This window comes from Mytilus galloprovincialis, chromosome 2 (genome assembly GCF_965363235.1).
Source record: "Mytilus galloprovincialis chromosome 2, xbMytGall1.hap1.1, whole genome shotgun sequence".
Lineage (NCBI taxonomy): Eukaryota > Metazoa > Mollusca > Bivalvia > Mytilida > Mytilidae > Mytilus > Mytilus galloprovincialis.
In genome coordinates this window covers 81,764,476-81,908,654 of record NC_134839.1, presented here as the reverse complement: position 1 = coordinate 81,908,654, position 144,179 = coordinate 81,764,476, and the positions used below count along the sequence as shown (strand labels likewise).

The 144,179-nt window shown below is 32.7% G+C and overlaps 4 protein-coding genes across 8 annotated transcripts; 3 read left to right on the top strand and 1 right to left on the bottom strand.

Moving 5' to 3' along the window:
* The first annotated feature begins 1,042 nt into the window (after positions 1–1,042).
* LOC143064587 (putative methyltransferase-like protein 24) lies at positions 1,043–21,070 on the top strand. Its single transcript, XM_076237508.1, has 7 exons — positions 1,043–1,188; positions 7,005–7,115; positions 12,631–12,793; positions 15,516–15,635; positions 18,094–18,165; positions 19,870–20,041; positions 20,737–21,070. The coding sequence occupies exons 2-7, from the start codon at positions 7,007–7,009 to the stop codon at positions 21,040–21,042; spliced, it is 942 nt and encodes a 313-aa protein (XP_076093623.1). The 5' UTR covers positions 1,043–1,188; positions 7,005–7,006; the 3' UTR covers positions 21,043–21,070.
* A 7,260-nt stretch (positions 21,071–28,330) lies between these two features.
* LOC143064584 (uncharacterized) lies at positions 28,331–65,170 on the top strand. Of its 3 annotated transcripts, XM_076237502.1 has the most exons (15): positions 28,331–28,448; positions 30,174–30,200; positions 33,906–34,052; positions 34,728–34,786; positions 36,235–36,297; positions 36,678–36,753; positions 37,436–37,456; positions 39,345–39,497; positions 40,979–41,043; positions 41,400–41,462; positions 44,931–45,006; positions 48,681–48,707; positions 49,824–50,339; positions 51,026–51,130; positions 64,858–65,170. In XM_076237502.1, exons 1-15 carry the CDS (start codon positions 28,391–28,393, stop codon positions 65,004–65,006), a joined length of 1,605 nt encoding a protein of 534 aa, XP_076093617.1. In that variant the 5' UTR covers positions 28,331–28,390; the 3' UTR covers positions 65,007–65,170. The 3 variants fall into 3 exon arrangements, with proteins under 3 accessions (XP_076093617.1, XP_076093618.1, XP_076093619.1); XM_076237503.1 differs by lacking the exon at positions 48,681–48,707; XM_076237504.1 differs by lacking the exon at positions 30,174–30,200 and having other exon boundaries at positions 28,349–28,448.
* Positions 65,171–69,368: 4,198 nt separating this feature from the next.
* LOC143064583 (uncharacterized) lies at positions 69,369–105,658 on the top strand. The gene is made up of 12 exons (XM_076237501.1): positions 69,369–69,466; positions 72,196–72,249; positions 72,920–73,047; positions 75,748–75,822; positions 81,350–81,467; positions 84,641–84,741; positions 94,296–94,373; positions 98,876–98,966; positions 101,094–101,141; positions 102,494–103,207; positions 104,484–104,622; positions 105,465–105,658. Exons 1-12 carry the CDS (start codon positions 69,433–69,435, stop codon positions 105,637–105,639), a joined length of 1,755 nt encoding a protein of 584 aa, XP_076093616.1. The 5' UTR covers positions 69,369–69,432; the 3' UTR covers positions 105,640–105,658.
* A 5,203-nt stretch (positions 105,659–110,861) lies between these two features.
* LOC143064582 (flotillin-1-like) lies at positions 110,862–137,324 on the bottom strand. Of its 3 annotated transcripts, none has more exons than XM_076237498.1 (12): positions 137,171–137,324; positions 135,237–135,312; positions 129,329–129,419; positions 125,055–125,198; positions 123,230–123,349; positions 121,743–121,838; positions 116,645–116,797; positions 116,262–116,443; positions 115,696–115,741; positions 115,107–115,244; positions 113,871–114,035; positions 110,862–111,517 (listed from the first exon to the last, which is right to left on the bottom strand). In XM_076237498.1, the coding sequence occupies exons 1-12, from the start codon at positions 137,214–137,216 to the stop codon at positions 111,491–111,493; spliced, it is 1,284 nt and encodes a 427-aa protein (XP_076093613.1). In that variant the 5' UTR covers positions 137,217–137,324; the 3' UTR covers positions 110,862–111,490. The 3 variants fall into 3 exon arrangements, with proteins under 3 accessions (XP_076093613.1, XP_076093612.1, XP_076093615.1); XM_076237497.1 differs by lacking the exon at positions 121,743–121,838 and adding an exon at positions 121,505–121,600; XM_076237500.1 differs by lacking the exons at positions 121,743–121,838; positions 129,329–129,419 and adding exons at positions 121,505–121,600; positions 126,638–126,728.
* Between the last annotated feature and the right edge of the window lie 6,855 nt (positions 137,325–144,179).

Here is a 144,179-nt window from a genome sequence, read left to right as displayed (position 1 = left end):
CTATCCCTCGACAAGGTCGGTTATTGGAATAAACGTATCTTATACTGGCTATATAGTTTACTTCGGACAAGAAAATGTTATTACAAGGATATTAACCAGAGGCGAATTTAGAGGGGGGCTAGGAGGAAAAAAATGGTTGCTTATATAGGAAATCACTGAAGAGGCCCCCCTCTTAGGCAGTCAGTGGTTCCGCCACTGTTAACAATGGTCAGACTAGGAGGTTGGATTTACCGAATCTGTAAAACTAGCTAAAAAAGGTTCTTAATTCAATGTGTTCTCACTTTAAAACAGGTCTTCTGAGTGTGAGTCATAAGTTTCACTAGCTTGCAAACAAACAAAAATAAAATTAATATTGTGCACGTGGAAACAAAAACACTGGTAAATGAACATTTCATGGGTTGGAAATTAAAAAAAAATGACAATTTGTCCTTTTTTTTTATATATATATAATACATAAAATTTTAGGAAGTTTTTCTATAAATCAACAATTTCTAAACTCCAATAAACCAAGAATAAAACATACAGTTCAGCATATATGTCGTCTCAAACAACAATCTTTGTAAACGTTAAGCTGTGCTAAAATGAAATTAACCAAAACAATGCAATTGACCATAAACATCTGCCTAAAAATTGTCACAATGTAAGTGTTTATCGTTCAAATTGTATTGTTTTCATTTTATAAATAACAATATCGTTTAAAACACTAAACAGACAAAATACTAAGATATACACAAAGACATCATATGATGGGCATCAGGAGAAAGGACAGATACGTAAGATAACATTAAATGTTATTGGATAAATGCATTTACTACATGCTTTTCTAAATTAAAACAAATCCTCTAAATTATTGAAATCTATCCTTTAACATTAACGGTTACCATAATATCTCGTAGTAAATTATAGACACCCTTACTGCATGCTAAAGCCCAACTTCCCACCCTCAGCGGAATCTTATTTTTAAGCCTTCTAAGACTTTTATCTTATTCTTTTTCCGGGATATGGTAATCGCTTTAAAATGATGTAATAAAATATAGCTACATACAATCAATGCCAGTCAGCTGCAATATGATCTATATGTATGTTGATGTAAGTAGTTATAGTAAGAGTGTAGACAGTGCAGACACACTACGAGGAAATGTGTATTCTGTGTGAATGAATAACAAACGCACTTGGTGAGATTAATCAGTAAGTACAACAATGTAGTAAAATGTTTACATATATATGTTCATTATGTTTTCAATTTCAAGCCTATTCTATTATTATTTTTGTGATTCAATCCAATTTAATGTGTATATCTCATCATTACCATTTCAAAACACATTTCTTCCCAAAATGTTTTGTAAATGTGTCTGTATATATACATGATATACACAAAGTCAGATATAGAGAAAATATAAATGGTTCGAATATTATTTTCTTGACTAGTCGAAAAAGAACTGTTTTGTCATTTAGTATTATGGCATCTTACAAGAAATGAAAGTTAGTTAATTTAACTAAGGCATATACAAAAAATATCTAATTTACCAACTAACCAATTTATGATTCACATATCACTTTCTTGGTACTGGAGAAAACCAAAGTAGCCCCACCCCTTCAGAACATCAGAAACTGGCCTGTCATTATACATTGACATTATTTGGTTACATATAGAATAAAACATGGCAAAATCCGTATCACGAGAAACCAATATCAGTCCCAAGAGCCGAAGGTCCCGAGGGATTATATTGGTCGAGTGGTGATACAGCATGCGATACGGATTTTACCATGTATTGATCTGTAGAAGCCTGTCAGATTTTAGAAATAAATAATTTACGACAAAAGGGACGATTTTTCGTTCCCTATTGTTAATTTTCCATTTTTAGATGGTGATGTTTCTTTGGCACCATCTTACGGTGTTTATATTTCACAGCTCGTTCGCTATGTCCGTGTCTGTTGTGTCGTTTTTGATTTTAACGAACGCGATCTATGTATAAACTGGTAAATTATTGAACCAGGGATATCGTTACCATAAATTACTTAAAACCTTTATTAAATTTTTCCATAGGTATAAAGATTTGGTTTTGAATTTTGGTTGTACCTGTCGAAAACTTATTTCAAACGGGATAGAACATCCTCATTTTTACGGAAATGTTGTTAACCGTGCCCGGAAATTTAGAAATGATCCTTGTAAACTTATCGCTCCTTTAAACAAATTTATTCTAAAAGGTTAACAATTCAATACTGTAATAAGATCATTGAATATTGTTTTTATTGGTATAAATATTGATTTTGTTATCAGTAAATTAAAAGCAAACTAAATATTACTAGTATGTTATATACATATACACATTCGGGAATCTACAATCTGTCGATACCTATAACTTGGCATTGCACAAGGTCATGTTTTTCTCTGACTGTTTATGACGTCTTTACACTAAATCCATTGGATGTTGGATGTGTACGGATTGATTGTTTAGTTTTAGATGCATGATTTTTTTATTAGTTGTTAGTGGCTTTGAACTAGCTGTCAGATAACTGCGAGTACTCTCAGATCTGTTCCTAGTGTCTTTTTGTTGTCGGGATGTACAAGTACCCGGCCACGTCCACTTGTATATTTGTCCATCTGATGAGTTAAGCCTCTTTCAACTGATTTTTAAAGTTCGTTCTTATGTTGTACTGTTATACTACTGTCCCAGGTTAGGTGGATGGTTGGGATCCCGCTAACATGTTTAACTCCGCCACATTATTTATGTATGTGCCTGTCCCAAGTCAGGAGTATGTAATTCAGTGGTTGTCGTTTGTTTATGTGGTACATATTTGTTTTTCGTTCATTTTTTATATAAATGAGGCCGTTTGTTTTCTCGTTTGAATTGTTTAACATTGTTATATCGGGACCTTTTATAGCTGATTATGCGGCATGGGCTTTGCTCATTGTTGAAGGCCGTACGGTGACCTATAGTTGTTAATGTCTGTGTCATTTTGGTCTCTTGTGGACAGTTGTCTCATTGGCAATCATACCACATTTTTTTTTATATTGTCTTATCACACATAAAAATATGAATATTCTGAACATAAGTTCTGGACTAAGTGTATTCATCTGTAATTTATTTATTATTTGATGCTGCAGACATTACTGTTTGTGCATAATGATGTTTAAACCAAATGTTACCTTTTTTTAAATGTTTATGTATTAATCTTTGCATTTTTGTACTTTTAACAAAACCAGAAAAAAGGGGACAATCATTGATTTGATTCTGAGGTGGGGTTTGCCATATTTAAGAAACAATATTCTGGCCCTCATTTAGATTTAAATGAATTATCTGGTCTAATCACACATGAAAAATAAATATTCTGGCCCGATATTCATTATTGCAATCATTTACAAAGGTATCCATTATAAACATAAAATACGAAAGAAGTATTGTCAGTTGTTGTTTTGAGGGATAATTATGCAGTGACAAATATCACTTCGTTCATGAAATCTAAAAAAAATCTCGCTAATTTTATCATTTTGGATAATGAAACTTCTCTTCTCGATGATCTTTGATGACCCAATTGGTAATGATATTTCGTGATCTGTATCATAACGGGGTGAAAACTTAATGCTGAGTGGTGGCGAAGAGGGGCAGATTTGAATCAATTTGGAAATGATCAGAAAATAAATATTCTAGTCCAGACGGACCCAGGTGGATTGAACAGACATAATTTGACCGCCTTTATGTTTGAACTAAATATCATGACCTCACCAAATTTGCTAGCTCACCTCAGCTATCCCTTAGATGTTCTAGATGGTCGTAAACTAACAGACTGCTAATTAGCCCTCTTTCTGACTCTTTATCAGTTTAACGTGGTATATATTAACATGTCATTTCATGCCACGAAATACGGCAACTGGGCGTCATATTTTAAATAGTTATCAAAGGTACCAGGTTTATAATTGAGTATGCCAGACGCGCGTTTCTTCTACATAAGACTCATCAGTGACGCTTATATATCACTGAGAAATTAGACAAACAAATTCAAAGTTGAAGAGCATTGAGGATCCAAAATTCAAAAAAGTTGTGCCAAATGCCGCTAAGATAATCTATGCCTGGGATAAGAAAATCCTTAGTTTTTTTGAAAAATTCAAAGTATTGTAAACAGGAAATTTATAAAAAAAAAAGATGACCACATTATTGATATTCATGTCAACACCGAAGTGGTGACTACTGGGCTGGTGATACCCTCGGGGACGAACTTGACGCCATTCGACATATGAGAAATCACGCATTGATGATGTAACATTGAAGACCTCGGGAAAAGATTAAAATATATAATCTTTGGTCTTATATTTGAAAGCGATACGGTAATGAATAATTAATTGCAATAATAAATTTCAAGTGAATGACAACCGAGAACGTCCGGATATAATCTCGAGATGTTCCAAAAGGGGTGCGAGACGGGTTTAGCTATGCGATACGGGGTATGCGATACAGGGTATGTGATACAAACCGGGGAAAAAGAAACATTAATCAAATATACAAAATTTCTGTATTTAGTATTAATATATGATAAATATAAAAAAAAGTAACAATAATATGCACAGACTTAATTTTACATGAGGTGTGATATCCTTATATTGAAATGTCTATGTAAGGTATTAAGATAAGAAGGCTTTATTTTGATTCGGCATTTACACAACAATACAACACAAGATAGCGACAGCTTTTCGACGTTTATATAAATATATCAATAGTATAAAATAATAATAACAACATGCATTTACATACACATAATTTGGCTTTTTCACGTGAAAGGCTTGTCTAAGCAAATTTGAAGTCACGCTAAAAGTCTACTATGTAAGAAAGGAAATTTTCTTACATTTTTTAGTGATTTTAAAAAACTCTGTAAGTAAATAAGTAAGAAGGAACCCTACAAACGACAACAAAGATTTATATCTTTTTTTTTAAACTCTATATTTTTAACTATTATACTATAACTCGTAAAGTTGATATATTTTTAATAATCATTTATTATAATTTACAAAAGTTAAAAAAACAATACAATACGAATGACCTAGTACAAAAACTGATGACCTAGTGTATCAACATAAATAATGATATACTAGATAATGAGTATAATGACGGGGTTTTATTCGGGCTTGTTTGATTTCACCAAAACTTAGATTAAAATAGTTTCACCAGTAAAGGATCCTTCAAATTAATGCAAGATACAGTCACAGAAAATAATTATATTCATAAGTACGTCTGAGTCAGTGACAACTCTACAACAGATGTATCCATCGGATCGCCATCAATGGTGGTGATACATGGCTGTGTACATTAATTATGTATATACAACAACCAGTATAAGAATGATTTTTATGTGACGAACCAGTCAACTAAATGGTTCTCAAATTCCTGGTTGATCCATTGTTTCTCTTTTCAATTTAGACATTCTTATCTTTTTTTTTTATTACCGAACATGCTTAGAATAATAGTGAAAACACTAGTATTAGAATATTAGTGATCCCCAAAAACTACTTTTTCACAAAAAAAGACGAATTTATAATTGTCAATATGTTAATTCCCCGTTTCAGAAAGCAACTCTTGTCACGGTAAGTGTATACACAGTTATAGGTTACGTCATAAACAAAGAAAAATCGACGATATTTTCATTTTGGCGTATGAACAATTAAATTACCCATAGTCCTTTAGATTCTGAAACGGCGTAATTACTGACTGTTGCCAATTGTGTATTATATTTTTTTTCTAACGGGAAATAAAACCATGGTCAACCTTTTTTCCGCAGTGAAGGAAAGTACGAGTTATCTCGCATGATTTCAAATTGGCCCATATATAGGTTCTGACAGAGACATATAATACAATGTTATCATACAATTGTATTATATGTCTCTGGTTCTGATCGTTATAGTCCGAACTTGTTTTCACCCTGCCGTGTTGTTATTTTTGACATATGCATAAAGCAGTGCACAATCATGCTTGCTCTCAGTTATGTTTGTAATAAGTTATCTATGATAACTGACAAACGAAAACGAGATAATTTATTATAAAATAATTTTGTAATAAATGACAAGTAATGAAATATTCAATGAATACTAAAATCCTTTAAAGTAAATAAAGAGTAACATTAAGAAACTATAACAAGTGATCAAATAAACACATTTTCAATGTTTGGAAAAAGGTATTGCTAATTAGAAATAACGTGTTTGTTTTCATCTTATGAAGGTCATAGGTTTCAAATGATGAATTTCGTTCAATTTGCAATTAAGCCATTTATTTGGGCAGCATTCATACACCCTCTTTGGGTAAATTAAAAAGTTTTCTAATTTAAAATGGACGACTTACCTCGACCAGTAATGTGTAACATAATGAACATCAAAATATCACTATTTAAACAGAACACATTTTTCATTACACACTACATTTACATGTATGATGACTGACAAGTAATTAGTCCGATTACTAACTAATATCCTTGTCAAAAATGCATACACTACAAATATGTTAATTACATATGTCAAAACTATATCACTGGTTATTTTATGATATAGTTTTAATATTGAAACCATGAAAGTGAGACTAAAACCCCGTTCACACTTAGATATTTAGATCGATTAAAACTATATCGGTTCTTTTATGTCCGATATAAACGCACCGAATCGATCGGTCTAAACTATAAAGACAGAGTTTAGTTTGAATCGATCTAAAGTGAACAGTCCAAACGTTAAATGTGAACACAAGAGTTAATGGTTCGGTCGAACCTTTGTTAAATAATTCAATACCTAAAGAGCAATACATATCTGAAATATGACCAAAAGGACTATCATGTTTAACACCACCACATTGCATGCAAGCAACGCAGATTTATAGACCCTGTATTATTCCCGTTAGAGATTGCCAATCCATGCTCTCCATTTAAAAAAATGTAAAGCAATTTATTATGTCTTTTGTAACGCAGATTTTTAAAATGCTTCTTGATCATGTTGTAGTCGTGTTATGTGAGATCTATTTATATTTCAGTAATGCTGACACCGATACGATATTGGGGAAAATATCTAGCTCCGGTATTACTTTTTATCATCTTCCTATATATATCAATGGATCCTCAGTATACAAACATAATCAAAACAGGTTTGTAAGAATAGAAGCAAATAAGTATTATATATACCACGCTTTTTACGAGTTAACATATTTAAACGACGAAGCCGCAGGATGAGTTCTTTTAAATATGTTAATGAGTAAGGCGTGGTGGTGTATATGTTTTTTTAACATCATTCGAAAGTGGCCTGGGTTGAGTTCAATATCGTAGCAGCTGCTATCAATATCTATGTAACAACTAGTCTATAGCTACACGTTCAATAGTCAAAATCTACATAACACAACGTAGCCGCTACGATATCTGGGTTGAGTTCAATATCGTAGCAGCTACGTAGCGGCTATGTAGCTGATATCAATATCTATGTAGCAGCTCGTCTATAGCTACACGTTCAATAGTCAAAATCGACGTGTAGCACTACGTAGCTGCTACGATATTGAACTCAACCCTGGTGCTTTTTTATCCAATAAAACCCCAGTGGGAGTGTCGTTCTAGCCCGCTGCTTAGCGCGCACGAGAAAACCGATCAAGTTGGGAATACGACACATCAGGGCCGCGTTCAATATCGTAGCTGCTACGTAGATTTCGACTATTGAACGTGTAGCTATAGACTAGCTGCTACTTAGATATTGATAGCTGCTACGTAGCCGCTACGTAGCTGCTACGATATTAAACTCAACCATATGACAAAAAGTTATTTTTATGAATTGAGCGACTCAGGTTCCTCTAAGGCACATACCATTTGATGGCCTGTGAATTTTTAGAACAAATTATTCCGCCTCTGATTTGTCATAAAAAAATCTTTAAAAAAAGATTTTCCCCAAAAAAATTGTATTGCAACAAAATTTAATTGCATTTATTGATTAAAAAAAATTCCGGCTATGCAAGTCGTAAGAGGTGTGTCTAAAAAGTTCGTTAAAATTATTGACAGTGACGGAAAGTAGAAATCCTTTTTGTAAAACAAACGAAATCCTTGTCCTATACACATATAGACGTAATAATGTGGCGGAGTTTAAATCATGGTTTAACATTAAAAAAAATATCAGTCCAAGCTCCGCCTATCTACACGAAGTTGCAAGGGCAAAGTACGTCATGATTCTTTTTAATGGAATGACATATCAATCTTTATATTAAACCATGGTTTTTCAAAAACCGAACTATTAAGCAGAATATCACGTAAAAACTTCAAAGGAAAAATGCCGTTTTATGTTACAAAATATATAATTTGTTACTAACAATTCTCAAAAAGAAATTTTGAAACTTGAACTTACTGTAATCGTTTTTCTCCACTTCAAATCCGCCACCCCGTGTCAAGCATAGCCGACACCCGGCATGTGGCGTTCTACATGGTTATTAGTAAACAAATATGTATATGAAAGAGAATGATAATTCTTTTCTCCATGATTAAGTACGAGCGTTAGCGAGAATTATAGAATTCTATTTTAAAGGAAATACTGTTTACAAAATTACCATTAATCCATACCAAGCAGACGATTCTTGCTTGCATATGAAAATAACGCCTGATCAATTTCGTGCGTTCGAAGAGCATTCTCGAATCTGGATTTAAGTTACCCAGGTACGCTAAAACCAAAACATTTTAAAGCCAGGGATGGGCAATGACGTATAAAGGTTATGAACTCCTTGACCAATTGGAAGAACTTAAATGAATAGATGCATGTGATCTCAAAGACATGTCGACTTTTCTTTGTGGCAGTTGGAACTTAGGTTTCTTAGTTATTGCTTAATTTATCAATGGCCAATTTGTGATTAAAATAATTATTAAAAGTTTTAAAACTGTTGTTTTGTATAAAATCTGTTTATTTTTAGCTTTGATTCATCTGCATGCTTTATAAATGATATCACAGATGTAATAGAAAATAAATGATTTAATAATTGATCGCCATATGGCTGATTTCATGCGTGCAGTTTTATCTATAATGTAGACTATTAAAAATGGATAAAATTTGTAAATAACAACGTCTATCCGACTGGTAGCTGTTTCTAGTTCCGACATTTAATTAATGCATCTTAAAGAAGTAGAATTCAATTAATTAGGTACACGTGCCGTTGTTATGTCTATATCATGAACAGCACATGACAGCAACATTAATTAGGTACTCGTGTCGTTATGTCTATATCATGAACAACACATGACAGCAACATTAATTAGGTACTCGTGCCGTTATGTCTATATCATGAACAACACACGACAACAACATTAATTGGGTACTCATTCCGTTATGTCTATATCATGAACAACACATGACAGCAACATTAATTAGGTACACGTGCCGTTGTTATGTCTATATCATGAACAACACACAACAGCAACATTAATTAGATACTCGTGCCGTTATGTCTATATCATGAACAACACAAGACAGCAACATTAATTAGGTACTCGTGCCGTTATGTCTATATCATGAACAACACATGACAGCAACATTAATTAGGTACACGTGCCGTTGTTATGTCTATATCATGAACAACACACAACAACAACATTAATTGGGTACTCGTGCCGTTATGTCTATATCATGAACAACACATGACAGCAACATTAATTAGGTACACGTGCCGTTGTTATGTCTATATCATGAACAACACACAACAGCAACATTAATTAGGTACTCGTGCCGTTATGTCTATATCATGAACAACACACGACAGCAACATTAATTAGGTACTCGTGCCGTTATGTCTATATCATGAACAACACATGACAACAACATTAATTAGGTACTCGTGCCGTTATGTCTATATCATGAACAAACCATGACAGCAACATTAATTAGGTACACGTGCCGTTGTTATGTCTATATCATGAACAACACACAACAGCAACATTAATTAGGTACTCGTGCCGTTATGTCTATATCATGAACAACACACGACAGCAACATTAATTAGGTACTCGTGCCGTTATGTCTATATCATGAACAACACATGACAGCAACATTAATTAGGTACTCGTGCCGTTATGTCTATATCATGAACAACACATGACAGCAACATTAATTAGGTACTCGTGCCGTTATGTCTATATCATGAACAACACATGACAGCAACATTAATTAGGTACACGTGCCGTTGTTATGTCTATATCATGAACAACACACAACAGCAACATTAATTAGGTACTCGTGCCGTTATGTCTATATCATGAACAACACACGACAGCAACATTAATTAGGTACTCGTGCCATTATGTCTATATCATGAACAACACATGACAGTAACATTAATTAGGTACTCGTGCCGTTATGTCTATATCATGAACAACACACGACAGCAACATTAATTAGGTACTCGTGCCGTTATGTGTATATCATGAACAACACACGACAGCAACATTAATTAGGTACTCGTGCCGTTATGTCTATATCATGAACAACACACGGCAGCAACATTAATTAGGTACTCGTACCGTTATGTCTATATCATGAACAACACATGACAACAACATTAATTAGGTACTCGTGCCGTTATGTCTTTATCATGAACAACACATGACAGCAACATTAATTAGTATTTTATATTGGTTTCTGAATAGACTGCTGCAATGCAAAAGAATAGGATTCTGCAATGCAAAAAGGCTTTATCTATTCAACAGAAGATTCCTTAAATATCAAATTTCATTAATTCTAAATTTCTAGTAAATGTATGTTATTTGATTATATGATTGTCAGGTATGTGTCAAAGAGACAGTTGTTCTTAACAATGTGTTAAGCTCTGTACAAAGAGACAGTTTTTCATTTAATGTGTTAAGCTCTGTACAAAAAGACAGTTGTTCATACAATATGTTAAGCTCTGTACAGAGAGACAATTCTTCATACAATATGTTAAGCTCTGTACAGAGAGACAATTCTTCATACAATATGTTAAGATCTGCACAGAGAGACCATTCTTCATACAATGTGTTAAGCTCCACCCTTACACTGTACAGAGAGACAATTCTTCATACAATATGTTAAGATCTGTACGGAGAGACCATTCTTTATACAATAAGTTAAGCTCTGTACAAAGAGACAGATTTCATACACAATGTTTAGCTCTGTACAAAGAAATAGTTGTTCCTTACGGTATGTAAAGCTCTGTACAAAAAGAAAATTCTTTATACAATATGTTAAGCTCTGTATAAAGAGAGAGTTGTTGATGCAATATGTTAAGTTCTGTTCTAAGAGATATGATAATAGCTGAACACTTTACACACTTCTTAGTTATATTAATCTAAAGATCTGTATACGTTTTGGTGATGATTCAAAATTCAATTTTAGAGATATTGAGTTTTTTGTAAAAAAAAAAAAAAGGGGGGGTCACATATCGCGCCGTATCTCAAAAAACGATTTATGATTATTGCTTAAAACTTTACATACTTCTTAGTTATATTAATCTAAAAAATCTGTAAACTTTTTGGTGATGATTCAAAATTTTATTTTAGAGTTATTGAATTTTTTGTAAAATAAAAAGGGGACCCACATGTTGCGCCATATCTCAGAAACTATTCATGATTATTGCATAAAACTTCACACACAAGACGACGGGCGTATCAATTAACAAATAATACAAAAACAAGATTCAAGAATCACGATACAATATCAATGACATATTTATAGTAACTGGAAGCCACTACAAAGTAGCTTCAGTTACTGAACGCCACCACATATGAAACGTTACCATCTACTAAACTCGCGATTCCTTGTTAAATAATTGATGTTGTACTTCGGTAAATATTTCATACATCTATGTAAAAATTAATACAATAAGATAAAATATTTTGATATACTCAAAACGGAAAGTCCTAATCAAATGGCAAAATCAAATGACAAAACATATCAAACGAATGGACAACAACTGTCATATTCCTGACTTGGTACAGGCATTTTCAAATGTAGAAAATGGTGGATTGAACCTCGTTTTATAGCGCTTAACCTCTCACTTGTACGACAGTCGTATTAAATTCCATTATATTGACAAAGATGCGTGAACAACATGTCACAAATATGGGAACAACAACAACACCAACACGAACCCCACCACATGTGGCACCTGGCGTGTTGCTCATGTGAAATTGTCCAATTCGGTAGGTCACATTCGTGAAAAGGGAAGGGAATGGCAGTTACAACAAGGAAAATATCCGATATCATCTGTAATTTTAACGGATATTCCATAAAGGTGAACAAACTCTTGATGGCGTCCGTAAAATTTACAAAGTGATAACTTCAACTTAAAAAAAACCAACAATGAACTTTTCATTAATCGAAAATTCTGAACTACACAAGTTGTTGTTGCTGTCTTTTCATAATAGCTTGAAAGGTATCACCGTGCACAGATCATAGACAGAAACCACACCGCGGTTGTCACTAGTGAATCATCCTCAGTTTTCGTCAGAATAAAAATTGTTAAATCTTAAGTCACTCTGTAGTGTCGCGGTTTCGTCGTTTTACTGTTTGTTCTTGGTGTCGATTGTTTTTACTGGATTTATAATTTGTTAATGCCTCTTGGCACCTCCCTATTTTTTTTATTTATTGTTATCATTTATTTTTAACAGAAAATAAAACGGCCGCATTTAATAAGCCAGTTTACAAACCTCCCGAGAAGGTACCAGTTGAACCTGTTAATATAGATGATTGGAATGTTAAACTTCCTGCATATAACGTATCAATTAATATTACTGAAACTGAATGGTGGAGATCAGCTGCTTTCTTACAATGGTAATGTCATTTTACAATGCTTGAACTATTTCTCTCTCTGTAATTGATATTGCATTTTTTAACACAGTTAATCTTCTTTTAGGACTAGTTTCAAATCTAGGTAGTTTATGTTTCTAAATAAATTATTTCAAATATAATCCACATAATTATTGTCTGAAAAATGTAAGTTGGTTAACGGGTTTGTATGCTCCCAAACATTTTTATATACTTCGACTTAATTTTTTTATCTCGAGCGTTTCATGTGATGGATTGATCCAGCATACAAAATAATATATCATACTTTCAAACTTGCACAATTTGTCATTAATCGAGTGTGCAATGTTTCACCACTACGTGGTGTTTAACGACCTTGACTACCCATGAAGGTCTAGAACGGTCGGAATCGTGCATGTTCTAGTCGACTGTGCTTTGGTTTTGGCATGATTTAAATGAAATTTGCTCTCTGTAAATTACAGATCAAATTGAAGTAACGCAATTATTCTACAAATTAGATCATCGCAATACTAGTAAATAGAATTTGTGTGCTGCCACGAAAAAAGAAAAGGAGAAAACTACCTCCGACTAAGTTGACCTTGGGCGTATTTGGCTGCACTATTTATACTTTTTTGTTTTCATGGTATTTATATATTAGCGCTGTATTATTTATACCTTCCATACTTTCAGTTCCGAAGGTATTTGGACATACTCGTGGTAATTCATACGCAAACCGACAATGTCGTATGTTTTTACTTTACTAGAAATTAACCAATCAGATAGTTATCATTCATGTCCAGTGCACGATGATTAATCAATATTGTAGACATCGCAATATCTACAATGTTAACACGATATTGTGTCAACATTGTTTACATTGTTTGAACCCTTATATATTGTTAACATCGTTGACATCGTTTACATCGCGATGTATACAATCTAGATAATATATTGTGTACATTGTTTACATCGCGATGTATACAATGTTAACACGATGTTGTGTCAACATCGTATACATTGTTTCAACCCTTATATATTGTTTACATCGTTGACATCGGTAACATCGGGATGTATACAATCTTGATAATAGATTGTGTTTACATTGTTTACATCGCGATGTATACAATGTTAACACGATGTTGTGTCAACATCGTATACATTGATTCAACCCTTATATATTGTTTACATCGTTGACATCGTTAACATTGCGATGTATACAATGTTAACATGATGTTGTGTCAACATCGTATACATTGTTTAAACTCTTATATATTGTTTACATCGTTGACATCGTTAACATCGCGATGTACACAATGTTAACACGATGAAGTGTCAACATCGTATACATTGTTTGAAACCTTATATTTTGTTTACATCGTTGACATCGTTAACATCGCGATGTATACAATGTTAACACGATGTTGTGTCAACATACACGATGTTGTGTAAACATCGTTTACATTGTCTTAACTTTTATAAATTGTTTACATCGTTGACATCGTTAACATCGCGATGTGTACAATGTTTACACGATGTTGTGTTTACATTGTTTACATCGCCATATAAACTATGTTGACACTATTTTGTGTCAAATTATAGCTATAACATCACATTTTTTTTTTTAAACACAGATTTGTGTTAAAAAAACCCATAAAAATGCAAACTGTATACATGTAATCGACAAACTTCATTGAATTTTTTTTATATTGTCAATATCACAATGTATACGATGTGAACAATGTTAATACAAAGGTATAGACTTGGTACACATTATTTATACGATGCTGACTGTGTAAATGTTGTATAAACGAAATTATAAACATCACGATGTAAACGATGTTAACGATGTAAACATAAAGTTATAGAGTCGATATACAACATAAACACGATGTTGACACGATATTGTCAACATTGCGTGGTATACGATGTAAACACAAAGGTAAAGACCTGGTTCACAACATCTGTACGATGTTGACGATGTAAAAACGATATTGTCAACATCACGATGTATACGATGTGAACGATGTAAACAGAAAGGTATGGACTCTATATTCAATATTAACACGATATTGACACGATATTGTTAACAACACGATGTATACGATGTGAACGATGTAAACACAAAGATTAAGACTTGGTTCACAACATTTATACAATGTTGACAATGTAAAAACGATATTGTCAACATCCCGATATATACGATGTGAACGATGTAAACACAAAAGTAAAGACTTGGTTCACAACATCTATACAATGTAGACAATGTAAAAACGATATTGTCAACATCACGATGTATACGATGTCAACGATGTAAACAGAAAGTTATAGAGTCGATATACAACATAAACACGATGTTGACACGACATTGTTAACATCACGAATATACGATGTGAACAATGTAAGAACAAAGGTACAGAACATAAAGATAGGATACAATGTTAACACAATAACGACACTATAAAGTTGACATTGCGATGTTGACAATATCGACAAAACATCGTGCACTGGACATACTTCATAGTTATTGGCATAGCATTTGGGTTTTTTAGAGACTGCGAAGATGGTCTCATTTTCCCGCCCTTTCTTTTCTGGTCCATCTAATGGGAAGAACCTATTTAGGTTATAGATTAATTGTTTTTGTCAATCTTTGAAATATTTGCAACCAGAGTTAACTAATCAAAAGTCTATTTAAAAAAAAATCCGAAAAGGGATGAGATACTAAAATGACTAAATTTTATGAATACTTTAGGGACCTTCAACACAGATCCATAGATTATCGATGTAAACGATTCAAGTCAGTTGGAAATTGGTGGATTTGTTTGGATCCAGGATACAAAATCAAGAAACCTTGTCTTGTATATTCCTTTGGGTAAGACATGTTTGATTCAATTTGTGAAAATATATGTTCTTGCAATATAATTTTTATTGACAGGAAAACAATTGGTTTTATAAATATACGGGTTGTTGTTACACATGTTACAAGAAAGTTCTTTCTTTTGAAAAAAAAGCAAGAAATCGGGATTCTGGCAAAATGATTTTATATCTTTTATTTTTTATCTGCTGTTGCGCATGCTTATTTTTCAGCGGCTTCATTGCACGAACATTTTCTTCGCTTTTGTATTCTCGGGGACATAACCTTATTTCATATTGCAGAATATTCATTTTCATCAGGCTGACGCAACGTCAGATATTGCTACCATTTAGTGTAACAGAAAAATGACGTTAAATTGGAAACGCGCTTTATCCAATTCTTCCTGCTTTCCTTTTTGGGTAAATGCAAAGTATAACACACAAGTATAAATGTCGTGAGAATCCAATCAAATATGATTTTATAATTAACATAGGATATTCAATTTTACTGCTAGTAATTATGTGTTTTTGGAGTAATATTGCTGCATTATATATTCAACCCGAGTATGATTTTATTCAAGAAGTGACATACAATAGCTTATACTTATGATACTGAAGTTTTCTTACTTTTTGATCGTCTTATAGATGTGTATTTTTGTAATATGTGTGCATGATTTCGTTTTGTTGAAAGCAGGACATTTATATTTAGTGGAGGAAGGAACACGCGAATGCAGTTCATGCCGTCCCTAGCATATTACGCTTGTGGCGACGTTAAATTATGATAACGGACAAACTTGCAAGACATTTTCATTAATCCGTATTTTTTATAGATAACCCTGTAATCTTAATGCTATTTGGTGTGCCAACTTCAACTTTGAAAGTACTTTTTATTGATATAGTTATCAAAGCCGAAAAATAATCTTCACGAAATCAAATCTCTGTTTTTCTGGCCGTAAAAGGGTTGTGAAGGCATGAAAGTTAAACTCGGACATTTCCGCAAGACACTGCAATTCTCTTGTTTTGAATTGAATCTGTAGCTCAATTTATTTTTCAATTCGAATTTTGGAAGCTAACACTTAGTACAAAACGATCGTGCTTACAATTTAATGAATTGTCTGTCAAAATTTTATTTTTGAACTGAAATGTTTCAAGTTTCCAAATTAAATTTCCGATGGGACATTTCCGTACATCATATTCTTTTGAAAATATGTATGCAAATTTTAAATGGAGACAGCCATGTTAAGCAATACTGAAATATATCACGTTATAGAATGTTCATGCAAAATTTCGAAGAGTTGCGTGAACATTTCGCGAATTGTTCCAGTTTTATGTTTCGAGTTTGTTACATGGGACAACGCTAAGTAAACGTTTTTCGGATAATCTGTGTCTTCCTTAGCCTATGAATATTATATTTTTATTCTTTCTCTGTCAATAATGTGAAAATTTAAGAATCAATCTTTATTTTCATGTATAATTTGAAATATTTATTTCAGCATTTCTATAAAAAAATTCCCGTCAAATATTTACTTAACGCTATTTTTCGTGGTAGTAGCAATATCTAACGTTGCGTCTTTGTCTTGTGCAAAGTGATTTATTTATATTCTGGCCAGGCCAAGTTATTAAACTTTCTTTATAATTTCTAAAGTTATAAAGGACAATTTTATAGTAAGGTTTGTTAATTATCATGCCAGCACCGAAATTACTGACTACTGAGTTGATGATACCATCGTGGAGTGATTGTCTACCAGCAGAGGTATATGGACATAGTGCTGTAAAAAGGAAAATAACAGGTTATAAATTTAATGCGTCCGAAGCGCTTTCTTATATCATCGTTTACAATTCCACTCGATTTTAATTTTCTAAAACGATTTTTGTTTTAATTTATAAAAATGAAAATTGATTAAAATATCTATCCGTACTTATTGAAATTTAAATTAATAGTATTTAAACTGCTATGTGGACTGCATTTTAAAATCCCTGCCGTATCTTTCGTCCCTCCTTTAGCTTGGTGACTTAAATCAACATTAATGTATCGATGTTCAGACACAAATCAAGGTTACAAACAAAAACTGAAGGAACCTTAAAACTCTAGAATGCTGCGAGACCGGATGCGACAACAGGATAAGCGTCTTCTGCTGTGATTGCATAACCTACATTGTGGGTTAGTCAAATTGTCACAATCGAAAATAGCTTGGACACCATCGGTAAAATTACAGATCTGACGACTATAAGACCCCATAAACATCGTAATAGTCGGCTAATTGATTTGATTGACACCACTGGTTGAATACACCTCATCTCAATAATTCTAAAGACCATCTTTTACTGTAGAATGAACGACAGCAAAAATAACGTTATAAATAGAAATATGTTAGTCTATAATTGATAACCCGGCTTAAAAAATATTTTTATAAGGTTTTTTTCCAGTATAAACATAATGAAATATTTATTAATTTTGTTGATGTGTATATTTTCAGCATAGGTTTTGATTTTAGTTTCGATGATGCAATGGCTAGACTTGGCTGTGAGGTGCATTCTTTTGATCCCAGGTAAGATTTTTTGAAGGGATCACATGATTTAGTCATGAATAAAACAATTTTTAATATACTCATACACTGATTCATATTTCATTTACGGTTTAAAATAAATAATAATAAAAATTGAGAATGGAAATGCTGTATTTCAGATAAAGGATATGTACTTGGATCATATTTTATCGGCATTTGTACATTTTACTTGTCACAAACAAGAAGATCAAAGAAGCCAGGTCATTTAATTTCACTTTCAGATATATTGATGATATTCTTTCCATTAATAATCCAAACTTTTCTGATATGGTACCATTGATATATCCCCCAGAACTTGAAATCAAAGAAACAACAGACGAGGCTTCCTCCGCCTTATTTTTATACCTAATTCTCGAATTTGACATACACGGTCATCTCAGTACCAGAATCTATGACGATAGAGACGATTTTAATTTGAAATTGTCAGTTTCCCCAACCTTAGTAGCAATATACCAACTTCACTTGCATATGGGACATACATTTCCCAACTTATTCGGTATTCAAGAGCTTGCAGCTTCTACTCATATTTGTAAAACGTCATCAGTGTCTGAGCAAAAAGTTGATGAACCAGGGGTTTGTCAAAGAACGTCTCGTCATTTTTCAAAGAAAAACTTCATCGGAAGGTACCAAGACCTTGTTGATAAATAATCAACTTCACAAATAATACACGATGGTCTTGAAATATAGAGATTCTTGGTACTGTCGTTGTTTATCATCTTATTACGTGTTAAACTGTTCTTTTAATTGTCTTAATGAATATTACTTTCACTGTTTAGTCTGTTTTTTTTTTTTTTATTGATATCCATTTGACGTGGCTCGGTACTTGTACATCCTGTCATTATGTTATTGTTCTATTATAATTCTCGTATTCTTGTCTTTCATTTTTGCTAATGTGCATTGTCTATATGTCTGTGTATGTTTCTTTGATATATATATATATATGACGTGGCTCTGTACTTATACATCCCGTTATTGTCCTATGGTACATTTGTGTATTCTTATTTTTAATGTTTGCTAACATTCTTGGTCTGTATGCCATTTTGTGCTTCTTTGTTACATATTTGTTTGTTTTTATAGTGATTTAGATCATAACATAATTTTGACTGCTGTGCCCCTATTTTTGACATTTTACCTATTATGTCTGTTTGTTTTGTTCACACATCGTTGTCAATATAATGAAATTTGATGCGACTGTCATATAAGTGAGAGGTTTGGCTAGCTTTAAAACCAGGTTTAATCCACTATTTTCTACATGAGAAAATTCCTTTAACAAGTCAGTAATATGACAGTTGTTATCCATTCGTTTAATGTGCTTGGGCTTTGAATATGCCATTTGATTACGGACTTTCCTTTTTGAATTTTCCTTGGAGTTTGGTATTGTTTGCTTTTTTTATATATATTTTTGTCATGTTTGTCTTTATGTTTTTGTCATGCTTGTCTTTATATTTTTGTCATGTTTGTTTTTATGTTTTTGTCATGTTTGTCTTTATATTTTTGTCATGTTTGTCTTTATGTTTTGCCATGGCATTCTCAGTTTAATTTCGACTTATAAGTTTGAATATCCTTTGGTATTTGTCACTTTTCTTCCTGATGAGCTAAAACAAATGTGTTGTCATCCCGCAGCTGCTTCTTTTTTGTGAATATAAAATGTAAATACATACGGTACTTTTTTGTGTATTTTTACAGTATGACAATGAAGGCACATGTGCGTAATACGTCTGTGAATTTCCATCCAATTGGTCTCAGTCATAGTAATACGAAACAGTTTTCACCTCGACGGGATATGTATGTCCGGCGAAATACAACATGGCCAGTAATGAATTTAAAAACTATAATGGATTTATTAGGACATAAAGGGGTGAGTAGATGAGATAATATATATTCAAGCTTTATGCTCGCTCAAATAAGCTGAAAAAATAAACACATTTTACGAATTATTACACATTAAATCCATCTTTGCAAGACTTCATTATCAAAATGTCTTCATGTTGAGGTCCATACTTTGATTCAGTATATCAGAGATCGAATGATGTGGAAGAAAGCTATACTGAATCAACGTTTGGCCTTCAACATGAGCACAAAACCATAGAGCGTAGCACGTTATAAATGACACTGACATGAAATTATGTAAAACAATCCAAACGAGAAAATTAACGATTTGATTTATGTAAACAAATATATCAAAGTTATATAAGCAAATGTTTTGCACAACCTTTTGCAAGACAACAACTCAACATAAAATTTTATCAAAACAACAAATTATGCACGTAGGGATCAATTTACAGTCTTCGACAACAGATGTTTGACATGCAATCCAATATAACAATGTGCAAAGCGTCTTGAATGAATAAATTCGCTTTTGAAATGAAACTGCCTTGTTATTTTATTTTCATGTTTTATGATTTTTTTTCTTCCTTTAACAAATAATAATGTTGCAAGAATATCATGACAGAGAATGATACCACTTCCTGGATATTAGTTACTTTCTCATTTATATGTCTCAATATTTACTTTAGATATTTACACTTTAGTCCTTACACTTTTACTTTTCAGAGATTAATTGATGTTTTAAAAATCGACGTCGAAGGATATGAATGGAACATCCTCGAATACTTGCTGCAGGAAAACCTCTTCAAGAACATTAAACAATTTATGTTGGAGTACCATTTATTTCCCTCATGGCCGTCAAAAGAAGATTATCCAAAGCTGTTAAAAATTTACAAATCATTACATGACATTGGATTACTTAAATTTGTGACAGCCATGCACCCACTTAATCTTAAACCGAAATCATTTAATATACAAGCTGATGTTGCCTATGTAAACACTCTATTTAAATCAAACCCTGGAAAGGTATAGAAAAACTGTAATAAATATTTGTTTTCAATTTGATTTGTAGACTTTTATTTACCTTGACAAAAAAAAGCTCAATGTATGTTATTGAATTAACTAGAACGTACAAATCGTTTACAGTTATATTTATTGTGTTATGTAATAGTATCGTACTGGTTTGAAATTGAAATGATTCGTGGACATACCATTATTTCTAGAAATCTTTGCAGACACATTTTTATCAAAATTAACAATGACAGAAACAGTTTTCATTTGCTTCGTTTATTTAAGCAGATAATTTATATGCCCCGGCTATAGCTTTGGGCCATTAAGTTTGACCCTTGTCCATCGGTACTGCAGTCCTACTGTACGTACGTATATTGGTTCCTGTTCTCTTAACTATAGTTTCCTCTACCAAATGTTATGAAATTTATACACAATGCCTATTACCAAAAATACACAGATTAAGATTGACATTCAGGTGGCGTCGTCTTTACCTTTCTAGATTTGTGCCCCTTTAACAAATGGAAAAAAATGTTGAATTTTTCGTTTCCGGTCTCTTACTGAAGTTTGAAAGATAAAACGTTGTAAAAATTGTGATTGAAGATTAGGGTGTAGATTCATAGAGTTTTGAAGAGTCCACATCTGATCACATCCCTTTGACACAGTAAGTTGAACACACGTCCATCGCAATTTTTAGAGAAACATCTTTTACTGCAGGGAGAATGAGGATATGAATGTTAGAAATATATCTAGTCGATCATATTGATGACCCGGCTATGGAGATGGAGACAGAAGAAGCCAATGGAATCTTCAAAACTGTTAAGGCGAGAGAAAATGACAAAAGGTCGTCAAATACACATGGGAGCTTAAAATAGTCATGACAAAAGTTCGTCACATTCCTATTAAAGCTTATGATAGTCATGACAAAGCCATGACAAAAGTTCGTCACATACCTATGGAAGCTTATAATATTCATGACAAAGCCATGACAAAAGGTCGTCACATACTTATCGAAGCTTATTATAGTCATAACAAAGCCATGACAAAAGGTCGTCACATACACATGGAAGCTTAAAATAGTCATGACATAGCCATGACAAAAGGTCGTCACATACAAATGGAAGCTTAAAATAGTCATGACAAAGCCATGACAAAAGGTCGTCACATACACATGGAAGCTTAAAATAGTCATGACAAAGCCATGACAAAAGTTCGTCAAATACCTATGGAAGCTTATGATAGTCATGACAAAGCCATGACAAAAGGTCGTCACATACCTATGGAAGCTTATGATAGTCATGACAAAGCCATGACAAAAGTTCATCACATACCTATGGAAGCTTATAACAGTCATGATAAAGCCATTCGACTCTCTCTGAAAGTGTACTTGTTAACTTCTTCTGAACAAGTTGATTTTGACAAAGTGAACAAAAAGTATTGACTCGCCTTGTGTACATGGTCTTTGTTCATTCATAATCAGACTAGTTGTATGTTACAAGTGAACACAGACCATGTACACAAGGCGAGTCTATACTTTTTGTTCACTTTGTCATAGTCAACTTGTTCAGAAAAAGTTAACAAGTTCACTTTCTGAAAGTCGGAAAGTTTTGAAAATAATTAAACAAGTACACATAATCAAGTTCACAAGGTTGGTTATAATGCAACTTTACCATTTATTTATGTCAACAAGTTGAGCTGAGTACTGATCGACCACAATCTGTTCATTGTGTCTTTTTGTGTCGGGATGTATAAGTACCCGGCCACGTACGTCCACTTGTATTTTTGTCCATCTGATGAGTTAAGCCTTTTCAACTGATTTTTATAGTTCGTTCTTATGTTGTACTGTTATACCACTGTCCCAGGTTAGGGGGAGGGTTGGGACCCCGCTAACATGTTTAACCCCGCCACATTATTTATGTATGTGCCTGTCCCAAGTCAGGAGCCTGTAATTCAGTGGTTGTCGTTTGTTTATGTGTTACATATTTGTTTTTCATTCATTTTTTTTTACATAAATAAGGCCGTTAGTTTTCTCGTTTGAATTGTTTTACATTTTCTTATCGGGGCCTTTTATAGCTGACTATGCGATATGGGCTTTGCTCATTGTTGAAGGCCGTACGGTGACCTATAGTTGTTAATGTCTGTTTCATTTTGGTCTTTTGTGGATAGTTGTCTCATTGGTAATCTTACCACATCTTCTTTTTTATACATTGACTATTTAATAAAAACTTCCATAATAACCAGATCCATGTACTGTTCAGGAATAGCCAATTCCACGTAACGTTCAAGAATTTATGAATAATAGTAATAGTCATCTATTTATAATCAAAATGAACATGATTGTATGGGAAAAAATACATTTTACAATGTTGAACCCTGTGTTCCTGTAAGGTTGAAAGTTCATAGTTTTCTATATCAGAGATGTGTATAGTTACTTGTCTATATACAATACATTGACATTATTATCGTAATATTAGTAAGTGCTTACTTGAAACTGCACTATCAACAGACCTTTCTCTTTGGGATTTGCGAAATTTTTGTTTAAGAAATAAGAGAAAAAATAAACTGTTCAATATTTCAGCCATTTCATATTGAATCTGTCAATTTTAAGCATTTGATTTAGTGTATTTAACATTCAGACGTTTAACAAAGTGTCTTAAATTAGAAAATGAAAAGAACATTTATTATATTGTGCTTCTAAAAGTCATAAACGAGTGACCGGTGAAAAATAATGTTCTTCCAATTCTTGAACCAATGCATTCAAACATCATAAACTTAGTCTTCTGTGCACAAATTTATCATTTTTTTCGTGTAAATCCGTATAATCGTCAATTTTTTTTTCAATCGGTCTGTGTTGTTGTGAAAATATGGCAGGTAATTAAAGTTCGTGGTTTGAAGCCGAAGTTTAACGATAGTCACCTGTTTGTCAACCATCGACAAAAAAGCATGTAAATTGAGCACGTGTTTAACATGTAAATTCAGATAATAGTTTATTTTAAGGACATCCATGCGTATTGTGATCACCGGATTTTTACGAGATGGGTCACACTGAGGTCACTTTGCATACGGAAAATATGTCGGGGGAAGGAAGCAATTAAAATAAAGTAAACTTCTTCTAGATATGAATGAATTAAAGAATTTTCTTCAGAAAAAAGTATATGTACATAAGTTTTAAAATGAAAACTATCCATTGAGTTATAAAAAAACATATGCTTTATTTTTTTTAATTTGAGGTTTCTTATGACTTTAAGCACTTGTTTGCATTTATATTAACAAGACAAGCTTAATTCCAATAATGTGAAAATCAATGATGTACAAGTACATGCATTTTAAAGAGCGAGGACCTTAATGACCATCAATCACCAAAAGTAAAGCTAAATCAATTTAACTTTCAGGAATAGTAAAATCCATGTAACGTCCAGGAATAGTCAAATCCATGTAACGTCCAGGAATAGTCAAATCCATTTAACGTCCAGGAATAGCCAAATCTATGTAACGTCTAGTGAATAAACAAGTGCATGAAACGTTCAGGAATAGCCAACTTCATATAACGTTCAGGATTAGCCAAATTCATGTATCGGCCAGGAATCGCTAAATCCATGCAACGTTCAGGAATAGACAAGTTCATGTAAAGTTTAGGATTAGTGAAATCCATATGACTTTCAGGAAAAGCCAATTCATGCAACTTTCAGGAATTTCCAAATCCAGGTAACGTTCAGGAATAGCCAAATCCATGCACATTCAGGAACAGTCAAGTCCGTGTAAAGTTCAGGAATAGCCAACACCATGTAACGTTCAGAAAAAGCCAACGTCATGTAACGTTCAGGAACAGTCAAATCAATGTAAATTTCAGGAATAGCCAACGCCATGTAACGTTCAGGAAAAGCCAAGTCCATGTAAAGTTCAGGAATAGCCAACACCATGTAACGTTCAAGAAAAGCCAAGTCCATGTAAAGTTCAGAAATAGCCAACGCCATGTAACGTTCAGAAACAGTCAAGTCCATGTAAAGTTCAAGAATAGCTAAAGCCATGTAACTTTCAGGAATAGCCAAGTCCAGATAAAGTTCAGGAATAGCCAACGCCATGTAACGTTCAGGAAAAGCCAAATCAGTGCAACGTTCAGGAATAGCATAGTCCATGTAAAGTTCAGGGATAACCAAATCCATGTAAAGTTCAGGAATAGCCAAGTCCATGTAAAGTTCAGGAATAGCCAACGCCATGTAACGTTCAGGAAAAGCTAAGTCCATGTAAAGTTCAGGAAAAGACAAGTCCATGTAACGTTCAGGAACAGTCAAGTCCATGTAAAGTTCAAGAATAGCCAAAACCATGTAACTTTCAGGAATAGCCAAGTCCAGGTAAAGTTCAGAAATAGCCAACGCCATGTAACGTTCAGGAATAGCCAAGTCCAGGTAAAGTTCAGGACTAGCCAACGCCATGTAACGTTCAGGAAAAGCCAAGTCCATGTAAAATTCAGGAATAGCAAACGCTATGTAACGTTCAGGAATAGCCAACGTCATGTAACGTTCGGGAATAGACAAGTCCATGTAAAGTTCATAAATAGACAAGTCCATGTAACGTTCAGGAATAGCCAAGTCCATGTAAAGTTCAAGAATTGCCAACGCCATGTAAAGTTCAGGAATAGCCAACACCATGTAACGTTCAGGAATAGCCAACGCCATGTAAAGTTCAGGAATTGCCAACGCCATGTAAAGTTCATGAATAGCCAACACCATGTAACGTTCAGGAATAGCCAACGCCATGTAAAGTTCAGGAATAGCCAACGCCATGTAACGTTCAAGAAAAGCCAAGTGCATGTAACGTTCAGGAATAGCCAACGCCATGTAAAGTTCAGGAAAAGCCAAGTCCCTGTAACGTTCAGGAACAGTCAAGTCCATGTAAAGTTTAGGAATAGCCAACGCCATGTAACGTTCAGGAAAAGCCAAGTCCATATAAAGTTCAGGAAGAGCCAACGCCATGTTAAGTTCAGAAAGAGCCAACGCCATGTATCGTCCAGGAAATAAACTCATCATAGATACCAGAACTAAATTTAGTATAAAAGCTATACGCGCGTTTCGTCTACAAAAGACTCATCAGTGACGCTCGAATCCAAAAAATTTAAAAAGGCCAAATAAAGTACGAAGTTGAAGAGCATTGAGAACCAAAATTCCTAAAAGTTAAGTCCATGTAACGTTCAGGAATAGCCAACGCCATGTAACGTTCAGGAAAAGCCAAGTCCATGTAACGTTCAGGAATAGCCAACGCCATGTAACGTTCAGGAATAGCCAAGTCCAAGTAAAGTTCAATGAATAGCCAACACCATGTAACGTTCAGGAAAAGCCAATGCCATGTAACGTTCAGGAAAAGCCAAGTCCATGGAAAGTTCATGAATAAGCAACGCCATGTAACGTTCTTAAAAAGCCAAGTCCATATAACGTTCAGGAATAGCCAACGCCATGTAACGTTCGGGAATAGGCAAGTCCATGTAAAGTTCATGAATAGACAAGTCCATGTAACGTTCAGGAATAGCCAAGTCCATGTAAAGTTCAGGAAAAGCCAACGCCATGTAACGTTCAGGAAAAGCCAAGTCCATGTAAAGTTCAGGAATAGCCAAATCAATGCAACGTTCAGGAATAGCCAAGTCCATGTAAAGTTCAGGAATAGCCAAGTCCACGTAAGTTCAGGAATAGCCAAATCCATGCAACGTCAGGAACAGTCAAGTCCATGTAACGTTCAGGAATAGCCACCGCAATGTAACGTCCAGGAACAGTCAAGTCCATGTAACGTTCAGGAAAAGTCAACGCCATGTAACTTTCAGGAAAAGCCAAGTCAATGTAACGTTCAGGAATAGCCAAATCCATGCAACGTCAGGAACAGTCAAGTCCATGTAACGCTCAGGAATAGTCAACGCAATGTAACGTCCAGGAACAGTCAAGTCCATGTAAAGTTCAGGAATAGCCAAATCAATGCAACGTTCAGGAATAACCAAGTCCATGAAAAGTTCAGGAATAGCCAAGTCCATGTAAAGTTCAGGAATAGCCAAATCCATGCAACGTCAGGAACAGTCAAGTCCATGTAACGTTAAGGAAAGCCAACGCCATGTAACGTTCAGGAATAGCCAGCGCAATGTAACGTCCAGGAACAGTCAAGTCCATGTAACGTTCAGGAAAAGCCAACGCCATGTAACGTTCAGGAAAAGCCAAGTCCATGTAAAGTTCAGGAATAGCCAAATCAATGCAACGTTCAGGAATAGCCAAGTCCATGTAAAGTTCAGGAATAGCCAAATCCATGCAACGTCAGGAACAGTCAAGTCCATGTTACGTTCAGGAATAGCCAACTCAATGTAACGTCCAGGAACAGTCAAGTCTATGTAACGTTCAGGAAAAGCCAAGTCCATGTAAAGTTCAGGAATAGCCAAATCAATGCAACGTTCAGGAATAGCCAAGTCCATGTAAAGTTCAGGAATAGCCAACTCCATGCAACGTCAGGAACAGTCAAGTCCATGTAACGTTCAGGAAAAGCCAACGCCATGTTAAGTTCAGGAATAGCCAACTCCATGTAACGTTCAGGAATAAACAAGACCATGTAACGTTCAGGAATAGCCAATGCCATGTAACGTTCAGGAAAATCCAACGCCATTTAAACATCAGGAAAAGCCAAGTCCATGTAACGTTCAGGAATAGCCAACGCCATGTAACGTTCAAGAATAGCCAAGTCCATGTAACGTTCAGGAAAAACCAACGCCATGTAACGTTCAGGAATAGACAAGTCCCTGTAAAGTTCAGGAAAAGTCAACGCCATGTAAAGTTCAGAAATAGCCAACACCATGTAACGTTCAGGAATAGCCAAATCCATGGAACGTCAGGAACAGTCAAGTCTATGTAACGTTCAGAAAAAGCCAAGTCCATGTTAAGTTCAGGAACAGCCAACGCCATGTAAAGTTCAGGAAAAGCCAAGTCCATGTAAAGTTCAGGAATAGCCAACGCCATGTAAAGTTTAGGAATAGCCAACGCCATGTAACGTTCAGGAAAAGCCAAGTGCATGTAACGTTCAGGAATAGCCAACGCCATGTAAAGTTCAGGAATAGCCAAATACATGTTACGTTCAGGAAAAGCCAAATCCATTTAAAGTTCAGGAACAGCCAAATGCATGTTACGTTCAGGAATTTATGAATAGTAGTAATATATTCATTCATTTATAATAATCAAAATGAACATGATTGTATGGAGAAAATGACTATTTAATAATTTGAACACTGTGTTCCAGTGAGGTTGAAAGTTCATAGATATCTATATATAATATATTGATTGACATTATTATCGTAGTGTTATGTAGTGCTTACTTGAGTCTGCACTATCAACAGACCTTTCTATACATAATGGTTGACCTACAGATGTGTACAATTCAAATATGGTTTATTTTTTCTGTAGTGATTGGTAAGTATAAATTAAACTTAGCTACGTAAATGAGATAGTTATGGAGGACCCAATATGCTAGATTAATCATATTGTTTCACACAAGACACATGTTTTGAAAAAATTATCTTTATTGCAAAAACATAAACATACAATGGGAAATTCACAACATATATTCAGAAGAGTATAGTACACGGGTAAAATACTATGTGAAATGTTTTTAATGTTTTTAAACTATATGAGATATCATACTCCAGGCAGTTTTTTTTATATATATTTACATAATTTGACAAGAGACTTACTAGGCGCTTGAATAAAATACATACAGAGAATATCATACATCTTTTTATATATATATCATATCCGTATCAACCCGAGACACTGGTGCTCTTGGGATTATATTGGTGACGTGACGTCATACAGATTAAAGTTGTGATAAAGCCTTTGCAACCGTGACTTATATCGATATCATCACGGATGGCTGATACAACACGATTGTTGTTGACCGTATTACAGATACAGTGCATCTGTATTTACTTCTAGATATATTGTGCCAAACCAGTTTATGATTCTAAGGCACGGAACAATAACAATTGGGTAAAAATTGTGTTTGCACATATTTCATAGCTGGACAAACTAGAACACAAAGTCAAATAGCAAAAGTATCGAACTCACACGACAATTAAAAAACGGAAAGTCTCTTATCAATGACAAAATCAAAAGCTCAAACACGTATCATATTCCTGACTTGGTAATTGTGGATTAAACCTGGTTTTATAGCTATCTTAACCTCTCAATTGTATGACAGTCGCATAAAATTCCGTTGTTTTGACAAGAATGTGTCAGTCGCATAAAATTCCGTTGTTTTGACAAGAATGTGTGACAAAAACAGACAGACCTAATAGGTAAAAATGTCAAAAATAAGGGTACAGCAGTGAACATTGTGTTATAAGCTGAATCCCCATAAAACAAACACGATGTTTATCTTCAATTGCACACATTTGACTGCAATTTTACAAGTTGTTATTTTCGAAATATCCTTGTAACCATAGGTGCTTGAGGATCCTGTTATGAGCCCCCCATAGTCCCTCTCCCTTATCATAAATCTCAGATTTTTTTTATATATATCACTTATTTGTACCATATATGGTATATTAGTATATATATGGTACAAATAAGTGATATATATTAAAAAATCTGAGATTTATGATAATAAGGGGGAGGGACTATGGGGGGCTCATAACAGGATCCTGTACTCAAGCACCTATGGTTGACCGTTATGGATTAACCGTTTCACAGATGATATCGGATATGTTTCTTTCGTCGTTATCCCCTTCCCTTTTCATGAATGTGACCTACCAAATTAGAGTATTTACCGGGTTTGTAATAGCATGAGCAACACGACGGGTGCCACATGTGGGACAAGATCTGCTTACCCTTCGGAGCACATGAGATCATTCCCAGTTTTTGGTGGGGTTTGTGTTGCTCAGTCTTTCGTTTTCAATGTTGTCTAATGTGTTCTATTATTTGTCTGTTTGTTTGGTTTTTTTTTTCATTTTTAACAATGGCGTTGTCAGTTTAGTTTCGATGTATGACTGTCTTCTGGTATCTTTTCTCTCTCTTTTTTTTTTTTAATTAAGGCGGCTTTTGAAGACTGTTTAGTTGAAATAATTTATGATGCATTGGCTGTCGAAAGGAACTTTTTTTAAACATTTATCTTAATTAATTTTTTGTTTCGCTTTTCAATGACACTTATCAAAGAATCAACTAACAGTAAGTTCACTCTAACATGCGGTAGATAAATATCTAAATATATGATATTGAACTAATATTAAGACTCAAATCGAAAAAGTGCTACTTACATTTTATCCATATCTGTTTTGCACTTTTTCTAGAGAAAACCAAATACAATAAAAATACTAACAATTATAGTCTAAAAACACACTACACAAAAAATCCTGTAGATCGAGGAGACAAACACAACTATACAATATCGTCCAATGTAAGATGCTCCGTTTATCAACTTCAATAGTGGCACTTATAGTGTTGCTCATGGCATATTAAAATTGTATATAAATCTTACTCGGTGGTGTCACAATCGAAGAAACCAGAACGGGTTTGAAGTTACGATAAGTGAAATATATGTGGCACAGATATTCCGTTATGGTCAATAAAAACATGAAGACATCTGCAAAATATCCAAAGGAACAACAAATTTGGAACCCGTGATAAAAAAAAAGGTATTTTTGTTAAAACAAAAAATGCTCTTTCATCATATACATGTATAAAACCCGATATATCGTATTAACTTAGATAAATTATCCATATGCAGGAGCTGCTAAATATTTTTGATGCCACAGTAAAGGAAAAGTTGACGATGAAAAAAATATAATCGTCTCTTTTTTCATAAATTATAGTTGTCTACCGACCCCTCATTGTGTGTTTCTAGATGTTGGTCAACATACAAGCAATTCTTCATTGAAGCTATACGTATTATTTCTGTTAGGGAGCTACCATTTGATTTTTATGGGGGGGCTAGGATGAAATTTGAAAAAAATAGGCAGGACAGGAGTTTTGAGTAAAAAAAAAAGGCAGGATGAGCAACTTGGTTAAAAAAAAAGGCAGGATGACAATTTGTGTAAAAAAAGTCAGGATAAACTAGTAAAAAAAAAGGCAGGACCAAATAGAGTAAAAAATAAAAAGGCAGGACAGGGATTACAACTAAAAAAAAAAGCAGGACAAAATTTTTCATCCTAGCCCCCCCATAAAAATCAAATGGTAGCTCCCTTATTAACTCATTTCCACTACAGTGCCCTATGAACTATTGTCATCACATGCCGTACGTCATTGTCGTTGTAAACTTTTTGAAAGGAAGGCTAAACAAACGTAGGTGGTGCCATAGATTACACAATCATCTTAACGCAAGCGACATTCTTTACAAGCATTTTCATCAGCCTGATCTATCCATCGTCTTTATGAACGTTCGCATTATCGAAAAGATATACCACAGTACCAACAATCCTCATCTTGCAACGTCTCTCCTTAGACAAATAGAGGACTACTGGATTCGACAATTGGGAACTGCGACACTATATGTTTGCAATGACAGAATTGATAGTATAGGTATTCTATCTAGTCCTTCATTTAGCTCGGTGAATGTATATTTTCAACTCTACTCCTCGACGTAGACTCAGTTATGGTCATCATCATTATACATCACCTACTTTGCATGATGTGTCTATAAATGACTTGATGCCATTTATACAGAAGCCGTAAGGTATTCGTCATAACGCACGAAATTTTATTCATTACCCCTTTCAAAACTTCATTCTCTGTTCAATTTGTGCTTGGAAACCACTGTTACTTTCAAACCAATACAAACTTACAGTTACCATTTCGGATATTGCAAGTCACAGATTTTTAAAACCATGCTCGCATTGGAAAGGATAAAAAAGAGAAACTTCTTTTCTTAAATTTTCTTTTGCCAACAAAGGTTTCGTAGCGTGAACTTGGGCAATATCCTTCATCATAATTGAATTCAATCGAAAACACCTCCTTATTATTTACTTCAGATCAGCCTGTACCAATTATTTCTTATACCTATACTAAACCAGTTGCAACTAAAATTTTCAATTACAAACACGTCTTGGTCCTCAAAGTGCTCCACTAAACCTCTTTCTAAATTATCAACATCTATTTTAACAGCAATCAAAGATGGGCTTCAAATTTTTGTGTAACTGCCTATTGTAGAGGTGGCATGAATAAATAAAGGCAACAGTAGTACACCGCTGTTCGAAACTCATAAATCGATAGAACAAAACAAATCCGGGTTACCATTCAAAACTGAGGGAAACGCATCAAATATAAGAGGAGAACAACGACAAAACAGAAACACAACATCAAAATGTAACACACACAGAAACGAACTAAGCATTAGACAAAATCTGATGAGAATAACAAATATAACATCAGGTGTGGATACTAAAACATGAATCAGATGTGAATACTAAAACATGAATCAGATGTGAATACTAAAAAATTCCAAAGATTTTGTAGTGTACATACAATCTTTGACTCTTTCATCTTGCAAAAGTATTAAAACATTTGACTTTTCAACACGTTACACAATAATTCCCCATTCCAAACTAAAACACAATTTAAAAAGTTGGTATTGAATTGTTTCATAACAAAAAAAGGTCAAAGTAGATGCAAGTATCTTGTCTTAGGGAGGGATAAATCTTTCTTTGTAGAAAATCACTCTGATTCAAACGAACAAAATCTCTGAAACTGACATTATCACGATGCTTGATTTCTAAATTGACAACATATTTTTTATGTTTGAAGGACGCATTCTTCAACAAACTAGCTACATTCCCATGGAAACCAATTGTGCCCCTCTTCTTGTCGACTGGTTCCTTTATTATCATGAGGCTGACTTCATACAGGAACTACTTAGGATGAAAATTAGAAGATAGAAATATCCTTTAATTTTACATTCCGCTATAAAGATGATGTTTTCGATCTGTGAGTTTGGCTGTACCTTTGGTATCTTTTGTCCCTTTTTTCAAAGATGTTCTCTTCTAAAACTTCTAAATCGAATTCCAGTCAAAATTTTTGTGAATGATTCATAGGAAACCTAATATTAAGTTTGTGTATTTTTCAAATAGAAAAGAAATCTGACCACGTTGGAAAAAATAGAATTTGAGAATAAAATGCAGTAATTGTCTTATATCTTGAAAGCTGTAACAGAAATACAAAAAACTGACAGAGGCATAAATGGGCCTTGATGGGCTTCAATGTTAACCTTTTCTTTTATTCCTCTGTCTATATCGTAAACATCGATATGTATAATGGCTCGTTTCTAATCTGAGACATTTTCACAGATGTGGTTCAATTTATTTTCGAGGTTATAAAAAGGCTCTTTGTAACGCGGCTTCAGTCCTATTTTTACACAGTTAAGTTCTCTGTAATTTGAGTTCTTTACAAACATAAAATTAACTTATTTTACATCTCTATTGCAAGGTCTTCTGTTCTTTAAAGGAACACAAATTGTCGAGCTCAGGCAATAATTAAATATAGCAAATATAGTCCAAAATAGTGTGTATGTATATTAGTAGAGTCAAGGTTCATACTCATGAGGGATATTATCACAAATGCTCAGAATGTAAAGAAATAGCTTCTTCCTGTTTGCATCAAAACTATAAGATGACTTCTTAAAAATCATTGACCTTAATTGACGATTTTTGTTGCTAATTCCCATGTTTTTTTCCCTTTTAATCCCAAAACCATATTGGATAAGGTAAAAACTAGCTATCAATCAAAACTGATCAGCGATACCAGATCTATGAAAATACATAAAGAAAGTTATGAAAGTCTAAGAGACAACTCTCCACCAGGGATCAAGTGACATAGGATGTCACTGTACGGCTTTAAACATTGAGCCAAGCTTAGTTTAATATATAATATATATAAATATAGGCAGCAGTACAAGTCCTCAGTGTGTTGATCAAGACACCAATTGTCCTCTGTATAAGAACTTGATGTGTAACTCGAGTGATGAGAAAACAAAAACATTTGCTATACAGAATTGTCCAGTGACTTGTAACTTATGCAATGAGTTCAAAGGTAAGTAGATTACTTTAATATATATAAAACTTTATAAGTTCGATTTATATAATGATTATTGAAGGCAATTTAAAAATCTCGGCATGCCTGTTTTCAGACGTGACGGTATAAACATATTACTTGACCTAAGTGCTTGTTTTGGGGTCATTTGAACGATAGTTTATAGAATATCGTATTGCGTCCACAATGCCAATATCAAATCGATTCCAAAGCTAGAAATGTATATGCATGATATATTTTCGTATATTTGTTTTTTTTTTTTCAATGCATAGTCGTAAACACATTCATCTTTCAGGATGGAGAATATACAAACTTCTAACTACGGCTCGTGTACCATAAAATAACTATGTAAAGGAAGAACAGACAGTTTTTCGAGAAAAAAAACTCGATATTACAGATGTATCACATTTTCATGTTTTCTTTAAAAATGCTGAAATGGAATTTATAATAAGTTATGGAAACTATGTATATACTTTCTTGTATATAACTGATTTATTGTATCGTTTATCTTGCAACGCAGCAAAACCAGTCAGTTATCGAGAAACCTCGATATTTCAGACATATCACAAAATAATGTGTGACAGAAAAAATATGAACAAAACATAAAAGTAATGCAAATTATTTATGATATCTATTTGTTAATTGATTCATTGTACCATTTATCTTACAACGCAGCAAGTTTCCAGATCACTGAAGTTTTTTCATGCTTTGGATCAAATTGCACGACTCCTAAAGCAAGTATATCTTTTTCGGTTATTAATGTTTCTTTTCAACAGAGCTCATCAGAGGACACGACAATAAAAAAATAAAGCGTTATCTCGATTTATTCTATCGCCACAATTTTTCTCGATTTATTATATTGTTATCTTGATTTAATACAACTGACTGAATCGTCTGTGGAAATAGTTGATCCAGTCTTTTGCACATACATGTATGACGCCATTGACGTCATATGTCCTGTTCCGATGTCAAACCTTAACATCAGACATTTTATAACTTTTTGTGCGCTTCAGGATGAATTTGAAATTTGACTAAAAAGAAGATTTTCAGACAATAAGTCCGAGTGTTTTGTATATTATTGAAACAATCACATATGCCCGTTGCCATGGGCGAAATGTGCATCGTATTAACATTTAAAACTCAACAGTGACCTAACGAATAGCCAACTTAAATGTCGTAATATCGTCTCGTGATGCTGGATAGGCCAATCAACAAAACGCAGATTATCGTTTCACTTGTTCGTATCCCACTCTGTGCATTATGATACAAGAAATGTCTCTTTATGCAAAAAATAGAGAACAGTCTGCAACCATAGGAGCATCAGAAATGACGAATAAATCTTACCCGTTATATAATAGGTGTTACTACGGTTAAAAAAAATAATACACCATTGAAGTAAGCAAGACCATAAGTCGAAAAACATCACTTTGGTAAAAAACAACTAAATGTCTACTTATCACTACACAAAAACCTAGATATTGAGTAATTATTATTCATTATAGACGAATTCGGGTTGTTCAGAGGGATAAGCAGTTTCTGCTATACTCAGTTGCACCGTCATATTGACGGTACAGTATAAGATAAGAAGTTGCATTTGTAAATTTCTTAACCGAAAGAAAGTGGTAGGAATAATCAATTATAGCTATTACAAAGGGAATAGAAATGGGTGTACGTGTGATATAGATATTCACTAAAAGTCAACTGAATAGAGATAGTGTCAGATAAACTGGGAATGCGTTTCCATATATTGAAATCAAGATGCAGTAAATGGGCTACATTCATGTCACAGAGATAGTGTCAGATAAACTGGGAATGCGTTTCCATATATTGAAATCAAGATGCACTAAATGGGCTACATTTATGTCACAGACTTTTGTAAAACCACCTCGTTGAACTTTATTCAAACTGAAATCGAAAATTGTATGCATTTATCTCTATTATTTTCTGAAACATTTGTCATACAATCAATGATCCAATTACTAAGGTCATCAACTTCGTTTTTAAGATATACACCAAACAAAGTGGTGTTAGCCTATATAAAAAGTTATACCACAAAACATCAAAATATGCGTGACTTACTCGAATTGTAAGCCGTAAAACGTGATTCGTCTATCTTTGAGGGTTTTCACTTCAAAATAGGTAACAGATTAGCGATTAATAAAAGTTCCCTTCTTTTCAATAGGTATGTCAAGTGTATGTCAAGAATAATGTTCCTGTCTCCGGTTCGTGCGTAGATGTTCAAAAGGTTGGTATTATGTTGCTTAAGTACGAACCAAACATTTAAACGAGCGTGAAAGGAAAGCTTTTTAGGAAAGAATGACAAATGTATTGACCTAGAAAATTATTTCAGAAGTCAAATCAACATATACTATATTTACTCTAAGAGAAAATAAAACGCTTCAATGTACTAGAAAACGGAAAAAACTTGCAAATATGTTTATGAACTAACCAGTACTAAAAATTCAGACCAAAATAGAAATAGTGTTGATTGTTCGTGATTTTTACTGTTGAAATAATCTAGGACAGTTGTCTCATTGGCAATCATACCACATCTTCTTTTTCATATAATATTGGTTGATGTCACATTATACTAATGTTATGACACACATTTGTTCTTTTCAACAGAATTCGAAGATTTGTGGTCCTTTCCCAAAAAACGGAACATGTGATTGCTACTCAGCTAATTGCATGTCAGTTATTGGTAAGTTATTTAATTATAACATGACCATGGAAAGAAATATTTTATTTGCAGTCTACTGTCATGTATATTATGGAAAATTTACGTGAATAGAATAAAGCTCACTATCGATTTAAAAAAAGCGTATGTCGTCCAATGGTTAAGGAGAATTCAACGTCATATTTAAGACAAATTTTTAAAATTCGCCTACTTACTCCAACATTCCTGGATCATTTAGCTGTTGCTGAAATGGATAAAAGAAAACTCCCTTTTGATTTTGCGAATATCTGGTTTGCTGTATCATTGCCTGCATTAATTTTAACCACAAGATTCAATTTGCTTAGTTCTACTAACTTATAAGTTAATATTGGTACAGAACAGAAAGTCCCATTTCATTTTTAACAAATTCAGGATTTACCATTCCAGAGTAACAGGACTTGACCGTTCAATTTTAGTCTTTAGCTGCAATGAATTCTTATTATAAGAGGCGGTAGTTGGGGCGAAAATAATTATGTTATGGTTTATCATCATATTCCCAAATAATAGCAAGTATATATAGAGTATATATAGAAATATATATAACTTTTATTTTTTTGTTCGAATGAAGAATGTTGTTATCATTGTTCTCCTTTTACACTTTCTTTTATTATCGTCGTTGTTATTAAAATGTTTCTTAACACTCATGCTATGAATTGTCTCTTTGCAGATATGTTGTACTCTATTCATAGTAAGTATTCTATTAATAGAAAACAAATATATTTATCATCTGGGGTTTTTTTCTAACTGAGTCTTAACATTTTGTAGTATGAATCATCATGGGAATAATGAGTTTGTTCTCACTATTTTTTTCCTAAAATGTATAACAAAAATTACATAATCGAAAAAAACCTCATCAATGATACCAGGCTTATAATTGTGTACACCAGGCGTTTTGTCTACAAAAGACTCTTCAGTGAATATCAAATACATAAAAAAAGTACGCAGTATACCAGCAGCATTGAGATCTCAAAATTCCGAAATGTTTTGCCATATACAGCTTAGTTAATCAATTCATGGAGACTAAGGGAACATATGATACATCTATAAGTAATGGAATAAATAAAAATATATCTAGATTTTATAATTCATTGATATCGATTAAAATAAGAGATATAATATAAGAATAGGGAATTATATTTGTATTAAACTTGAGGAAATACTGGGCACTTTCAGGTAAATAACAAAATATACGGATTCAATGCCATCAGTAATAAATTGTTTTTTTTAATGAACATGCGATACGTACAGTCGCAATTTGTCTAAATGATGTAGACTGAGTTATTACTGAAGTGTTGACAAGATTTAACAAGGTTCTAGCTAGTTATGAAAGAGTATGTGAGGATTGTAGCTGCTGATTTGTATTGGCATGTCCTTGCCAAGTTAGACACCTAAGTTTCAGTAGTTATCACCAAAACAGTTGTGAATAACTTAATAAAAGAGGGACGAAAGATACCAAAGGGACAGTCAAACTCATAAATCTAAAACAAACTGACAACGCCATGGCTAAAAATGAAAAAGACAAACAGAAAAACAATAGTACACATGACACAACATAGAAAACTAAAGAATAAACAACACGAACCCCACCAAAAACTAGAAGCGAGCACATTTTGACCCTAGTTTCAAAGTAATAAGTCATCTTGCATTTCCTAGTAAATCAGTAGTCATCTTGTTGGCAGCTGCACAATGCAGGTATTTTATTGTATGTTTAAATTTTATGCCATATGTTTGAAAGGCGAAAGGGATGATTGTGGGCACGTAATACCATAAACGGTAGCAATTTCAATGCACCAGTGTAGTGCTTTAATTGAGTTCTTGATTTAAATGATTTCCGAAAAAAAAAGGAAAAAAACACCTTATTTTTTTAATAAATGTTGGTGTAATCTGTTAGAATGCTCATAAGTTTTGGTTATTCATGGGACAAGTATTACAAAACAAGAGTCGCAATCACGGTAGTTGTGAGTCCATTTTCATGACCAGTAAAGGACACATGATATAGTTCAACACTATCAAATAAAAAGTATTCACAAACCAAAATCCATTTAATTGGTATTACAGCACTGATTAAAGTTACAACGAAAAACGTGTTACCTTTCAATTTGTTGGCATATTCTATTTTCTGTTAGGTTATCGTAAAGGTAAACATTTCTGCCAATATTTTCCATGTTTCAATACCATTTTTTCTTAAACAGCTGGTGGTATGCTTTTCTGTTTGAAAAGGTTTGGTATTCTGGTTATTTACAAAATAATGACATTTAAAATATACATTGGTAGTCCTGCAAAACAGTTATAATTAATGACTATAATAACCTAAACCAGGGTTTTAACCCCATTACATATAAAGGGGCGATACCTGCATTTTACTCTCTATGAAAACTGTGTACTGTATACAATCAGGAACATATACATTGGTCCCAGGTACTATTGGCCAATATGTTAAACTAAGTTTCAAATTGTGCTATTCCATTAATTGTAATAGCGTTGTAGTGCAGCATTTCTGAAAAATTATTAAAGTGCTATGAACAGTTTTGATTCTTGATGCAAAGTTAAGTTACATAAGCTTTTCTATTTACTAGATACAACCGTACCATGGAAGCAGTGTGTTGACCATGACAGCAGATGCAAAACGTTGAAAAATCAAATATGCTATGCAAGTGCGCCTGAACATACTAAGAAGTTTGCAATTAAAACATGCCCTCGCACGTGTAATTACTGTGCACAGTATTCAGGTATTGAAAGAATAATTTTATATGAGGATGACTGTTGTTTCTGTGCCTTTTTTTATACATTATCATCTGAGTCGGCTAATTGTAGTTATATGCTATTTAGTAGGTGGTATGACTTAGATATTTTCATAATTTTTACTACATTAATTTTATGCAGTTTCATAAGCGGACATGAGCTCGTATATTTATTTTTTTTGCCTCGTCAATGATCGCTTAAGTAAAGGATCATGCAGTTGACTTCGCGTAAAAAGTGATACGTCCAAACTTTTAAGTCGTTATTGTTATCGCGAAGAGCAAATATCTATGATATTATCAGATTATTACATGGGATTTTTTATATCGCATGTATTATCAGCCCTAGGTTCAATATCAGCCAAAGAACCGCATGGCTCGAGAGCTGATATTGACCGAAGGCTGATAATACATGCGATATGAAAAATGACGTTATGATCTTTTTATCATATGCTTCAACAATGGAGAAAAATAACAGATTCATATATTGATCCTTTTACGTGGTTCTCAAATAGAAGTTCAAAGAGTGAAAAGTTCACGGACGTTGGACCCCAAATTTAGTACATTCGGTATGAATCTTTCTATCGTATGCCTCAACAGAGAATAAAAACATTTTAATATGGACGAATAGACAAAAAAAAATAATTCAACAATATACTTCATGAATACTGTTTTGAAAAGTCTACTTTTTCAAAGTTACTTTCTAAATTATGTTTGAAACTTTTAAAAATGCATTTATTTAATAATTTGTTTGTTTTTTTATTTTTTATTATTATTTTACACAATATACTTTTCAGTATCCAAATAATTGTTGTGTACACTACTTTGTAATGTTTTTCACTGAAAACGTAGCATTGGGGTGTATTTTCCGGAATATGCCGAGTATCACCGGAATGCCATGTGATAACGTTACGGAAATGCATGTGATAACAATCAAAGCATGTGATAAACTTTTCATATCAGCCCGCTTAGCACCAATTCGGAAAATATGGAATTTACGTAAATGTAATGCTATTATTATACAGTAAAATTTATATGTTATTTAGTCCAAGTATATGATAAAATTTGATATCGCTTAAAAGACGAAAATATAAACTTTATGAAATTCGTACTTCCAAAATACTTTTCTGGATTTCTCTTTATCAGAAACGCTCAAACCCAAATAGTAAACTAGTAAGAACATACATATATATATTAAATAAGATGTGATATGATTGAAAAACATATATCTACAAATGTATCCTTCAGAGTTAAAATGACGCGATTGTCACCAAGTTTCGGTCATCCGACGACTGTCATCAATGGCACAAATATGAAAGACATGAATTTACGACAACCATCGCATTATATATAGTTGTGGTGATTTACCAAACGTCTCTTATTATATATATATCATTGACATTTGACTTCATGACATATACTTGCAATTTGTAACATTTGTAAAAAATGTTTTGTTTTCTATCATCTTATAGAATTATTACATCCAGCTCCAAAGACAATTTCCTGTTTCAGCACTTCATGTACAACTCCTCAACAAGTATGTATCAGACTGTACACATGTACATCTATAATAGTTTACTTTTAACAAATTGTGACCTAAATGGAGAGTTGTCTCATTGGCACTCATACTACGTCTTCTTATATCTAAATATATGTAACTATATTTACTTTCACTATTAGTTTCAATGCAAACGTATGTGTTCACTTTCGAAGATACCTAAATCATCATCTATAAAGACGCCTCAAAATAATTATTTCGTCGTGTTACAACAAGCATAAATGAAGAATTGTTATAGAGCTCGTTTTGTCGTTTTCAATCCAATATGTATGCAGATTAGTTTCAGATACGTTTTAAAATAAAAATATCTAATTAGATATTATCATCTCTTGTAGGTTTGTCGTGTAAATTTTGTAAACAGTGTTCCTATTTCAGCGTCCTGTATACAAAAACAACAGGTCAGTAATCTCATTTCGCCGTTCTTGTTCTGCACTCTAGTTTTTCAATCGAAACTTTCAATAGAGTAACGTGTGTAACTAGACAGTCCAGTTATTGCTAAAATATGTACTTTGTTAACTCCTTCGCCTATGCAGTAGCAAGTTCTAAAAGAGGGACGAAAGATACCAGAGGGACAGTCAAACTCCTAAAGCGAAAATAAACTGACAACTCCAAGGCCAAAAATGCAAAAGAGAAACAGACAAACAATAGTACACATGGCACAACATAAAAAACTAAAGACTAAGCAACACGAACCCCACAAAAAAAAACTTGGGTGTTCTCGGGTGCTCCGGATGTGTAAGCAGATACTGCTCCACATGTGGCAGTCATCGTGTTGCTCATAATATTGCAAACCCGGTAAATATTCTAAAACGGTAGGTCACATTTCAGGGGAAGGGGGAGGTGATTGTAGTTACGACTTAAGAATCATATCCGATATCATCTGTGAAACGGTGATTAAATAATGGTCAACCAACTCATTATGGCTTCCGTAAAATTTACGAAGGGATGATTTCAACTTCACCTTTTGGAATTCTAGGTTTAATAGCCTCCTTGTGAGCAGCAACCCTCTATCAAGGAAATCATGATAGGAAATACAAGCACGGGAATATCAATTGGGAAATATATACTCAGTATGCAGGCGCTGATAGAATGTTGCTACTTAGACATGGAAAGTTCACAGTTGGAAAGCTGAAATCATCTGTTTTGTCGTAAAGTTTTGTTTTCAACCGACCCTCATTGTCAATTTCTAGATGGGATAGATGCGTTCAACATGGTCACCAAATTTTTAAATATTTAGTGAGAGAACATCTATACAGCGGAAAGTAAAGTTAAAGGATATTGTTAACTTCTTATCCTTCTTCCTAAGATGTTCCTGTATGAGGTCAGCTTGATAATAATAAAGAAACAAGTCGGCAAGAAGAGGGGCAAATATAGTTCCCATTGGAATGCCGATAGTCTGTTGAAAAACACGTCCTCTAAACATAACAAATATGTTATCAATCAAGAAATCAAGCATCTTGATAATGTCAGTTTCAGAGATTTTTTGTTTGAATCAGAGTGATCCTTTACAAAGTAGGATTTATCCCTTCATAAGACAAGAAACTTGTATCTACGTTGACCATTCTCTTTTTATTTGTCCTTTAGTTTGGAATCGGGAATACTTGTGTGAAGAGTAGAAAAGTCAAATGTTTTAATACTATTGCAAGATGAAAGAGTCTTAGATTGTATGTACTCTAAAAGATCATTAAATTCTTTTAGTATCCACATCTGATTCACGCCACCTCTAGAATATGCAGTTTCACAATAACTGTGTAGCCCGGCTTTGATTGCTGATTAAATAGATGTTAATAATTTAGAAAGAGGTTTCGTGGAGCACTTGGAAGACACAAAAATAAACCGTTGTTTGTAAGGACACATATGTAGTTTAGGTATCCATACAGTGATGGAAGATCCAGTTTTTCATCTTTAGTTAAAATTCCAAAGGAACATAGAACAGATCTATAATTATCCAGCATTTCCTCTTTAGTAAGTGTCGTGAGGGTATATGTTGAGTTTCCAAGTGAAATGTCAATACCTAACTGTATTGGTTCTCTCAATAGTAGGCGCTCCGGTATTGGTTTTCGCAGTAGCAGACGATTCTGCATTAGTTCTCCCAATAGTAGGCGCTTCTGTATTGGTTTTCCCAATAAAAGGCGCTTCTGTATTGGTTTTCCAAATAGTAGGCGTTTCTATTTTGGTTCTACCAATAGAAGGCGCTTCTTTATGGGTTCTCCCAATAGAAGGCGCTTCTGTATTGGTGTTCCCAATAGTAGGCGATTCTAGTTTGGTTCTACCATTAGAAGGCGCTTCTGTTTTGGTTCTCCCAATAGAAGGCGCTTCTGTATTGGTTCTCCAAGTAATAGGCGCTTCTGTATTGGTTCTCCCATTAGAAAGCGCTTCTATATTGATTCTCCCAATAGAAGGCGCTTCTGTATTGGTTCTCCAAGTAATAGGCGCTTCTGTATTGGTTCTCCCATTAGAAAGCGCTTCTATAATGGTTCTCCCAATAGAAGGCGCTTCTGTATTGGTTTTCCCAATAGTAGGCTTTCTGTTTTGGTTCTACCAATAGAAGGCGCTTCTGTTTTGGTTCTCCCAATAGTAGGCGCTTCTGTATTGGTTCTCCCAATAGTAGGCGCTTCTGTATTGGTTCTCCCAATAGTAGGCGCTTCTGTGTTGGTTCTCCCAGTAAAAGGCGCTTTAGTATTGGTTCTCCCATTAGAAGGCGCTTCTATATTGGTTCTCCCAATAGAATGAGCTTCTGTATTGTTTCTCACAATAGTAGGCGTTTCTGTATTGGTTCTCCCAGTAATAGGCGCTTCTGTATTTGTTCTCCAAATAGTAGGCGCTTCTGTATTGGTTCGTGCGAAGATTTCACCTTAAAGTCTGACAAAACAGTCGTGCAACTTTTTTTTTCGTTTGTTAACATAACTTTACTTCAGTTGACCTAATATAAATTGGCTATTATGTTAAGGTACTTGTTTATCCTAACAGTTTAAGGTTTTTGGACTTCCTTGGTTTTCAACTGATTAGTTCTGAGCGTTGCTGATTGTAATAAAGGCAATTCCAGAAAATCTCATTTGTTGCACGAAATTTATAAAGGCATAGCAAAGAAAGGATATGGGATATCCGGTCATGGCACAAATTATATGCACTGCAAAAATAGCAAATAACTTTTAGTAACCATCACGCCTCAACTGTCAATGAAGAATAAAGCCATTGAGTATATTATAATGAGATATGTAATATTGAAAGTTGGAATGAATTGATAGCCTTCATTTAGCTAGACAACAGTAGTACATAGATTTTCAAATCACATAAATCGATGGTGAAGAAACGAAAAAACAAAAGTTATTTCAGATCTAAAACCAAAGAGAAAAGAATAAATATATTATCATTGTGTATGTTGTGTTTAGTGATAAAAAAAAAGATAAGAAATAAATTATGTAAATTGATGTCTGATGTTCAGAAGTAAAAATAAAGTATATTCAGTGGTATAACACACTCATTTCCCATGGCTTAGGAAGATAGGTGGATTGTTCACCCACGAAAATTCGGCCCTCGTGAAATATAATTTTTCTTCGGTGAATAAATCTTGATATCACCTTCAGGAACGGGAAATAAATGAATAATATTAAATCGCGATTGATTCAATTTATTATCATACTTCTCTTCGGGAATGTCTGTAGAGCAGTTACAGCGTCGTCGTGCAATGTCTGAGAAGAAGTTATCAATACACAGATATTCGAGTTTTCTATGTATAGATATCGTAAAATATCAACCGTTCGACACAATGTGAAGCTGCTCATCCGACAAAAAGGTTTACATTGTATTTAACGACTGATAATTTACGATATTAGTATGATATAATCTTGTCTATTTATTTGTAGAAAATTCATATTTGTAGTTTATTTCCAACAAATGGATACTGCGATTGTGATTCTGCTGTGTACATGTCAAAAATAGGTAAGTACACTTTGAAAGCTAATACAATGTATCTGTAAAAAACATTGTGTTGAGAAAAAATCCGTCGGAACTAATCATCATTGTTATGTCTAATGATAATTTTATCATTTTATATATGTGTGTGATAGACAGATAGGCAGATATACAATAAGATATGTGAACTGTATAAATTAGATACATTGGTTAATTTGAGAAGACCGAAATTACTGTACACATTAACCCTCGATGTCTTATTTGTTATAAAGGTTATAATGTATACCATTTATTAAAGATATGGAATAACTAGTAGTATCTCTGAATATACATAATTACGTATCAAAAAGTAAAATCACAAAAATACTGAACTTAGAGGAAGATCAATTGGGAAAGTCCATAATCAAATGTTTGTTCGAAGTGTCCTTAATTTAGAGTTGTTCTGACCTTTGTATTGTACTTGTATGTAAGAGATAAGAAAGGTAAATACATGTTACAAAGGTTTTGAACCGAAAGTCTTAAAACTACGGCAAGTGGTTCTCGTCAAAACCTTTCGAAATAATACTCATTGACATACTAAAAAAATACACACTCTGAGAATGGGCACCATCAAGGTTAGTCAAGCCATATTGAAATGGGGGCAGATTTTCAAAATGGAGGTAAAAATGGTTTGAAAGATACGGAAAAACATTAAAACACAACATTTGCTTAGAAACAATGCATAGGTGTTGCCGTACTATCAAACTATAACCACCCCTATCAAACAATTCTGCCCCTATTTAATATTGCAGAACTTTCCATTGAGTGACCTATCAAACAATTCTGCCCCTATTTAATATTGCAGAACTTTCCATTGAGTGACCTATCAAACAATTCTGCCCCTATTTAATATTGCAGACTTTCCATTGAGTGACCTATCAAACAATTCTGCCCCTATTTAATATTGCAGAACTTTCCATTGAGTGACCTATCAAACAATTCTGCCCCTATTTAATATTGCAGAACTTTCCATTGAGTGACCTATCAAAAACTACACAATGAGATTCCAACATTATAATCTATGACTACATAAATAGAAAAAACAAACTGAATATTGTGAACAAAAACACATTGGCAATAGAAAAAAAAATACACTGAGATTTAAATGCACTTCACTAATGAATATTCATACCATAAATAATCCAACACATTAATATATCACGGCTGGTAATCTACACACGCAGAACATTTGGTTCTGCAATGAAAACCGTGAGAGAATTTTCCGGTTGTGCTTGAGTGGAGTAATTTTCATCGCTTCAAAAGGTATGTACATTTCTAAATCTCAATTTTCTTATTCAACTGATCAAAATATTGAAAATCAGAGAATGCTATGCTGTGGTGAATACTTTAACGAAGAGATACATGTATCCTTTACTGTTGTACGTAGAGTTGAACTCCTACAAAATCAGTTGCCCCACGAGAAATTGCCTCAAAAAGTGACATTTCAATTTTGAAATGGTTTTATTAACAGACCTACAAGTTCAGATTTAGTTTTTTTTAGGGCAAAGGGTATGAATGTTGTTTTTGGCGGCGTGTACGCTGTCCGGTGTTGATAGACGTCTGAATAATTCTAAAAACTACATTTTTTCATTGAGTCATGCGTGAGGGGATCGATTCTGATTGAGGACATCGTGAATGCGTGAGGGGAAGTACAAACATTTTTTTTAATCTTTGGCTTTGTGACTTTTGTTGACTCAATAATTGTCATCAATGCCGATTAAAAGCACAGATTTGTCCTTATACTTTAATAGATAAAAAAACTGGTCACTATTAATTGTTTGTTCAATTTCAAAAAAATGCCATTGTTCAAAGGAAAAAGGAAAAGAGGACTGAAATGGAATCTCTACAAAAAGCCATGGAGATACAAGTTATCCCCGCCCTCGAAGCAAACTAAACCCTCTGGGAGTAGTCCTGTCGTCAAATATACGTCACAGAGATCACCACATATATTTAAGAAAAGTATATCGCCGATCAAAACTTCAACACCTATATATATTAGACGTAATCTGTTCACCCAAAATCACGAAATTTTCGAAACAAAAATGGCAGATCAACAGAATTTATTATTCACGAACATCGATGAAAGCCTAGATAATCTCGAGGAAGACCATAAGGAAGAGCATGTATTAGACAACGAAGAAGATATAGAAGACCACGTAGTAGACCACGATAAAGACCACATGGAAGACCTTGAGGAAGAATATAAAGTTTTTCAAAGTGCTTTAGATAAACTCTCAGACGTAGGGAAAAGGGAAAGATTTTTGATTTTTTTCATTAGTACAGAGTGGACGTTTTCCTTTTAAACAACATGGCATTCGACCTGTTTTTGGACATTGTTGAGTAGTTTGAAAAGGACGAATCCAGACGAATGAGATACTCACCAACATCTCTGCAGTATTTTTTGTTATCATTGACAACATTTTTTCTTTTAATTCTTCGTGAAACATATTATTAAACCTAGGTTCCCACAATTTATTTCATAATTCAATCTCATAAATTTTTCTAAGCAATGTTTTTTCATGAACAATGTAGCCTTATTTAGGTAAGTTTCAACGACTCATAGCTTGAATATAACGGTCAATATGATGTGTACTTCCCCTCACGCATTCACGATGTCCTCAATCAGAACCGATCCCCTCACGCATGACTCAATGAAAAAATGTAGTTTTTAGAATTATTCAGACGTCTATCAACACCGGACAGCGTACACGCCGCCAAAAGCAACATTCATACCCTTTGCCCTAAAAAAAAACTAAATTTGAACTTGTAAGTCTGTTAATAAAACCATTTCAAAATTGAAATGTCACTTTTTGAGGCAATTTCTCGTGGGGCAACTGATTTTGTAGGAGTTCAACTCTACGTACAACAGTAAATGATACATGTATCTCTTCGTTAAAGTGTTCACCACAGCATAGCATTCTCTGATTTTCAATATTTTGATCAGGTGAATAAGAAAATTGAGATTTAGAAATGTACATACCTTTTGAAGCGGTGAAAATTACTCCACTCAAGCACAACCGGAAAATCCTCTCACGGTTTTCATTGCAGAACCAAATGTTCTGCGTGTGTAGATTACCAGCCGTGTATATTGGTTACCTAAACTCTTGTCACATAAATTAACAATCTTGGAAATCTAATTAAACAAATTATTAGTTTAAAATAAATTGTAATATGAAAACAAAATCTGTAAAGATATACTTTACATACCCGAGGGACACAATCAATTAATAAAAAGTAAAATCAGATGGATATAGCAAAGGGCTCATTAAAAATCATAAGTTGGAGACAAACATGTAATGTAATGACAAAAAAGAACAACAACGAACAGAAATAGCCACATTTCAGAAACCTATCTAAGATTGAAAGCCATTAAATATATATAAATTTTGAATTTTGTGCGGATCTAAAAAGATAACCAAAATCTGCTTACAGTAGTGTTCAGATGTTTATGGGATTTAGAAGAATTATCATAATGCTCTCTCCGTACGTTATCTTATTTCATTGTTACATGAAATTAGAAGGAATAGAACTGAGACAAAATTTATAGTATTGCATTATGTTTACACCTAAAATACATGTCTTATAACGTCATAAGCTCAAAACTGATGGATAGAAGGTAAATTGAAATCATAGAGACCGTTTTTATATTATGTTTTTGCTAGTTACATACCTGTTAGCTTCAATTCAAGGTTAGTATTAAGCATGTTTAGGCTATATTACATGTGTAAATGGTTTTTAGCAACGGTTTGTGAGTGTTGTATTGTTAGTCTGTTCGATTTCTTTTATTGTGTTTTTTTTGTATACCAAATTAAGACTACAATTAATTACCGATGTTTCAATCTAGCAAATGAATTTTTTCACGAGTTATAACTGCAATATATTATAGTAAGAATCAAATTACAAATACAAAAACTAATGCAAATATTTTTATAATTACATTAATTGGCAAAGGCCCATATTTCATTACATTATAACAATGATTATTACCTAATAAAGAGTATTTTACTGTTAATATTTCTATATTATTTGCTATTTTCTGCCATTTTTTGTTCCACGGTCTATTGCACTGGAAATTATCGTTCTATTGCACCTGTGAGCAGTCTATTGCACTGACCTGTTATGACCTCTTTTTCTGAAATCTGATTAGTTGAAAGGTATTCATGCTGTCCAATAGAATTGGGTCTTTTAAACGTTCTTGGATTCTTGTACATGTATGCTCCTTACACATTATATTTGATACAGTTGTTAATTTCATGTGATTTATTTCTAAGAATTTGTAAGAAATGACTCAGTATGTAATAGGTAATAAAACAGTTATTGAATGTGTAACAGTGCAATAGATCAAAATATATTTCTCTCGGTATGAAGATCAGCTCATTGTACTATTGCCCTTAGCTGTTGCCTTCAGGCAATAGATCAATGAGCTGATCTTCATACCTTGGGAAATATATTTTGATCTATTGCATAGTTACATAAATAACTGTATAAAACAGCATAATGAAATAATATGTTATAATAAAGAAGCCAACTTCCATTTATATATACCTGAAATTTATGTAAATAAGAACTTGTCACTTTCAGTACTTTTAAAGAATTGCTATGAATGCAACATTTCATATTTAGCTGATTCATACTACAACTTGAAGGAATTATTTTGAATATAATAGGTTTAAAGTTAATTCTAAAGTTAGATTTTTTTCATTATTCAGTAAAAAGTTATATTCATTTTCTACCTTATCCGATTTACATACATTAAAAACTCGTTCATTGGTGGTATGTGCACTCATTTTCTTTTTTCACACAAGTACAACAAACAACACCTACTACTACACATATGGTTACAACATCGGATACCTCCATAAATGTACAAAAAACAACGCCTACCACTACACATGAATCGATAACAACGTCTTACACTACACATGAATCGATAACAACTCCTACCACTACACTTGTACACTCAACAACGCCTACCACTACACATGAATCGATAACAACGTCTTCCACTACACACGTAACAACAACGCCATCGACCACATATGTACGAACAACAACGCCTACCACTTCACGTGAACGAACAACAACGTTTCCAGCTTCCCATGAACCAACAACCTTGCCTAACACTGAAAATTTGCAAAGAACAACCCCTACTACGCCAGTTGCGTTTGCTTCGATTCCTGTTAATGCAAGTAATCCCACAAAACTGTTAACCACTACACAGGTTCCTAGAGAAACGACTTCAACTGCACAGAAAACATCAATAACATCAACAACTCAATTTGCTAGTTCAGTGTCTGCAAGCCAAAACATTAACAACCAAGGTATAACATAAATATAACGTCTCAAATAATACGTATAATACGTATACAGTAATATAAATGAGAATGACATAACTGAAAATGTCATTTTTGCCATATTTATCTAATTTAAGCTTAAGTATACTCTCAATTGAATTAAGATTTTTTCTTTTGCAGTTACAAAGATTTGGTATTGCTCTTATATAATACAATATACGTTTCAACTTATTTTACAGAGAGTTTCTTAGCATCTTAAAAAGATTGGATTTATCATAATTGAGTCAATGAAGAACCAAGGCGATCACTTCAAGTGTCGATATTTTTCGACAATGAATTTTTTTAATTGCATCCTGTTTTGTGTAATGGGTAATATAGAACGAATAACGGCTAACAAGCACAAGACATCAAAAACCAGAGGACATCTAGAATTTATCTTTTTGTAAAATAGTATAAGGGGAATCGATGGTCTTATATACAGAAATGATAACCTTTTGTTCTTACATGCCACGGTCTATAAGTCAATCAAGTGTGTTAATGGTTTTAAGGATCCCCAAAATCCATGTCGGTTCAGAACAAGAACAGTGTTTTCGAGATGGTCAATACTTTTTGTAGAACTTATTATACAAACGACATGCTTCTATAAGAATTAAGAAAACGTATGCAGAGTGAAACGTTTAACACTTGTTCAAATACATTTTGCTTTGTTTCAGCAACATGCAATGATAGCCCTGGTGTAAATTGTACCATTCTTATGGTAACCAATATCTGCTCAACAGCTGTAGCCAATACCTTATGTGCTAGATCGTGCAATCATTGTAAGTTGTGCATCTGGTAGAGATGTTTTCGTGGACTTCACTTAATTCATCCAATTTTATATCAATTATTTCCTCTCTGCTGTGTTTTCATGATTTCATTAGAGCATACAATAACACCTTGGATTAGACATGGAATGAAATTTAAATTTGTTTTTTAACCTACACAAGATTTGTCCATTGGTGTTCCAAAACTTTTTGAATTCTTTAGTTTTCGAAAGATAGATATAGAACTTCTAAACCGAAAATATACTGATATTTTGGGATTTTATGGACAAAGTAATGCAGTTTTATTTAAAAACTTGTCAATTTCATTCCAATTTCAATGTTTAAGATCTTGATGTTCACATGTAAAATAACACTTCAGTAAGTTACAACTGATTTCTTATAACAAACTTCATGAATTAAGGTTTTTTACCTTTTGCCTTGAAAAATAAACAGAGCAAACGACTTCGTTACCACAAACAACTATGTTTAGCATTAAAATGACGTGTACTTTTTTAAAGTCATTTTAATTCTAGTTCAGTAAAAAAAAAAACACGTTTACATGTTATTAGGTCTTTCCACCTTTCCGTGGAAAGACCTATTGATTTTGTTCTGATTATTAGGTCTTTCCACCTTTCCGTGGAAAGACCTATTGGATTTCTTCTGATTATTATTAGGTCTTTCAACCTTTCAGGTGAAAGACCTATAGGGTTTGTTCTGATTATTATTATTATTATTAGGTCTTTCAACCTTTCAGTTGAAAGACCTATAGGGTTTGTTCTGATTATTATTATTATTATTATTTTTTTTTTTTCTTCCGCCAACTTTTTTTTCCTTCGCTGTTTTTTTGTTTCACAAGATATCGCTTAGATATAAGGTAAATGATATCGAACAGTTAATACGCTTCTGAAACTGACACCGCGTAACAAAAAACTGTACCTTGTAAGAGTTATCTCCCCGAACACTGTTTTTCTTGTGGCCACTACTCCTTCGCAACCGTATAAGAAACTGACAAATTTATTTTTCCAAATTGCTCGTTATATCCTTAGGATGTTCTGTTTCATTTCAACCGAAGCTATCCGGAGACTCCATATGAGAGTTATCCCCCCTTTTATATATGATATCAGTGATATGCATTTCTAACTGGTAAACTATAAGTGATAGAGACCTAGGGTCTTTTGATTTAAGATCCTTGGTCCAAAAAAATTAAAATTAGGTCAAGGTCAAAGGTCAAGGTCAAATTCTAAATTTTGATTTTGGCTTATTTTCACCTTTTTTCATTAACCTTATAAGATATCGACAATTTTTTTTTACTAAATTGTTAGTTGTGACATGTCGTAACTTATAAATTTTGGTTGCAAGGGTGCGTAAACAATAAAAGGGAGTTTTCGCCCCTCTTATATTAAGAATTATGCGTAAAGTGATTTTACTCATGAACCATACATATTAAGGAACTAGTGTCTTTTTATTTGAGATGTTTAGTCTATGACCTTGAAATTGAGGTCAAGGTCATAGGTTAATTGGACGTTCTAGATTTTGACCTTTGCTTAAAATTCATAGTTATACATCATTAAGCCATAGGAACTGACATTTTCAACTGAATTTTAATATTTTCATATCTAAATAGATCCTTATTGGTTGAAAGACCTTCAATTGTTCTCTGAACAATTGGTTTTTAATTATTATTATTATTATTATTTTTTTTTTTTTTTTTCTTCCGCCAACTTTTTTTTCCTTCGCTGTTTTTTTGTTTCACAAGATGTCGCTTAGATATTTGGTATATGATATCGAACAGTTAATGCGCTTCTGAAATTGACACCGCGTAACAAAAACCTTTACCTTGAAAGAGTTATCTCCCCAAACACTGTTTTTCTTGTGGCCACTAAGGCTTCGCAACCGTATAAGAAACCGACAAATTTATTTTTCCAAGTTGCTCGTTATATCCTTAGGATGTTCTGTTTCATTTCAACGGAAGCTATCCGGAGACTCCATATGAGAGTTATCCCCCCTTTTATATATGATATCAGTGATATGCATTTCTAACTGGTAAACTATAGGCGATAGAGACCTAGGGTCTTTTGATTTAAGATCCTTGGTCCAAAAAATGAAAATTAGGTCAAGGTCAAAGGTCAAGGTCAAATTCTTAATTTTGATTTTGGCTTATTTTCACCTTTTTTCATTAACCTTATAAGATATCGACAATTTTTTTTTACTAAATTGTTAGTTGCGACATGTCGTAACTTATAAATTTTGGTTGCGAGGGTGCGTAAACAATAAAAGGGAGTTTTCGCCCCTCTTATATTAAGAATTATGCGTAAAGTGATTTTACTCATGAACCATACATATTAAGGAACTAGTGTCTTTTTATTTGAGATGTTTAGTCTATGACCTTGAAATTGAGGTCAAGGTCATAGGTTAATTGGACGTTCTAGATTTTGACCTTTGCTTAAAATTCATATTTACACATCATTAAGCCATAGGAACTGACATTTTCAACTGAATTTTAATATTTTCATATCTAAATAGATCCTTATTGGTTGAAAGACCTTCAATTGTTCTTTGAACAATTGGTTTTTAATTATTATTATTTTTTTTTTTATTCTTCCGCCTAATTCTTTTCTTGCGTAGTATTGATATTTCAAAAGATGTCGCTTAGATATTTGGAATATGATATCGTAAAGCGTATGCACTTTTAAAACTGACCACTGCGTAACCAAATACTTTACGTTGTAAGAGTTATCTCCCCAAACACTGTTTTTCTTGTGGCCACTACTCCTTCGCAACCATAAAAGATTACGACAAATTTATTTTACCAAATTGCTCGTTTCATCCTCAGGATGTTCTGTTTTATTTTGACCGAGGCGGTATAGAGACTCCATATGAGAGTTAGTTCCCCTTTTGTATTTGAAATTTTGAAATGTATTTTAAACTGGAAAACCATAAGTGATAGAGACCTAGGGTCTTTTGTTTTGAGATCATTGGTCCAAAAAAATGAAAATAAGGTAAAGGTCAAAGGTCAAGGTCATATTCTAAATTTTGATTTTGGCCTATTTTCACTAATTTTCATTAACCTTATAAGATACCGACAAATTATTTTTACCAAATTGTTAGTTGCGACATGTCGTAACTTATATATTTTGGTTAAAAGGGTGTGTAGACATAAAATGGGAGTTTTTGCCCCTCCTATATTAAGAATTAAACGTAAAGTAATATAACTCATTAACTATACATATTACAGACCTAGGGTCTTTTTATTTGGGGTCCCTGGTTTATGACCTTGAAATATAGGTCAAGGTCATCAGTAAATTTGACGTTCTAGATTTTGACCTTTGCTCAAAATTTATATTTATACATCATTAAGCCATAGGAACTGACATTTTCAACTGAATTTTAATATTTTCATATCAAAATAGATCCTTATTGGTGGAAAGACCTTCAATTGTTCTCTGAACAATTGGTTTTTAATTAGGTCTTTCAACCTTTCTGTTGAAAGACCTATTGTATTTGTTCTGATTATTATTATTATTAGGTCTTTCAACCTTTCTGTTGAAAGACCTATTGTATTTGTTCTGATTATTATTATTATTAGGTCTTTCAACCTTTCAGGTGAAAGACCTATAGGGTTTGTTCTGATTATTAGGTCTTTCAACCTTTCAGGTGAAAGACCTATTGTATTCGTTCTGATTATTAGGTCTTTCCACTTTTCTGTGGAAAGCCTATTGTATTTGTTCTGATTATTATTATTAAGTCTTTCCACTTTTCTGTGGAAAGACTTATTGTTTTTGTTCTGATTATTATTATTATTTTTTTTTTTTTTTTCTTCCGCCAAATTTTGTTCTTGCGCAAAATGTTTGTTTCGCAATATGTCGCTTAGATATTTCTCATATGGTATCGTATAGTTTATGCGCTTTTAAATTTCACCCTGCTAAGGCGAACCATTTTCTATGTAAGAGTTATCTCCCTTTTCACTGTTTATCCTCTGTGTGCATCTCCTTCGTAACAAAATAAGAAAGCGACAAAATTCTTTTTACAAACTGTTCGTTACATCCTCAGTAATTTTTGGCGTATTTGGATCGAAGCGATTTGATGAAATTTTATAGGAGTTATCTACCTTTACGGAATAAATTTGTCGGTATGTTTTTTAAACTCCTAAACCGTTAACAGTATAACCCTGGAATGTTTTTATTTGAGTCCCCAGGGTCCTAACTTAGAAAATTAGGTCAAGGTCAAAGGTCAAGGTCATATTTTAGATTTTTATAAGTTTTTCATTTCCCTATAATTCTTGAACGGTTATAGATACAAAAAAATCAAGCAGTGAAAAATGCTCGGTACTTTAAGGGGCAACTTTTTTACATTATGACTATATTGATTTTACCATCATATAAGGGACATAACTCCCATCGATGGTTTTTAAAAAGCCATTTTTAGGCAAAACTCTTAAACAAAAGGTCCTTGACCCATAGGGTCTTTTGCAATGACCTTTTGGAGCAATGACCTTGACGAAGGTCACAAGGTCAAAGGTCAAGGTCATCAAATTATGTGGTTTTGGCACTATTTAAACAGTTTTATGAGTGTTTGAATTTCAACCAACCAACCAACCAACCAACCAACCAACCAACCAACCAACCAACCAACCAATCAATCAATCAATCAATCAATCAATCAATCAATCAATGTTTCCGTTTCATGTGTTTGATACGGGATTCAAGGTCTCTTTTTTTCCGCTTGTTTTAATTGAGCCTATCAAACGTGTTTAACCAACATGTTTAACCAACATGTTTAACCAACGTGTTTAACCAACCAACCAACCAACCAACCAAACAACCAACCAATCAATCAATCAATGCATGTTTCCGTTTCATGTGTTAAATACGGGATCCAAGATGTTTTTTTTTTTCGCTCGTTTAAATTGAGCCTATCTAACGTGTTTAACCAGCCAACGTGTTTAACCAACGTGTTTAACCAACATGTTTAACCAACGTGTTTAACCAACCAACCAACCAACCAACCAACCAACCAATCAATCAATCAATGCATGTTTCCGTTTCATGTGTTAAATACGGGATCCAAGATGTTTTTTTTCGCTTGTTTAAATTGAGCCTATCTAACGTGTTTAACCAGCCAACGTGTTTAACCAACGTGTTTAACCAACTTGTTTAACCAACCAACCAACTAACCAATCAACCAATCACTGCATGTTTCCGTTTCATGTGTTAAATACGGGATCCAAGATGGTTTTTTATCGCTTGTTAAAATTGAGCCTATCAAACGTGTTTAAACTACGTGTTTAACCAGCATGTTTAACCAACGTGTTTAACCAGCATGTTTAACCAACGTGTTTAATCAACCAACCAATAAATCAATGCATGTTTCCGTTTCATTTGTTAAATACGGGATCCAAGATGTTTTTTTTCGCTTGTTTAAATTGAGCCTTTCCAACGTGTTTAACCAGCCAACGTGTTTAACCAACGTGTTCAACCAACATGTTTAACTAACGTGTTTAACCAACCAACCAACCAATCAATCACTTAATGTATGTTTCCGTGTCATGCGTTTAATACAGGATGCAAGGTCTCTTGAGGTTTTTTTTCCCTTGTTCCAAGTGACCCTATCAAACGTGTTTAATCAACCAACCAACCAACCAACAAACCAACCAACCAACCAATCAATCAACCAACTAATCAATCAATCAATATGTATGACTGTTTATTTATGACAGTATATTGAAGGAACAAACTCTCAATTATTCAAGAAAATTTTTATTTTATTATTGTTCTTACGTCTCTTCTGAAAAAAAATCCACATATTCTCTGAAACTACAAGTCCAATCGACCTGAGAATTTGCAGTCAGCAGGGCATACATGTACTGAAGGTTCATAAAAAAACTTTTTGCAGATATCTCTCAAGACTTTTCCTAGAAAAAAGAAATGGCAATGCAGTAAAAATCGCTTGCTAGGTCCGTCAATCTCAGTAAAAACCTACAATAAAATGTCCGCTCCGAGATTGAAATACTAATCTGTGTTACAAACAGGTGCTGAAAAATGGACATTATCAAAAAATAATCATTAAATGTGTTTTAAAGTTACACCGGATCGATTAAATCCAAAACATGCACTGCTGGTGAACTGTGATCAAAATGTCAATTTCCTACAATGACAAAAGAAATTACATTGTGTACATTCCGTCTCTATACATGTTGTCTGTTCAACGTCTCCACCTAAAAAGAAATAAAAAGACTAAGTTTTTCTTAATATAAACCCGCGTCACGTGATGTCTCCTCAATCTTGCGCGCGCGCTGTATCTAAAATAATAGAAAAACTTTCCAAACTAAACATGAAACTTCTCCGGTAACATAATAATATAGACCCCATACCAAAGCAAACAAACAAACAAATAAACAAATACCCCCCCCCCCCCTTTTCCAAATCAATCAATAAAAAAAAATCAATTATCCATTCATCAGAGGGGAAAGACTGCCTAACAATTGTTTTCAAAACAATTGCTTTATATTTATTATTATTATTAAGTCTTTCCACTTTTCTGTGGAAAGACTTATTGTTTTTGTTCTGATTATTAAGTCTTTTCACTTTTTTGTGAAAAGACTTATTGTATTTGTTCTGATTATTATTATTATTATTATTATTATTTTTTTTTTTTTTTTCTTCCGCCAAATTTTGTTCTTGCCCAAAATGTTTGTTTCGCAATATGTCGCTTAGATATTTCCCATATGGTATCGTATAGTTTATGCGCTTTTAAATTTCACCCTGCTAAGCCGATCCATTTTCTATGTAAGAGTTATCTCCCTTTTCACTGTTTACCCTCTGTGTGCATCTTCTTCGTAACAAAAAAAGATAGCGACAAAATTCTTTTTACAAACTGTTCGTTACATCCTCAGGAATTTTTGGCTAATTTGGATCGAAGCGATTCGATGAAATTTTATAGGAGTTATCTACCTTTACAAAATAAATTTGTCGGTATGTTCATTTAACTCACAAACAGTTAACCGTATAACCCTGCAATGTTTTTATTTGAGTCCCCTGGGTCCTAACTTAGAAAATGAGGTCAAGGTCAAAGGTCAAGGTCAAGTTCTGAATTGTGATTTTTGCTTGTTTTTGCATTTTCTCCGACACTTTGAAAGATACATACTAAAGAACAAGTGCAAAATGTCAGCTTTATTGTAATGAAGATATGCTACATTTTGTCTTATACAATTTAATGGCATCTTATAGGAGTTATTGCCCCTCAAATGTCTTGATATGAGGTTATTTGATTATTACTTCAACTAAGTTCATAATAAAGGCATTTGACCTTGTACAAAAGATTAGGTGACAAATGACCTTGAAAAATGACTACCGGAAGTGACCTTGAGAAAACCGGAAGTAGCCTTTTTTGCATTTTTTTCATATAAAATTACCCAGAATCCATATATTTTGTTATATAGATACATAAACTGATTACTGAAGACTCAAAATGACTTCCAACAAACCGGAAGTGGCCAATTATCTCCAATTCTACATATAAAAGTATATAGAAACTATATATTTTTGGAATCAGTGTGAAAGAAGCTGTCATGTGAGACCGCAAGTGACATTCATTTCACCGGAAGTAGCATATTATCTCCCTTTTATCACTCAAAAACATAATTAAACCATTATTTATCTCATCAGTATGAAGAAACTATCTTCTTATCAAAATTTCTTTGGTGTGGAAAGACTTTCAATTGTTCTCTGAACAATTGGTTTTTAATTATTATTATTTTTTTTTTTTTTTCTTCCGCCAAATTTTGTTCTTGCGATAAATGTTTGTTTCGCAATATGTCGCTTAGATTTTTTTCATATTGTATCGTATAGGTTATGCGCTTTTAAATTTCACCCTGCTAAGCCGAACCATTTTCTTTGTAAGAGTTATCTCCCTATTCACTGTTTGTCATGTGTGTGCATCTCCTTCGTAACAAAATAAGAAAGCGACAAAATTCTTTTTACAAATTGTTCGTTACATCCTCAGGAATTTTTGGCTAATTTGGATCGAAGCGATTCGATGAAATTTTATAGGAGTTATGTACCTTTACGGAATAAATTTGTCGGTATGTTTTTTTAACTCATAAACCGTTAACCGTATAACCCTGGAATGTTTTTATTTGAGTCCCCTGGGTCCTAACTTAGAAAATTAGGTCAAGGTCAAAGGTCAAGGTCATATTTTAGATTTTCATATGTCTTTGATTTCCCTATAATTCTTGAATGGTTATAGATACAGAAAATTTAAGCAGTGAAAAATGTTCAGTACTTCAAGGGGCAACTTTGTTACATTATGACTGTATTGGTTTTACCATTATGTAAGGGACATAACCCCCATTGATGGTTTATAAAAAGCCATTATTAGGCAAAACACTTAAACAAAAGGTCCTTGACCCATAGGATCTTTTGCAATGACATTGTGAAGCAATGACCTTGACAAAGGTCACAAGGTCAAAGGTCAAGGTCATGTACATATGTGATTTGGGGCACGACTTGAAGATTTTTATGTGTGTTTGCCAACCAACCAACCAACCAACCAACCAATCATGATCAATCAATAATGATCAATCAACAAATCATGATCATGATCAATCAACCAATCATGATCATGATTAATCAATCAATCAATCATGTTTCCGTCTCATGTGTTTAATATAGGGTTCAAGATCTCCTTTGTTTCTTTTTCGCTGTTTCAATTGACCCTTTCCAACGTGTTTAACCAACCAACCAATCAATCAATCAATCAATCAATCAATCAATCATGATCAATCAATCATGATCAATCAATCATGATCAATCAATCATGATCAATCAATCATGTTTCCGTCTCGTCTCGTGTGTTTAATATAGGGTCCAAGATCTTCTTTGTTTCTTTTTCGCTGTTTCAATTGGCCCTATCCAACGTGTTTAACCAACCAACCAACCAACCAACCAACCAACCAACCAACCAACCAATCAATCAATCAATCAATCAATCAATCAATCAATCATGATCAATCAATCAAGTTTCCGTCTCGTCTCGTGTGTTTAATATAGGGTCCAAGATCTTCTTTGCTTCTTTTTCGCTGTTTCAATTGGCCCTATCCAACGTGTTTAACCAACCAACCAACCAACCAACCAACCAACCAACCAACCAACCAACCAATCAATCAATCAATCAATCAATCAATCAATCAATCAATCATGATCAATCAATCAAGTTTCCGTCTCGTCTCGTGTGTTTGATATAGGGTCCAAGATCTTCTTTGTTTCTTTTTCGCTGTTTCAATTGGCCCTATCCAACGTGTTTAACCAACCAACCAACTAACCAACCAACCAACCAACCAACCAATCAATCAATCATGTTTCCGTCTCGTGTGTTTAATATAGGGTCCAAGATCTTTTTTGTTTCTTTTTCGCTGTTTGAATTGGCCCTATCCAACGTGTTTTACCAACCAACCAACTAATCAATAAATCAATCAATCAATCATGATCATGATCAATCAATCATGTTTCATGATCAATCAATCATGTTTCATGAAAAATTGAAATTTAATATTGTTCTTGCGTCACTTCTGAAAAAAAAAATCCACATGTACTCTGAAACTACAAATACAATCGACCTCAAAATTTGCAGTCAGCAGGGCATACATGTACTAAAAGTTTGTAAAAAAATTTGGTGCAGATATCTCTCAAAGCTTTTCCTAGAGAAAAAAAATTGCAATGCCGTAAAAATTGCTTGCTAGGTCCGTAAATTTCAGTAAAAGCCTACAATAAAATGTCCGCTCCGAGATTGAAATACTAATCTGTGTTACAAACAGGTGCTGAAAAATGTACATTATCAGAAAATAATCAATAAATGTGTTTTAAAGTTACACCGGATCAAATAAATCCAAATCATGCACTGTTTGTGAACTGTGATCAAAATGTCAATTTCCTACAATGACAAAAGAAATTACATTGTGTGCATTCCGTCTCTATACATGTTGTCTGTTCAAAGTCCCCACCTAAAAAGGAATAAAAAGACTATCTTTTCGTTATTATAAACCCGTGTCACGTGATGTGGCGCGCGCGCTGTACCTAAAATAAAAGAAAAACTTTCCAAACTAAACATGAAACTTCTCCGGTAACAATAATATAGACCCCATACAGAAACAAACAAACAAACAAACAAACAAACAAACAAACAACCCCCCCCCCACCCCCAATTCAATTAATTTTAAAGGGGGAAAGACCCCCTACAATTGCTTTTTTAAAGCAATTGATTTATATTTATTATTATTATTATTATTATTTTTATTTTTTTTCTTCCGTCAACTTTTTTTTCCTTCGCTGTTTTTTTGTTTCACAAGATGTCGCTTAGATATAAGGTATATGATATCGAACAGTTAATACGCTTGTGAAACTGACACCGCGTAACAAAAACCTTTACCTTGTAAGAGTTATCTCCCCGAACACTGTTTTTCTTGTGGCCACTAAGGCTTCGCAACCGTATAAGAAACCGACAAATTTATTTTTCCAAATTGCTCGTTATATCCTCAGGATGTTCTGTTTCATTTTGACCGAAGCTATCCGGAGACTCCATATGAGAGTTATCCCCCCTTTTATATATGATATAAGTGATATGCATTTCTAACTGGTAAACCATAAGTGATAGAGACCTAGGGTCTTTTGATTTAAGATCCTTGGTCCAAAAAAATGGAAATTAGGTCAAGGTCAAAGGTCAAGGTCAAATTCTAAATTTTGATTTCGGCTTATTTTCACTTATTTTCAATTACTTAATAAGATTTCGACAAATTATTTTTACGAAATTGTTAGTTGCGACATGTCGTTACTTATAAATTTTGGTTACAAGGGTGCGTAGACAATAAATGGGAGTTTTCGACCCTCTTATATTTAGAATTATGCGTAAAGTGATATTACTCATGAACCATACATAATACAGACCTAGGGTCTTTTGATTTGGGATCCTATGTTTATGACCTTGAAATTGAGGTCAAGGTCATAGGTTAATTGGACGTTCTAGATTTTGACCTTTGGTCGAAATTCATATTTATACATCATAAAGCCATAGGAACTGACATTTTCAACTGAATCTTAATATTTTCATATCAAAATACATCCTAATTGGTTGAAAGACCTTCAATTGTTCTTTGAACAATTGGTTTTTAATTATTATTATTATTATTTTTTTTTTTTTTCTTCCGCCAACTTTTTTTTCCTTCGCTGTTTTTTTGTTTCACAAGATATCGCTTAGATATAAGGTAAATGATATCGAACAGTTAATACGCTTCTGAAACTGACACCGCGTAACAAAAAACTTTACCTTGTAAGAGTTATCTCCCCGAACACTGTTTTTCTTGTGGCCACTACTCCTTCGCAGCCATATAAGAAACCGACAAATTTATTTTTCCAAATTGCTCGTTATATCCTTAGGATGTTCTGTTTCATTTCAACCGAAGCTATCCGGAGACTCCATATGAGAGTTATCCCCCCTTTTATATATGATATCAGTAATATGCATTTCTAACTGGTAAACTATAAGTGATAGAGACCTAGGGTCTTTTGATTTAAGATCCTTGGTCCAAAAAAATGAAAATTAGGTCAAGGTCAAAGGTCAAGGTCAAATTCTAAATTTTGATTTTGGCTTATTTTCACTTATTCTCATTAACTTTATAAGATTTCGACAAATTCTTTTTACTAAATTGTTAGTTGCGACATGTCGTAACTTAAAATTTTTGATTGGAAGGGTGCGTAGACAATAAACGGGAGTTTTTGCCCCTCTTATATGTAGAATTATGCATAAAGTGATATTACTCATGAACCATACATACTGCTGACCTAGGGTCTTTTGATTTGGGATCCTTGGTTTATGACCTTGAAATTAGGGTCAAGGTCATAGGTTAATTGGACGTTCTAGATTTTGACCTTTGCTCGAAATTCATATTTTCATATCATAAAGCCATAGCAACTGACATTTTCAACTGAATCTTAATATTTTCATATCAAAATAGATCCTTATTGGTTGAAAGACCTTCAATTGTTCTTTGAACAATTGGTTTTTAATTATTATTTTTTTTTTCTTCCACCTAATTTTTTTCTTGCGTAGGATTGATATTTCAAAAGATGTCGCTTAGATATTTGGAATATGATATCTTAAAGCGTATGCGCTTTTAAAACTGACCACTGCGTAACCAAATACTTTACGTTGTAAGAGTTATCTCCCCAAACACTGTTTTTCTTGTGGCCACTACTCCTTCGCAACCGTAAAAGATTACAACAAATTTATTTTACCAAATTGCTCGTTACATCCTCAGGATGTTCTGTTTTATTTTGACCGAAGCCATATAGAGATTCCATATGAGAGTTAGTTCCCCTTTTGTATTTGAAATTTTGAAATGTATTTTAAACTGGAAAACCATAAGTGATAGAGACCTAGGGTCTTTTGATTTGAGGTCGTTGGTCCAAAAAAATGAAAATAAGGTCAAGGTCAAAGGTCAAGGTCATATTATAAATTTTGATTTTGGCTTATTTTCACTTATTTTCAAAAGTCGTATAACTTATCGACAAATTATTTTTACTAAATTGTTAGTTACTTATATATTTTGGTTGAAAGGGTGCGTAGACAAAAAATGGGAGTTTTCGCCCCTCTTATGTTTAGAATTATGCGTAAAGTGATATTACTCATAAACCATACATATTAAGGAACTCGTGTCTTTAGGTTTGAGATCCTTAGTCTATGACCTTGAAATTGAGGTCAAGGTCATAGGTTAATTGGACGTTCTAGATTTTGACCTTTGCTCCAAATTCATATTTAGACATCATAAATCATAGGAACTGACATATCAACTGAATTTTTAATATTTTCACATCAAAATATGTTGTAAGTGGTGGAAAGACCCTCAATGGTTCTCTGAACAATTGGTTTTTAATTGTTATTAAATTTTTTCAAAATTAGTTCTAAAAAATAAAATTAAATATTGCTAGTTAGTCCTAACACACATATATTTTATTGCTACACAAAAGAGTTGAACTCAAGTTATTCCAATAGTACAGGTGAGAAAGGGGTTATTTGATAGTAAGACAAACTTCCTTCGTTATTATCGTTATTTGCTGCGTACCTAGCGCCATTTTCAGAGGTTCATTTTAGAACTGAAGTCTTCTTTTGCAAATGTATTGAGATATTAAAGCGTTGCAAAAGTATATTTTGTATGAATTCCTGAGGAGTAACTTATTATAATGAAAAATACATGTAATGTAATTATTTGAACATAATAAAATTAACGGTACCAATTTTCTTGCACCAGATGCGCATTTCGACAATACATGTCTCTTCAGTGATGCTCGTGGCCAAAATATTTGAAATCCAAAGCTTATATAAAAGATGAAGAGCTATAATCCAAAAGGTCCAAAAAGTATAGCCAAATCCGAGAAAGGAATCAGGGCTTTGCATGAGGGAGATACATTCCTTAATTTATAATAATTTCTATCATTTTGTAACAGTAAATTTTAATAACACAAAAAATCCGTATTTTCATGCCAGTACCGAAGTACTGGCTACTGGGGTGGTGATACCCTCGGGGACTAACAGTCCACCAGCAGAGGCATCGACCCAGTGGTAGTAATAAAATTAACGGTACCAATTTTCTTGCACCAGATGCGCATTTCGACAATACATATACATAAAAGTATATAAATAGTTGCAAAGATTCTGATATTCGACTGTTTAGTTCTATGTATGTACTATTACAGGTCCTCCTTGCGAAGACAAAACGGAATTAGATTGTAAATTGTTTGTTGCTAGCAATATCTGTGATGTACCCACAGCTAAGATCTACTGTGCAAAGACTTGCAAACACTGTTCGTCAGTTCAAGTTGCAAATGGACCTCCTATTGGATAAACCTGATCAAGAAGGCCTTTTTTGTAACTAAAAAAAATGTGTCAATTATTGTAGACAGAAACTTACGTGCCTTTATTTATTAACTTTCATTTTGTACGAAGGATATCAACTTGCATTCAAGATACATGGTACCCGTTAAATAAAGTATGATGTGGGATATTGACGAGGCATGGTTTATTTTTTGACGGAAATATGTTATAACGCGCTTTTATCATTTCCTTCCATGAGAAGGGGTCTCTTTGTTCCTGTTTTATTGCTAACGGGAGGTTTGGCTAGCCATAAAACCAAGAACAACCTGATATTTTTTCTTTTAATGTCTTGTGTCAAGTCAGAAATATGGCTATTGTTATCAAATAGTCCGTTCTATGTATGATGGCATCTGGTTTTGTTGCAGTTCAGTGCTTTTGTTGTTCCGTTGTTTCCTCTTAGAGTGTTGTGTTTCTTTCGGTTTTAGTTTATGACCCGGATTTGTTTTCACTTACTAGTAATCCATGCATGACCTTCGAACACAGTGTCTCTACTGTTAAGCGATATGTTCTTGTAGTCTTCGATTTATTGGTTCTAGACTGTCATATGATCTGTAATTTAACGTTCACATAGTGGGATGTATAGAAGACGCAAACGACGTTATTGGAATTTTTCTTACCTTGATTTGTATCAACATTATCCATTCATTAAGTTTGAACATCGGTTAAATACTGTTGCCCTAAGCTAAACTCTCCAAAAATATTTAAATAGTAGTAATATAACAGCATAGATCTAATTCATCAGCAACTATAAAAATAACATTAGATACTGTAATAAATAGCATCAAAAGAAGAAAAATATTAAGAGGACAATCAAACATCAAAGGACAAATAAACAATGTTAAAAAGAGACAAAATAAAAACCAAGAACAGGTCAAATTGCACAACACAGATCGCTAAAGATTAGACAACATGATTAACAGAAAACTGCGTAAAGTGGCTAAAACCGTGGTTATTTGTGACACATATTTCTTAACCAAGTCAGTAAAACTTAGCAGGTAAGACTTACTTTAAAAAAAGAGAAAATACTATGGGGATCTTCAAAACTTGTTAGTCAAAGAGAAACTGACAACACAATGTCAAAAAACGAAAGACGAATAGAAACTGACAACACAATGTCAAAAAACGAAAGACGAATAAGTCGAAAACACACAGCATAATAAATTATAGAATGAGTAATATAAAATCCTCTAAAATAAGGGGTGATCTCATGAACAACTTTTGAAGTTTAAGCAGACCTTGCTCCGCTAGTTGCTTTTTGTCGATTTAGAATCTTTGATACCGTATTGTTCTTAATGTTTAATGAGATAGAATTTACCAAATCTTGAATTATTTTGTCAAATTCGTGGACATTGTTGGAAAATGCAAGCTTCTTTGTATTGCTTTATGAAGTTTGCCCCATTAAAATAAACAAAACAGCGGTCCAGAAGAAGTGAATAGTTTTATTTGACAAGGTATGTTTAAAAGCATGCACATCAGAATCATATGTAAGTGCTTTGATATTATCATGTTTAATTTTTTGGCTTTTTCTCTTAATTCCCTTTTGATCAAATTGCTTCCTACATATCTATGTATCTATGTATTTATAAATCCGTAGCTTTTCAATTCCAACATTATCGTAACGTAAATATTATTAGTAACATCCTGTTTGTGATAAGTTTTGTAGGAGAACAGCTAAACTTCAAGACCAAATATTTGTATCTTTGAAATAATTGATAAATAGGTAATTTTCATTATAACTTTAAACTTCATTACCGATAAGGGCATAGCAAAATATTAGAATACTATAGGCCAATGAAAAATTATTTTGTTCCTAATTGTTGTACAGTGTTTTCCGTGTGACACTGAAAATATCTAACTGAAGAAAAGTTCAGGGTTTGCTGTTTATATTTGATTAATTTAAATTAAGTTACTTCCCAAAACTACCTGGAGACGGACTGAAAGAACATCACTTGGATGGAACAGCTGTGCTACAGCAAGAACAGCAGCTAAAGATCGTGTAAAATGGAAAAAATGTATCAGGACCTTAAATGCCGACCGGTATGAAGAGGATAGGTGAGGTGAGGTAAGGTTCTTTGAGTACATTTCTGTGAACATTTAGAGAATTATTGATAATTTAACTAACAAAATATCACTACGCTGTCTTTTTTCCGTCTGGTACCCCTTTCCCGGAATGTCGTATGTTAATCCGTTGACAGGTCCGTTTTAAGCATACCGTCATGTCGTCTGCCTCATGAGTACTTGTATTCCTACTCAAAAAAACTTACTACATGTCAAAATCAGAATCATTAATAGAAAAGGGACGAAAGATACCAGACGGACAGTCAAACTCATAAATCGATGATAAACTGACAACGACATGGCTAAAAATGAAAAGGACAAACAATAGTAAACATACACAACATGGAAAACGAAAGAATAAACAACACGAACCCCACCAAAAAGTAGGGGTTGATCTCAGGTGCTCCGGAAGGGTAAGCAGATCCTGCTCCACATGTGGCAACCGTCGTATTGCTTATAAGATAACAAATCCGGTAAATAGTCTAATTCGGTAGGTCACATTTATGAAAGGGAAGGGGATTGAAGTTACGACGTTAGTTCTTTTTTATGAAACAAAGCAATACCAACTCTTTCAATTTGTCTTTTAGTTTGGAACGTGGAATACTTGTATGAAGTGTAGAAAAGTCAAATGTTTTAATACTATTTCAAGATAAAAAGACAGTTAGATTGTATGTACTCTAAAAGATCTTTGGAATTTGTAAGTATCCTCATCTGAATCACGCCACCTCTAGAATAGGCAGTTTCACAATAACTTTTAAGCCCGTCTTTGATTGCTGATAAAACAGATGTTAATAATTTAGAAAGAGATTTCGTGGAGCACATGGAACAACTTAACTGGTTGTAAGGGTATTATTGGATTACCAAAACTATTTTCAAACTACAAAAAAGTCATATAATGGCATAATGTTGAATCTTGACACAAAATAAAACGATTTTTATATTTGAATCCCAAATATGTATTATTTGCTTAATGCGAAACCTCTTATACGGCAGTTCTTCCAATGTAATAATAAAATTATAATTTTACCATTTAATTTACTGATTGATGAACATTTTATACAGTCATGAAAGTCGTTTGTTTTTATTTTTAAGTTATACTTTCGCGTGTATAACGTCAGAAAGCTGTTGTTCGTCGTGTAAATAATTTTGTATTACGTTTTAGTCAACCAGCAACAGTTAATAGTATGTTTTAATTAGATCGAGCATGATAAAGAAGTTAGATCATGAGATAAAAATTGGTACTTACGCGAAGAAGAATAAATATTCATTAGGAGGGTTGATATCTGAAAAATAAATAGTGTAACCCGGCCAAATTTTTGTTCCCAGTTATATAGCTGACTCGAGTCGTCAGTTCTTGCCTCGTGATGCGACATGTGTTTAGAATTAGTCGAAAAATACAGTTAAATGAGTGGGGGTTTTCAATAATGAAAAATTATATTTTCTTTTTTAATTGGTTAAAAAAATTGCAATCATCAATCTTCTTTTGGACATACTCTTAATAGAAGGAACGCACTTAATTTTTACTTAATAACCCTTGGCATGGGTAGATTTTAAAGTACATCTAACGGAGCTATAAAGGGGTATTAAAAAGGAAATGTTGGATATAATTCAATGAAACAACACACCAACGACACCTTTGAAATAACCAAGCGACAAATAGAAGACAATATACAGTATTCAAAAATAGACAGGTGGCAGCACAACATTTCAAGTAGGAAAACTTTAGCTGTGCAGTTTATAACTCACGTTATCCGACTTGATTGTTCAATAACTATCACTTGGTGATGGCAATTCTACGTATACGATTTTAAGGAATCTGGGGATTTTGGAAACATCGCTTCTTTGTTTTTGTACATCACAATAAAAATGATATCATTGATAACTTACAGAACTGCAAATTATCATTGAAAAACAAAAATTAGCGAAACATTTGACAGATAAAATGCTGTTCTACAATATGAAAACCTTGCATATCAAACAAATATCGTTTTTTCGGAAATACCTTATAGCAATTGGTAAAGTTTTTTGGTTTTTTTTAAATATATTACAGTAAGTAAGTAAGATCAACATTAAAATGTCTTCGATGTCAGCTATTTCACAGTATTTCATGATATTGCATTTTAATCTAATTTCGTCTGTTTATAACAAGTTTCGTCATACCGATATTGACTCGAGAAAAGCCGTTCTTCCTATGTCCTGGATACCACATGACCTGTAAGTGTCACGTATTTGTCTGTCTTATCATTTGACTTGTTCTGTAGTTCTTCCTTTGTACTGAAGTTAACTATAATGATAAGGATTAAGAGCATTAAATATAATTACTGGTTGTCTATGCTAAAATGAATCGTTTGAGGATTAATATTCTCGTTTATGGTAAGATTAAATATAAAATATACATATTTTAAACAATAAGAACTACTAGTATACTGATGTTAGAAAAAAAGAACCTATGACTTGGCCCAATCACTTTTTATTTACAAATGAAACGTTTGACACTAACGATTACATAACTATATTATGAAAACATTGGTAAAAAATGTCCATTGCTGGAATATCAATATGTTAATAAAAACCTGTTGAGGAGTGCAACACAAATAGATTAACGAACGTTTCGAACACATATTCTTTTTTAATTAATCATTATTATCAATCATATGTATTCGTACCGATATATTGATATAAGCCATTTACGGGTTATTTTTATAGTTTGCTCTTATGCTGTGCTATAACAACTTTGTAAAGTCAGTGGAGGAGTGAGCGTTTACAACATGTTTAACAATGTCGCATTTGTTATGTGGCTGTCCCTAACGAGTAGCCTTTAATTCAGTTATTGTCGTTGGATCTGTCCGTCATATATGTTTTGACGTAAATTGTACTGTTATAAATTGTGCCGTTAGATTTCTCTTTTATTATTTGTTTCTTATTTATGGCTTGGCCTTTTATAAATGGCTATACGGTATGGGTTCTCAATTATAAAGGTTGCACAGTGACCTATAATTTATTATATCCACGTAATATGAAATCAGATGTATACTTGTCCCATTAGCATCATACCACGTCTTATTTTTATATCCAAAATGCAAAATAACAATTCATATTATTGCTAGACACATTTATTACTGTATCTATATTTTATCTCCGAAATAAAATAGAAAAGGAAAAAGAAAAGGAAAATTTTGTCGTAGTTTACTTCCTTGTATCATTCGGAATGAAGAAGGATACTTATGACTGTCACTCTGAAAGGAGAAACTGATGATTAGAGAAAGAAATTGCCTTGCGATAGGCAATATATGGGCTGCTAATGCCTTTTTTCAAAATAAAATCATCCACGTGTAGAGAGCGTGTACTCTCCTTCGCCAGGAACGTAATGATACTTCTCACACAGCAAATGGGACACCCTATTTAGGTTAGGAGAATTCCAGGTGACCATATTTATATACAACCTTTGGGAGGGGGTATCGATTTAAAAAACGGAATATAAAGAAACTGGTTTTTAAAGTTTCCTTGTAGTCCTTAGCAGGATTGATGCACTTTCCCAAAATACCGATTCTTGTCGTAAACTGCAAAAAGGTCAATACACGGTCAGCGGTCTATTTATTGTCACAAGAACTATGTTATCTCTATATAATTTAATGATTCAAATTCGTATTTGTTCCTGGATAAAAGAACTTATTTAACCAAATGAACGTTGACTGCCCCTCTGGTATCTTTCGTCCCTCTTTTCTGATGATTATTTATCAACTCATAAATAGATAATGTGACGCACATTAATGACTTGCTAATATATTTATGTTCTGATAACTTTGAAGTTTGTCCTTTCTATGTTAACTTTCAAAAGCAATATTAAAATATCACCTGTGTTTTTAGTATACATCTCCAAGTTTATACAATATTCAAAGGCTTGAATTTTCTTTTGTATTCATTCATATACAGGTGCTGCTTACTAGGAAGGGAGTTATTACCAGTGGTTATGAATGACAATGTTCGAAAGTCTAACAAAAGTCATTATTATTTTATTGACCGTTAGGAAATATGAGTTAAACCGATGACACACCAAGCAATCAGTTACATACGGATGAAGTTAGAAATTAGCAAAGATTATTGATTTTTCTAAATTCCATTTCATTTCACAAAATGTTCCTATTGCCTATTTAACTAATTCTTTTTGCATTTCATTCCGGATTTGTTTTCTATCAAACGATTTATGACTTTTGATCAGCGGTATACTACTGTTGCCTTTATTTAAAGTACTTTTCTGTATTCAGTTAACTTTAAACTGTTGTCTGATCGCTTGTTATGTAGTATTTTCGAAAGTTCAAAAACATTTAAAAAATTATAATTGAATATTTCATGGAAGGGCAGACTAAACATTTTAAGAGGTTGAAGTCTAATAACACACACACATACAAATGAATTTGTTTTTTTAGATATCCATTTTTAATATCCAGGTGTATGGTCTGTAGTCAAGTACTTTATAAGTTAAAAAAATGTTATTCGGCCACATTTTCACCTACTCTGTTGTTATGACTCATTAGTATTTTCACTCGACCAATTAATATATAATCATTTAGTACTGTGAATTGTTAACATTCAATTATTTTCGCGTTTTTCTGTATTATAAGTTCTGTATTTCAAGTTCCACTATGCACAGCGGTCAATGAATATCCCTTCTGGATATTAAACTTGAAATTTTAAGTCAATCGCAAAATACAACTGATTCCTAGTATACAAGTATGTATGTTCTTTTAAAACAGAAAAACGTGAAAACAAATATCTCGAAGCTTCTCACTATCATTTAGGTTAAAACATGTTTATAATGCATAAAATCCTACATTATGCACCTTTATTAAACCTGTAATGCCCGTTGAAACCGATGTTAACAATTCAAATATACCAATTTTTCATTTTTTTAACCTTTTTAACAAAGAGGTACATTTTTTTTTGTTTAATTTTAACTGGATTTCAGCCTTATCTATAACTACAAAACAGACGTACTCAATTGAATAAGTTTTGACTATGCAGGGCTTACAATGTAATATTTGATATATAATTAAATAAAATTCAATTATACATGAAAAAAGGGCCTTGATTGTTTTTTGCAGGTATGATATGTTTTACATTAGATAGTGTGTGTGGAAAAAATATAATTAAGAGAAGTAAGTAGAGAAAAAGGAATATTATATAAATAACACATAGCTGTGATGGTGATAGAGTAGATTGTTACCTCGAGAAAACATTGTCAACCGCGGCGAATTCAAATAATATAATCTGAGCCAAGAGGTAGACCTTAAGCATTGTCTTTAATTACTTGATGTAAATTCAATTCATTGTCTTTTAAATTATCGATTTAATTTGTCTAGAATAGAGAGTGACTTACAAAACAATTGTCTCCCGCTCAGAGGTAATTATCACCCTCGTATCAGCCAATCAAAATATGGCATTTTAACGTGAAGTACAATAAATACCTATGATATAATACAAGCAATCATGGCAGCTTTAAACATTTTGTGTTTTTTCAATTATTATCCATATGACAAATTAGAATTGTAATCTAGTTTAAAACAACCATATGAAAAATTTAAAAAAGTGTTAAAATTATTTTGATACATGATATACGGAGATAAAAAATAAATTGTCATCATTATTGCTCGACGTTTAAGACATCAAAGCAAAAACCAACATTATTTTGATTTGACAATGTAACGAAACTATAAACTTTGGTCGTTACCTCTTTTAAAGCAAAATCTTTCTGAATACTGCTATTATGATTTGAGTTATAGCACTATTATTCGTTCCTGATTTTATGATTAATACGTCGTATTTCAGATTCAAATGCAAATACAACCTCGGAGGTTGATGGTGTAACTTGCTTTGTTTGTGGATCAGGAGATAAAGGCAGTCTTGCAAAACACTTATCAGATTGCGCGGATATACAAAAATGTCAGCCCGGTGAAGTAAGATTACGTTCCTCAATCATAATATGATTTTGTGTTTGTATTGAAGTTGAGACATTTTCACTTTTTACATACTATGTGAATGGTACTTTGGAAAAATCTGGAAAGACTAATTTATGTTAAAGAGTAAACACTTTCCGGAACTTAACATATAAAACAAAAAATTGAAATAGAAATGAACTTAAATAGGCGTAGCGAATACAAAAAGTTATGAAATGACGTCGTCTAATATTTCAACCAGAAACCATATCGCTTGTATTTCCGTAAAAACAATGAAAATAGGTACAGAGAAAAGGAGGGTTCAATGCATTACAACAAAGATTTACAATTCGTGTTGTTTATTCTTTAGTTTTCTATATTGTGTCATGTGTTCTATTGTTTGTCTGTTTGTCTTTTTCATTTTAAGCCATGGCGTTGTCAGTTTTTTTTTCCGATTTATGAGTTTGATCTCCCTTTGGTATTTCGTCCCTCTTTTACAATGGTGGTGTACGAAAACACCCAGTGACCAATATCTTTTAAATTATTGACTTGTTACTGTAACATCTACACACACAAATACAGATCAAACATTTGCGCGTGTAATCGCTCTGCTCGTACAGCGTCATTTGATGTGACCGATTTCTATACACACGTGTTTCTGGAACCTTCATCGGATACGCTACAAAATACAGATATATGTACAAGTTAAACATATACTACTTAATATCTGCTAACAATAGAGAACACTATTAGATATAACAAAAGTAAACGGATGAAATCATGGCTTGAGACATGCTCATAATGTGCCCGAATGAAACTATTTCATTAGTTTATAGATCTCAACTATTTTCATTTAAACCATGTTTAAATTATTTAAGTGATAATCTACACAAGGAAACATACAATAAAAATGACTTAAAAACAACCAGTTTAAAATATAAAAACGAAAATATCTTTTGATAATTAACGAATTCTCGCTGTTGCAGAAAGCAAGTAAATTTAAACAATGTATTCTTTGTATATGAAACTTAATATGCAAATGAAAATTATTCTCCTCGACTTACTTTTACTTAGTTACTCTGTTGGTTCCATTTGCACTTGGTTGCAGTTACGTAAAAAAAATCACAATAAGCATAATATTTTGATTATCAAGAACTTTTTCAGTGAGGGTATTATTATAGTGTGTGATAACATTGTGTGAGGGAATTCGACGTTTGCTGTACCACTGTTCACTCCAGCGAAATTTATGACAATACCACTGTATCAATCAGAATGATTTTTTTTGCAGTGTTTTAATAAATGATTTTACTTTGTTGTCGCGTATTATTCGTGATACATTCAATGTTTTAAAAAGGCGAATTTTCTGTATAAAATCAATGATTATGTTGACTTTTGAAGGCCAAACTTTTTACAGCCTTAAATACGCAAATAAAAGATCCAAAAACTATACCAATACAGAATGACATGTTTATGAAATTATAGCAAATATATTGGTTAACAAATTTTTCTTCGTTGTTGCAAAAAAATGAACTTAAAATATCTGACATTTTCTCCCTACCCAGTTTACCCCTATACATTTTTATGCTGTGGACTGGTCATTGTTACTGAATCGTAGGCAATTTGATTGGATTAAGTTGTTATTAGTTTACCTAAAAATTTGTTTATGCTTTTCATACATGACTATTGATTAATTAGAACGTGCATGAATGTGTACGGTAACTAAAATGACCTTCAAACTGGACACTGGACGAGTCAATATTATGTTTTATCAATGAAAGTTAAGGTATGAAAGGTAAGAATTGCCACTTCTTCTATTTTCACAAAATTTTCTGAATTAACAGTTGAAAGATTATTTTTTAAAAGCCTATTGTGGAGATAAAAGAGAAAGTTTACAAATAAGACGTTTTGTTCCATTAAACAAGTCATTTCTTAAGAGAAATGCCGAAATATATTTTACGCACGACTACGGCAGGTAAAATTATTATTTATCATAACAAAAAAAAGCTTTTTTCAGTCTCATTGGAATATGTTAATTACAATTAATCACAAACTTAAGAAGTAAGTAAATAAAGTCAAAATATGTCCGATCTGCCTATTTCTGGACATCAAAAGTCAATACGATCGTTTTAAAGTCAATTTCGTCTACCTCACAAAATCTTGTTAGGCACTATAGTTAAATAGAATGTTAGTGAACTAATATGATATATACGGGGTTAGTAAATTCCATATGTGAGTGCGAAAATCGAACCCCATATGGAATTTACTGACCCCGTATATATCATATTAGGTGACTAGCACACTATGTAACGAATTTATCTTACCGACTATCTTTATTTGTTGAATTTAGACTAGAGTTGTCTCATTTGTTATCAGTACACATCTTCTTATTTCTATATGTAAGTGTTCAAGTGTTCAATTTTAAGAACCTTCTTCAATTGTCTGCACTAAAAAAAATAATGCAAACAATAACTATTTATTATCAACAACCTTGATATAACAATATTAAACAGAACTTTCAATACTTTTAAATAATCAAACAGTGCTAAAGTCGCAAATCCACTACTAACCGTGTATTGAATTCAGCCCCGCCTCCCAACTAACCTAATATTGAATATACATGGTCTCCACGCGGACGCTTTTAGCCAATCATATTCCTAGAAATGTATAAGAGGTAAGATAAAGATATAAGTTAGTTAACAAATTCTTTCTGTACTTTTACAGTTTTGCTATTTAGAACATATTTATGATTTGAGGAAGGGAACAGATTACTTTGTAGGAGGATGTCGTGCTTCCGATGTAAGTTGCTATATGATAAGAACACATAAATATGAAATATATTGTATTAATACACTGTGTTTACAGAGAACAAGGTGGGGTTTTGGTTGGGTTTTTTTTAGATAGATATAAATATAAACCATTGTAACCATATTTCAATCTAATAAAACAAAACTCATCATAGATACCAGGATTCAAAAGACTTTTCAGTGACGCTCGATTGCTCGAATAAAAAAAGTTTTAAAAAAGTCAAATAAAGTACGAAGTTGAAGAGCATTGAGGACCAAAAATTCCTTAACGTTTTGCCAACTACAGCTAAGAACATATATTCCTGAGGTAAAAAAGCCTTAGAATTTCAAAAATTGAAGGTATTTTCAACAGTTAGTTTATAATTATGACCATATCAATGATAATTCATGTCAACACAGAAGTGGCATCACCAAGTGGATGTAAATACACTCATCATAGATACCAGGGTCGAAATTATGTATTTGCACCAGACCCACGTTTCGTCTACAAAAGATTCACCAGTGACGATAAGTATAGATTATCGGGTTTTCTACACATTGATATCGTAAAATATCAGCCGCGAGCTACAATGTGAACCTTTTTGGCGAGTGAGCGTAGCGAACGAGCTAAAAAGTTTCACATTGTGTCGAGCGGCTGATATTTTACGATATCTATACAAAGAAAATCCGATTATCTTTTTATCGTTCTATTACTGATCGTTTCTTTCTCCCTAAGACAGTTTTACGCTTGACAATAGCAAGCTTGATAACGTCTCCTCTCGCATTATGACGTCGCTGATAACTTCTTCTCTCACATTGTGACGTCGCTGATAATGCGTGGTCTCGTTTTGAAGTCTTGATACGAGAATTACGGAGCAACAGAGCAGGGTGATATAGGCAGTAGGTTGGTCCCCTCCGTAAAACATTCAGTATGCCTTCGGAATATACAAGTATTGTCACTTGAGAATTTCAATAACGGCCGGGAAACAGACTATATAGGCAGAGGGAAGGACGATAAACTAAAATTCAGATCTTCATTATAGCGAAATCAGACAATTATATTTTAATTAGTTTGTCAATATTTTTAATTATTAAACGAAGTTGAATAAAAAATCAATCTGTGTATCTTCTGAGATCTCGTGAATGCAATTTTTTATTCATACGATACAGTAGCAGGGGCAGATAATAATGTTTCGTGTTGTTTTCGTGACGTTGGTAACCAGAACGTTGTAATTTCGCGATGTTTCTAATAAGAACGTTAACATTTCGCGCGACGTCGCTTTAAATGAAGTCATATTTTCGCGGAATATTCACTGACGTCATAATCAGGTTGCGCGAATTTCAAAAAAGTACCTGCTAAAAAAGCAGCTATGTCGTTTCTAAAAGACGGCGAAATCCGCCGAAGAGCAGTGAGATCAATGGAAATACTGGAGATGAACAAAAATAAATCAAATACAACTTTGCATGATGAATTGAAGAAAAGGTAAAAGACACAGAAGAGAGTTCTGACAGTATAACATGGAAAGACGGAAGAAGAATTGTGGAGCTTTTTAGTCTGGCAAAAGCACTGAATAACTGCCAAAACTGTACGGCCAAACGGAATCTGCTCAACGTACTAAGAGAAAGAAAAATTTCAAGGATTTCGGAGCTATCTTACTATTCGTTGCTTAAACTGTAACATGCTGAATAACATCAAATAAGACACATTACGGAACAAAAGGAACTGCTATTTTTGACATCAGTACACACATGACAAAAGCTGCAATAGCTAATTATGAGTATAGATTTTATATAGATTGGACCGTTGGTTTTCCCGTTTGAATGGTTTTACACTAGTAATTTTTAGGGCCCTTTATAGCTTGCTGTTTGTTTCGAGCCAAGGATCCGTGTTGAAGGCCGTACCTTGACCTATAATGGTCTACTTTTATAAATTGTTACCTGGATTGAGAGTTGTCTCATTGCCACTCAAACCACATCTTCCTATATCTATTAATAGCTGCTTAACGTCCAGCGGCAAATATTTAATTGAACATTTATGATATCAACATGTTATTCTAATGAAACTAAAAAAAATAAGAAAACGTATGAACCAGTGATTAATAAGAAAATTTTAACAAAATCTATGGCGCGTAGGGTGGCCGAATCGGGTCTAGTGTTGGAAGATTTGAAATCCATACACAAAAGTCATTACTACGCGTGGGATACAGCTGTGCAATATTTTTCATGACGAGAACATTTATTTTCATTTATTGATAATGAAGTCAATAATACTATCTTGAATTGAAAGATAATCAGAATCAAAATAGTTTGTGTCTTTATTTTTTTCTTCTTGTATAGAATTGGGCAGACTGCAAATTGAATGGTGAATTGTTATTGTACGGCCGAATTTAACAGACAATCAATAAAATAACAAAACCGACTGCATGCGAGACCCTCGTGAGTAGACAAGGTCGTACAACACCCCTATTCGAAAATAAAATTATAAATAAAGGAGTCTCTCGTCCTGTTCTGGACTTGCCTTGGTACATAAAAAAAATTGCAGATTTTAATTGATTTTTTTTAAATATATGATATTATATGTGTATGTAAAAAAGGTGTCAATAAAAGTCTGTTAAAAAAAAATAAAAAAAATTACATTGGTGTCGTTTTTGTTTTAAATTTAAGCAAAATATTGCAAAAAGATACAGAATAGTCACACGTTAGTTTGTTTAATTGGTTTATTTTTCATGTATATCAATCTGGATGTTATAGACCAAAACAAGAAAAACGTCCGTTCACATGCTGTTAAAAGGGCTTGCAAATCAACGGTGTCGTTTGTTATTGTATAATCATATTTGTATTTCGTTCATTGTTCAGGCAGTAAGTTTCCCGTTTGAGTTGTTTTGCATTTGTCATGTAGGGTCTTTTCATAGCTGACTATGCGGTATGGGTCTTAATCATTGTTGAAGGCCGTCCGATACAGTGACGCAACGTTAGACATTGCTATTACCACGAAAAATATTTGACGGGAAAATTTTTATAGAAATGCTAAAATAAATATGTCAAGTTATACATGAAAATAAAGATTGATTCTTAAATTTTCACATTATGATAGAGAAAGAATAAAAATATAATATGTATGCATAGGCTTAGGAAGACACAGATTATCCGAAAAACGTTTACTTAGCCTTGTCCCATGTAAAAAAAACTCGAAACATAAAACTCGAACAATTCGCGAAATGTTCACGCAACTCTTCGAAATTTTGCATGAACATTCTATGACGTGATATATTTCAGTATTGGTTATCATGGCTGTCTCCATTTAAAAATTGCATACATATTTTCAAAAGGTTATGATGTACGGAAATGTCCCATCGGAAATTTAATTTGGAAACTTGAAACATTTCAGTTCAAAAAATTTATTTTGACATATAATTCATTAAATTGTAAGCACGATCGTTTTGTACTAAGTGTAAGCTCCCAAAATTTGAATTGAAAAATAAATTGAGCTACATATTCAATTCAAAACAATAGATTTGCAATGTCCGAGTTTAACTTTCATGCCTACACAAAACTGTTACGGCTAAAACACCAGAGATTTGATTTCGTGAAGATTATTTTATGGCTTTGATAACTATACCAATAAAAAGTACTTTTAAAGTTGAAGTTGGTACACCAAATAGCAGTAATATTACAGGGTTATCTATACAAAATACGGATTGAAGAAAATGTCTTGCAAGTTTGTCCGTTATCATAATTTGACATCGCCACAAGCGTAATATGATAGGGACGGCATGAACTGCATTCGCGTGTCCCTTCCTCCACTAAATATAAATGTCTTGCTCTCAACAAAACGAAATGATGCACACATTACAAAAATGCACATCTATAAAGCGATAAAAAAGTAAGAAAACTTCAGTATCAATACTATCATACTATTGTATGTCACTGCTTCAATAAAATCATACTCGGGTTGAATATATAACGCAGCAATATTCCTCCAAAAACACATAATTACTAGCAGTAAAATTGAATATCCTTTGTTAATTATAAAATCGTATAGGATTGGATTCTCACGGCATTTATACTTGTGTGTTATACTTTGCATTAACTTCTAGACAAACAAGTACACCAATATTCATACAGTTACGCCGTATGAAAGGTAATGCAACTTATCTATTGATAAAGACATCCGTGAATATTATTCTCTAATACTAGCTGCTGTACTTCCTATGAAATGTTATACTACAACTTCATTTTCAGTCGACTGAGGCAATTATGACTCACTTAATTTATAGTTGATTCACATTTTGCCATGTAAGGGCCTTTGCAATAATGTTGGCTATCCTCTTTCGGTACATGAAGCAATTCAAAATTAACGTCGGACGGAGCTGCACCTGTATACTTCTATTTTTCTGTTTTGCCGTACATCTGACAAAGTAATCTGCTGGGAAGCTTTTTTATATCCTTCTTTTATTATGAAAAGGTTCCTGTCCAAATTCCGTCTCGTAAATGTTTAGCCTCATGTTTTGCACAAATGTTTAGCGATTTTACGAATAACCATCTTATGAATTTTTATGATAAGTATCAACGCTTTGGAAAACACCTTCAGCATAGTCGTGTACGGCGGGAATGATTACACGACGTTGGTGCGATTAAAACTTTATATAACGTAATTTAGCGCCATACTGACAGACGTCGTAAAAAATTAAGGTATATGGCTTTTATTGAAAAAACAAGCACATGGACCCATATCTTTTTCTTTTGCAATCAATCAAGTACTGTTTCAAGAACACTCCGCCAAAATTTCAAGAAAAAATCAACGATAAATTTTTTTCTGCACTTCCGAAAAGACGCAAAAATATGGTCAATTTCTTTATTTCGTATATATCAATCTAGATCCGGAAAATGATAATTTGGTTAAACCTTAAACTGTTTTCAGCATGTAGATGTCACGGATCAAGGGAACGTTTTACAAAAAAAAACAGTTAGGTTATGACTTTTTGTTCAAAAGTATTGTTACTTTCTTTAAAAGTCATTATTTATGAACGTTCTGGAATTTTCTTCCAAATATGCAAATTTCGAACCAAATTATCTCAAAAAGTAAGTCATGAAGGTACTTTTTTCTTTTCATATTTGGAAAGTACACATTAAAATTAACCTACTATCAAAGTTTTAGGAAAAAATCAACGAGGGATCTCTACTGTATCGTATGCCCTTATTAGTCTTTGTTAAATTTGCACTTTTCAAAAAAATTTGCAGAATTTATCTTTGTTTCAAATAATGAAATACTTGGCATGAGTAAAGTTTTAACCTGTCCAGTACTATCGAAAAATATTTCACATACCATTGCATTTCATATAAGGAAATAACCTAACAAATCATATGTTCACCTCTTTTTTTACATGTGTACAAGCTTTAGTATTCATGTAACCTCAAGTTTCTAAACTAATTTATAGAAACCCCAAATAAAACAAAATCTGCTTAACAGATTGCCAAATACAGCTAAGGTATTCTATTCCTGAGTCATATGTCTAATATATTTTTTATATATCTTTCAGACCTGTCATCTGCAGACATGCCTTAAAGATCAATACAGTAAAAGACAGGATCACACTACACTGGTACACTGTTCAGAGTGCTGTTCATCTTCGTATTGTAATGGAAAACTATGCAACTGTAAGCAGTGAAGTTTCATGGTAAAATATCGTAGATCTTTATTAAGTTCATTCGAACGGAGAAAACGTTTCATTTCAAATAAACAAATGGTGTGTAACTATGTATTATTTACCCACAGGTTAAAATTTGCAATGTTTCAAATTGCATAAACAGAGCTAATGAATGTGAAAACAGATTAGATTAAACTTAGATTGTCTTTTATATTGAAGCCCTCGAAGATTCATAAGACTATTCTTCATTTTATACACTTCTAATTGCCAGTTTCTTAGCAGAATGTTGATAAACCAGGGGTATGTCAAAATTTGACTTTTCTGCACTTTAAACAAGTATTTCACATTTCGAACTTAAGAGTTGGTCCTGCTTTGTTTCATAAAAAATAATGACCAACTTAGATACAAGTATTTTGTCTTTGGGAGGGAAGAATTCAATTTATACAAAATGACTCTGATTCGAATAAAAATTTACTGAAAATGACATGATCAAGATACTTGATTTGTTAATTGACAACATATTTGTTACATTTGGAGGACGTGTTTTTCAACAATAATCGGCATTCTCATGAGAACAAATGTGCCCTCTTCTTGCCGACTTCATTATTTATTCATATGAGGCTAATATGTTTAACCCGGCCGCATTATTTATGAATGTGCCTGGACCAAGTCAGTAGCCTGTTATTCAGTGGTTGTCGTTCGTTTACGTGTTACATATTTGTTTTTCGTTCATTTTTTTATGTAAATAAGGTCGTTAGTTTTCTCGTTTGAATTGTTTTACATTGTCATATCGGGGCCTTTTATAGCTGACTATGCGGTATGGGCTTTGTTCATTTTTGAAGGCCGTACGGTGACCTATAGTTGTTAATGTCTGTGCCATTTTGGTCTCTTGTGGACAATTGTCTCATTGGCAATCATACCACATCTTTTTTTAAATTCAATTTCCCCAACCTAAGTAGCTAAATACCAACTTCACCTGAATATGGGATATATGTCCAAATCTATTCGGTATTCATTTGCCTGCAGCTGCTACTCAGAAATTGTAAAAAGTCACAAGTGTCTGAGCAGAAAGTTGATTATACAGGGGTATGTCAAAAGACGTATCATCCTTTTTCTAAACAAATTCAGCGGAAGATACCACGACCTTGTCGATGAATATTTCGTGTCAAATCTACAAATACTACACGATGTTCTTGAAGTATAGATTCTAGGTACCGACGTTTTTTATCGGCTTAGTTACGTGTTATAATAATCTTTTATTTGTCTTTGTGAATATTACTTTTTCTGTTTAGTCTATGTTTTTATAATATCCATTTGACGTGGTTCGGTACTTACACATTCCGCCATTATGTTATTGTTCTAAGGTAAATTTGTGTTTACTTGTCTTTCATTTTTGCTAATGTGCTTTTTCTATATGCCTTTTTGTGTTTTTCTGCTGACATATTTGTTTGTTTTTGTACTTGATTATAACACAATGTTGACTGTTGTACCCTTATTTTCGATCTTTTCACCAATTGTGTTTGTTTGTTTAGTTTGCACATCGTTGTCAATATAATTGAATGCATGTTCCAAGTCAGGACAATTGTTATCCATTTGTTTGATGTGTTTGAGCTTTTGAATTTAATTACTGACTTTCCGATTTGAAGCAAAAACTTTTAATGTGTGTATTGTTATGCGTTTACTTTTCTACATTGGTTAGAGGTAGAGGGGGAGGGTTGAGATCTCACAAACATGTTTAACCCCGCCGCATTTTTGCGCCTGTCCCAAGTCAGGAGCCTCTGGCCTTTGTTAGTCTTGTATTATTTTAATTTTAGTTTCTTGTGTACCATTTGGAAATTAGTATGGCGTTCATTATCACTGGACTAGTATATATTTGTTTAGGGGCCAGCTGAAGGACGCCTCCGGGTGCGGGAATTTCTCGCTACATTGAAGACCTGTTGGTGACCCTCTGCTGTTGTTTTTTATTTGGTCGGGTTGTTGTCTCTTTGACACATTCCCCATTTCCATTCTCAATTTTATTATGAAGAAAGAAAACAAGTTAGCAGTATCATGTACTGCTGTTCGCTTGAACAAATATATCCCATCGAAGCTGAGATATTGATAGTATAGATAAAGTTAAGTCAGGGTCAGTTGAAATCAAATTATAAGACAAAAGAGATGATTTCTGCTACCTAATTGCGAAATTTCCATTACTATGTAGCAACATTCGAGCAGCGCCTGCATAGGGAATATATATATATCCATTCGTTTGATGTGTTTGAGCTTTTGATTTTGCAATTTGATAATGGACTTTCCATTTTGAATTTTTCTCGGAGTTCAGTATTTTTTTGTGATTTTACTTTCCCAGTTCATACGATATTCAAGAGCTTGTTTATCCTTTCATGATTGTCTTGAGTGTTGCTGCTCGAAAAGAAGCTATTAAACCAAGAGTTCCAAGTAGTGAATGTGACGTCATCATCCTGTCTTAAGTTTTACGGACGCCTTCACGAGTTGGTTGACAGTTATTAAATATTCGTTTCACTTATGAAAACGGACATGTTTTGATGTCGTATCTACAATCCCGTACTGAATGTCCTACCGAAATAGAATTATTACTGGGTTTTTAATCTCCCAGAGCACCAGAATCACCCCTCAGTCCTTAGTTTGCTATGTTGTGTTTTGTTTACTATAATTGGTTTTCCATTGGCCTTTCTTTTTTTTAAGCCAAGGCGTTGTGTGTTTATTTTCGACATCAGTTTGAACTATTATTTTCAGAGATAAAAATCTTTGTACAAGTAACGGTAAAACGTAGATCATAGTAAAGAAATCCCTGACTTGATAATTTATCAATTAAACATGATTACATTCATTGAAATATAAAACCTCACTACAGATATCGGCATAATGAACGAGTGGAGAAACATACCATACATATAAAAGGAAGGAACCGAAAGAAACTTCATCGTCATAAATATGGAAACCACCAATAGGAAACGAAAATTCAGCACTGGTAACACTGCTCCTATTAAAAATATATTTTGTAAAAAGTTCCTTAAGCAAATTCGCAGTTAAATATAGCCTGATCGCCTATTTTGCCTTATCTTCCAACTGTTATCCGTATTCATAAGGACATCACTTTTTTTCTAGATTTTAGATTAGTTTATTCATCATAACAGTAAATATGACATATCTGGTTTTTTTCAGTACCAAATGATCACTTTTTAAATTATAAAAGGTGCTATAGCTGTGAAAACATCAGAGATCCTAAAAGATGTCATCATATCGTAGATTGTTCTCCTAATCAGGTAAACACATTTTCTCATGTTGATATGCCATATGGTAGAATAAATTAAGAGGTCATTAAAGTGTTTGAAGACGCTTCTACATAAGAAAATGCCTGCATGTACCAAACCAGGAATATGACAGTTGTTATCCATTCGTTTGATGTGTTTGAGCTTTTGATTTTGCCATTTTATGAGAAAATTTCCGTTTTGAATTTTCCTCGGAAATAAGTATTTTTTGGGATTTTACTTTTTTTCATGGTATGTTTGTCAATGACATACAGAATTATAACCACATGTTATGTGCGTAAGTGATAAAGCAATCGGGATATAATCATGTTTAGTGAGAAGCACATAAAACGGATATATGTATTCCGTCCTTGTATGGTGAAGTGTTCACTAATCGAAAGATGCGCATGTATTTAACTGTGACAGGATTTGCATCACTAAATACCTTTTGTTTTGCAATTGTCTTTCCATTGTAAAGTGCTGAGTTATATTTTTTTTCTTTTCTTTGTGACTATAGAGTCTGCCAATAAATAACCAATACATAAAACATTTCCTATCGATTAAGAGAAAATAAGCAATTTCATGAAAGGAAATCTGAAGTAAATATATTATGGCGACAGTAGGTTACCGATGTTTGATTCTAATAACTCGATTAGGAAGATACAAATCAAAGTAACAAACAAAAATTGATGGAATCGCATGATTCCAACAGGAACAAGACGGTGCGTGGGACAGGGCAAGTGCCTTGGGCTATGCATGCATCACCCAACCTACAAATCCACATTCAGTCAAAATGCACAATCTCGAATATGACACAAGACTGCTGGGAAATGGAAAGTTGAAAACTTATAATCCTCTTGTTTGTTAGATATTCTAGTTTATAAAGTAGTCCGTTTGTGTTAATATCGAGGATAATATCAAGATACGAGACAGATTTGAAACGCCAAAATGTTAAGCAGTGGAATGTTATAACCTTTGGTCGGATGATTGTCCACAAAAATAAGGGTTATCCTGCAAATGAGGAACAGTATTTTAAAACCAAATAAAACTTGATTATATTAAGGATGCAACATTCTTATTGGTATACAAAAAATTAATCTGCAAAGAAATTGACTTGGACAGTGTTGTTGTATTCGACATTCTTTGATTTCATATTTTTGTGATTTACAATTTCACAAATACCGGAAAACAATCATAACTTTAGTAGGAAATCTATTTAAACTTGATCTTTATTTTAAGAAAAGTCCACAGTAAATTTATTTATTTCGTTTTGAACACAACGAGTACGGGGAAACACGATTTTTATTTTCTGAAATTATTTTATAGGTTTATCCCCTCATTGGTGTTTTTTTCAGAATTATATAATTTAGTTTCCTTTATATTCAAATAATATTAACAGTACCTTCAAACGAAAAATCCTCATCAAATATAAACATTTTACACAACATGTATATAAATGTAAGCATCATGACTACAACTTGTAATGCATTTTTTTATGATTGCATGAAATAAACTATATTTTAACAAAGTATGCAGGCATACTACTTGTGTGTATACTCCAATACTACATCAGTGTCAAAAGAAGAATAAGAAAAAGAATATATGTTAGTTGTTGTACTGGTCAGAAAACTCTTAAGAGGTCAATAAAATTATCATTAGTTGAAAGAGGACACACAATACCAAAGCCTAAAAATTAAAAGTACTTCCTTCTCGTTCACCAACATCAGTCCTTATTTGGACTTTGCAGATTAAAATCCTGCAGTAGGTTGCATTTGTTGTTTTGAACGATTTAGTGGTTTTAAACGAGGAAAGGAGAGGATGATACGTGATAATAAGAAAGGCGGAAGTACAAATATTTAAAAACATTCAACTAAGTCGTGATGGCCTCCAACACATTTTGTCATCAAATGAATTAGTGTCCACCTTAATCAGATACCCTCTAATAAATGCAACAGTTGTATACCGGATTATGAGTGTATGAACTCTTTCTAATCTTTGTACGTTTATCAATGCCCATTCGGTTGACGAGTCACCTATAGTTTATGTTTTGAAAGCAACTCTGAACCCAGGATTAGTTAAAAAAAAAGAACAGATGTTAGTAAATTTGAAAAATGTTATACAGGGAATTGAGGCAATTCATGTAGTGAGTAACATGAAAGGAAATTCACTATTCTTCTGTTAAAATTTCAAAGGAATATAAATATGCTTTTAAATCTCCACGATTTCCTGTAGCAAGTGTCAGTTTTGGTATATATTGGTTTGTCCAGGTGAATTGAAAATACATTATGTCTGTATCGAGAATTAATTAATTCACAATTTCTACATTAAACAGATATAAAATGGTCATTTCCATCGGTTTAACATAATGTTTGAAATATCGACATGAAAGGAATATATGGTTCCGATCATACTGCATTCATAATCGTTTTTTTTTTTTGGAGATCACCCCCAGTTTTTAGTGGGGTTCGTGTTGCTTAGTCTTTAGTTTTCTGTGTTGTGTCTTCTGTACTATTATATGTCTGTTTGTCTTTTTCAGTTTTAGCCATGGCGTTGTCAGTTTATTTTCAATCTATGAGTTTGACTGTCCCTCTGGTATCTTTCGTCCCTCTTTCATTCCAATTCATATATACACCTGGCAAATGATTTAAATATTATTTTTCATGTCCCAAAGTTATATAATTAAGTTCATTACTGAAATGAAAATACTGGAAAAAATGCTAGTAATTTGTTAAACTGACTTTTTTGTCAAACAAAAGGCTGCTATCGCTCTAAAAATTAACAATTTTGATTACCAAACTCTCGAACATTTCGGCTTTAATAGTTCATTTATTAACTGGATCAAGACGTTAAATTCTGATATAAATAGCTCAGTGTTCAATAATGGATCGATTTCTACACCTATTAGTCTAAAAAGGCGGGTGCGTCAAGGATGACCCTGCTCTTCCATGATCTTTGTGATCGCAGTTAAAATCATGGCATGTAAATTAAGGAATGATTATAACATTAAAGGTTTTGAAATCAAACTTGACCATTCAAAACATAATTTGAAAATTTCCCAGTTAGCAGATGATACCACTTTGTTTCTTAAATCAAAAAATAAAATTATAGCAGCATTAAACGTTATTAAAATATTTGGCAGATTTTCTGGTCTTAAATTAAATAAAAACAAAACGGAAGGCATTTGAATAGGAAAACTAGAAAATCTTACAATCAAATCACTTATTATTCCACAATTCACATACTTAGCAAGTATGACAGTCATAAATAAAACGTATAGTGCCAATCTAGAAAGAGAATTTTTCAATTTCATTTGGAACGGTAAATAAGAAAAAGTAAAAAGGTCAACTCTCATAGAAGATTACAGTACAGGAGGACTCAATATGATTGATATCGACAGTTACTTTAATACACTTAAAATTAAATGGGTATCAAGATGAATAGAGTCAAAACATGAAAATTGGTCAATTATTCCGAGATTCTTTTTTGATAAATACGGAGAAAACTTTCTTATCTTCAAAATGAATTTAGAACTTAAAAACTTAGAACCACTTAAAATTACAACTGAATTACCAGAATTTTATCTAGATATTGTAAAATGCTGGATACGGAAAGGTGGAGGTCAAACTAAATCACCCAGTAACTTTAGAGAAATACGCAAAGAAATTATATGGGGTAATAAAAACATGAAAATAAAAAATAAACCATTATTGATGCTCAATTGGATCAGAAGCAATATAATCTTATTGACGAAAACGGTCAAATCAACGAAAAGACAATACTGCGTAAGTTGGAAATAAACACAACTGGATAGCCGAACTATCAATACTAAAAAACGTTATTCCAAAAGGTTGGATAAATATCCTGAAAACAAATAAATCTGTTAAAATCCAAGTTAGTATTAACGAAAAAATAATAAGAATGAATGAAACAGAAATAAATTTAACAGATCTTGATAACAAAACCTAATCAACTATCAATATTTTATAAAACACAAAATAACTCCAAATATTGGGATGATAAAATGGCAAAAAATATTAGGCGTAAAACCATTAAAAATTAGACACTCCTTATCCTTTACAAACAAAGAAGTATACATAAACAAACCTAAAGTTTATAAATGGAAATTATTTAGCTATATATTACCGAACACAGAAAATCTTTTCAAATGGAAAATATCTAATACCCCAGAGTGTGCTTTATGTAAATGCACAGACAATTATCAACATTTTTTTTTATCGATTGTGAATTTGAATTCTTAAAAGACTTGTAGAATAAAATTACAGAAAAAGTGAATATCATAAACTTCTGTAAGAAAATAAACTTAATAGATATAGTCTTTGGATATATAATCGGAGACCGACATTATAATGACACAAATCTTATTATAACGTTGATAGGTTTCTCAATTTACAAATCATTTTACACTTCGGAACAAAGAACAAAATCCGCCGACATATACAACATCTTCAAAAACGAATTTGAATTATATTTTGAAGTTAACAGATGTGTAAAAAAACGTTAAAGAAATCTAATTCACAAATTTCAAAAATTTCTTTAAACTGTTAGATTATAAAATATGTAAACCTAGTATTCAGATATAGTTGAGAAACATAACGTAGAAAATATTTACTCGTGTATCTTGAAAATGAAATACTACAAACGCAAAATTAAAATTGACACCTCAGCGTCCGTAAAGAAAACGATTAAATTACACCTATTCTAAAACTTTAAATCATAACACAATAACGTTCATATTATTGTGAAAGACAATAAATTTATATTTCGATAATAATAAACATGTAATATTATATATCTAACCTTTTGATAATAATCCAAGAGCGAAAAGATTAACACATGCACTATATTATCCTTCGATCATGTCAGGTTACGATTATTTGATCACACTAGACACACGCACGATTTTTCTAAACGAGCAAAATATGTGTCAGGTGGCACGGTAGTATTTCCTGGCCCATGGGGGATAATGATAGCCTTTTTAGAATTTTCACCCATTTCTAACACCGTTAACTTTTTTTGTAATTTTTAAAAACATAAGGCCACTAGTGCTTTTAGGTCTTTTATCGTGCAGTGAATACAAAATTTTTAAAAAATTCCCAAAAATTCATTTTCATCTGTATGTAAAATTATTTCATATTTTTCTACACCTGATTCATCCCTCAGTTTGGGAAAGTATTTCAGTTGATACTTTATTTTTTGTCCAATCACACTGTTCAGATATATTGACTTAGGTAGGGTACACAAAAGAGCAACCTAAATTCTGGAATGCAAATACTACCGTGCCACCGTCAGGTAGATTGTATCCAGTAATGAGGATGTAAAAGTAAAGGTCAAATGCGGAACAAAATTACGTAATTATAAATATGAATGATTTCCAATTATATATGATTATATTGGAATATATTTCTATTTGAAATTGATTAACAATTAGTTGAATATATTATAATTTATAAATGTATGTATTACAGACAAATTAAACTAATAAGTACTAACAAAATTGAAAATATACTACTAACAGTTAACGAGGCCGGGATAAGGTACCGGTATTTGATGTATCCACTAACAAACGTGAAAAAAACTACCAATAAAACATGATTTACTTTTAAAAAAAAAATTTGATTAAATACATCTAAGATGAAAAGTTCAGTAGCAAAATTCATTTTGTTTGGAAAGCGACAGATGCATGTATCAATAAACATAACCATGTTTAATCTAGCGTAACCTCTGTTTGCAAGAATCACTGATTCTAACCGTGTCAATTCGTTTTGTTTGGAATGCGACCCATGGATGTATCAATAAACATGACGATGTTTAATCGAGCGTAACCTTCTAACCGTCTTCTTAACCATTGGATCAAACGTTTAATTTTGTGTAGTTGGTGTCTCATTCATTTCACATGCAAGGCTTGCCTTCCGCTGGATTCTGAACTATTGATACTCTCTCATGAATATGAAGACCAATTATGTCCAGATATGCTCAAATGGATTCATATCTGGGTACATGGCAGGCCATGGAAAAGAAGAAATGGCTTCCTAGTATAAACACTCAATCACTGCAACACGATGAAGTTTGGTTCTGTCGAATAAAGATATTGGTCTTGTCTAAATAGGATTGATGGCTTTCAAAATAAGCTTGTAACGTACTACGAGTATGTACAAAATTCTCCATAGCGTCGACGGCCTTTGCATCATGCCGAAAAGGCGACAGTGTGTCTATAAGTAGGGAACGGTCTCTTACTGTGTACTCTGGATCGATATCAAACTTCTTTCAAACGATTCCGAAAGGTTCTGATCGACAATACAGTGTGGAACAACTGACTTTTCAACAAAAATATATGAGAACGGAATTCGTCTTACCAGTCACAAAGTAGCATCTCCTCGAACAGATTTTTTTGGGGGGATGGGGGTTGGGGAAGTCTCTAGCCAGCCCTTTGTTTGTCTTAAACAGCATTCGTGAGTTAATGCTTTTGACTAAGACGACTGATGGTTGTGTGATGAGGTCTTTTCTGTCTGGCAGCCTGTCTCGGTAACACACCTGCATTTCATATCCCAATAATTTGTCATCTTTTCTCAATTGAGAGTTGCGTTGGACTCGTAAAACTTTCATTTCATCAAATTGTCAAACTGTATAAATTATGGACACAGGTATGATATGAATACAGATACACAATACCCTTTATTATATAATTATAGTATTATTTTTTTTAAACAATTTTTACTGGTCATTTGTAAATTGGTGCGAAAAAAATTCCATGTGAATATATAAAAAAAAAAGGGAAAACACCATATATATATATTAAAAAATTAAATACACAAAAAGAGTTTTAAAAGCAGCATTGTTATATATATATCTAGTATCATAAACAAAAACCGTGATTACATCTATAACACTACAAGACTCTTCTACCTTCTGCAGTGCATTCAGACTTTTGTCTATTCAAAATAATTCTCAAGTAGCCAACAACCACATTTTGCAGAGTTTACTATTGTAAACTAATGTTATGCAACAGACATAAGGTATATTAAGAGATGTAGCAATATCTGTGCTCAGTAGTTTCATTTCTTTATCGTTTATTTTCCATTTATCCAGGACTCAACTTGAGGGTGAAAGTTCGTGTTTTCGGCGGTATGTCGCATATAATCAAATGTTGTATTCATTTAGAACAAGTAGAACTGCAAATGAATATAGAACAATGACATATGTATCACCTATACAATCATCTGCTACGAATATGTCCGTTTTGTACTGAAATATATAATAAAAATACAAAACTACAGTTATCGAGAAGGTTTTGCGATTTCACACATTTGATATTTCTTGGTTATTCAATGGGGTTTTTTTTAACAATTAATAAAGCAAATAAGGCATTAAAAACCAATACCAGTGGTAACCTAGGAATTTTGTTTCATTGAAAGGACAATATCAAAAGTAATGCATTGAATTTCAGAAATAGACGTGCACTATATATCTATTTATACATAAATTCATAAATATCAGATATATAACCAAATTATTTATATGTCGCCTGTGGCTAAGGCTACTATCTTCATTTTGAGTTCAAACTTTTTTCTGATACAAAACTGAGAATCACAAAGGTTTAAACTGAATTATGTGTAGTATTCACATGTTTGAGCTACCAAGATAGACATTGTCAATTTAAAAACAAACAGAGGAAAAAAGAATAACAGCTGAAATGGAATGCAGGTTGACGATGGGGAAAATAAAACGAACTATCTTTTGAAGAAAATATGGTATGCACATAAGACGGGATAGTTTTGGACATTAAATAAACTCATCATAGATTCCAGGACTAAATTTTACATATAAGCCAGACGCGCGTTTCGTCTACAAAAGTCTCATCAGTGACGATCGAATCCCAAAAAGTTGAAAAAAGCCAAATAAAGTACGAAGTTGAAGAGCATTGAGATCCAAAATTCAATACATCAGGACCGTCGCTAAGAAGATTTGTGACAGAACACACTCATAACTTTACTGTAGTGTGTAGTGCTTAGAACTGTTTCACAATTTTACTCGACGCAGTGTGTAGTTCTTTCTTTTGTGCTTTATATTAGGTTTTATGATCACATTAATTTATAACAGAACTGTTTTTTATCAAAGTTTTTGTTACCATAACTCGTATGGTTTTATGATGACTGATTTCTGAGGGAAATGTATAATAATGCAAACAAAAACTGCCCTTATTATTAAAAGGTTTTTTTTGAAAAAGGGTTTTGCCTACCATTTACTTGTGTTAACCTGTAATATTGGCGCAAATGAAAGGTTTCAGTATAGGCGCAAATGAAATATGGTTTGTGGTTCAAATGAAAGATTTTTTGGCGCAATTGAAATGTCAATTGGCGCAAAAGCAAAGCACCGCTTCATTTTTTTGGAAGTCTCCATAAATTCTGTTACCCCCGTTAGTACTGGAGTTAAGTTAAAGAATGATCGGTGTCCATCTTTGGTTTTTCCATAACGTTATTTACCGCTAATAGAATATTTCTATCATTTAATGCCATTTTTTATTACCTTATTGCATTATTCGTATGGTTTTTCCCTTTTCTTTTCAAAACACAGATTGTGTTATATACGCATTGGGTTATATTTCAGGAGTTTTTATTCTCTATATGCATTATGTATTTAAAGTCATAAGAAACGAGTGACCGGTGAAAAATAATGTTCTTCCAATGCTTGAACCTAAGCATACAAACATCATAAACTTAGTCTTCTGTGCACGAATTTATCATTTTTTTCGCATAAATTTCGTATAATCGTCATTTTTTTTCAATCGGTCAGTGTTGTTGTGAAAATATGGCAGGTAATTAAAGTTCGTGTTTTGAAGCCCAAGTTTAACGATTGTCACCTGTTTGTCATCAATCAACAAAAAATCAACAAAAAAGCATGGAAATTGAGCACGTGTTTAACATGAAAATTTAGATAATAGTTCATTTTAAGGACATCCATGCGTATTGCGATCACCGGATTTTTACGAGATGGGTCACACTGAGGTCACTTTGCATACGGAAAATATGTCGGGGGACTTGCTTCCTGGAAGGAAACAATTAAAATAAAGTAAACTTCTTCTAAATATGAATTAATCAAAGCATTTTCTTCAGAAAAAAGTGATACGTACATAACTTTTTTAATGAAAACTATCCATTGAGTTATAAAAAAACATATGCATCATTTTTTTTTAATTTGATGTTTCCTTATGACTTTAATTGAACTGTTTCATTTCATCTGTTTGTATTGTTGCATATTTTATTTACTGTCGATTTGCATTTTTTCGAAGGCACTCATGTCATGCAGCATACTGATGCACATGGCTTTGTAATGAACTTCAATGTTATTGTCAACATAAATAAAGGCGACAGTAGTATACGGCTGTTCAATAGTCATAGATCAATTTAGCGAAAACATATATAAAAAAAAATTTTAAATATCCATTGCTAAAACTCAAATAGAAATGTCAGGTTTTGGTATTTTAATAAGATCAAGATCCTGATTTAAATTGATTTTGTTGATAAAAAAAATGTATCTTTCTTTTATTCCAGATATGTAGTATAGATGCACGTGTAGCGTTAAATGGTGGTGCACATCTCATTTATGATCTAGGCTGCAAACAAAAGACGGTAATTGATTTATTTTGATATTTACTCTTATATCAATAACATGTTTTGTATTTGTCTGGAACATGAAGAGATGAGAGTATATCAGCTCTTACAATATTATAATTTTGTCATTTAATTCATATAATTGTGAGTGTATAGAAATTTTTCAAAAAATTGAAAGGAAGTATAAACAGCTATTTCTTTAATATATAACACTTCAACCTTCAATATTCATCTTATTTTGAAATAAAAAAAAGAGGTAGAATAAAAAGTAGCACTTGATTCGTCAAAAGTATTGTTTAATGAGCAGAACGAACTCTGAGGGACTGGCATCCCATTCTAAGTTAACCCGATCCAAGTTTAAATTTAAACGTAGGACAACGAATTAAATGCGAGCGACACGTGTTTAGAAATATCCTTCAAGTATGCCGAAAGTGAAAAATATCCGAAATAATAAAACGTCATAAAACGAGTATAATAACCAATAGGATCGAAACAAAACAATCAAAAGCATTGATTGTCATCTTTGTCTGAATTGTAGCTGGATGTGACATACTTTTACCATGACTGAAAAATATCAACCAAAGTTTGTGAAACAACTGCCATAGTCCTGACTTGGTACAGACATTTTCTTATGTAGAATATGATGGATTTAAAAACGGTTTTAAAGGTAGCTAAACCTCTAATGTGTATGAAAGTCAGATACATTCCTTTATATTGAAAACAATGTGTGAACAAAACAAACAGACATAATAGTTAAACGTGTCTGGGGTACAGCAGTCAAAATTGTATTATAAAAATATACGGACGTCATATACAGCAGTGTGCTCCTAACACAGAAACTGCTCCAACAAAGTTATGAGGAGGATAGATTATAAATACACTCCGTAAATTTTACGGACACCATCACGAATTGGTTGATCCATACGATGTTAACTATTTTTTACCGCGTGTTAGATTGTGATTTGACATTACGTCGTCTGATCTTTTATTACCGAACGTGACTTATTTCCGAATTTGACTGTTTTGCTGAGTGTGAATTCGTATTGTTTTAAGACGTGGCACGGTACTTTTCCATCCCAAATTAATTTGTTGGGTTTTGATGTGTTTGTTGTTGTCATCAGATTTTGTCAATTGCTTAACGTTTGTAGTTGTAAATCGTATTTCTTTCTGTTGTGATTATTGTGTTGTGTTGGGGATAACTACTCATCCAGTTCATTTGGTAGATTTAATTTTGGATGAACGATTTAAGATATGTGCGTCAGTCAATGTATATGGAGAGAATAAAACTGCATCGGGCTCAACCTAAAAGTCAAGCAGAATTTCACAGAATATTGGATGATATTGGTGTTGTTACAAACAAAGATGATGACTTTGTATTGTGTAACGATCCAGAAAGCGGGATAATTTTATGAGGATGATTACTTTATTGGCGCAAATGATACCTATAGTTTTGAAAATTAGGTGGCGCAAAAGAAGTATTGGCGCAATTAAGTTGTGGCGCAAATGAGTTACTTTTTGGCGCAAAAAGATATCGCCCCGAAATTTACACTATATATTTGGTTTGCAGTTTAATCAGAAACACCCACAAAGCTAGATAATACAATTTTAATTATCTAATTACTTCTACAATTAAATATTAATTAGTATTATAATTGTCACTGTTATTGATATAAGTTAGATAAGTCATACAAATCTAATCTCGATTTTCATACAAATCTAATCTCGATTTTCATACAAATCTAATCTCGATTTTCATACAAATCTAATCTCGAATTTCATCCAAATTCTTTCTTAATTTTCGGAACACGTTTTCGAAATTTAAATGTGACGTCACCTTGGGCGTTGCATTGACTTTGGCTAACAGGGCTGTGATTTTGTAATGTATTCGTTTTTATTCTATAGCTCGTCACCAGTTCAGTTTAATCATGTATATCTATTATATAGTCTTTTTATAAAATTTACTGTTTGCAAAACTATGTATTATTCTTGATAATAACGATGTTTTTGTCCCAGGTGGATAACCTTGGCCTCAAATTTTTTTGGAACTTTTGGTCCTCGGCGATCTTCAAACTTTTTACATCTGAGCAGAGTTTTGTGTGGACGTAGCGCGCGGCTGGCGTATAAAAATATTATTTAATCTGGTACCTTTTAATGGCTATTATTCGTTTGTTTCTCTGTCCTATATTTTCTCCCATTTTTCTGATTATATATTGTAACCCTGTCGTGTAATGTTGTCATTTTAATGTTATAATTAACACTGCCATTAAAGCAGGAGGTTTGGCATGCCACAAAACCAGTTTCAGCCCACCATTTTTTAAATAAAATGCCCTGTACCAAGTCAGGAAAATTGCCATTGTTACATTATAGTTCGTTTCTGTGTGTGTTACGTTTCGGTGTTGTGTCGTAGTTCTCTTATATTTGATCCGTTTTCCTCAGTTTTAGTTTGTAACCCGGATTTGTATTTTCTCTATCGATTAATGAATTTTGAACAGCGGTATACTACTGTTGCCTTTATTAATCACTATAAAAACAAACAAATTGGATGTTGGATGTGTACGGGTTGATAGTTTAGTCTAAGATGCATTATTTTTTTATTTGTTGTTAGTGGCTTTGAACTAATTGTCAGCTAACTGCGAGTACTCTCAGATCTGATCATTGCGTCTTTTTGTGTCGGGATGTATAAGTACCCGGCCATGTCCACTTGTATTTTTGTCCATCTGATGAGTTGAGCCTTTTTCAACTGATTTTTATAGTTCGTTCTTATGTTATACTGTTATACCACTGTCCCAGGTTAGGGGCGGTCGGGATCCCGCTAACATGTTTAATACCGCCACATTACTTATGTATGTGCCTGTCCCAAGTCAGGAGCCTGTAATTCAGTGGTTGTCGTATGTTTACGTGTAACATATTTATTTTCGTTCATTTTTTTACATAAATAAGGCCGTTTGTTTTCTCGTTTGATTTGTTTTACATTCTCTTATCGGGGCCTATTATAGCTGACTATGCGGTATTGGCTTTGCTCATTGTTGAAGTCCGTACGGTGACCTATAGTTGTTAATGTCTGTGTCATTTTGGTCTTTTGTGGATAGTTGTCTCATTGGCAATCATACCACATCTTCTTTTTTATAAAATGTCAATAAAAAAACAAAAATGCATCTAGACAAATCATATAAGCAAAAAGGAAAAAAAGAATGAAAATTTGACCATAACACAATAACGCAATGACAGGATGTAAAAGCCACGCCAAAGAGATATTACCAAAAATGGACTTAACAGGTAAAGGTTATAATTTACTAAGACAAATGGAAGAACACTACAACACTCAATTAAGATGATAAAAAACGAAATACCTTTATGATCTATACTTCTAGACCATCATGTTTAAGTTGTAGCATTGATACTGAATATTTATCATTAACTTCTTGATATCTTCCGATGAACTTTTTTAAAAAAAGGGACGAGACGTTCTTTGGCATAGCCCTGGTTCGTCAAGTGTCGGTTCCTAATGACGTTGTATAGAGTCTGCGTAGCAGCTGCAAACACTTGAATACCAAATAAATTTGGAAATGTATATACCTCATATGCAGGTGAAGTTGGTAAAATGCGGACGAAATTGATGATTTCAGAATCAAATTCTGGTACTGAGATGACCACTTATGTCAAATTCGAATTATAAGTCTAAAATGAGGCGTATGAAGCCGCGTCTGTTGTTTCTTTGATATTTTGTTTTGGAGGATATTTTAAGGGAACCCAATCAGAAAGTTTGAATTGTTAATGGAAAAAACCTCCTCAATATATTGTAAAGAGAAATTAAACGATTTAGCTTTTAATCATCTTGTTTTGACAGGTATCTGACGCGTATGAAAATAAAAATCCGTTACCATAGGAGTGCTGACACTTTTAAAAAAAGGATCTTCTTCCAAATTCGACAAATAAGTTGTCAATAAGAAGCTCCGGCATACTGATCACTTGTTTGTCTGTGTAGAATGTTTTACCTATTGGTTCTCTATTAACAAAATATGCCGTATGGTATTCCAAATTACTACATGATAGCGTATGCTACAATTTTTATATTGAAAACTATTGTGGATTATTTTTTTTTTTATTTTTTTTTTTTTTGTATTTCACATGGGGAATTGCATACAATACAGGGTTGAAAAATCAAAAAGTTTTGAAAAATCCTATTTCAGAGAAAGATCGATATTTAAAATCATCCAGGTTTTTTTTTTTTTTTTTTGAAATACATACTAATTTTTAATACCACTACGTGAGCAAACAGTTCCATAGTATTTTGGAAGACGCTCTTTCACAGCGGACAGAATTTTTGTCAATCTAATAGACAGTTCCAATTCTTTCAATGAATTTCAAAGAATTTTTTTGAAAAGATGTATAAATAAATTGGCAGTACTTTAAGCACACTTAAACGCCTCGAATCAGTAAAAAAAAACTGAAATAAGTACACTACATGTACTTGAATTTCTATTTTAATATGTTTCTAGCAAATTTACATTTTTTTTCAGGTATGCAAGGACTTACCACCTATTCAAAAACGCCAGGTTAGTTTGGCATCTAAGTGCTGCAACACCACATTGTGTAATGACCATTACAAAGGTAATTTTAAGAATTCAGTAGAAATTTATTTTTACTTTACATTCAACATTATAAATCCTTTTTTTACCTATTTTTTAATTTCAATTTGTACAACACCTTTTAAACTAGTGTATTAATTAAGCTATTAATTTGGTAATCAATTGGGGTGGGGCTAACTGTGTCTCCCTTATTGGTGGATTGTACTTGTACTGTAACGAATTACATTCAAGGGTTTCACTTCATAAAAATCCAAGGAAAGACCTAATGATAGATATTTTCAGCGGATCTATAGACGACACCTCTCAAAATGATCCAGATTGTTACATCGTATATTTACATGAAATTTGTCCGCTTCAACTTACTGGGTCAATATTAAAAGTAGTCGATGTCCTTTTGAGACATCTATATCAGAATTTCTTACGGCAATCGTCATACCAACATGTAGGAAATACGGAACAATTTTTCATTTCCTATTATTAATTTCCTGTCCTTCATGGTGATGTTTTATTGGCACTTTTTATAGTGTTCGACTTTCAGTTGGTTCAATATGCGCATGTTTGAAGTGTCTTGTCATATTTTACTGAGTGTAATATATCTTCCAATTGATACGTGAATCCCGGACTTGTATTTCCTATCAGGATTTCCTTGATAGAGTGTTGCTGCTCACAAGGAAGCTACTTCGAAAATTTTACGGACGCCATCACGAGTTTGTTGATCGTTTTGGAATGTCCGTTTCACAGACGCTATCGGATATGTTCCTTATGTTGTAACTACAATGCCGTTCCCTTTTCACGAATGTGACCTTCATAATTAGACTATTTTCCAAGTTTGTAATATTATGATCAATACGACGGGTGCCACATGAAGCAGAATATGCTTACCCTTCCAGAGCACCTGAGATCAACCCCAGTTTTAGTGGGGTTCATGTTGTTAAGTCTTTAGTTTTATAAGTTGTGTCCTGCGTACTATAAATTGTCTGTTTGTCTTTTTCATTTCTAAGGGCGTTGTCAGTTTATTTTCAATCTATGAGATTGACTGTCCCTTTGGTATCTGGTTTCGCCCCTCTTGCATTACAAAAAAAAATGCGTTGATGTCTAGATCATAGATAACTTATGGATGGATGTTTGTATCTTGCATTAATTGGGTTTATTTCGTTTAAAGTGTCTCTTCTTATTTATATATTCATATATATGTGTGTTTGATTTCGTAGAATAAATAATTCGATACAATTTGAACACCGATATTCACTAATTTAATGTGTTTATCAACATCTAAAGAAATGTTTTTAAAATATTCAATCAATGATATTTCAGAAAATAACTTATAACTGCATTATTGTTTTCCCATTTGTTTGCTCAATTTCAATATATAAAAGTTTTATGATTTACCTTTTCAAAATCTTAGTTTGATATCACTTATTCATTGTAGCTTAAAGTTTGTAGTTGTTATATCAACATTCACATTCAGGAATACTTCACTCTTCATTTATGAGGATTACTTAAACTAATGCTTTAGCAATGTTGGCGTCTACTTGTTATTAAAAAATAATCATTCAATAGATCATTCAATAGAGGGTTACTGCTCACAAGGAAGCTATTAAACCAAGAGTTCCAAATGGTGAAGTTGAAATCATCCCTTCGTAAATTTTACGGACGCCATCACGAGTTGGTTGACCGTTATGGAATAACCGTTTCACAAATGATATCGGATATGTTCCTTACGTCGTAACTACAATCCCCTTCCCTTTCATGAATGTGACCTACCGAATTAGACTATTTACTGGATTTGTAATCACATAAGCAACACGACGGGTGCCACATGTGGAGCAGGATCTGCTTACCCGTCCGAAGCACCTGAGATCACCCCTAGTTTTTTGTGGGGTTCGTGTTGTTTATTCTTTAGTTTTCTATGTTGTGTCATGTGTACTATTGTTTTTCTGTTTGTCTTTTTCCTTTTTAGCCATGGCATTGTCAGTTTGTTTTAGATTTATGAGTTTGACTGTCCCTTTGGTATTTTTCGTCCCTCTTTTAATGATGTTTTTATTTTATAAAATTTTAACTGCAATTTTGTTAATGAATTTGTTTACTTTTTTGCATTTGCCACTAAACTTTAGTAAAGCAACAATAAACCAAGCAATTTTTTTTTCAGGTGAAGAAAATCATCATAAAATTGTTCGTCCAGCAACTTTTACATGTCGTAAGTAATTTAAAATTAATATTATATTATCTTAGAACAATGATCTCATACGCATTTAACTATCATTCGTATGACCTTTTCATCCTAATGTAATTATCCAAAATTTTACAGCTTAAGTCTTACCAAAGATATATAATATCATATGTCTCTTATCTGACAATTCTGAAAAAAAAAGACTTTAAGTTCATGAACTTTCTGCATAGTGGTGGTCATTTTTACGTGTTTCTAGTTTTGACATAAGTTTTATACGGAGTCCTGTTGGTCTCATACAGATACTAAAGAGTTGTATTTTTAACCAGATATAAAGTCCAACAGGACTCACTCATATAAAATAATGTCAAAACAAGAGACAAGTTAATATGAAAACAACAATACAAAAGGTTCACGAGTTTTGACGGTCGTATTCGATTGACTATAACTTAGTTGGAAGTTTTATTCGACAGTAGATCTCAAAATTGTACCTGATTATCCCAATCGGTACCAGACAATCTCAACCTTACATACTTTAAAACATATTAAGCTTAATAGAATCATCTTCTTAAGAAATAGAAAAGGCTGTTAGTATGCGTTTACATTTGGTATAACGTTTTTGAATTATAGAACCTCAATGCTCTTCAACTTTGTTCTTGTTTGACTTTCTAACTATTTTTATCTGCGCTTCACTGAAGCGTCTGGCGTATTAATACGCCTGGTACATTTGATAACTATTTACACCACTCGGTCGATGCTACTGCTGAAGGACGTTTCGTCTCCATGGGTAGTCAGCACTTCGGTGTGGATAAAGATTCATCATTTCTATGGTTATTTTTATAAATTTACTGTTTGCAAAAGTATGAATTATACGAAATTCTAAGGATTTTCTTATCCCATGCATGGATAACCTTCGTTTTTTTGGAATTTTGGGGTCATCAATGCCTTTAGCTTTGTACTTGTTTAGCGTTCTAACTTTTGTTATCAGAGCGTCACTGATGAATCTTATGTAGACGAAACCAGCGTCTGGCGTATAAATTTGAGCCTGTACCTTAAAAACTACTTGAAACATTGTCTCTCTTGTTCAATATTGAACTGTAATTAAAAAAGAATCATCTTTCATTGAATAAAACATTCAATTATGTTTGTTATTCTGATCATAACAATAAGTATTTTATCAAATGGACCATTAAATTGTTAAAAAGAACAATGCTATGAAGTTCATATAATAACAAACATAAAAGAAACTCCCATTGGTTTGAAAGTTACTTATTAAAAGACACATCAATACATAATTGATAAATGAAGGCAACAGTAGTATAACGGTGTCCAAAGTCATAAATGTTATGATAAATCATACACTAAGTAATCCTTTGTTACAGCACCGATTCCACAGACCTACGCTCCAACCGCAATACCTCCTAGTACATCAACAAACCTCATGTCTACAACTATGCCAGCCACTACTACAACAACAATAACGACTACTGCAGCTACATTGACGAAGCCTACATCAAATATTACATCGACAACAGTTTCAAGTCTACAAACTAGCAAATCAACAAACACAACCTTATTAACTACTTCGTATAAATCTCCATCTGATACATCAACTGTACCTAAAACAACAACCACAATTCAATTAACGTCAAATGTCGAGATAACAAATGCCACAACTACACCTTCAATTACTTCTACTACAATGCCTTCAACTGAGCATAAAACAAAACAAACTCCAACTCCCCCAACTATTCCGACCACAACAACTATTCAAACTACAACACCTACTCCAACGACAACAACTATTCCTACAACATCTACACCTACAACCACGCCTGCTACCACGCTTACTACAATAGCTATTCCAACTACCACTACAATGCCTACTACAACAACTATTCCAACTACCACTACCACGCCTACTACAACAACTATGCCAACTACCACTACCACGCCTACTACAACAACTATTCCAACTACCACTACCACGCCTACTACAACACCTATTCCTACGACAACAACTATACCTACTACAACACCTACAACTACACCTACTACAACACAAACCACTACACCTACAACTCCAGCAGAACCGAGTACGTTTTGTCTTTAACTTTTTCTTGAGCTTTTAATTTGGTATAATCAGTGATTAATTATACTTTTCGCTAATATATAATCAGGTTTATTAAGTCGTGTTTCTGTATAAACTTAGATTCTAGTGATAATTCGATGTTTTTTCTTAGGGAAAAAGTTAAATCAGGGATTGATTGCACTATTCGTTAGTAAATGATCAGAGCTTTCAAGACTACTTGTCTGTATGAGCTAGTGTTGCCAAATCGTACAGTTTTTGCCTAAGCGGTTACTAGGATAATCGTTCGACCAATTAACCGGTTAACCGGTAGTTTTAAGATGGTGTTTGAAAGCATTATCTATAGTATCCTACATATAGATATAAGATGTGGTATGAGTGTCAATTTGACAACCTTCCATCCAAGTCATAAATTTACGCTTTTAGAATTGAAGTTTTTCCTGTGGCATTATAAGACTTGTCTGTGAGGATTCCTGGTGAATTTTGTCTTTTAATAATCAAATACACTGTATCAACTATAGCGTTTGTACCACCTTCAGATTGAAAATAAAAAAAAACTTCTTGATCTGGTAGAATTGAATAAGTCTGAAACCGATTATTCTTTCCTTTTCTCTTGATGTCAATAATGTGGAGTGTTTCAATTTGAAATGATTAAGCAAGTTACTCGTACTATCACGTATACATTGAGTACATTCACATTGGTTTGCATTTCACAATTTTTGAGTTAGCATTTCGTTTAAAGTAAGACTAAGCCTTGCATGACGGAGGTTGCACATTCAGATGTAGGTCTACACAATATTGGATCAAAAATGAAATGATGAAGTAAATCGTAAAATTTAATCGTATTACTGATTTAAAGTTATTGTTAAAAAAACATACATACTAATTAAGTTTTTTTTAAGATATTGCCCCGAGCTGAGAGACAAGTTCTGATTAATTTTATGTTTTTAGGATTAACAATAGTAATCAATATACTGGACAATTGATCTGTCAAATTGATTACCACGACGACAATTTTTAAATAAAACATAACTATTTAATGATTTCAATACAAATTTATGTCAAAAATATCAAAATTGTAAAAAAGTCCGGTTAACCGGTTAGCGTTTTTGGTATTCGGTATGCGGTCGTTCGACCGGTTAACCGTTGACAACACTAGTATGAGCTAATATTCCTGTGATAAATCGATGTTTATCTATAAGTCTTCAGAGTTTTATCATGTAAAAATAATATTGACTGTGTTGACTTAGTCATAGAACCTATGTCCGGCCTCACTTTTTCAGTATCTTGTCATCTATGTCGTGGACCTAAGTTTATATGTGAAAGGAGTCACGTGTCAACGAAATGTCTTACCCCAGATCAACAGTTTTGTATCAATGATGTAGAAAACCTTAAAGATGGTAGCAGATATGTTACCCGAAGGTAGGTTGATAATTCTTTCAAATAAACTTAATGATAGTAAATACGATATTCCCTCGGTTCTAGTTTGTAATCCAGATTTGTTTTCTGTTAATCGATTTATGACTTTTGATCAGCAGTATACTACCTTTTCCTTTATTTATATTTACCAGATATTACGTTCAAATAATTTGTATGACAACTAGTCTATCCCATACTCGCATAATGCTGAACTTTTTAGAAGACATTTTGTGTCCAGAAAGATTTGTTTTTAATTCTGTATCCCTTTTGCGATTTTTGGGGAAGTTTGGTTCATTCTATGTTGTCACAGATAAAAAAAATAAAGAGGCATTAAAACAAGTATTGTGTGCTTGAATTGTTGTCCGTTTCATTATAAATATGATCTTACCTTTGAGATTTTGCATATAGTTGTAAAAGAGACAACAACATCAAAACACAATCTCCTTAAATTACATCAAAAAGTAGTCAAATATAAAACGTCGACATTCAGAGTTTAGACATGTAGTGACTCAAAGCCAATAACCAATCGTTCTGATGGTTGTCTTCAAATATTCTTCTCTTATCTCCTCTTTTCAATTGAAATATAATTGTGGAAAACTGAAGTTTTTCTTGAATCTTATTGTATTTCAATGTTGCAACAAAAGAATGCATTTCATGTATCACTTTACTATATATAAGGTAAAAGTAATAAATTCTTATTATCAAATTATTTCAAAATGTTATTATAAGGAACATCTTTACTAGGAAATACATTGAAGTGACATGGAAAAGGTATCCATTTTAACGGTCTAGCAATTGTTAGTTACGATCGATCAAATCATATTAACTATCTGTATATTTTTCAGATGTGCCACTAGAGCAGAGTGTGAAAAAGACTGGATAACTGAAAGCGCAGATAGAAATGAATGCAAGAACTATAATGTCGTCATTCTACAGGATGCCCACTTTGAGTGTTCTTTCTGTTGCCAAGGAGATGACTGTAACCTTGAAACGGTTCCAGATAATTTGTATGGAAAATAGAATAAAAGTTTTGGGAAAATTTGTGATTTGTTTTTAAAAGATTTTTGGGTTAAATTAATTGGTATTAAATTCAAAATGTATTTCATAGATTATCATACATAAATAGCCGATTATTATCGGAGAGCTAAACTATATAAACATCTACCTCCTTCGGGGGATTAATAGCCCATCCAAATTTTACAATACTTTGTGGTTTAAGGTAAAAAGCAAAATAACAAAGACTCCGAACTCTAAGCAAAATCTAAAACGAGAAGTCCCTTATCAAACGGTAAAGTCAAAAGCTCAAACACATCAAATGAATGGAAAAACAACTGTCATCTTCCTGGCTTGGTACGGGCATTTCCTCATGTGGAAAATGGAGGATTATATTGATTAAGAGTACAACACAATGTTGACTTTTCTACCCCTATTATTGACATCTTTTTGGAAATTCAAATGTGATTGTATTGTACTTTTTCGAACTTTTTTCATCTGAGCGTCACTCGATGGTTTTGTATGGACGAGGCGCGCATCTGCCGTGTTGGATTTTACATCTGGTACCTTTTGTTGGCTATTATTCCTGTGTTTCTCTGTCCTATATGTTCTCCCATTTATTTGTATTGTAGTCCTGTCATGTAATGTCGTCATTTTAATGTTATATCTAACATTGCCATATAAGCGGGAGGTTTGGCATGACACAAAACCAGGTTCAACCCACCATTTATTTTCTTGAAATGTCCTGTACCAAGTCTGGAAAATGGCCATTGTTATATTATAGTTCGTTTCTGTGTGTGTTACATTTTAATGTTGTGTTTCTGTTTCCCTGAGTTTTAGTTTGTAACCCGGATTTATTTTTTTCTCACTCGATTTATGAATTTCGAACAGCGGTATGCTACTGTCGCCTTTATGTAATATCAATCTGCAATTCCATCAAAATACATTGACAGATTGAAGTTTAACTGATACAGTCTTGACCGGGTATAACGTTTAGTACTCTTTTCAAAATTTTTATCCCAGTGAATTTTGGGGTTGTCCATCCTATAGCACACTAATCATGTTTCATTTCACATCGTCTTTTCATAAAATCTACCTTTCAGAACATATTGAATGTATGTTTGGCATCAAAATAACAACACTAGCAAATGACCTTGTTATGAACACATGTATTAAGTATGTTATTTATAAATATCAGTTTGAAAACAGCAGCACCAGAAGAACTAAGTGGTAGTAAACTGATTGTGTGTGCACTTCACATTTGTTTTACGCATATCTAAAACTGTATCATTTTGGTATTTACAAAAAAAAAATGTTTTACACTAATCATTTTTGAGTCCTTTATAGCTGCTGTTCAGTGTGAGCCAAGACTCCGTGTTGAAGGCCATACTTTTACTTACAATTGTTTACATTCATACATTGTGACTTTTGATTTTGCCATTTGATTAGGGAGTACGTTTTTTAATTTTCCGCGGAGTTCTGTAATTTTGTTTATTAACTTTTTGGATGGAGAGTTGTCTCATTGGTACACATGATTTATCACATCTTCTGATTTATATTGCATGGTTTTCTAGTTAAAGCAATGCGATACAACATCAAAAATAAAAACTTGATCACATTTAGAAAAAACTCAGTTTAACTTTGAGGAATATCTATTGATGTCGTTCATGATTATATGTAATGGAAATGCTCTAATACTTTTGGAGGTAACTTAACCTTCTTTTCTTTTAGCTCATCTTACTATATGTAGTTAAGATAAATGATTAAAAAAATCCAATACGTCAAATGCTAGCATCATCTAATCACTCGTACAATAACTACAAAAAGATAGGACATAAACTGTCGGATCTTAATGCAACTATAAGCCTTTTCATTTCTTTTTTTCTTAAATATCTTCATGATTACGAATGAACATGATGTAGACCTCAGTGAGAAGGGTACTCATAATTATGTACAAATCTTAAACAATGTTGTGTTCAGGCAATATGTTAAAAACAGTGTCGTGTTTGTCGTCTAGCCTTTTCTATTATAAACCACCTTGAATAGAAAGATCTGTAATATGCTTTTCTTTTCAACTATGAATTACAAAATGATGAGACAGTTTTATAGCTATCACATAGCATGTTTTAAACTTGGAAAAATAATGAATCGAAAGATTCTAACTAAATTCTAATTTTTCAAATGGCCTTCATAAACTAGATGTATAATGGTATCACAATATCTGTTTGTCCATTCATTTTAAGTTAATAATTGATCTAACGTTAATAGTCTTAAAACTTTCAATAAATGTAGAATACATGTATTTAGATCTTTTAGTGTTTAGATGATGCTGTATAAAATATTTAGCTATGTTTGGTATATGGGTTCCTTATACGTTCTATGTTATCACACCTTTCGACCTCGTTTCATGGATTTGTGATCAAAGTTAGGTGTTTGTATTCAAGTCTGTATCTCGGATACTGTAAGCAATAGATCAACTATATTTTATGTATGAAATTATCATTATTTAAAGTGTCGGACTGGCATGGTCGGTCAAACCATTAGATGCTATTAGAAAGAGATCAGCTATATTTGGTGTATTGAGTAATTGTAAAAATCTGTACATGTCTGGTCGACTGGGTTGATCTGACTTTGTTATGAAAATCATGGTTTCATTACTAATAGTAATCTGCATGGTCTTGTGCGTTTATCATACTGTAGACAATGGATCTAAACTTTTTGGTTTATGGAATTACCGTAAGGTGTACATGTTGGTCTGGCAGGGTCTTCATACCTTGACCAAATTTTTATGGTTCCTCAGTCAATGTTCAATTTCTATATGGTCTGTTTCTTGGATACTATAAGTAACGGTCTATATTTATGATCGAAAGATGTGAATGTTTGACTTACAGTGTTCATCTGGTCTGATTTATTGATCATTGATAATATGAAGTTTAAGTGATCCTTGTAGTAAATAAAGGCAACAGTAGTATACAGATCAAAGTCATATAAATCGTTTCAGAAGAAAAAATCCTGTTTACAAACCAAAACCCAGGGAAACACATAAATCCTTCATATCAAAATATTTAAATTCATTCACAATAAATTAAGCAGGCAAGACATTCCATCATTTGCACTATCTTTGATGTTAACAATTTCTCTTCATCTTCTATGTTAATTGTCCCAAAACATCAGAAAAAAAGAGTAGTGAACTGTTTGCCTTTACCCTTTAAATTGTTTTGATAGAAAATAAATGTTAGAATAAGGCAAAATATTCAATGTCAAGGAACCATGACTGAATGAATTGCACCAACCAATCTCTAAGTAAATTAAATGTGCAATGCTTATGCAACTGCATAACTATTATCATTGACATATCATAAGTTATTCCCCTTTAACTGAACTAATTCTCAACATTTTTTAATAAGTTGTGCTTCAAACAGAAACAGCATATCCAAGTCTCCATTTGTCAGCTCTGTTAAGGCGAGACAAAAATTGTGATTTACGGGTAATAACATCCATATTGAGTCATTTGACAATTCAGGCAATTTTAACTTCTTTGAAGATCTAGTCTTGCATATCCTTGTGTCTGTTGAAAGTTTCTTAAACTACTTTAGTTTTCCTCAATTGTTCTGACTGAACAGTATACATTACAACATAATGAGCATATACAATAAACAAGTAAGACTGTTGATGCAAAAGGACAGTTGGTAGACCTCAACATTCTGAATATTTTTGCCAAAATCAGATTTTTCTCCCATATCTTTAACCATGTCAGCCATGCTATAGATAAAAGGGAATTGTTGGATAATTGCCTATGAGATAACTATGCATTATAAATCAAATGACACAGAATTAACAACTATTGGTCACGGTATGGCCTTCAAAATTAGCAGAGCCCATACCGCATATTTTGCAATAGTACACATTTTTAAAACAAATACCCCATTGATTGTTGTGGACACGGTTGATAACATTTGTCCATGTAATATTAAAGAAGATTTTTGTAAAAGTTTAGACAGGGGCTGGAAGAGATGAGAATAGCATAAAAGAATATAGTTATTCAGAATCTTTATGAAAAGTGGAATGTGGATTGAATTTGCTTATAGTTTCCTAGAAGGTCAAACATGACATCTGCCATCAAATATTAAGTAATCAGAAGATCAAAACAGAAAATACAAAACAAAAAAAAAGGGAATAAGTATAAGGAGTACAAATATTTTATTCACTATACAGATTATACATATTTGATTGTATTGACAATGAAACAATGTTGTATTGGACTGTTATATGAATCTAGTCAAATATTGCAATAAATAACAGGATGATTCTTATTTTTTAATTCCAACAATAAGATGGTTTTATCTTTGTTTCTTAAAAATACCACCCATTCAATAAAGTTAAAATTTGGACACAAAAAGAAATCTACAGACTATTAAGGTCACACCAAATTATTAACATCTTCAAGATTGTATTCAGATGTTTAAAATAAATCATGATCATATCTAAAATTACACACAAATCTAATCATTTTAAAAAACAAATTTCCTACATAAAAATACATTTTTCAATAGTTACTTAAATCTAAGCATTCAGAATTTAGAAGTATTTAAACTGCATATATTCAGACTGTCAACAGTATTTTAATTCAGGATAAAAAGAATTATAATGAAGTGTCTGATTAAACAAAGTATTAATGTAATTTTTTATCTTAATCAATAAAATAACAAATGTAACAACAAATTGCCATAAAAATATACAAGATAACCCTGAGTTAAAAACAAATTAAGGAATCGGACAAAAAAGAAGTAATTTTCAAGTAAATCTCATGCAAGAAGAAAAGGAAAGTTTAATACTGTTGCACTTTCTTCAAATCCCGGAATTTGTATTGCTAGTTCTTCTATCAGATGTTGACTCACAATTAAATATAAAAAAAATTGCAGCTTGCTTCAATTGAATTTTTGTTTTAAATGTCTCCATCATAACACTTACTTCATCCCAATTTAAATGTATCTCCAATCAAACTACAGAGAAAATCTGCATGAAGGTTATTAAAAATCCAAATGAAAATTACAATTTATAAATTGTGTTTGCCCACTGTGCTTTCCCTTAGCAATTATCTCTATCCTTGTTCCATATAGATAAATACCACAAAGATACCCTTCTTATAAGACAACTAATTCTACATACAAAACAAGAAATTAAAAAAAATGCATATAAATTTATAAAACTTAAAATTAGACTAGTTATTGAAAATATTATAAAGTTAGATACTATAATTTTTTTGTGTGGATAAAATACTGCAATTTCATGTTTGAAATATAAGGCCAAAATTCCATGTCAGCTTCATATAGAAACATGTGAACTATGTACAATAAACATTAAGATGTCTGATATCAAATCAGTTAAACATTTACTTTTTTCCATAGCATACAAGTTGTTATCCAAGCAAATCTTGATTCAATTATGAAATTTACTCGTGAAAAACTTACAATGAATTTACAATGACACATATCATATAAAAAAAATTATTTCATAGTAATCATATACACAGTGGTCAACAGTAGTTTGGACAAAAGCTGCAAGGTACTGACAGTAATAATAAAATATAAAAGTCCATGTATAAAATACAGAATGTTAAATAACATTTAATGACTGAATTATCATTCACTTATATGATAGTATTTAGTGTTAAAATAACTATAAACATTACACAGGGGCAATCTAGATCTCTTCATTCTCTTGTAGTGAATCTAAGTAATATAAGTTAACAACATACTGATAGTATATACACAACGAACAATAACACACACAAATGAAATGATGCGTAATTACAACTTTAGAGTATCAGAAAAAGGTTCAAAGTTCATTCTAGGTTAAAAGTTCATTCAAATGCTTTTTATCGTCTTGTTGCAGCCTTGATGTTCTGAAATATATATAAAAAAAAATATTATTCTTAACATAACATGCAACTATTTATCTATCATACAATTTTATAAAAAGACAGTGTCTACTAGTTGACTGGTACCTAGCTGGGAACAGTAGCTCTTAGGTCCTGATATTTTTTGACAATTTGGGGACAATAGAACTAAGGACTTCGCCAATTACAAAATTTTTAGAATTGCAACTTAAGTTCAGGTCACCCTTATTTCTAAAATGTCATTCTTTTATTGCCAGTGCATAGCTCCTCAATGTATATAGTTCGTTTTGTTGGATGTTTTTCTAAATATAGAAAAAAAACTAGATGTGTCAAAGCGACACGAATGGCCCCGTGTCAAAAAGTTGAAAAATCTGCAATTTCAAAAACACATGTGGACACAAAAACAGTGTTTCATTATAACAAGAATTTTTATTTCTTTTGCTTGGGTAAGTCAACAACTTCAGTGAAAACATTTCCATGTGTTGAACATTTATTAGTAACTGATCTTTATCATAGTTTTTTCTCTCAATGCAGGTCATTGCCTCATTACCTACATTTTTATTTTTATTTCTTGCATATCAAAAATCAGCTCAAAATCTGGAGGCGTATAGAAAAAAAGTCTGTATAACTGTGATTTTCAACAAATTTCAAAGTTGTAAACCCTTAACTTTTGTAAAAATTAGCGGAGCAGAACGAAACTTAAACTTGATCTGTAACTCATCATGAGTAACTCACATACCAAAACTCAGCCCAATATCTGAAAGCATTTAGAAAAAGTCTGTATAACTATGATTTTCAACAATTTATCAAAGTCCATAGCCTGTAATTTCGGCAAAAATTAGCCGAGCGGAACAAAACTTAAACTTGATCTGTAAATCATCTTGGTTAACTCGCATGCCAAAAATCATTAAACTTGATCTGTAACTCATCATGAGTAACTCACATACCAAAACTCAGCCCAATATCTGAAAGCATTTAGAAAAAGTCTGTATAACTATGATTTTCAACAATTTATCAAAGTCCATAGCCTGTAATTTCGGCAAAAATTAGCCGAGCGGAACAAAACTTAAACTTGATCTGTAAATCATCTTGGTTAACTCGCATGCCAAAAATCATCCCAATATCAGAAAGCGTTTAGAAAAAAGGTCTGTATAACTGTGATTTTCAACAATTTATCAAAGTCCAAAGCCTGTAATTTCAATAAAAATTAGCCGAGCGGAACAAAACTTAAACTTCATCTGTAACTCATCATGGTGAACTCACATACAAAAAATCAGCCCAATATCTGAAAGAGTTTAGAAAAAGTCCGTATAACTGTGATTCTCAACAATTTTATCAAAGTCCAAAGCCTGTAATTTTGGCAAAAACTAGCAGAGCAAAAAGAAACTTAAACTTGATCTGTAACTCATCATGGTGAACTCACATACCATAAATCAGCCCAATATCTGAAGGCGTTTAGAAAAAAACTCTGTATAATGGTTTGTTGCGGAATGGCGGAATTACGGACAAGGGTAAAACTATATGGCACCGACAACTTCGTTGTGGGGCCATAAAAATATTATATGATTAACCTACCATTACTGAGGGGCCAGATGGGGAGTCTCATCAAGATTCATGAGTTGATTTTTTTGTCAATCACGATTCACATAAAATTAATTTCCATGATCATGAAAATATAAAAAAAAATCTGTAGAAAAACGGATTACGATAGCAAAAATGCGCTGATCACGAAGAACGAAAATAACCCATCAGGCCCCTCATTAATTAACCTGCATGGCCCATACATGAATTACTTATTGACCTCAAATCAAGTGTATCCAAATCTTATAAACTCAAATACCCTATTTACAAAGACCATAAGCAAATGCATATCATTTTAAAATGTGTTTGTCTGAAACCTATCAAATATGGAATTTCATGTTGACTCATGAAGTTTTACAAGTAATCCTTATATTTGAATAATTCTACTCTGAACAATTTTTCAGCTGACAAATTAGCTATTTCTACACAAACTAAGGTTACAACAGTCGTTTGTTTTGATTGATTGATTCCTGCTTTCCTTACATTTTTCTACCTTTGGCTTCAACAACTTTTGGATCAGAGTGTACCTGATCACATTGTGCATCGACACACAGAAATTCTCACAGATCTATTTTATCAAACTGAACCTATGTTTATTATATAAATATTAAAAGAGATATAGAAATTAAATTTCATGAAATAGCTAGTAGGTTGACCCTCATCATTAAGAAGCCAGAAGAAAAACTGACACACTCATTAGCAGATTCAATATAATGAATATAAGAGCATGCTTGAGTTGTTTTTAGCCAGGGTTTTGAAGTCTGATTTCTTGACTGACCTTTGAAATATTAATTCCTGTCAAACTTTCTACAACATGAGGAATCTTCTCCATGATATCCAGAACTTCTCCAGCAACCTTGGAAGCTCCTACTGGTCCCTTACCACTGGAAACCATGGTGATCTTCTTACAGTTAGTCAATGGGGCTGAAATCTCAGCAGCAATCTATAACATAATGACAAATATTTAACTTCATGCAAACTAATATTCAGATTATTTATATTTTACACTTTTAAACTAGTTCTGGCTCATGGTTGAAATCATTTATAAAAATTTCATTATTAAATAATTGTTTTATTTTTAAGTGAATGAAGAATGTGTCCCCAAATTGTGTGTAGGTCTCATACTCTATGTTACAGAACAGAAACTTAAATAATTAGCATTTTTTCCATTTATAAAGGGGCATAACTCTATAATGATTAAAATAATGCCATCAAAATTCAACTTGCTTTGTATTTTGTGGTAAAGCATTGTGTATAAGTTTCATTGCATTTGGTTGAGGCAACTTGAGTTAGAGAATGCTAAAAAATTTGCATTGCCATTGTTTTCCATTTATAAAGGTGCATAACTCTTGAATGGTTAAAGTGACACCACCAAAATTCTCATCTGTATCTGTATTTTGTGGTTATAATCATTGAGTATAAGTTTCACAACATTTGGTTGAGGCAAACTTTAGTTAGAGAACAGAAACTAAAAATTTCGCAAATTTTTCATTTATAAAGGGGCATAACTCTAGTATGGTAAAAGTGATACTACCAAAATTTAGCCTTGATCTGTGTTATGTTGTAATAAGCATTTTGTATAAGTTTCATAACATTTGGTTGAGACAAACTCTAGTTAGAGAATGGAAACCAATTTTGGGACGTACGCACAGATGGACAAGGGTAAGCCGTAATATTCCCTCCACTACAGCAGGGATATAATAAAAATAAAATCTAAAGCAAACGACTGACCAGATTTCATTACAAATAAAATAGGGCATTAAGATAGATAAGATGTCTAATCTTTTGTTCCTGGAATCAGCAAATGCTTCTAGCATTGACAGTTGTTTTAAATTTTCCCACCCATGATAAAAAAATTGTGGCAAGTCTATCTTGAATTAACAATTTTACATAATCACAGAACAGATAACCAAAATATCATCCCCATGATTTTAAGAACTGTTTAGACTGAAAAGAAGTAGGCAGTAAATAAATATACTGATTTTTATCCATTGAAATGAAAATAAATGTAAACCTTTGGTAGTGTTTCTAGAATCATGTCAACCATAGCAGCATCTTGGTAATCTTTCCAGGCATCAGCCTTCTTGGCCATCTGTTCAGCTTCAGCTTTAGCCTTGGCTTCAATGGAGTAGGCTTCGGCATCACCCCTCAACTACAATCAAAATCAATTCTAGTAAAAATATATTTGATAAATTGATAAATTAAATTAAAAAAAATATAAGGTCCAATATTCAATGGTTCATTAATAAGAATTAAAACATTTTCAATCCCCAAGTTTTTCCTGTTCTTATTTTCAATCCGACATTTACATGGATCCATCATAATGCAAAGATACGAATACCATATATATTTGGATGAGATTTGCTTCAGTAGTTTCTATGAACATATGTGTAAAAGCTTTAGTTTTAATGACAATATAGGAAAAATTTAACAAATTACATTCTAAAATTAATTTATTCCTTGCTTCGTTATCTAAAATTTATTTGTGATGTTTCTTCAGTTATAAAATTGCTTTTAAAAAGAATTGTTAAATGTTTATTTCAACAGTATCCAAGAAACTTAAATTTTAAAGTAAGATAATGTCTTTACTAAAGTAATTATACCTTGACGGACTCTGCTTCAGCTTCAGCTTCCAGAACAATTCTCTTTCTATAATATATAAAACAGTTTAACATGGCATACAAAATATAGTCAATATTGATATATATAAATGACACAAGAAAACATACGAATACATGTACTTATTTCATATTCAACTTGAAATAATTTCAAACAATTATGGTTTAAACAAAATGTTTTAGTTGTTTCAAGACTAGTGTGATAAATGCTTGTTGTCATGGGAAAGACAATATAGTGATTTATTGGGGTTTGCTTGACATCCAGTGGCAAATACATCTATTTATGAGAAAAGATATATTTTCTTTGAGGTTTTTATGCTGACTTTTCACACTGACTTAAAACTTTAATCAGAGTGTTGTTGAGCACTGAAGGTTAAAGATAACTTTAATTTTGCAATGTGAAATTAAAATAATCATTAAATAGCAATGACACACATTTAGGCAATTTCTTTTATTTGATTTTTCTTCCTTTTTAATAATTGTAGTTGACTGATAATGGTTTAGATTATTTTTTTCTTGCAATCTTTAACAAAAAAATCTTTATACCTTACCTATTAGCCTCAGCAATTTTTTCCAGTCTAAATTTCTCTGCTTCAGCTGGTTTACGGATTTGTGCGTCAAGTTCTCGTTCACGTCTGGTGATTTCCTGCTCTTGTAACTGAATCTGTTGTGACCTTTCAATGACCTTGATTTGCATCTGTTCTTCTTTGATGGCCTGTTTAGTTTTGGCAGCCTTTTGATAATAAATAGAAATGACAATAAGATGTTTGAAATGACAAATTTCTTGTTACACTTTCTTCGGTTTTCATATCAATATCATTAATTTTCTTCATTGGCCATATTGCAGTGTTTCATAGAATAAATTTTCAACAGAATCATCTTTTGTTTTACAAAAATATTCATAGATTTAATTTAACAAATGAATAAAAATAACCTGTAAGTCATAAGCTAGTTCTGAAGTTGCAGCTTTTGTTTGGATTTCCAGGTCATAATGTGCCTTCTTCAACTCGAAATCTCTCTGGGCCTTTGCAATTTCTACATCATTAGCATAACGAGCAGTCATTCTTGCCTCTTCTGCAATGGCTTCCTATTTTAAAATGTATCATAAAATAATGATATACATGTACAAACATTAAATTCTTAGTTCAAGATTGCAATAATTATTGTCAAAAAAAATTCCCACTAAAATTGATTTATTATTAACATCATTTTGGAACAATCTAAACTTTAGGGTAAAAACTGCTTCATGGATTTATTTCACTATTGCTTTTAGGCAATCAAATTTTGAAAGATGGACTAGGCCTTATAAAAAAGTATACAGAGGGAGATATGTTATAACTTGGACATATGGAGCTAAAATAAATATGGATCTATTTCCCTCTCCTTATATTCTCATGCCAAATCCTAGAATTATCATTAGGGAAACACCTTTTCTACACCTACATGGCGCTATCCATTTTTTGTATTTTTATTTATTTTTAGTTCTTTGACCAGTAGGGATTTTCCTTTTTGTCCAAAAACAATTTGCCTTTCAAATTATATTTTTTACAAGTTATATATAAGATAATAGCAACAAGATAGCAAGTCATATCTTCCAACATAATGTGTATTTTCCATATTTGATGCATTTAAGTATATTACCAATACACATCAAACTACTTGAATCAAAAGTTAAACATTGGTAACTGAACCTAGAAATGAAGGTCAAACTGAGGGCTAAACATAGAAATTAAGGTAAAACAACTTATTTGTTCTAATTCCCAACTTAGCATGATGATGGTGAAGTTTTATGTAGATCTACAATGCTATCATCAACAACCATACTGACTTACTAGTGACCGATATTAGCTTATAAGTGTATGTAACAAAACATCAATAGTGTTATATAATATCAAATCTATCATGTCTATAGGGAAATCAATCAAAATTTGAAAATTAATTATTCATATATTTAAAGACATATTAGACATGTTGGAGATATCAACAAACCATTTGTTTCTACAAACATATCTCATATTGACATTGGAAACATAAATCAATAGAAATTAATGCATGATCAATTAGACATTCCTATGAGAATAATAGGCATGCTTATAGAACTAGACTGATATTGATCTGATCAGAAATAAACATGAAAACTACAACAGTATTTATATTCAGAGAAAAATAGATTACCAAAAAAAGCTATTTCAGTCAAACAAGAGAAATCATTTACATTTTTTTTCAGTATGCAAATAAACAACCAGTTATGTTTTTTTCAGTGTGATAGTTAAGTGAGTGCAAATGTTGTAATGGACCTTAGTATAGAATATAGATGCTTAACAATACTATCAATGGTCAGAAGAATTGTCATGACTAGGAAAGGAAGCAAATAAAAGACTATCGGATGAAAAACTTCTATAAATTTTTTGTGTAAAACATTAGTTCTCATTTATAACTAAAGATACTTAAGTTATTTATAAATCAATAATAATAAACTAGCTAGATATTGATATTTATTCAGTATTTTCAATTTTACTTTATTTTTTTTCCCACAGAACTAGTATATCATTAGTAAACATTTATTACAAGTAAATCTTCACATATATACACATTCTTATCGATTTGAAAACATTTAGCACCTTATTTAGCAGTGTTTCACATCACAAAAACAGAATATTACTGAACAGGGCAAGTCTTAATAATCTGCCTTAGTACCGCTACATAAAAGCGATTCTATTTATAGTTCGGCAGGCAAGGAAATTTTCCCCATTGATATGTTCTAATATTTTTTTAATTGCAAATAGAAGGGTTTTCTAATTGGTTTAGTTAACTTAAACAGTCACTTAAGGGCATATGTTACAGTGACAGGGGAGGTAATGAAGTTGCTAACGTAAAATGTTATTTTCGAGACGTCAAACTGCGCCATATATGGAAAAGATGCTTTTTTTGACTGATTTTCATCATTTAAACTGATTTAACTTTTAAACGAGTTCATGGACCCCTCTGTTTTAAAATGACATTTGGTTTGATTGTGTATGAAGATTATTCGTACCAAATTTCATGAAAAAGTCAATGACGGATTTTTTTTAAATTCGATAAATATACAGCAAAACATTTTGTTTTTTTCTACATTTATGAACATTTGATAAATTTTAGTTATTTCTAAACAAAATATTCCATAAATTTATAGGATACTTGTATAAAAGAGAACTTATAAACAATTTAAGGTGGTACCTAACACTACAGGGAGATAACTCTGTAAAATCAGCTAAACGTTTTAATTACGTTGTGTTGTAAAGGGAATATTAAGCTTCTCGATGATCAAAATAAGTGTTTGTCAAACTGCTATGTAACCAGTGTAATTTTTCTGATAAAACGGTTGATTAAAATTTTTTGAAATTTTTATATTTTTGTCAAAGGGTCAAAGTAAATACTTTGTCAAAATTTTATGAAAATTAAACAAGCCATATTAATTTTAGTTAAGGTGTTGGGTACCACCTTAACAAAAAAGAGCTTGTGTTTATCTTTTAAAACAAAAAAGTTATGCATTTCTGTCGGGAGGAAAAATTCCTCCCCAATTTACTCAAAAATTCTCACAGTCAGAAATAAACTGTTGGAATTCTATACTTGAAGTATTTGAGAATCTTACATATTAAGGTTCTACCTCCATTTATTTTATATTTAGTTGATTGTTACAGCGGTCTTAAAATCTTTATCAATTTCAAAAGAACTTTTGATATTAACAGTTAATGAAGAAACTCGTTATAAAAATTATAGATGCATAAAAACATGAGTTTCAAACTCATTCCTCTACATGTCTATATAACTATTAAACTAAAGTTTCCTACCCCAAGGTCTTTTTGACAGTCAGTTACTAGATCTGTTTTTGTCTTTAGTGAAACAGGTAGAAACAAGGTTTTAAATCATGTATCTAGGGAAACTTGCTTCTTGTAAACTCAAAATCTTACACAATCCCAACTGACTACTTTTTGCCAGAGAATGTGTTCCTTTTTATTATGTATCGACATAGAGTTTCCAGATACCAAGACAAGCACATGACATGCACATGAGAGCTCAATGTGCATGTATCATTTATTTATAGCTACCACTAAAACAATTCATATTGAAACTAAAGAGCTGTTCTAGAGCATTAGAAAATTAAAATGATAAAAGAAAAATGATGACTTGTGTGAGTGTATTAATGTAAACAAGCATAGAACAACACAATGATGAAGTAGATGTATATAGGTATCAAATAAGAGATATTGGAATTTCACATTCAAACATCAGTTAAGTTTAATTTATTCCACTAGTTTATTAGTTATTGTACACGTTGTACATTCTAACTCCTTAAGTGTGTAATTAGCTTTTACTAATATAAAATACTTTACCAGATAGTCACATGACAAAGGATTGTCACATGATGACTTCAAACATAAAACAGGACAGTATGCAATGATACAGTATGGAGTTAAACATTGATTGTCAGTATTGGGATAAGTTTAAATTGTTTTGATTCATGTTATGAGGGAAATGTAACAGTTTGTAAAAACTCATCAAGGTTACCAGGTTTATAATTTAGTATGCCATACACATGTTTTGTCTACATAAGACTCTTTAATGGCACACAAAACAGTTTGAAGGCAAAATTAAAAATGAAGTTGAAAAAAATTAAAAACCAAATGTTTAAAGCTGTCCATCTATTCCCCAGGGTAGAAACAAATTGGTGTTTCAAATGACAAAACTTGTATGGACAGAAAACTAAAAGAAAATGTCTGTGAACAATAATATATTATGTCAGTATAGGTGTGCTGACTACCATGACTACTGGGCTTGCAGTACCATCAAAGACAAATGAAACGGCATATTGATCAAGGACTGATACATGGTATAAATGGGGAATACCACAGCATACATGTATATTGATGCATGGTACCGTATTGGGAAGGTTTAAGCATGGAATGATACAAGGTAAATTAAATATCTACTGATACATAGTATATGATTGGTTAAAGGCGGTTCATTCTAATAATCAATCAGTTTATTTATCAACTTTACTGCTTGAACAGGTCATAAATGTTACAGACATCAGTCACATGATGTGCATGCATAATTGTTTTTTGGATGATATTTCAATAAGAAGGCATATCAACAAAAAAGTAAAGTTGATTCAGGTAAAAATATCTAATAGAAGCATGTATGTAGTATGTATGTACATGCTTTTTTCACAGATCCATTAGTCCTGACAGGACTGTACTATGATTTATTATGTGAAGGAGTCCAAGTACCAACAGATGCACATGGTCACGGCAGAAAATCTATAAAAAAAATACCCTATGCCAGGCTTAAAAAAATTAATAATTTTACTGATACAAGGAACAAATATAGCCAGGGCATGCACTAATATGAAAGTTCAGGGGATAGTAATCAAATCCTCATCATGGTAAATAGTCAATGTAGTGTCAGTACATTTTACAATACATCGCTGAAAATGATTCATCTAGTTACCAATTCTTAAAATTTATGACTTTTACCTTTTTTACAAAGTTTAGGTGGCTTGCAAAGTAAATTGATTTTTTTTTAATTCTGATTTTTTAAAATTTTCAATTACCTATTTTCAAAATTGTATAAAAACTCATGAATATATCATATATCTTAAATCAATATGACATATTGAGATTAAATAAAATTTCACCTATTTATATTACAGAAAGCAGTGATATTAAATGTTAGCAGCATATCTGCTGAAGTGTGAATGTGATTTCCTAATAATTCCTCCCACTCACTGAGAGGGCAGCACACAACAAGATACCTTAATACCGGCATCTCTTCTGGCCTCTGCCTCACCAATACGGGCATCTCGCTTAACTTGAGCAGTACGAGCCAATCCAAGTGACTTCAAATATCCCTAATGAAAAAGGTTAGTGCTTGAGAGAACAGGGTTTTTCATAAATAAATGTACAATGTATACAAGCAGTGACTGCATTCTTTTGTCTGCCGTGTATAATATTCCTGAAATAAATATGTAATTTATGTGCGATAAACTTCACCTTGATTCCAGCATCACGCTTGGCTTCAGCTTCACCAATTCTAGCAGCACTTTTTACTTCAGCAGTACGTTTCATACCCAAAGCATGTAGATAACCCTGAAATTTGTAATGCATTTACCAATCATTTCTCAAGTTAAATTTGAAAAATAAATTCTGATATGACATCTCTTAACCTGAGTATCTGATAGAACCATTTCCTTTCCAAAGCTACTAAATAATTATAAACATATGCGTTATTCTGATTCAGGTTGATAAACAATGTCACTGCATATGTAATACCAAATATTTTTCTACAAGCTGTAAACATATAAAATGACAAAAATAATGTTCAAATGAAACAAGTGAAACTGCGAGCTACTGCTCACTGATGATACCCCCGCCGCAAGTGGATAATATTAATAGTGTAAAAATATGCAAGTGTTCGGTAAACAGGAAGTTGTAAAGTGATGAATCTGAAAACGCATCACACGGTATAGCTGACTTATAAAAATCCCGAAACCAAATTTCAGAAATTCTTGTATTGTAGTTCCTGAGAAAAATGTGACGAAAATTTTTAACTTGGTTATCATGTGTAAAATCATACAAGTGTTCGGTAAACAGGAAGTAGTCGAGTGATGAATCTGAAAACGCATCACACGGTATAGCTGACTTATATAAATCCTGAAACCAAATTTCAGAAATCCTTGTATTGTAGTTCCTGAGAAAAATGTGACGAAAATTTTCAACTTGGCTATCATGTGTAAAATCATACAAGTGTTCGGTAAACAGGAAGTTGTCGAGTGATGAATCTGAAAACGCATCACACGGTATAGCTGACTTATATAAATCCTGAAACCAAATTTCAGAAATCCTTGTATTGTAGTTCCTGAGAAAAATGTGACGAAAATTTTCAACTTGGCCATCATGTGTAAAATCAGACAAGTGTTCGGTAAACAGGAAGTTGTCAAGTGATGAATCTGAAAACGCATCACACGGTATGGCTGACATATATAAATGTTGATACCAAATTACAGAAAGGGTGGATGTGTAGTTCCTGAGAAAAATGTGACGAAAGTTTCATGGGACGGACTGACTGACGGACGGACTGATGGACGGACGGACTGATGGACGGACTGACGGACGGACTGACAGACAGAGGTAAAACAGTATACCCCCCCTTTTTTAAAGCGGGGGTATAATTAGATTGAAGTAAACAGCATATGAATAGATCATTGCTTAGTATACATGTAACAACAGAATACACACTGAAATGTCTCACCCGTTTCACCGACTGGAATATTTTTTGTATATGACATAATGAATAGCATTTTTAAACAGTTCATATTTTTTACATTTTGCTCTAGACGAATTCATATTCTTGGTACTGCTTTCAGAAGTAAGAAAAATATACAAAACATTAAACGTGAATATAATACATGTAGCATGAAACCTTTGAAATAAGTTTCTAAAAACTTCCATGAAAAGTTTGTTATAATATATATGCCTACCTCACTATCCCTGATGTCAGTAATGGTATAACTGACAACAAATATTCCCATGTTCACCAAGTCAGATGATGCCACCTCAAACACAGCCTTCGAAAACTTCTTACGATCTTTGTAGATTTCCTGATCAAAACAAAACAATCATTATATATAGTTTTTGTCCCTTTGTGACATAAAACATCTATTGATAAAGGTTTCTAATGCTCGGCTCAATATTAATTGACATATATAATTTTCTTACCTCCTATACATTTCTAGGAATGTGATGGGTTAAAAGCGCCCACGTGGAGACCCTGTATATTTCATATTAGGTTAGTAGGGAGGCGGGTCTTATCTCATACACGGTTAGTAGTGGTGTTACGTCCCTTTATATACCATATAAGGTGGTAGGGAAGCTGGGCTTATTTCATACACAGTTAGTAGTGGTGTTACGTTCCTTTATAAAACCAAAACGGTACTGAGAAAAAAATCCTAAAAGTTTCAACAGACAAAGAAATTGATGATTAAGATTGTAATAAATTCATAAAGCACATTAAAACCTAACAAGTTGTTATTGTTGGTATCTGTTTTTGCAAGATCAATGCAATATGGAAGTATATAGTTTCTTAATGCTAACAGTATTGAAGACTTGCTCATTTTGATAGGTCACTAGTCTAAATTTCACACGTTAAGATAAATTTGTTATAAAGTGTGCTAGTTACCTTATACAGTATATATGGGGTCAGTAAATTCCATATGGGGTGAGAGCGAAGATCCCCATATGGAATTTACTGACCCCATATATACCGTATTAGGTCACTAGCACACTATGTAACCAATAATATTGCTTGAAACAAGATTTAAATGTTTAATTTTTCCACCATATAAGTTCTATACAAATGAAATTTTAGCATTGCATAAAAATAGATTGCACTTAAAGTATTTTATCTGAACCGTTGTTTACTGTTTATTCTTCTATGTAACGTTCACTAAAAAACAATTAAACTAAAAATGACATTTCCATATTAACACATTGTCTTCAACATCACACACACATCTACATTATGTCAATGCCTGTTGCAAGACGACTTAACTTAAATCTAAATTTTCAGACTTTTTCTGAAGAGAATATTTTGTTTTTATGATGGCAAATGACACCATAATACCAATGTTATAACTACAAACAATGGTCCCATTAGCCAATCCATTATGTACAAGTCATGACAAAATGGGATGTCTTATAGTTTCAGTTTACTAAATTTACTCTGCCGCATGGTAAAGTGCCATTTCAAAGTCAATAAATTGCTTCGCTGAGCAAAACTGGATACACAGATGTCCAACCCTGAAAAGTTGGGACCAAAATGGACACAATATTTAAGCTTGATACAGGTCTGAATTTGGATTGTAATTAAATTTTTGACACATAATAGGTTTCTAATAATAACTGTATTCAAAGAACTTCAAATTGGTTGTATGATTTGAATTTATATTCATTTTTTTGCTTTTGTGCAATGCTTATGCTGTTGCAAATTGACACCCCCCCCCCCCCAAAAAAAAAAAAAATATTTGAAGAAATTTTCTTAAAATTCTGAAATCTGAAATGAGTTGGGACCATAACCCCCAAAATCAATCCCAACCTTCCTTTAGTGGCTATAAACCTTGTATTAAAATTTTATTGATTTCTGTTTACTTATACTATTTATTATCCGGAAACCATTTATTTCCGGACGAGGCTGACGATGACACGACGACAACTTGGTAGCAATATACGACCAAATTTATTTATTTTTTGCCGTCTTATAAAAACTAGGACAATGGTTGTGATTGAGTGTAACCAAAGTGTACATACTTCAACTGTCATGTTTCCCATGATAGCTCTCTGATGTCCTTCAAGTGTCTCCTGGGCAACATTTCTTATCTGGGCTTCTGACTTCCCCAAAAATAGCTCACAAGCAGATGCTAACATGTCCTGGTTGGATCCTTGAATTTTTACCTATAATAAAAGTTGTAAAAATATAAATGATTATGCTAAAAAGCATCTTCATACATATACAATACTTATGTATTATGTTAACAATTCAAACTGAGAAGCTAAATTAGTCTTGAAACAATGTCATATATAGATATTTAAAATTACGTTTATTGCTTGATCTAAATTTAGAAGTAAATGTTTAATAATGATGGTTTTCAAATCTCAAAATTACATTAAAATTGTCATTCATTTTTTTATGAAAATATATAAGGAATTATCTTTTAAGACTAAGAGAAATATCTTGAAACAAATTTTGAAATATTACTGCTACATTGTATCTGAAATGTAAGTTGAATGTAAAAATTGTGGTATAGAATATTATACATAGTTTTCTATTACAAGAAAAATGCAGTTTCATATAACTTCAACTGTCTGAGTTAATCTAATGTGAATATATAGATAAATGTATTATTTGTGAACGTTTACTACGTAAAAGTGAAGATCTGCTCTATAATTACACATATAAGTCTGAAATAGGAAGAAATTTCATATTTGTCAATTTTTTAAGAAATTGGTCATTTTTTTACCTATTTTCATTGTTTTATGTGTGGTGCTACCTTCACCCCTTATCAGTTAGTGAACCAACTCCTCTATTGAAATTTTTGTTCAAAATCAAAGAATATGGTTCAAAAGAATACTTGAGCAAAATCATTTTTTGGCGAATTAATTTTTCAGAAGACTGTCTTGAATTTGACCAAAAATATAGGAAAAGAATTAGGTTTTAGAGAAAATCACTAATATTGATGTCATACATACATCAAAAATAACGCAATGTGTGAAAATCTTTTTTCACTGAAACAATTGGACATTTTAATGTATAATCTCACAGAACTTTCACAACATTTTTTAAGGTAAACAATTTCAGGGCCAAAATTTATATTAGTTTACTTTACAATGTTAAAATATGACTTTAAGGTGAACATGGTGAAGGTCTATTTCAACAACAATTTATACAAAATCTATATAACATGTATAAAAGCAAATAGTATGCACATCTTGAAACAACTGCATTTAAGGATTTAACATAAAGGATTACAACCATAGATAGGCAGAGAAGAATTGGAAAGAGATGGTCAGTGCTGGACAGGATTTAAATATCATAACATTTGGTTAAGGTTTGTCATAACCTTTCTGCTTAAAATAACAAAGAGATAACACCTCTAAATTTTGTTCTGAATACAGCTTAACTAGTACAATTTGAAGTTTTTGGTATTTATATCTAAATATAAGTAAGTTATGTATGTTTTTGTGTTTCAGAAAGTTAAACACTTTTTTCAGTTACAGTTACACTGTGAATGCATTCATGTCAACCTTTAACCTTTAAGCTTGTCTGGCTTGGGCCACAATAAGATAAAAACTCATCAGACTTAAATTGTATTATTTAATCAAACTGTCCTTACCTGTGCTACGCCTTTAATAGATACAGCAACACCTTGCAGGGTGTACACGTTTGGAGAATCTATGTGGAGGGTCATAAGATTAAGGTCAAGCCTGAAAGCAAATCAGTTTCCTCCATTTCAACAGAACAGTCATTACATTATACGCTGTAGTGGTCTACTGACAATGTATGCTTTATTATTTATTAACATGAAGACATGTCATGTAGTTTGATTACATTAAACAAAGGGAAGACAACCCTCTACCACAGCTATATGTACATGTGTAGTGAAGACTTACGTAAATATTTATACTTACTCACATTGTGACAGTGGAATATGGCAAAAAAGTCTAGACTTGCTGATAATTACCTTCTTACTTTAAATCAAGTGAACTGGTATGTTGGGGAAAAACTCATGCAAAGGTGCAGGGGCCACGCTCAAGACAGCGAAATATGAAAACTAAACACATTTACATCTGGTATATCGGACTTCACTTCTTACCTGTGCAATTCCTTTCATAGAAACTGCTACTCCTTGTAATGTATACACATTAGGACTGTCTATATGGAGAGTCATTAAATTAAGGCGGACTCTGAAATCACATAGCTCTCAAAATCAACAGAAAACCATGCAAGTTTCAAGTGATCTTTTTTGATACTTTGAAAATTTGTCAGCAATATTGGTTAAATATAGACACATAACAGACAGAAAAGAAGTGTTTTATGGAAATTAAAAAAAACTTGCTAAAGGGATGATAATTTTTATCTTGTAAATATTTGCTATTCATAATAATTCAAAGGAAATATTTAACATCTTGAATGGCCAAGTTTTTAATTCATTTTCAGTTCTCAATATTGAATTTGAAGAAATTTCCAAAGCATCATTATGCACAGCAAAAATTCTATAATTCAACCCAAAACATGGGGTTTCTTCATCTGCAGGCTAAGACCATGCACTACATCACCTGGGCAATACCAAGTACTGAAATAGCTACACCATGTTGTGTATAGACATTTGAGCTCTCTACATGGATAGTCATGGTATTTAGTGATAATCTAAAAACAAAGCAGTTACAATGTATAAGCAAGTAGCAACAACAAAAACTAAACAAATCATAAAATGTCAACAAAGGATATAAGGTTAAGCATGCAAAACTAAAAAACACTGAGTAAGTATAGGAAGAAAATTGTTGGCAAAGCAATAGGAGTACATAATGCAATGTCTGCCAATATTGATTAGTTTATAAAAATGTTAAAAAAAAAACACACATGCTTATTTTAACAAAGACATGCGTACAAACAAGTAACTGCATTTCTTTTGCTTTACCAACAAAAAAGCATAATAGTATTGGTTAATACAAGACATGCAAGAAGTGGTAAATTATTTCACTGTTTAAGCACTTTGAAGATTAAACATGTTAAAGTATCTCAATCTGTACAGGGGAAAAAGGTAAATGGACAATTTTTCAATCTCAGAAATCAAAATAAATTTTGCTTGGACAAAGCTGTCTCAAGGGTTCCTATGTCCCCCAAATTGCACATGTTTTATCTTTTCAAGGTACAAATGTACCAGGCAATTACTTAAAAAAGGCACTTTTTGGGGGGTTCTTAAAAGCTTTTTATAAATATCTTACAGGAAATGAAGGCTTCAGAGCAAATACAATGCCATGTTCGTTATAATTAATTTCAAAGAATTGTACACATGAGAGTGCTAACAATGCAATTTTCCATATAATCAATATTTCCAAGGGCATAACGTTAACTCTTTAAAAAAAAATTGATTGGCACTGATTTAAATCTAGTCCAAGACATTTCTAATATATAAAGCTACATATGTATATGATATAAGTTTCCAAAAAATTTGACAAGAATTGTACATGTGAGAGCACTAACATTCCTACATCTCACAATCAAGATCATTCTTTGCAGCTGACACAGGGATAAATATTTGTATTTGACAGAAAAGATTTGATAAAGAGAAAATTACAAAAATCTAATATGAAAGAGAAATAACTAACTCTGACACAACACAAGGAAAAGTAACTGAAATTCATTAGAATAAAATGACAAAAAATGAGACATAATGAAAAACAACCAAATCAAAATCCATTTATATATCATATTTGCTGCATTTAAATTCAAATGTTGTAAAAAAATTTCAATAACCTAAAAAAAAACAAATAAATTTAATAATAAAAATTTATGTAACTTGAATGAGCATCACCTCATAATGCAAACTGAAAGAAACTACCACTTCTGGTTCCCAGAACCATGCATTTCTGGCTTCTGTTAGTATGTGAAAAATGCAAATGTTAGCAAGTGGATGCCTTGTCCAATAAAATGAGTTCTTAATTTGTCAAAGTTGGTTCTTTAAATGCAATGTGTAATATAGTATCTTTAAAATCTAATACATGTGTACTTCTTCAACTATCAGGTTGGCTTTTTTTTAATATAAAAAGATGAATTTTTATTACATGTACTAATTTTTGCTTGACAAGCATTTTGGGCCAAATCTATACAATGTCTTAGTATACATGTACAATGATAAAAATTTGAAAATGCCAACAGAATTGCATGTACAAGATAAATTTCATTTGAAATGCATGTATATAGAATCATCATGACCCTCAAAACTTACTTTATTGGACTAAGAGAGATAAATTAAAGTGGTAAGTTCCAAAATTTTGAATATTGTAAAATGTTCTTTTCTCACCTGTGCAACACCAGTAACTGATATTGCTACACCAAATTGGGTGTACACATTTGGACTTTCAATGTGTAAAGTCATGGTGTTTAGGGAGAGTCTGAAAATCAAATGCTTCAAAATTAACAAAATTATACAAAACAACATAACCATTGCAAACATAAAACAAAACTAAACTAAAACAGGATTATGCAAATCTACACATAGATGTATAATTAATCTCTAATAGGGAAAACTGAACAAGGGAAGCCAATACACAGGTCACCTGGAGAAATCATATATGTGTTTATGATGCTTGGTCTCTCCCTTTCAAGTCATGATATTTCAAAATATTAGATGCTGATATTGTTTATGTTCAAAAATTTGGTTAAGACAAATATACCTACAATGTATCATATTCCTTAAAAATTTGGGTTATTCATTCATATTTTGAAGTTCATTTTTCAAAACTCCAATTTATGTCGTCCATCAAAAGCACTTTTGTACATGTAGCTAAAATTTTTGGTAAAATGCATTCTGACTGTTAAAAAAAAGCTATCTATTATTTAAAATTTTATCAATTTTGTTATTGAGTACATTATATCTTTGAAACTGTATATGAGACAACAAAGTTTATGATCATATATAGATATAACTAACTTGTTCACAGACAAAAACAAAAATGCATTTTATAAGTGGGAAATTATTTAGTGTAAACAAAAAGGTAGCTAAAAATATTCTCTTTCATGAAATGAATTTCAACAATGCAAAAGAACAGCAATAAAACCAAAATATGGTGAGGCAATAAAACCAAAACGTGGCCAGGCAATGAAACCAAAATATGGCCAGGCAATAAAACCAAAATATGGCCAGGCAATAACAACAGGAGGCAGCATCCCAAGGCAACAATACTCTACCTATAAAAACAAGAAGTTATACATATATATCACAATAAATAGTGACAGTCAGGGTAAATTAACTTACTTGAGCCGTGCCAGTAACTGACACTGCCACGCCCTGAGCAGTGTATACATGTGGACTCTCAATAGACAATGTCAAAGTGTTCAGATTCATTCTGGTCAGCACAAAAGAGTTAGTAATCATGTATCAGAAGCAAAGTTAACTTGTTAACTGATTTTAGAAGACATTACTACATGTACTTAGTTACTGCCCAAGAATTTATAAAAATCTTATGTTAAAATTAAGCAGTTGTGCCAATGAGACAACTAATCAAAGATACAAGAGGAAGTTAACAACTATAGGGGAATAACATGATATGATATGTTATGAATGCTTCCACCTAAATCACACCTCTTTCAAAATCACCTACAAAAATATATTCCAGTGATGACATCATGTAATATGTATTTAACCTCTATCTACATGTATAGTGGTATGATCAACAAAACATTTCACACCTTATTTGATGGTACTAACAAAACTGAAAGAAATTTAGAAACAATGTTGTTCCTTTTGACATGTTCTATTCATTTATATACATTTACATGTACAGGTACATTTGTATCTCAGAATCAAAAGTACAAGATTCTTTTCATATTTGATCTGGACTGACTTTTATCCAATTTCAAATCTATTTTCAAACCAAAATATCTGCCAAACCAGATACTCTGCAGGGCACAGCTTTATACAACCGCAGAGTTCTAACCCTGAACAGTTGGAGCAAGTATGGACACAACATTCAAGCTTGATACAGCTCTGAATTTGGATTGTTGACACAACATAGGTTTCTGACACAGAATGAATGATGTCTAAGAACTTCAACTTATAAAAAACTTAAAAATTTTAAATTGAACATTTACCTATTCATGCTATTATGGTCCAATATTATCCAAAATCTAAATACATGGTTAGAATCAGTATATCAAAGAACCCCAAGAATGCAATTTTTGATGAAATCAAATAAAGTTCAATTTTGGACCCTTTAGACCTCAATGTGGACCAATTTGATAACCGGGCCCAAATATCAAAAATCTTAATACATGGTTAGATTCAAAATATATCAAAGAACCCCATATATTCAATTTTTGTTGAAATCAAACAAAGTTTAATTTTGGACCCCGATTTGGACCAACTTGAAAACTGGGCCTATAATCAAAAATCTAAATACATGTTTAGATTCAGCATATCAAACAAAGTTTAATTTTGGACCACGATTTGGACCAACTTGAAAACTGGCCCCATAAGCAAAAATCTTAATACATGTTTAGATTCAGCATATCAAAGAACCCCAAGAATTCAAATTTGTTGAAATCGTTTAATTTTGGACCCCGATTTGGACCAACTTGAAAACTGGGTCCATAATCAAAAATCTAACATGTCTAAGTACATGTTTAGATTCAGCATATCAAAGAACCCCAAGAATTCAATTTTTGTTAAAATCAAACTAAGTTTAATTTTGGACCCTTTGGACCCCTAATTCCTAAACTGTTGGGACCAAAACTCCCAAAATCAATCCCAACCTTCCTTTTATGGTCATAAACCTTGTGTTTAAATTTCATAGATTTCTATTTACTTATACTAAAGTTATGGTGCGAAACCAAGAAAAATGCTTATTTGGTCCCCTTATTGGTCCCTCATTCCTAAACAGTTGGGACCAAAACCCCCAAAATCAATCCCAACCTTCCTTTAGTGGTCATAGCCTTTAAATTTTATAGATTTCTATTCACTGAAACTAAAGTTATAGTGCGAAAACCAATGTGTCTTCGGACGACGACATCATACCAATATACGACCCCAAAAAATTTTTGCGGTCGTATAAGAAACAAGTCAAGGTAAATCAGGGTTGGCAAAGTATTACCCGCCCGGGGTTTTCCCGGGCTGGGCAATACTCCCTGAAACGGGCAATACTGGGCAATATGATTTTTTTCAACACAAAATAGTAAAGACTTCTTGTTGTTTCATAGTATTACAGCTAAATATATACATTTTATACAGATAACCATTGAGTCAATCCTAGAAGATTAAAAATTCAATTTCATTCTCTTCTCCACATCAATTCTATATGTACTAGGCAAAATACAAGATTTGCACATTTTAGGATTTCTTGTTAAAAATATCTAATTTCCAAGCATTGTTTCAATAATCTTAACACCTTATTGCAGTGTTTATGTGAATTGTAAATTAAATTTCTATATATGCAATCATGATTGCTAAATAAACACCCTACAGGGTCTTGTCATTAACTCTTATAGAAATGAAAAGACTGATTATTGTTATATAAACATATCTGTGTTCTAATCTGAATAATTACTTATTAATTAGTTTTGTACATTTGTACATATATATAAATTATTTCAAAGTAATTTTTCTTACATGTACATGTCATCCTTAAATTATTTATACTAGTTATATATAGTTGAAAAAATATTTTTTATCAGAGTTGTAAGAATAATTCTTTCTCAGATGTATACACTTGTACTTTTGTACATGTTTGTATCATAAGACTCTCAAACAAGTAAACTAATTATTTATAAATAAAAATAGGTTTATATATATATATATCTTAAATGTATTGCATTTGTGTTTGATTACTGAATCCTCTTTAAAATTCAGGCCAGTATCTTATATTACCCAGTATTGCCTAGTATTACCCACTAAAACCCAGTAAAACCCGGGTTTTCCCAGTATTTCCCACTGGGCTGGGCAATACTCATGAAACCCGAGTTTTTGCCAACCCTGAGGGGTTTAGTCACGTTTCTCCAACATTTGATAATTAGACTAAAACAACATAAGGGATTAGGGGGTCCTCATAAGGACTTGCAGCGTGATAATTACCTGTAATTCACCTTTATCAGGTCTTAACTGAAATATTGTAAAAAGGGATATTTTTAAAAAATATTTATATCAAAACATTAACAAACCATATATTTTTGGTCGAGTATAACCCGAAACGGTTACGTAATTATTTTCATCCGTATTTGATTAAAAAAATTAAAAAGGTTATTCAACAACAAAAAATCCTTAAATAAACAAGGGAAATTCTAATCAAACTGTAAATTTCATAAAAAATTATGAAGAAATAATCTCGAAATTATTTAAAAAAAAATTATTTTTTTTTATTAGAAGTAACATGAAAAATAGAAATGTTCACTGACTGTACCTCATTTTAGTCATTTATTCTATTACTTGATATATTTTTGTATTTGTGTTACATGTAGATGTTAAAATCTAAACTGATGCAAAACAGCTAAGTTTTATTTATGTAAAAAGTCACGAAAAGCGATTGTCTTCTAGTGTGAAGAACCATATATCTACCTGGTCGTTCTGTCTGTATATCACTTAAAAGCCGAAGCCAGTTTTCGTGGTATGCTGTCTTATCAGATGAAGTAGTCAGTCGTATATCTGTCCACTTTTTCAACGAAAACGGAGCTGATACAAATTGGGTACATCACGTTGCGTCGTGATATATATAGTGTTTAACTGTGGGAACTGGCTTGGTGAATATTGTGCACTACTAGTATTTTCGATTTGTTACTTAAGCTTTGGACAATTAATGCAAGTTGACTATGAATTTTAAATAAACTGTATCGGTGATAATAAGCTGCGTTTTGTACTTTTATATAAGATTAATGACTCACGATATATAAACTCTTAATAGCTATCAAAATATAAAATGATAATTTTTATTCAAGATCGCAACATTGTAATCTATAATACATAATTATGAAAAATAGAGAACAAAATTATGAAAAAAAGCTTCCGGCCGTATGGTAACGGATACTGGATGTGTATTGATTGATAATTTAGTCTTAGATTATTTGTTGCTTGTTTATGTATGTTTTTGTACAGTTTTTTATTGTTCTGTTGCACCAATGTCTCAAGATAAGGGGGAGTATTGGAGCATGCAATTTGGTGGTTGTCGTTGCTGTGTAATATGTTCGTTTTTTGTTCATAAATTAGGCCGTTTGTTTTCTCGTTTGAATTGTTAAATATTTGTTTTCTCGGGTCCTTTTAAAGCTGACTATGCGGTATGACTTTGCTCATTGTTGAAGGCCGTACGGTGATCTATACTTGTTAATGTATGTGTCATTTGGTCTCTTGTGAATAGTTGTTTCATTGGCAATCATACCATATCTTTTTTTATGTATAATTGTTTACTTCTGTTTCATTTGGTCTCTTGTAGAGAGTTGTCTCATTGTCTATCATACCATGCAAATCTTTTTTTATATAAAATAAAAAATTACATCACTGAGTGACTGTGTTAGACTATATGGACTTTTACAATTTTGGGAGTCTATTGAAAAATATATATATCGTTAAAAAATGTATACCTTTTTTAACAATATTTTGGTCAAGAACAGGTGAATTACAGGTAGATATCAAGATCCAGTCCTTAAAAGGACCCCATAATCCCTAATGTTGTTTTAGTCTAATTACCAAATGTTGGAGAAACGTGACCACACCCCCTGAGGTAAATTGTATAAAGTTAATACTAACATGTCATTGGAGCATAAAATGTAGTTCATAATGATTTAACACAAAATATATACATGTTAGGCTAAAATAACAGTAATACAACACATGAATACATGTATTTCAAACATTGACCTACATGTACATTTAGCATTTAAAACTATTGTAAAAATGTACATGTATATATTATATAAGCTGTATTCCTTCTGAATAAAGTATTATTATTATTAGTACTTGTCAGACATCATGGCCAATTACGTTCTTACACAAAATGGAAGTGAACATCGTACATGTACAATTTCAATTTTTTTTTACATCTGTATTTAATCTGAATCATGTTTGCAATGTTTTATTTACATAACAAATTATACATAAAGAAGTCTTAATGTATTAAAAGATTTCCGAGCACACTCTTAATATGTTGAAATTATCAATAATCCCATTATTTTATGGTCAATATATATAAATATAAGTGTTCTGTACTACTGTATATTTGTATATTTACCTCTGTAATTTCTGTATAACTGGCCATACAAAGCATCGACCACCAGGAACAAATAGTGATCTACCATGACAACATCCTACAATAGACAATAATTTCACTAAGTTACATTTCCAGTCATTTAATGTACCAGACCAAAATGTCCCTTAGGGTTTCCAACTCAAGCAACTGTGACAGTGTCATTAGAAATGTTCAGTTTTGATGTAACAGCAACTTAACATTATAAAAAGTAAACAAACTGAAAGACAGTGAGATCTAAGAGAAAACTATAAAATCCTTGATCGACCTGCATTTTTTCGGACAGTGTAAACACAGCCTATTTTGTCAAAGTATATTGTCTCTATATTGTGATTGTAGTCCAAATAATTATGACATCTTCATGATCTTATAAGGCTATTATATTTTTTTTCTTTGACACCTTACATGGTCGCAGGAAGGCATCAAAGCAAAAATTTTAAATAGCCTTCCAAGACATCATAATTATCTAGACTATTGTCATTGATGAACCTCAATTTCCTTGTCATACATAATTTTCAAAGGGACAGTTTTAATTAATCTTGCAATTTGTGACATTGTCATGATGGTTTTTCAGTCTTTGCGCATCAGTGCAGATTGAGTTAGTTTTCACTAATAAAATGCCAGCTTTGGCACTTATGGTGGAAGCATCGTTTTGGAATAAAGAAAGATAACTCTCTCTACAAGACCCATCTGGAAAGTTTCATCACTCTCGTTAAATCTCTAACGATTATTTTTTTTAATGGCTGCCGAATTTAACGTTTCAACTAGAACTCGAAAAACGGGACACATCGGAATAATTTCAATGTTAAATACGACATGAGTTTTTGTTTTTTTTACAAAAACAAGAATTCAGAAATTTTGGTAACTTGTGAAGTTTATTTAAATTTTATTGTACCACGGAAATTACCGAAGTTAGGACAACATCTGACGCCAAGTTTCGTCTGCTTTATTTTTCCATTATCAGTGAGGTCAAAACAAATTTCCTAAATAATCACAGGTACTAGCTTCATTTAAAAAGTCACAAAATCATAATTAATGATAACATATTTAGAGTAAAAGTTCTGTCCTGGCCTGTCGGTCCAGCCATGAGAACACAGAAAAAACCTCTGCAAGCAATACATTTCAGGACTTTTTTATAATGCCTTTAATGGCCAATGGGGGAAAACTCCAGTGCACTGGTTGACCATGTCTACTTATGTACATTTGCCACATAATTCCCCATATCAAAGAACAGTGATAATGACGTTGGTTATACTGTTGAATGTGATCACTGTTATTCATGTAGCCCACAGACTAATACACCTTATCACTAATCCCGGCTGACCCGGCCGCTTGAACTTTAGAAGCATACAACAATCACTTTTCTATTGTGGCGTCAGATATATTGTTTTGTGACGTCAAAATTTTACGGGAACCTGTGTGATATCCAGTAATGGCGGACAAATAGTGATAAGGTGTATATATATTCAAAACTTAACAAAAATTTAAAACAATAATTCACAATCTGTCTGGTTCTTAAAAAAAGTTGGTGAAAAAACTTACAATATAGGTGCAATTTGGGTACTCTCATATTAGCAACTTCACAGCTACAAATTTATTTTCATGACCTCCTTTGGCAAACTGCCAACAAATCTTTTCGCTGATTGTGTCACATATAACTTTATCAGATCCAGTCCCTGGAGATGGAAACTGTTTTGTTTTCTTTCTCTAAGTTTAATCATTAAAGGAGACTTGAGTCTGAGTATAACATTTAAGCAAGACTGTGGCCCATATTAAATTTTATTATGTATTTATGATAAGATGATGCCGTGATGGGACAGAGACAGAGTTTGAAGTTGCAACCCATACAAAAATGTTTCAGCGTCTATTTGAGGGATATGTATGACCGTAATTATGACCTGATTATAATAAAATCTTACCCGAAACAACCATTACTTCGTTCGGTCCACATGTTTCGAACCCCATGTTGCAGACTTTTGCAAATCTGTGAACCCAACCCCACAAAATTTATCCAAGTTCCTGTTTATGCAAGCCGAACTGAATGAAAAGCTTGTCGTTGATTGGCCGAAACAAAAAAAAAAGGGTCAAGGTCGTCCAATTTCGCAAGCGCTGTTTATTTCACAATAATTTATATTACATGCCATGTGTATATTGACAAATAACGAGTTTCCATGAAAAAATATATTTTATTTTATGAATTTTTGAATCAATTATTGTATTTCGACTTACACTGGATAATGATTGTTTTCGAATCAAAGTACTAACGTACTGTTTATGTAGTCAGGCCCTTGATCAGGTCACCGGACAATTATATTTATCGATGCTTTAGTACAGGGACTTTCTGTATACAAAGTAAAGAAAGTGACTTTAGTCCCTGTTTAGTACAAGATAAAGTGAAATGGGATTATGTTTATTGCATTGTGTTTATCACCTTTTTTAAATACTGCATGTTTACTGTACCGTGAATCCAAGTCTGGAATTTTTCATGCGTCTTTTCTCGAGCATAATTTGAAAAACCAACAAAGTATTGCCATATGACCTCTAACATTGGAGGGTTAAAGTTGCATTCAGTCGTGTTCAGACCCTTTAACAGAAAATAAAGGAATATCGAGTAAACATGCACGTTGCCTAATCGCACACAAAGTCATGATGCATAGAAAAAATACATATGATCAATGGTCAAAGTTTTTTTTCCTGTTCTTCATCTTGATAGTTGCTGGAGGGTCTTCAACAATAAAAGAATCATTAATATCGTAAAACACGATCAAGATCATGATGTTCCCTAGTGTCGACTTAAGCAGTACTGGTACTTAAAGTATAAAACTGGACTGTCACTATATATTAATCAAAGTCTAGTCATAAAAAAATCACATAAGTCTTAAGTACCAGACAAGAACAGACAGACAAATCCGGTATTAATGATTATGAGAATTACGATTTTTGCTTCATCCTACATATTAGTCTTTAAATGTTGTCCCTAAAACCTAAAAATCTTAAATTACAATGAATCCATGTTTTTGCTTGTAGACCACGGAATATTGGTGAAAAAATAGCTGAAAATTAATTATGTTTCAATGTAAGAAAGAGTTTGGGAAACGCTCAGAATGCACAATTTTGAATTATTTTCCTCAGAGCTTCTGCCGGGGGGGGAGGGGGGGGGGGGCCTTAAGCGGCCCCAGACCCCTCGCTAATTTTTTTTTTAAATATTTGCCTCACTTTTAAAAGAGGCTAGTTACGGCCCTGTAATTGCAGTTGCCGCGGTCAACAGAGACATAATATACTGGGTCTTATTCATCGGGGGTCTAAGCGTGACGCGGGATTGACGATTTTTCGTAAGCGTGACACGTGAAAGTCAAATTATTGTGTCGTGAAAACGGGAAATGAAGTCTAGCGGGACACGTGAAATTACAAACTAGAGGCTCTAAAGAGCCTGTGTCGCTCACCTTGGTCTATGTGAATATCAAAGGAAGCAGATGGATTCATGACAAAATTGTGTTTTGGTGATGGTGATGTGTTTGTACATCTTGCTTTACTGAACATTCTTGCTGCTTAAAATTATCTCTATCTATAATGAACTTGGCCCATTAGTTTCAGTGGAAAATGTTAGTAAAAATTTACAAATTTTAGGAAAATTGTTAAAAATTGACTATAAAGAACAATAACTCCTAAGGGGGTCAATTGACCATTTCGGTCATGTTGACTTATTTGTAAATCTTACTTTGCTGAACATTATTGTTGTTTACAGTTTATCTCTATCAATAATAATATTCAAGATAATGACCAAAAACAGCAAAATTTCCTTAAAACTAACAATTCAGGGTCAGCAACCCAACAACGGGTTGTCCGATTCATCTGAAAATTTCAGGGCAGATAGATCTTGGACTGATAAACAATTTTACCCCATGTCAGATTTGCTCTTAATGCTTTGGGTTTTGAGTTATAAGCCAAAAACTGCATTTCACCCCATGTTCTATTTTTAGCCATGGTGGCTATCTTGGTTGGATGGCCGGGTCACCGGACACATTTTCAAACTACTAACCCAAAAGATGATTGTGGCCAAGTTTGGATTAATTTGGCCAAGTAGTTTCAGAGGAGAAGATTTTTGTAAAAGATTACTAAGATTTACGAAAAATGGTTAAAAATTGACTATAAAGGGCAATAACTCCTAAAGGGGTCAACTGACCATTTCAGTCATGTTGACTTATTTGTAAATCTTACTTTGCTGAACATTATTGCTGTTTATAGTTTATCTCTATCTATAATAATATTCAAGATAATAACCAAAAAGAGCAAAATTTCCTTAAAATTACTAATTCAGGGCCAGCAACTCAACAACGGGTTGTCCGATTCATCTGAAAATTTCAGGGCAGATAGATCTTGGACTGATAAACAATTTTACCCCATGTCAGATTTGCTCTTAATGCTTTGAGTTTTGAGTTATAAGCCAAAAACTGCATTTTACCCAATGTTCTATTTTTAGCCATGGCGGCCATCTTGGTTTGATGGCCGGGTCACTGGACACATTTTTCAAACTACTAACCCAAAAGATGATTGTGGTCAAGTTTGGATTAATTTGGCCAAGTAGTTTCAGAGGAGAAGATTTTTGTAAAAGATTACTAAGATTTACGAAAAATGGTTAAAAATTGACTATAAAGGGCAATAACTCCTAAAGGGTCAACTGACCATTTCAGTCATGTTGACTTATTTGTAAATCTTACTTTGCTGAACATTATTGCTGTTTAAAGTTTATCTCTATCTATAATAATATTCAAGATAATAACCAAAAACAGCAAAATTTCCTTAAAATTACTAATTCAGGGGCAGCAACCCAACAACAGGTTATCCGATTCATCTGAAAATTTCAGGGCAGATAGATCTTCACCTGTTTAACAATTTTACCCCATGTCAGATTTGCTCTAAATGTTTTGGTTTTTGAGTTATAAGCCAAAAACTGCATTTTACCCCTATGTTCTATTTTTAGCCATGGCGGCCATCTTGGATGGTTGGCCGGGTCACCGGACACATTTTTAAACTAGATACCCCAATGATGATTGTGGCCAAGTTTGGATTAATTTGGCCCAGTAGTTTCAGAGGAGAAGATTTTTGTAAAAGTTAACGACGACGACGACGACGGACGACGGACGACGGACGACGGACGACGACGGACGACGGACGACGACGGACGCCGGACGACGGACGCCGGACGACGGACGACGACGGACGCCGGACGCCAAGTGATAAGAAAAGCTCACTTGGCCTTTTAGGCCAGGTGAGCTAAAAAATGAGAATTGCTTACGTACACAGTCTAAGCGGGATACGGGAATCTGACAAAACAGTAAGCGGGATCCGGGATCAGAACACTATTAAAGAGGGGCTGGACAGCGGGTAAGTTTCTCCTTGATCCCACCATCTTCACCCTTCTCCCTTCTCCCTCCCTTTCTCTCTCCCTTACCTTTTCCGACATACATTTCATAAAAATCCTTAAAACATTCGGGAAAAGTTTCGCTTAAAAGATTAGTAATGCCATATATTAAAGTAATGAGTATCTTCTCTTTAACATTTAGAACTTTCTCGTGTAAATATTTCATCAATATTCATCCAGTTGTTCAGGAGGAGATGCGCTCAAAAGAGATACACTGATAGACAGATAGGGTGCAATATGCCTGCAACATGATTAGACGCATACACATTCACATCAAGGAGGGACATTCCAAAGCAACCTCCCATATTTTCGATTTTTGACAAATTTTAATCGGGAATAGTCCTGTCAAGGACGGCAGTAAAAATCGTAAATGTTTGACCCCAGCTTAACTCTGATGCACGCCATTTCCCGATAAATTTTTTTAACGTATAAATTCAAACTATAGAAACGCAGGATAATGTGTGAAAATACGGGGAATTTTTGTGACACTATTAGTTCAATTTCGTAAGAAAGCAATTCGTTTTAAAATGGTTGCCGAAAAACGCTGCTTGCAAAATAGAATAAAATTCTTTTGGAAATAATACGGGATATAATTTATCGAAAATACATAGTACAAGCAGAAAATGATTTTAGGAATGGAACTAACAAAGAAGAATAATAAAATTGTCTTTGAACTTGGTTATTTTGGCACACAACTTTCTCTTAAACGTTACAAGTGTAACCAGTTTTTGGAATATTATTGAACAGTACAGAAAATATGGTTCCCGGAAGCTTGTAAAAAATAGATTGCCAATTCTGTAATCGTATAAGCGCAGTTAACACAGGACAGCAACACCAGAATGAGGAAAAAGTTAACAAAGGCCTGTCATTTTGGGATGAAATAAAATCATTCAGACTCCGTTACATATTTTTTTTTTTCAATTCCGTATCTCAAAAATTATTTCTTGAATTTACAATCACACGATTCATTAAATAAAACCCAGTGGCCAATAATAAATAAATAAATTGAAATTTTGATGAAGTTAAACCGAGAAAAGCGCTCCGAACGCTAAAAACATGAATAAAGAAATATGTTTGTTTGCCTATATTTCTTCAAATGCAGAAACAAACTGAAAACACCTACATTTTGCTAGCATTTTGGTTCATGTTAATTTACACTTGGGTGTACAGGGATGGGTGTGTTTTGTTGTTGAGTTGGACAAAATATACAATTGAGATTTCCCAACTATATTCCACTATTAGCTGCTTATTCAAAAATAAATGTTGTAACCAAATGCTTTGTAAAATAGAACACAATCATAATCGCTTATTGTATATTTTGGTCCCTCGACAAAATGCCACGACCATATACTGTTTTATCCGTGTCCATTTGGCCGCCCGTCCCTCACTTGATCGGTGTATATATAGGATGTAGCTTAGGGTTTATACAACTTATTTCGAAGTGCTATATTTTTTATGTCAACTAAATATAGATATATATATACCAAAAGTGCGCATATTCAGTCAAGACTTTTTTGTAAAGATAGGTTGCTAAATTTGGTATTTTAAACATTTATAAAGGCACGCAGAGCACATAGTCCGACTTCCTCCTTATACAGTGTACAATTTCAAAGTGGAACTTTTAAATGCACCGAATGTTTTACTTATAGAGGATGCATGTATCACGGTTCTCAGAATTTTTTTATTGTATCATTTTTCACGAATGATAGAATGCTGAACTTACATTTAATACAGTTTGCAAGGTTTGTCTGCAAATATGCACACTACCCAAATGTTTACATCATACAGAGAATATACTATATTAAAACATGTATTATTTTATCTTTCACTTTTACAACTGACGGATTTTTTTTTTATAAGTAACCTTTTTTAGCTCACCTGGCCCGAAGGGCCAAGTGAGCTTTTCTACCCACTTGGCGTCCGGCGTTCGGCGTCGTCCGTCGTCGTTAACTTTTACAAAAATCTTCTCCTCTGAAAATTGTGTCCGGTGACCCTGCCAACCAACCAAGATGGCCGCCATGGCTAAAAATATAACATAGGGGTAAAATGCAGTTTTTGGCTTATCACTCAAAAACCAAAGGATTTAGAGCAAATCTGACATGTGGTAAAATTGTTTATCAGGTCAAGATTTATTTGCAACAACAAAAGAGAGTTTTTAACGACCTCAGCTGGCTATACAACCCTTGCACAATCAACTGATTAATAGGATAGATTGCCCTTATATGATAATTTTTTAATACCTTTTTTGGTTTTTTTGGTAAAGGGGGGGGGGGGGGGGTTGCGCAACAACAAAACAACTTCACAACTTTCTCATTACTTTGCATTTCTCGTTAGATAAATTTTACAAAAATTCTCCCCTGAAACAACTGTCAAATTTAAACAAACTTGGTTTAAATCACCACTAGGATATCCAGGGACCACTGTGTATGATGACCCTGCCTGCCCACATGGCTGAAATAAAACATAGTTTCAAACGCACTTTTTAGTATTATATCTCTGAAACTAAACGACAGTACAACAGTTGCATTTATCAGGCATCAATTGTAAATAAAAATATCAGGTGAGCGACACAGGGTCCTTGGACCCTCTAGTTTGATGGCTGCATTAGAAATGTGTCTTTGAGACACAAAATTTCAAATTGTATTGTATCGTCCTGATCATGCCTGAAATATTTGCCACCGGACATTTTGCAACCTCAAATCAATCAATTCCAATTGAACTTGAAAATCAATGTTCACTCAATAAAATATTTGAAGCTGAATGTGCACCCTTTTAGTTGGAAATAAGACTAAATCAGTAGAATTATTAGGAAATTTACGAAACAAGACAGGGGAAATGAAAACAAAATAACAAACACCATTCAGATCCCATATTTTTTCAATACCTTTCAGAAAAAAAACGTTGCTCTAAATTACGTAATGTCATCATTTGTTATGGAACGCAATGACTGCCTTATGTTAATGATCAGCATTATATGCAGTACTCACATAATTATATGCAGTGCTCACACCATTATATGCAGTGCTCACAACATTATATACAGTTATCACAACATTATATGTAGTGCTCACAACATTATATGCAGTGCTCACACCATTATATGCAGTGCTCACAACATTACTTGCAGTGCTCACACCATTATACTAGTAATAAGTGGTCACAACATTATATGAAGTGGTCACAACAATATATGCAGTGGTCACAACGGTCACAACAGTATACGTTTTTTGTTGATGAAGATGATGTTTGGTGATGGTCGATGATGATGTTTGATGTATGATGAGATTGATGTATGATGAGATGGTGGTGGTTCAGATTCGGTAAACTTCATTTATTTTATGTTGTGACCACTGCATATAATGTTGTGACAACTGCGTATAATGTTGTGAGCACTTCATATAATGTTGTGAGCACTGCATATAATGTTGTGAGCACTGCATATAATGCTGTGAGCACTGCGTATAATGTTGTGAGCACTGTATATTAAGTTGTGATCACTGCATATA

What these genes read in the sequence shown, in the direction of transcription:
- LOC143064587 (XM_076237508.1), top strand. Translation starts at nt 7,007, where the DNA reads ATGCTGACACCGATACGATATTGGGGAAAATATCTAGCTCCGGTATTA. An exon ending in TACAAACATAATCAAAACAG is followed by an intron (nt 7,116 to 12,630) that starts GTTTGTAAGAAT and finishes TATTTTTAACAG; the next exon opens with AAAATAAAACGGCCGCATTT. An exon ending in GTGCATTCTTTTGATCCCAG is followed by an intron (nt 18,166 to 19,869) that starts GTAAGATTTTTT and finishes GTATTTTTACAG; the next exon opens with TATGACAATGAAGGCACATG.
- LOC143064584 (XM_076237502.1), top strand. Translation starts at nt 28,391, where the DNA reads ATGGTTGACCTACAGATGTGTACAATTCAAATATGGTTTATTTTTTCT. An exon ending in TATGTTGTACTCTATTCATA is followed by an intron (nt 37,457 to 39,344) that starts GTAAGTATTCTA and finishes TCTATTTACTAG; the next exon opens with ATACAACCGTACCATGGAAG. An exon ending in TGCTAGATCGTGCAATCATT is followed by an intron (nt 51,131 to 64,857) that starts GTAAGTTGTGCA and finishes GTACTATTACAG; the next exon opens with GTCCTCCTTGCGAAGACAAA.
- LOC143064583 (XM_076237501.1), top strand. Translation starts at nt 69,433, where the DNA reads ATGAATCGTTTGAGGATTAATATTCTCGTTTATG. An exon ending in GAGGATGTCGTGCTTCCGAT is followed by an intron (nt 75,823 to 81,349) that starts GTAAGTTGCTAT and finishes TATATCTTTCAG; the next exon opens with ACCTGTCATCTGCAGACATG. An exon ending in AGCAGATATGTTACCCGAAG is followed by an intron (nt 104,623 to 105,464) that starts GTAGGTTGATAA and finishes TATATTTTTCAG; the next exon opens with ATGTGCCACTAGAGCAGAGT.
- LOC143064582 (XM_076237498.1), bottom strand. Translation starts at nt 137,216, where the DNA reads ATGGGGTTCGAAACATGTGGACCGAACGAAGTAATGGTTGTTTCGG. An exon ending in CGAAGTAATGGTTGTTTCGG is followed by an intron (nt 135,313 to 137,170) that starts GTAAGATTTTAT and finishes TGTCTATTGTAG; the next exon opens with GATGTTGTCATGGTAGATCA. An exon ending in TGGGAAACATGACAGTTGAA is followed by an intron (nt 123,350 to 125,054) that starts GTATGTACACTT and finishes TGTTTTGATCAG; the next exon opens with GAAATCTACAAAGATCGTAA.